General features: G+C 45.2%; 4 protein-coding genes and 1 non-coding gene across 5 annotated transcripts; 2 read left to right on the top strand and 3 right to left on the bottom strand.

Moving 5' to 3' along the window:
- Positions 1–20,230: 20,230 nt before the first annotated feature.
- Positions 20,231–39,033, bottom strand: SCCRO (defective in cullin neddylation 1 domain containing SCCRO). Its single transcript, XM_065438698.2, has 7 exons — positions 38,876–39,033; positions 38,561–38,774; positions 37,998–38,166; positions 37,776–37,906; positions 35,521–35,603; positions 30,701–30,797; positions 20,231–20,798 (listed from the first exon to the last, which is right to left on the bottom strand). Exons 1-7 carry the CDS (start codon positions 38,876–38,878, stop codon positions 20,707–20,709), a joined length of 789 nt encoding a protein of 262 aa, XP_065294770.1. The 5' UTR covers positions 38,879–39,033; the 3' UTR covers positions 20,231–20,706.
- A 109-nt stretch (positions 39,034–39,142) lies between these two features.
- On the top strand, positions 39,143–98,833 carry Mcm7 (minichromosome maintenance 7). Its single transcript, XM_065438696.1, has 15 exons — positions 39,143–39,309; positions 39,427–39,506; positions 39,591–39,755; positions 40,108–40,232; positions 40,836–41,016; positions 48,501–48,638; positions 51,672–51,854; positions 73,564–73,645; positions 78,598–78,729; positions 78,861–78,944; positions 79,810–80,021; positions 81,804–81,985; positions 86,797–87,052; positions 94,690–94,799; positions 98,122–98,833. The coding sequence occupies exons 1-15, from the start codon at positions 39,279–39,281 to the stop codon at positions 98,327–98,329; spliced, it is 2,169 nt and encodes a 722-aa protein (XP_065294768.1). The 5' UTR covers positions 39,143–39,278; the 3' UTR covers positions 98,330–98,833.
- Positions 98,834–98,926: 93 nt separating this feature from the next.
- LOC135907025 (replication factor C subunit 4) lies at positions 98,927–108,715 on the bottom strand. The gene is made up of 12 exons (XM_065438697.1): positions 108,585–108,715; positions 108,244–108,371; positions 108,075–108,153; positions 107,418–107,497; positions 107,102–107,218; positions 106,962–107,031; positions 105,680–105,753; positions 105,477–105,597; positions 104,763–104,888; positions 100,729–100,809; positions 99,287–99,403; positions 98,927–99,032 (listed from the first exon to the last, which is right to left on the bottom strand). The coding sequence occupies exons 2-12, from the start codon at positions 108,354–108,356 to the stop codon at positions 98,934–98,936; spliced, it is 1,077 nt and encodes a 358-aa protein (XP_065294769.1). The 5' UTR covers positions 108,357–108,371; positions 108,585–108,715; the 3' UTR covers positions 98,927–98,933.
- Positions 108,716–108,850: 135 nt separating this feature from the next.
- TfIIFbeta (transcription factor TFIIFbeta) lies at positions 108,851–138,750 on the top strand. Its single transcript, XM_065438699.2, has 8 exons — positions 108,851–109,065; positions 109,149–109,222; positions 114,028–114,182; positions 114,759–114,788; positions 128,821–128,902; positions 130,402–130,498; positions 132,730–132,873; positions 138,386–138,750. The coding sequence occupies exons 1-8, from the start codon at positions 109,003–109,005 to the stop codon at positions 138,503–138,505; spliced, it is 765 nt and encodes a 254-aa protein (XP_065294771.1). The 5' UTR covers positions 108,851–109,002; the 3' UTR covers positions 138,506–138,750.
- TRNAS-AGA (transfer RNA serine (anticodon AGA)) lies at positions 133,457–133,530 on the bottom strand. The gene has a single exon. It is a non-coding gene; the product is annotated as a tRNA-Ser (tRNA).
- Positions 138,751–139,888: the final 1,138 nt, after the last annotated feature.

Genomic DNA, 139,888 nt, shown 5'->3' with positions numbered 1-139,888 from the left:
CATTCTCTCTATAATCTTTTTCTCCCCACTCCCCTTACCCTGTGCAGTGCTGTTGAGGTGCCTGCCCTCCCTTGAGAGACAGTTACGGCACTGCACTTTTCTCTTCATTTCTTTTTCAAAATCACTACTACTAAGTGATAATTAACAAAGTAATAATTGATTAGTGATGGATTAGGAATTAAGGATAATTAAAATAGATTAAAGTTGATGGAGGTGGATTAGAGTGAAGGTGGATAAAGGTGCATTAGAGGATTACGGGGGATTCGAGTGAAGGATTAGGGTGGATAAATGAGGATTAGAGTGCATTAAGGATAATTATCGTGGATTAAGGTGAATGAAAGGATTAGGGTAGGTTAAGAAGGATTCAAGTACATTAAGGATTATGGTGCATTCAAGTCGGAGGTGCACTAAGGAGAATTGTGTATTACGGTGAATGCAGGAGGATTAAGCAGGATGAACGTCGATGATGTGGATTATGGTGAATTAGGGTAAGGTACATTGAGGAGAATTCATGCCCATTAAGGTGTATGACGGATTAGCTGGATTAAGGTTTATTACAGTAGGCTTTACAACCTTAACCCTCCATCACCGCCGTGGTTGCTCAGTGGCTATGGCGTTGGGCTGCTGAGCACGAGGTCGCGGGATCGAATCGCGACCACGGCGGGCGCATTCCGATATGGGGGCGAAATGCGAAAACACCCGTGTATTATATTTCATCATCATCAGCCTAGTTACGCCCACTGCAGGGCAAAGGCCTCTCCCATACTTCTCCAACTACCCCGGCCATGTGCTAATTGTGGCCATGTCCCTGCAAACTTCTTGATCTCATCCGCCCACCTAACTTTCTGCCGCCCTCTGTTACGCTTCCCTTCCCTTGATTTCAACTAAGATATTACCTCGCGTTTGTTCCCTCACCCAATTGGCTCTTTTCTTATCCCTTAACGTTACACCTATCATTCTTCTTTCCATAGCTCGTTGCGTCGTCCTCAATTTAAGTAGAACCCTTTTCGTAAGCCTCCAGGTTTCTGCCCCGTGCGTGAGTACTGGTAAGACACAGCTGTTATAAACTTTTCTCTTGAGGGATAATGGCAACCTGCTGTTCATGATCTGAAAATGCCTGCCAAACGCACCCCAGCCCATTTTATTCTGATTATTTCAGTCTCATGATCCGGATCCGTGGTCACTACCTGCCCTGAGTAGATGTATTCCCTTACCACTTCCCGTGTCTCACTACCTATCGTAAACTGCTGTTCTCTTCCGAGACTGTTAAACATTACTTTAGTTTTCTGCAGATTAATTTTCAGACCCACCTGTCTGCTTTGCCACTCCAGGTCAGTGAGCATGCATTGCAATTGGTCTCCTGAGTTGCTACGCAAGGCAATATCATCGGCGAATATCAAGTTGCTAAGGTATTCTCCATCAACTTTTATCCCCAATTCTTCCCACTCCAAGTCTCTGAATACCTCCTGTAAACACGCTTTGAATAGCATTGGAGAGATCGTATCTCCCTGTCTGACGCCTTTCTTTATTGGGATTTGGTTGCTTTCTTTATGGAGGACTACGGTGGCTGTGGAGCCGCTATCGATATATTTCAGTATTTTTACATAGGCTCGTCTACACCCCGATTCCGCAATGCCTCCATGACTGCCGAGGTTTCGACTGAATCAAATGCTTTCTCGTAATCAATGAAAGTTATATATAAAGGTTGGTTATATTCCGCACATTTTTCTATCACCTCATTGATAGTGTGAATATGGTCTATTGTTGAGTAGCCTTTACGGAATCCCGCCTGGTCCTTTGGTTGACGGAAGTCTAAGGTGTTCCTGATTCTATTAGCAATTACCTTAGTAAGTGCTTATTATATTTCGTATTATATTTAGGTGCACGTTAAAGAACCCTAGGTGGTCGAAATTTCCGGAGTCCTCCACTACGGCGTGCCTCATAAGAGTGGTTTTGGCACGTAAAACCACACAATTTTAAACCCTCCTTCATCAACCTTAATCGACCCTAATCCTTGTTCATGCACCTTAGTCGTCCTAAATGCACTCTAATCCACCCTAGTCGGCTTAATACTCCATCAAGCCTTATTCAACTTAATCCACCCTAATCCTTATTCATGCACCTTAATTCTGCTTAATTCACCTTAATAAATTTAGTCCACCTTCATCAACTCTAATCCACCTTAACCGTCTTAATGCTCTTTTATGAACCCTAGTTTACCTTAATCTACCCGAATCCTCCATAATCTTTGTTTGTGTACCGTAATAGGTCTTGATACTCCATCAACCCTAATTCACCATAATCATTATTCATGCACTTTAATCCTTCTTAATACATTCTAACCCACCGTAATTCAATCACTAATGAATCATTAGTTAATCTGGCTAATCATTCTCTTATACAGGAGAGGACATGCTTTGGGTCATCTCTGGCCTTCGTTGGGTCACGTGATATTTTCTGTTCACAACGCCACCTTGAAGCATAGAGATCTAAAGACTTTCGCCTTAAAGCTTAAAAAGAAAAACGCAATGTGGGCTAGCTAGCGCTCATCACCTGCAATACCACGGGTATACTTGCCACTAATTTTTTCAGGGCGTGCATTCATTGTATCTGACTGACGCACAGATCGACGTAAGCTAGAAATAATAGCTCCACTACAAGCCGTTATTTCAATTTTTAGTAAAACAGGCAGTTGATCCTAAGAATCGCGAACAGTGTGATCGAGAGGCTGTATCTTCGCACATATTTGTTCACAGCAGAAAGCAGAATCTATAGTGCTGCGTTTCCGACTGAGTAACAACAGTTGACGACGTGCGAGCTGATGGAGCCACCGCAGAATATTAAGCATACTGAGCACAACCGCATTTTTATGCAGCGTACAAATTGTCGCAACAAAAACGCTGGTGAGCAGGCCGGAAGCAGGCGCAAGGGGCGAGAAGGAGGTCGCGCGACGGCGGCAGAGTTCAAAGAGTGGCGGTATCTGGTTGGGCGTTAAGATGAAGATTAGCGGAAGTTTGTCACGTTTTGTTTTTTCACGGGCACACAATCACAGTTTTCTTAAGCGGACACTCAAAGTTATTATGAAGTCAAGTTAAAGTGATAAAGCAATGCTCTATAATGTCTAAGGCGTCAATAAAATCGCAAACAGAGCTTTAGTAACCGAGAAATTGAGGTAAATGCATGACACGATTTGAGACGCCCCAGCGACATTCCGGTACTAGCCCGATGACGAAGGCACTCCTCATCATAATTTATGTCACTAGTACTGAACTACTCGTATTAAAAAGATCATTTGATTAGGTTATAAGACGGAAGGAAATGCTACTTGTTTACTTCTGTTCAATTCTAAGAAAAAACATTTTGACGTTACCCTTCAGTAGTATGGGTGGTCGAAAGGTTTCGTTTTCGCTCGACTCCGCGCCGCGCGCGCTTTGCGGTTTCAGTTGTTTCGTTATCGCGTCGTGCTGCGCTGGTTCTGCGTGTGTGTAGTGATTTTTGAAGGAGAGGAAGGAGTGCAGTTCCGTAACTGTCTCTCACAGGAGGACACCTCAACAGCACTGCACAGGGAAAGGGGAGTGGGGAGAAAAAGATAAGGGACAGAAGGAAAGGAGGGCGGAAGAAAAATAACAAGAAGGTTGCATCGCGAAACTTGCATTTGGAACAAGCAGCGAGAATGCCACGTCCATGTGATGTCGTTGGATGCGCGAACGGTCCGCGGAACTTGGCCAAGGGCAGTTGCAGCGGCTAATCCATCGTTACTTATCGCTGTGTGCCAACGAGTGAACCTCTCCGTTCGAAGTGGTTAAGTGCCGTACCTTTGCCACACTGCAGCGCGTTAGCAAAGAGCCGAAAAATCGCATAGTGTGCTCGCTGCACTTTCGTCCAGAAGATTACGAGTTCAACGCCGACTTACTGATGTCGTGTGGAGTGCCTTTCAAAGTAATGCTTTCCTGCAGCGCTGTTCCGTAGGTCTTGCCTGCATTCTCCGAAGCGCAAGAACAACTGCAGGTCGAAGATGGTGCGGTGAGTGCGGCATTTGGTTTTCACGAAGGAAAAGCTACAAATGTGCGACAATGTACAGCCATGGCATCAGTTGCCGTCGTAGTAGTCCGCAACGACGCCGGCAGCGCGAGCCCTCAGCAGCAGGTCACGTTCATCAGTGCTTAAATCGCTGAAGTCGAGCCCAGCATCGCGAGCCAATGTGTCGTTGTCAGGGCCGTCCATGGACGACCGCACGCCAAGTTTCATACTAGACGCCAGCGCTCGTTTCTGCGCTGGCGGAACGATTTCATCTCCAACGGGTGTAGGTTTCAGCCGCCGCTTCCCTTCGGTCGCCCGCGTTCAGTTCCCGTTGCGCGCGAAACGTCTCTTGTTTTCGACGGCGCCTCTTCGGTTGACCGGAAATTATTATTGTGTTAACTGTCACGACAGCAATGCAAACACGAAAGGGTTGATGCCACCAGTGAAATTCTGCCGATTCACAAGAAATTGGAACGAAAAAAGCAGACGACAAACATGGATTACTGCGGTGCGCCGAGCGAAGTAAACAACTGGCAAACGAAGCGAGCTCGTTCATTGATTACTCCCGAGTGTATGACGGTTTTTATATGTAACCCACATGAATTTATTAATTACTCGGTACATAATCGTTTTATTCATATAAAAACTTTAAGTTGTTCGACGAACGCTTGTCCTGTTTTCTTTCTCGTGTTTCGTTTGTGTGTGCGTTGCCCAAGAATGGAAACCACTTCTGTTGTATGCGCTAGCAGTGGCCGAAGTTCACGCGTGCCGAGAAATTGAATATGTGCACGATGCATTGAACATGACCGGAGTTCATTCCCGCTTCACCCACTGCACCGATCGATCGAGTTACTAGACGATACACGCCCCCGTCTTGGTCGCGCCGGGATTGCTGAAGCAGGAATGATTACTAATACTTTCAACTTCCGTCTCTTGAGCACTGCTTAAAAATGGCCAAGCTGTCTACATTGCTGCCTCTATTCCATATTGTATGGGACGTACTAGTTGTGTGCGCATGTCGTACTTAATTGTGCTATGCAGCGATATATTTTGTTTATTCCCGCACAATGTCGACGGAAGTCCGTTGTCGCCATCAGAGACAACACGGATTTGTAGCAAACATACTGTGAGAAACTGCAAAAATGACTTTACCTCGTATGTACCGTATGTATGTGCCGCATCGTATGTGCTGACGATTTTTCCGGCGGCGCATACGATGTCGTTTCCAATTACCTGCTCAGCGTCACTTACATGGTTAAAGGGACCCTGAAACGATTTTGGCGATTTTCTACAAACGTACTGAGTCGTTAGAGTAGGTTCTTCTGATCATTAATTGATGCATCTAAGTGCTCTGCGTAAAGCGTGTAATTTATTATAAGGTTTTAAAAATACACATCGCTGCCGATCGCAGCGCACTGCTCGGCGGAATTTTAAGCCGCCCCTACCCATATGATGCAAACACGGAGGAAGGAAACTAAGGAGAGGCCCTACCCCCTCCGCGCGCTAGGAGAAAAGTGTGGCGGAAATGACGTACAGGTTCTCATTTTTTTTTTTGCTGCTTTTTGCTGCATGGTCATGCCTTTTGGGCCACAATGGCGGCGTTGTTCTGATTTTTTTGAGCGCTCACACGTGTTGCTCTGGTAGGTTTCGTGCCGTGGCAAAGGCGCTGTGTGGGCGGGTTGGCGTTAGTCACCGTGTCTTGTTGCGCTGTGTTACCTGCACCGTGCTCTGCCGGATGTTGCGCGAGCGCGCGCGCTCCGCGCGCGAAACCATGCGCAGCGCGGCGTGGTTTCGCGAAAGATGTAAACAAGAGAGGAGGGTGGCACAAAAGGCGGAGCATGGCCATGAGCAACGCCAACTTCCGGCTTCACTTTTGCTTCACAAAGAGTGACGTCAGGGCCTCTCCTTAGTTTCCTTCCTCCGTGGATGCAAATAACCCATATTACGTCACATGGGCGAGCTATCTGATTGGCTGACCAGGGCGCGTGGTCGATAATTTTTCCAACTTTATGGTGAACAAATGATGCTCGTAATAGTTGGAATGTTAGTTACTTTGTTTTTGTAAAAAGAAAATAACTTAAAGAGAATACACAAGAATAGTTTTTTAGTACACTTCAGCACTTCCGGCACACAGCAAGTGTCGTCTGCTTGTGTTACAACGTACTCCCTTTTGACGAGAGCTCCGCGGTCAGAGTCGGTCTCAGTCTTTTCGCGAGCACTATGATTCGACTTTGTTGCCTCGTGGACTGCGAACCTAGCGACCTGCAAACCGCGAGTCCAGTATTAGGGCAAACGCAAGCGCAAGGGGACAGGGTCTGGCCGCTTGACTGTGCCGGGATGAGCCACGAGATGAGCAGAAGGGCAAATGTGAACGGTCTGCACGGTGCAGCCACCTGGTGGCACAGAGCTCAACCATACGCAGTAGCAGCAACGAAGTGTATTCTTTGCTGCTGGTGTGTATTTTTCGCAGGAGTGTAATCATCAACACGTTGATTTATAAATGTTTAAAATGCTTTACACTTGGTTAGAGCAATATTAGCGCTTTGTTTGACTGGTTAAGTGCTGCGCCAGCAAGTGTCTGGACCGTGCAGACCGATCAGGCTGCTCACGTACGTCTACGCTAAAGTTCCTTCATCAGCTTGAGTTTATGCCTCCAGTCATTTGCCGAAATGACCAGCTTGCCTGTTTTTAGCGGAGTACCGGACACGTTCGGCGCTACGACAGAATGCTCGCAACGCACGCTGCTTCGATAGCTCTCGGTCGACGGCCAAGCGGCTAGCGGAGGTCTCGCGCGGGAGGGGGCGTGCTCCTAAACAACCGGAAGTGAGCGATGTGACGTCGCATCGTGACGCTGAACAAGTGAAGGCGGAGCTTAGCGCCGCTCGCTCGGCGAGCGAGTTGAGGAGGAAAAGCATAGCTAGGGAGGAGGGTAACTTCTAATCGCTTGCAGCTCCATTAATACGTAACGCATCACTTAAATTGTGGTGCGAATGTTCTACTTAAGCTGTACCCTACGCGCCTACAAAATTTGTCCGAACCGTTTCAGGGGCCCTTTAAGCAGACGCTGCCCTTTCGCCGCATTGCAGCCATAAAAAATTTGAGGACGCTTAAGCTTCGCCTTCAAGAGTGGAACGCGACAGTGTTCCCGTCGACCCGCCAAGGGGTATAAGACAATGCGCTACAGCGCAGCGATCACTTACGAGGCGCCCCGCATCGGACTTTGCACCCACCAATCACGCGGTGAGCGTCGAGGAACGCAGCGTTCGGCGCGGCAACGAAACGTGCGCCTGAGCAAGCGGAACGAACCATAGAGTTTCCTACAAAAAGAACGAACCAAAGAACTTGTCGGGGCAGCGCCGTACATTGCGAGGAGGGGCTCTTTTGTGTTTGCCGCAAGATGGCTCTGCGTGTGCGGAAAGCGTAGAAGAAATGTAGCGGAAACGTACTTCGCTACGCGTTTAACTTCAACTTCTGTAATTTACATGCTCATAATTACCGATATACACAGCAGTACAACTTTCTACGGCACGTTTATAAGTCAATACCGCATTCACTAGAGGCGTTTTTGTCCCACTTTGACCGATCGAACTCATGGCTGAGTGATAGCGTCTCCGCCTCACACTCCGGAGACTTTGGTCCGATTCCCACCCAGCCCATCTTGCAAGTTTTTATTTATGAACTGCCTTCCGGGATTTTTCGCTCACGGCCAACGCCGCCGACACTGGCTTTCCTGCGACCCGAGCTCCTTAACGCTGTCGCGTTAAAATGATCGTCAAGCGTACCGATCTTCTTAAAGGCAAATAGAAGTGTGTACAGTCTGTTTCGCACTTAGCGGAAAATTCAGAACGTTATGCACCGCGATGCGGCAAGCAATGTAGTCGTGCGGCGGCAGCAGATCGGCAGGCGCAGACGCTCGAGGGGCGGAGTCGTGATCTGCGTCGTCTGCTACGGCGGCGCGCTGGCCGCACTGTTGGGAAGCGTGCTACTGTCAGGGGCAGTGCACCGATTTCATTGGTACTGCGGGAACTGGGCTGATATTCTTTACTAAACGTTGTGCGTCGCCAAACTCTGAGCCTTCATTGGCGATAATGGAACTCCACAAACTTCTTTTGACAGCATGCTTCGTTTGTTCTTTCGAAAGGCCGGGGTACTGAGCGCTTGTACGTATATTTCTTCACTGTGTGTGCTACCGTAATAAGCAGCGACAAGAAGCACCAAGATGTGCGCGCAACGTGCTCAGTCTTTGTTTGACTCGAGCAGTGTGGATCGCCGACCTGTCGCGATAGAATATATGGTCGCCTTCCAGAAACTGGCCGTCAATAATGTATGGAAGCAGTACGTCGTCTATGACTGCCCTGCAGCGATGAACTTACCTTCGAGGCGTATCAGTAGGCGTCGCACAGCGCTTAGTAAAGAATACCGGCCCATTTCACGGAGTAACGATGAGATTGGCGCCCTGCAACTGACAGTAGAACGTTTCCCGACAATGCGACCAGCGCGCCCCGCCGAAGCAGACGACGCCGTTCAATATCCCGCCCCTCGAGCACCTGCGCGAGCTGCTGGCGCCTCATGACCCAAGCGCTCGCCGCATCGCGATGCGCTCCGAGTTTTCCCCTAAAACAGACTGTACATCGCCCCTCGAATGAAATGTCCACGCGCACACATGTAGGCACACACCGCGCGCGGCACGAAACGTGCCCAAACACGCGCAGTGCAGGTGGCAATCAAGGCGGTGCGAACGAGAGGTGGGAGAGGGGTACCAGTCAATAGAATTTTGCTTCGCATGCGACGCTCTCAACGCCTAAGGTCCCTCAATAAGCATTGAGGGATTTTATCAACGTCGGCGCAGCAGCGCCGCTCTCGGTGCCGTTCTTGTCCATTGCAACGAGCGTCAAAGTTGGCATTATAAAACGAAGAACCTCTCGCGCGCTTATCCTTCCGCTAGCCACCGTAGTTCAGCTTTCGCGTTGCTGTCGGCTCTGTTTCTGCCCGCGCGTTCGCGTTTTGCGCAGCAAAGCCGTAGCGCCGTCTGCGGGCGCCGTTTTACTCACCGACGGCGCAGCGCCACTATGAGACCATGACGTCCACACACCTCTATCGAAGGGCGGGCGATTTGAACTGCGCTAGAGGTACGCGGACGCTCCAGAACGCATTTTCTCTTAAAAGAAATCTATCCTTCGCATGAAACAAGCGTTTCGAGGTTTCTGGGAAGTTGACTCAATATTAAACTTTTTTTTTTTAATATTTGGGGTTTTACGTGCCAAAACCACTTTCTGATTATGAGGCACGCCGTAGTGGAGGACTCCGGAAATTTTGACCACCTGGGGTTCTTTAACGTGCACCTAAATCTAAGCACACGGGTGTTTTCGCATTTCGCCCCCATCGAAATGCGGCCGCCGTGGCCGGGATTCGATCCCGCGACCTCGTGCTCAGCAGCCCAACACCATAGCCACTGAGCAACCACGGCGGGTAATATTAAACTTTAGTGTCCCTTTAAGTGCTCTCAAATACGCAGTTCCATTACGCTATGGACGTAAATATTAGTGTAAGAGCAGGAACATTTGAGACTTGCGCAATATTCTCGTTTGCGCATATTTTAAGCCTTGAACTATAACAATGCATCAAATTTTTTAATTATAAGTTTATTTCTTTTTGTTATTCATGAATAAAGAGTACATATATACCAACGCAAAATATTTTTTTCTCACTTTACGGTCACCATAGGAAAATTATGGTAAATTTTTTTCGGTATAGGTGCCTCGGAATAATTGGAATCTGCAATGAAAAATAAATCGACCCTGGGCGTTCGCTTATGGCGAAATAAAATGGCTGTGGCTTAGCTAAGGTTAAGCCCAGAATGCGAAGCATACTAGCCTTTATTTATAGAGATTTAGAGTTCTATAGAGATTTATACAGTACCAGTGCCACCCACGACGATAATGGAAGGGAAAATAGTATAGAGGAATTCGAAGTCCCAAAGGTAACGCCGGAAGAAGTAAAGAAAGCCTTGGGAGATATGCAAAGGGGGAAGGCAGCTGGGGAGGATCAGGTAACAGCAGATTTGTTGAAGGTTGGTGGACAGATTGTTCTAGAGAAACTGGCCACCCTGTATACGCAATGCCTCATGACCTCGAGCGTACCGGAATCTTGGAAAAACGCTAACATAATCCTAATTCATAAGAAAGGAGACGCCAAAGACTTGAAAAATTATAGACCGATCAGCTTACTGTCCGTTGCCTACAAACTATTTACTAAGGTAATCGCAAATAGAATCAGGAACACCTTAGACTTCTGTCAAGCAAAGGACCAGGCAAGATTCCGTAAAGGCTACTCAACAATAGATCATATTCACACTATCAATCAGGTAATAGAGAAATGGGCGGAATATAACCAACCCTTACATATAGCTTTCATTGATTATGAGAAAGCGTTTGATTCTGTCGAAACCTCAGCAGTCATGGAGGCATTACGGAATCAGGGTGTAGACGAGCCGTATGTAAAAATACTGAAAGATATATATAGCGGCTTTACAGCCACCGTAGTTCTCCATAAAGAAAGCAACAAAATCCCAATAAAGAAAGGCGTCAGGCAGGGAGATACGATCTCTCCAATGCTATTCACAGCATGTTTACAGGAGGTATTCAGAGACCTGGATTGGGAAGAATTGGGGATAAAAGTTAATGGAGAGTACCTTAGTAACTTGCGATTCGCTGATGATATTGCCTTGCTTAGTAACTCAGGGGACCAATTGCAATGCATGCTCACTGACCTGGAGAGGCAAAGCAGAAGAGTGGGTCTAAAAATTAATCTGCAGAAAACTAAAGTAATGTTTAACAGTCTCGGAAGACAACAGCAATTTACAATAGGCAGCGAGGCACTGGAAGTCGTAAGGGAATACACCTATACTTGGGGCAGGTAGTTACGGCGGATCCCGATCATGAGACGGAAATAATTAGGAGAATAAGAATGGGCTGGGGTGCGTTTGGCAGGCATTCTCAGATCATGAACAGCAGATTGCCATTATCCCTCAAGAGAAAAGTATATAACAGCTGTGTCTTACCAGTACTCACCTACGGGGCAGAAACCTGGAGGCTTACGAAAAGAGTTCTACTGAAATTGAGGACGACGCAACGAGCTATGGAAAGAAGAATGATAGGTGTAACGTTAAGGGATAAGAAAAGAGCAGATTGGGTCAGAGAACAAACGCGAGTTAATGACATCTTAGTTGAAATCAAGAAAAAGAAATGGGCATGGGCAGGACATGTAATGAGGAGGGAAGATAACCGATGGTCATTAAGGGTTACGGACTGGATTCCAAGGGAAGGAAAGCGTAGCAGGGGGCGGCAGAGAGTTAGGTGGGCGGATGAGATTAAGAAGTTTGCAGGGACGGCGTGGCCACAATTAGTACATGACCGGGGTTGTTGGAGAAATATGGGAGAGGCCTTTACCCTGCAGTGGGCGTAACCAGGCTGATGATGATGATGATGAGCGCTGCTTTAGAAGTTGGCGCCGCGGCGCGATTGTATTTCTTCAGTAAATTTTATTTACTAGTTGTAACAACTTGTCATTATTTCGTATTATTGACGGCGCCTCCAGGGCACCAAAGCGGCAACGGGAACACCAAAGCTAAAACCAGGGCTGGATAGGGCTCGCCGAAGCCTGTGCATGATCGCGGACAGCCAATTTTGTATGCGAACACTCCCTGCGACGCCTGCATTAGTGTAATGTTACGTGCTCTTCAGAGGCCTCCGTTAGCCATTACATGTGCCCTCCTGGAGTAGTATTTCTAAAGAAAAAACAATATATCGTCACGATTACCAAAGCAGCCCGCAATGAAAAAAAGCGGCCCTGTTGCCAGGCATTCCGCACACAGCCGGAATCTCTCACGCGCCGACTGAACAAAAGTGTCCTGCAGGTACGTGAATGAACCTACGAAACCACGTACACATACTTTCATGCTGTCAACACCTGAAACTTTGGTAATTACGCGCGTGTTTGAGTGCACCGCGTGCTTGCGTCGTGTTTCAGCAACACGAACTCTCAACGTCGCGCGCTTTACGCCTTAAATACGCCTTGAATAATTGTCATTTTCTCTATTTCTTCCGCAATTCCAACACGAAATTCTAAAGGCCAGTTACCGACTGGCGAAGAAAGATCTCGATTGAAAAAACTGCTCCGCAGGACCACCACCGGCGGCGCCGGTTGTGGGCCTGCGGTTTCGCCACCCGCATAGGTGGCGAAACGTCTATGTTTTTGTTATTTTTCGTTAAGTAAAGCCAGTGAAAAACAACACTTTGAAGCACCGTCGAGGCCGCGCCGAGCGGAGGAGGAGGGAAGCGAATGGCGCTACTTTGGGAGATTGAGGGGCTTTAGAGCGTGGTTGTGCGGCTAGTATGCTTCGTATAAAATTCGGATGGCTTCGCGGCACCACCACGTACTTTATAGAGTCGGTGATAATATGGCCTCGAGCTCCACCACTGGAAAAGCTGGCGCCACCGGCGGCGTGACGTGCTAGGAGGGATCACGTGGACATAGTGGCCGCGTCGGCTGCTTCGGGCGCGCCGAAGCGAGCTGAAAACAAGTTTAAATTCCCTCGTACGCTGCGGTCCTCATTTAGTGGCGAAATTTTCCCGCTTCGAGTGTCTCCTTTACAACGCTTCAAAGCATTACAATAGGTAGTGGCTGCCTTTGAAGGTGCGCAACATGGTAGGCTACTGCTCGGTGCCGCAGGGCCGGACGCACGTAACGGAGGCCGGTGTCAGCCTTATTCACACGTAGCCGCAGGACAAGAAGCTGCGTGAAGCTTGGTATGGTATGGTATGAAAAACTTTATTTAGGTCCTGAGGGATCAGTCTGGGACTGATGCGGGCCACTCCCACGTCGGTACAGAGAGGCCGAGCCCCTCTGCTATCACACGGGCCCTCTGGACAGCCCTGAGCTGGTCCGCCAGCACTTCACTGTGCAGCATTCGCTGCCACCACTGTTCACCTCGAGAACCATCACCGGCCAACGCCAAGCAGCGCCACAGCATGTGTTGTAAATCGAGCAAACCCCCACACTTACTGCAATAGACTGAAACCCCGCAGTCCGGAATAATTTTATTCATGATGACAGGGTTAGGGTACGTCCGTGTCTGCAGAAGCCTTAATGTAACCGCCTGCGGCCTATTTAATTTAGGATGTGGCAACGGGAATGCCCTGCGCCCTAACTAATAGTGCTTGGTGATTTCGTTGTAGGTTAACAGTTGGTCCCTGTACTCAGGAGCGGGAGATCCAGCCCCTTCAGGGAGTACACGGCACACTAATCCTCGTGCCTCCCTGTGCGCCACCTCGTTGAGGTTACGCGGGGCTCCCTCCACTGTCCCCATGTGCGCCGGGAACCAAGTAACGGTATGCGAAGTGATATCCCTACCCTGCAGCAGTCTGTTAGCCGGTTCCGCAACAAGTCCTCTCGAGAAGGCTGTAATCGCAGATCGCGAGTCGCTAAACACCAAAACTCTTCTAGAATCAATTAGTGCTAGAGCAATAGCCACCTGTTCAGCAACCCCCGGATCTTTGGTATAAATTGAAGCAGCATTTCTAACGCTCCCTTTGCCATCTACTACCACCACCGAATAAGCATTTTTACCATTAATCCATGCGGCGTCAACAAACGCAGACTGCTCCTCCTGATCCTTTGCCTCTCGCAACAAAGCCCTAGCTCTCGCGACCCGCCTCCCTACATTGTGCACGGGGTGCACATTCCGCGGAAATGGACGAACCATGATATTTGCCCTAAGGTTCACGTTCAACTCGTGTAGGGGCGCCCTATCGTGCGACACAGCCACCGGTTCTTCAATTGACTCTAATATATACCTACCCGGTGGTGTACCTAGCAACCGCTCCCTCTGTGCGGAACGTTGAGCCTCAGCAATTTCATCTAAAGTATTATGCAAACCCAGTCGTAACAACATATCGTTTGACGTAGTCATAGGCAGACCAAGCGCAGCCTTGATGGCTTTTCTGATTAATGCATCCAATTTATTTTTCTCCCTTGGCTCGCGAAACAAAACCGGCAAACAGTCATCGGCTACAACTCGGGTATGCACCAATAACAGACGCGAGGAAGATTCTGCTACGGCGCCCGGTCTGCGATATTCTGAAAACGCGCACTGAGACGCTCGCCCGAGTCCGCTGCCCGACTAATGTCATGACGGTTTGGTCTATGAACTTGTCGATGCTATAGATACTGGCAAGTTCAGTGGAGTGGAAATGCAGCGGTAAGAAGCTCACTTAAAAAAAGCATGACATATGGTAACCTTTGTGTTATGAATTAATGCACTGGATTACAAAAAAAAAAGGAGCAGCGGGAAATTGCACGCTGAGAACACCGATAAACATACAGTGCGACGCAACTCGAGGAATAATATTGAAAGGTCAAAGAATTTAGAAAAAAAAAAAAGATTGAATCGTCGCGACGGCACATCACAGTCCCCGTAGGCGTCGAACTCTCTACAATGAAATTATTTTTGAGCAGCTCTGCTAGCGCCCACGCAACAATGGTTGCTTGTATACTGTCAAATGCTCATATTCTGCGGCCTAAAGCTCGTGGCATGGTGCGAAAACGCGCGCGCGGAGAAAACTAAACAGTGCGCGGACAAGCATGAAGACGCGCAGTCGGTCGCTGCGAATCTGCGCGATCGCTGCATTGAGGCTTCGTTCTATTACGCCCCATTTAGTTATACAAACACTATAAGAACATATTTCACATAGTTTGCTCTCAGCGTTTACCTACCTTTCACGCAAGAAGCCGGTTCGGGAGACCGGCTTCTTCGCGGCGACCGCGCGCAGTGGCGTTCACTGTACGTATTCGGTAAAGAGATAGCGTCTGTAAACGATTGTGTGCTTTCAGTATGCCCAAGATTATTATTTAGACAGTAAAAAACTTCTCTTGTTTCGAAAGTACTTACAGAAATGTCCGGGAGAGCTCGCGCGTGGTGTTTTCAGTGAGCGCTGACAGCAAAATCTATGAGGAGCGCGCCGCGTGATCCCTCATACTACGCCAGCGAGGCGCTTCCGATAGATGGCGACTCCGTAACTCCTCGCCGCCAATAAGAACGTCTGAAATTCCGGACGCAAGAACCCTTCGCCGTGCAATTTCCCGGACTTCTTGCCGTGACTGCAGGTCCGAAACGGCATTAATCAAAGCCACTACCGCCGCCACTTATCTCGCCGCCTCGTACCGACACGCACCAACGTTAGTAGACTAGGTTCAGTTTTCAACCTCCCGTAACTGCGTCGACCCGCCACCGATCCTCGCATCTCGTGGCGCTGCTATCGCATTGAGGGGCTTTAACTTTGCTCGGTCAGCACGGCGCGGACGGGGCGACGAAGCACTGTCCGTTTATCTGTTTTGGCGCGTCGTATGCATGCGTCTTTTGCTGCAGTCTCGGTGCATTTTTGCGACACTCTTGTGCGTCTTAAATGCGGGGTGCGTTTTGAAGAGTTTAAGGGTCGTATCATCCAATTTTATTTGGTGACGCGAATGCATACTTATGCTCCGTTCCTGCAGCGATAACCTACTTTGAATGTGCAAGTCTGCTCGCAAGGGAGCAAAGCTCACGTAGGTTTCAACATTGCACTTGTGAATGCGGTGCTCTGATGAAAGAAATAGTGCTAGCTACATTTTTTAAAGCCCGAAATGAGGTGCTGAAAGTGCGTATATACCGTGCGTCCCGCTCAGCTAACTTCAGCCAGAGTTTTAAAATATGAGAATGCCGCGTATCTGGTCACAAGCAAGGTAATGTTGCTTGCCGTTGCTTCGAGATATTCAAATTATTTAAATCCGCCTAGTTAGGTAATGCGTAGTTAATTCATCACACACACACACACACACATATATATGTATACATAATTTAATTGATTGTTAGTGAATTACTTGATTCGATCATTAATTAATTACGTAATTATTTCACCTAGTTAGGTAATTCATTGCCACCACCAATGGTCGTTGCTTCAACTCTCACCAACGACCGTGGGTTCGAGCGCCTTAACTCTATCTTACAAAGTGGGCCTTAACATCGCCCTAATTGACACCAACGGTCGCGGGTTCGAAAGGTTCCCCCAATGGTCGTGGGTTCGAGTGCCTTAACTCTATTTTAATTACCTGTGCCTTAATTAGAGAGTTTTAGTTTAGGGGACGCACGCGCTCGCAGCGCCATTGACGTCTGATCTGTGCTGCGTTATTCTTATTTAAAATATGAAATCAAGCATATGAAGTACATAACACTACTCTTATTAAAGCAGTTAATAGAGGTTTAGCGTGTCCGGTATTCGGGTAAACACAGGCGGACGCAGGTTGGAGCGTTGGGGTGGGGCCGTAAACGGGAGCGTTCTGCATGGTGCAGCCAACTGGTGGCAAAAGCTCAAACTGAAAAAAAGCAGCTAATGTTGCAGTAACCAAGGTTATTCTGCTTTGTTGCGGGAGTAAATTTTTTGGCAGCAACACGGTTACACCAGTGCCGAAGATTTACACCAGCAGCGAAGTAGAATAGACTTGGTTACAGCAACATAAGCTGTTTTTGTACGTTTGAGCCTTGTGCCACGAGGCGGATGCACCATGCAGGACGCTCCCGTTGTTAGATATGGAGCTGTTTCCTGCGCCTACTTCGAGTTCCCCCGGACCACATCGAATCGCAGCACAACTAATTGAGAAGCGCAGAAACGCGGAAAGCACATTCCAGAGGAGCGTCCGAGCAAACAAGTTGAAGGCCACAAGTTCACGTGCAAACAAGTTCGTACGCCGCCGGTAGCTATTCACTGCTTGACTCTTCCAGAAAGCGAGGGGATAGCCCGGCACTGTTGAAAGTGGGTCCACAACCAAGGCGGCGGTATTGTGCCGGGACGGCCTGACGGCGGTAATGCGCCGTGACAGCCGGACGGCTGTGATGTACCGGGAAGGCCCAAGCGTCCCCCTTCTTCGCCTTTGAAGGCATTTGCCACCACAGCGGGGCCGTACCACCGGGAGTAGGTGGGCCCTCGGACAATGGAGCCCAAGCGTCCCCCTTCTCCTCCTTTGAAGAACGCATTGCAAGTCAGCAAGACAAGACCGCAGAGAGCCGCCGTGTGTGACACCGCCGCGCGGGCGCCTACCATTGGCCGAAAATGGCGTCATCTGAGCGGACTCTCCCACTGGCCGAACATGACGCGACTTCCAGTCCTCGAAGGGTTTAAAAGAAGCATTCCAGAGACCAGAGCATTCCCTGATTGACATCTCTCGAACTTCTTGCCGCGTGCCGCAGCGTCCGAGTTGCTGCCGGCCCGTAATGAATGTACGACTGTTAAACTTGACTCTTACCTCTCTGTAGATAATGTAAAATAAATTCTCCCAAGTTTGTTTTCATCCCGAAGTCCGACCTTCAACCCCTACACCGTTTACTCCCCCGCCTGCGTTTACCCGAATACCGGACGCGCTAAACCTCTCTAATATATATAAAAACGACGTCTGTCGACACTTGGCGAAATATTTGTAAGATTATCTACACGCTAGCTACCCGTAAGTGACCCGCACGTGACCGTTTAGGGGCAGCGATGTTTTCGGCCGCCCCAACAACGCAAGTAGACGTAGCGGTCTGCGCATGCGCAGTACCGTCGCCTCTAGTTCTTGCGTACGCAAGCCGCTAGCGTCCCCTGAGCTAAAACTCGCTAAACTTCGCCTGATTCACGCTGCCGTAACTGGCGTCGTGAACTGCCTCGATTGGGCTCCGGCGACTTTTTTGGACCATCGTGTGGTCGAGCTAACATCGCCTCATGAGTCATACCATGCATTCGCATTAATAATCAATTGATTACAACTACGAATCAGCTACTTACAGTTACTTATCGGCAACAGCTGATTAATAGAGCGCAGTGGACGGCCGGCGCTGCTGCGGCCCTGGACTAAGGAATCCACAGCGTACTCTGGGGCAGCGCAGCAGCACTTTCACAGCTACGTAATTTTTTTTAATCAATCTCCTAAACGCGAGACTATACATACATTTAAAGACGCATCGGTGAAAACACTTACTGAGTACGTAAGTTGCGAAGTCGGAGGACCCGAGCCCCTTCGCAAACGCTGAGCTGCGCCCACGTAGAGCTTCCTGCGGTGCTCCCGCCCTTTGGCGGCAAACCAAGACACGGGGGCACTGGCGATGTACGGCTACGGTGGCTAACCACCATAGTACGGTGCCCACGGAGAGTTTGACAACTGAACCTAGTCTAGTAACGTTGACACGCACGGCAACGTTAGGCCTAGCAGCTTCGACGTTCGCTATTAAGCTTCTTGCTCTTCGGTGCTGTGTTTTTCATTAAATTCGCCACCGTCAGCAATGGCACCGACTCCGCCTTTATAATCCTCGCGATTGCCTTCAAAGCTCTGAAAGCACGGCGCGTTGTATAATGCCGTTTTCCGAAAGTCAACTTCGCCTCAATATAGAAATGTTACGCGGCGAAGCATACGCGAAGTATTTCGATGAAACATAAGCGTGTGAAGGAGCAATAGTCACAGGACACAGCATGTATTTCTTAATTATAGACGCATGCTTCCGCCATATCCTGTTATAGCACGAGCAACGATATGCCAAATAAGTGTACTGGCAGGCCTTCAGAGCTTTTTCGGATGTGCCTGTGGCGATTTGAGGCGGCAGTAAAAGACATGCATTCATTTTTCGAACTGCCCTATTTTACGGATGTTTTCGCGGCCCCTAGGAAGTCCGAAAAATCGTACGTTGACTGTACAAGTGATGAAGAGAATGCTTCAAGTGGTCCGTGGGGCGAACGCGCGGTGGAAGGAGGACGAGAACAGAAAGGACCTACGCATTGAGGAATGAACAGGAAAGAAAGCATGCCGCCACTTCTTTCAAGGAGCTTGAGCTCAAAAAACAGTGTTGGCTGACGCCCAAATGCAGGTGACTCTCATCGAAACCAAAATAAGCTCTTTAAAGCAGTGAAATGCAACACCGACGCGTTGTACGCGAGCTGAGAGTATGTCAGGGCAGTTGAAACCAAAATAAGCTCTTTAAAGCAGTGAAATGCAACACTGATATGTTGTACGCGAGCTGAGAGTATGTCAGGACAGTTGAGGTTGACTTTCCAGCTGCTGAGAGAGAATCTCACAGGTTATAAAGTTTGGACCTCATACCAATAAGCTTGCTATCAGTTCATAGAAATAGCTCATATTCGAAAATATTTGCTTTTGTATGCATATCTTTATTTGTATTTGATAATGTTCGACTCGACTTGCAATGGGCTTTACCATTTTATTCGAAGATATCTTATTCGTTGTGTATTTTACTAACCCATCCCTTCTGTTTTCTTTTTGAATAAACACTACTCCTTAGTATTCAGACTGGATTAAACCAGACCAGTGTTGCCCGGGGGCACAAAACCAATAGCTAGAAGGATCTATGGCGCGTGCCGTGGCTCTTCGGCGAAAAAGTACCTGGAAACATGGTACGTGTGCAGCGGTCGCACACTGGGCTTGGGCGTAAATAGAAGCACGCTTTCCCCGAACGGCGTGGAAACTTGAAATTAGCAGTGAAATTGGGAGGGGTATGCAGTTTACGGTATGCAGTTTTCTATTGCCGATTTAATGCAGAAGTTGATGTTTCTGATAATGTGGCTAATTGCTATAAGCAATTTGTCCTGATTCATGGAGAACACTGCTGCTAGTACTACATTTTAGTGCTACATTCCCAGTGGAAGTTTCTTTTGCTTTACCGAGAGCATGTACGATGCTTCACCACAGGAGCTGACATTTTTAGTCGTCGCTGATTTTCCAGCCCACAAAGCGCTCAATACGCATGCAGAAGTGGTAGTGGTGAGCATCATCTCCATACATATACTTTAATTAAGGACACTAAAAAGCATTAGGACACTAAACTGCATCAGTTCTTACAGGATTTGTCAGTTGGTGCACAATAGAGGTCATAAACCGAGACCATAGCCCGGTGGTGTCATAGTTACTATAATTGCCATTGCAGCACACTTGCGAGCAAGATTAGTGGTGGGCAAATGACCACTCACCTTCTCCATGATGCTGATATAACTCCTGCTCTGTAAGCACCACAAACCTAAGAAAGGAGCATGTTGTTTGCAAGCATTACCCCACCTCCCAATTATGCAGTAACTGCAGAAATTGTGGACATTCTCCTACAGCCGTAGTATTCAATTTCTGAAAAGCCAGACATCTCGCAGAATGTGCTTGAATGATTTATTTTCATTAAAATCATTTGTAAAATTGGAGTCCTAAGTAAAGAGGAAACAAAACTGCAACAACGCCTATCACTTTTGACTGGCAGACAGGAAAAAAAAAGTGTGTTGAAATGTTCACCACAACATTTGTTTCTGTGTATGTGTGTAAGACCACTTCGAACAAAACCTAGTTGCATTTCTTGTCAAGAGAAGATAGGCTGTTCCACCTGTGACGCCACAATGTGCAACCCCGCGCAGAGATGAAAGGGTGCGCGGAAGCAGGAGAAATTCAAATAGCGATCACCTAGGCAAGGACATCTCATACACACTCCATTAAATTAGTCTTTGTACAACCTGGAGTTATCGGAAGGGGTGCTGGCATTCTGTGCTGTGACGGCTGAGAATGCAGGCACCTGACAGATGTTCAATGGTCTATTTACAAGTGTGTACACGATTGAACGAAACAGGTGGAACACTTTCACTGGAGCAGCTTGTTGTTGTTGTTGTTTGAGCCTTGGACGATTGGCCTTGCCCACTCCACAAAGTCATCAATAAGCACTGGCCAGGCACCTGCATTTGAGAAACCAGCAGATGCCATAAGAACTGATGTTATCCTGAAAATTCATTCCAAGTCGTTGCGCCTTGCGAACTCACCGGCTACAATTTGTAAATTGTACTATGTGGCACGTGTGAGTAATTAAGAAGTTAATTAGTAACTTCCTTAATTAGTTGACTGTGTGTTTCACTTTTTCATTTAAATATTGTCTGCTTTGAATAATCCAGCTCAAGGACTACAATTATGTTACCTATCACAGGCGATTTTTAAAAATTCTGAACTTAAAGATGATCACACCATATAAAGGCTTTGCCTCTTCTTTGTGAAATATTGTTCGACTTACTCCCAGCACTTTGTGGTAGGTAGGCTCCCGTCTTGCCTCGTTTCAATAAAAAATGTGTTGCCGATGATGGGATAAAAATTCTGGCTTTCAGCACAGTAGCTAGATGCTCGAATTATTAGGCCATGATCGCACACATACTGCATTTGTTTGAACATAGGTCAACCTTTCTTTTTCATTTTTTTTTAAAGTGAGCTAAAACCCAGAAGGGGCTATCAAGCTATATTCTTGACTAAAGAATTTCTGCCTACATTCGTGAAAAAAATGAGCAAAAGTAATGAGCTAACGAGGTTCCTCCGTAGCGCCTGCTGGAAAGACAGTTGAGAGACTATTTAGACTGGCTCATCAGGTCTGGCCATTTTGAGCTGACAAGAGCAGAGCATATAATGTGCGATAATGATCGCGTCTGCAAAGTATTACATCGCCACGCACCGTGGAAAGATCTGAAATTTCAAACTGAACGCCATTTTCCCTCCTCGCGGCCGCTGTGCTCCAAGCCAGGAAATGATGTACATGTGTTCATGCTGTGATGTTGCTCGTGGTGAAGCGCAACTTTGAGAATTATTCAAGCCAACATCTGTTATTTGTATAATATGTTGCTAGAATAGACGAATTAAAGGTTAGAAAAATAAGAAAACACATAAACCGAATGTCTGCCTGTTCTTGTTTTACTTCGCACCACAGCAAGAGCGATGTACTTCCGTTTCGTCTGCTTGTTGCCACATAGTGCTATATGGTTTCGGTGCACGCAGACACCGAAACCATATAATTTTGCAACATTACCTTGAGTTGGGCGAGTTGGTTCATCTTGATGGTTTTCATAAAAAGTGCTAAAGCGTCTTCGTCCATAGCGTTTTTTATGAAAAAAAAAAAACCCCAGTATTTTCTATCGTGTTCCAGCGCAGGATCATGCTCTGTGATGTGCTTGTGTCTGCACAAGTATTCGTGTAGCACAGACTTATACCACTAGTCAGGTGTCCTTCCGCACAGAGTGCAAAATCGTGAGCTGGGCAAAACGAGACAATCGCAACAGCTTGCACGCAACACCATCAGTGGAAGTAGTCAAGAGCTCGACGAAAGTTCGTCTGGTCAGCTAACATGATGAAGAAGAAATTGCGGCCACTGACCAAGTCAAGGTGAAAAAACAACACACAGATCACAACACACACAAAACACACAGGGTGGGGAGGAGTCTGTGTGTTGTTTTTTCACCTTGACTTGGTCAGTGGCCGCAATTTCTTCATCAGTGGAAGTGCGCCACACCACAAAAAAGCGAGGAGAAAAAAAACTAAGGCGGGGCCTGCGACAAACGCATCACGTGGTCCTCGAGGTCCGGTATGGGTGAATGCAGGGAAGGAGTTTCACTTACAAAGGCTAGATGGGGCAAGTGGAGAGAGTGCCTATGCTTGCGGTGAAGCTCGCCTCTTGATATCATGGGTTTGCAACACTGAAATATTTTTGCGACAGAACGCACCCTAGAGGACACGTAACAACTTCCAGCGTATAACCAAAATTTGCTATGGGGCCTGGTGAGGGGGCTCTCTAAGAAACCCTGAGCATTCAACCTACTCAATAAAGAGAACATCACTGTTTGGGGTGCCAAGGATGCCTGCAGAGCAGCCAACAAGGATGACTTCCCTAGCAGTGCTAATGGGGATGCAGCTTGTGGCATCGACTAGTGAGATTTAGTAGCCAAGCTTACGGTAAATTAGGGTGCTTCCTGTTCAAAGTGTTTCATTTTTCTTAAAAAAAAAAGGGAGAAAGTTGGATGACCTATATTTGCATTTGACCTATTCAAGCAAATGTGGTACTTCTGTTGGGCCAAGGTCGACTAGCTCTTGGAGACTTTTGGCGTACGAGTCACATGCCAGCTTAGACTGTTCTTCCCTCGTAGCAGCTGTGTTAGAAACCTTCGGGATCGGCTCACATTTCCCAGTCCTTTCCCAGTAGCAGCTAACATTACATAGAAGCTGTGCGACATTGTACTTATTCATGATCGGCCCACATCCGAACAGGTTCTAACGTTTCTTCAATGAAGTAGAAGTTTTGTTTTCATTTTAATGTAGGCCGCTTTACATAGACATTGGGACACGATTGTATAACACTTAGTTGCAGATGACGTCACAATCTGTCACTCGCTTACAGGTGTGGGAATGCCCAGTCATTTTGTAGCAATATTTGCAGCAGATAAACTGAAACCAAGATTCTGCAAGTGAGTGATTTCACTTTTCTGCTCGCTAGAGGCACCTAGACATCTGAAGTTCTCATTGAAGGATTACCTGTAAGCCACCTGAATAAGGTAAAGGGAGAGACATTCCTCCTCTCCTTTTCAGAGTCCCCTCATCACTTGTGCTTTCCCTTGCCACACTCCATCTCAGTTCGCAATTTATAATGGCGGCAATTACCCTGCGCGGCAACGCGACCATGTGTGATATCAGGATTCGTGTTCACTGCGACTGCAGGGCTGCACACCACGATCAAGAGCAACTGTCAAGCAACCAGCGCAAGTGAAACCAGAAACCAAGATAACAAAAGGCGCTGCCATAAGCGTGCAGGTGCCTGTGCATGTTCCTGCGGAAGCGGCACCAGCACAACCATGTGACCTTGCTCTACCAATAGAGAGAGAGCACAGATATGCCCCAGATGTCCTCACCTCTTATCGCTCACAGCTCAGGTGGCAAGATAAAGAATGTTGCTACTTTTAGTTTTATTCAGGAGGCTTACTTGGGTGCGGCTGTTTGAAACCACTGGCAGCCAGAATACGAAAACTTTACAGGAGCTCCGAGAATAACGATATGACACCCTGCACTGCACCGGCAATCTTTCCCTTATGCCTTTCAAAACCAAATCTGCCAATCTGGTGCAGCGTGGCACACTGTCGATCATTTTTCCACTTTCGGAGCAATTTGGCGCAGCAATTCGCTTGGATATCATAATGGTGCAATTGCCACAGAATTCCCATCGCTGCACTTACAGGTGTCCAGTACGTTAGCTGAATACAGCAATTGGGATGTTATCAAATCACATCAAAAACGGCCGGAGTAGATATTATGCCATTATCATACAATCGTCACTGTTTTCAAATGCACAGTAGAAGATACTCAAAATGACGTGCAGCAAAGTGCCATCTGTCATCTTGTCTAGGGCATGGAAAAATGAAGCTGCTCACTCGACAGCATAGCTACACACATAGCTGCTGCTTCCACCAGTGTTCTATGCTGTCTTTCCACTGCTGTTCGCTGCTGCTCCACAACACCTAGTGCTACTTTCAGGGCATGGTGCACATATCCCATTACAACCTGATGTGCCACCAGCGCAGCCTCATCAGTGCATGATTCTAGAAGCCACTTGGCCACACAATGTGAAGCAATGCATTGTTGTTCAGATTTCGGTCAACCGAAGACATTGCAAATTTCGATCTCGCAGTGTGCCAAGCGTTGAAGCACTGTCTGCTGTTGGGCAATGTTCAAGACGTGCAAAAAACAATCAGTTCAGCAGTTGAGGCAGTGTCACCTGTTACTGTGCACGTCAACCACTTATTTTATTATTCCTTTCACACTGTCTAGGCAGCCAGCAATGTTATGCTTCTAGTGACTAATGCTGTTTTGCAAGTTTTGCAAATATGGTGATTTGAGCCAGCTATATTTTGGAGGTCTGTATTCTATGTTTGCGAATGACGTGCCCTGCTTTCTTTTGTTTACCTCAGGGCACTGAAAGTCTCTTCAGTGAATGATTCAAGTGTGATGATGCCTGACACTTTTTCAATGCAAAGCATCGTTTTCCACGTGCAGCTTCTGTTGTCGCAAATGGATGGGCAAGGTCTCCTGCCGTTTTAGTGGGTCGATCGCGGTGGTAGTGCAGCTTATTTTACCGTTTTCAGGGGCCAATATTTGTGATAACGCAGTCTAAAATTATGTGCCGCAGGTAGGGTTGCCAGCCGTCCCAAATTTAGCAGGACTGTTCCTACTTTTGAGTAAATGTCCCACGCCCAGACATGAATCAGGTGGGACAGCCGAGGTCCCAACCTTTGCTTCATTTTTCTACTGGACAACAACAAATAGGCTAGATTTCTTTTTACTGCGATGGAAATTATAGGGACACACCAAGCAAGCTTTTGCTGTCGTCATTGCCGAGAGGTTCTCTGTGTATTTAGGTATACGTATGCTGTATGCCGTGCTACATGACATGCGGTAATGTGGGTTATATTGCCACACCATTCTATTACTAAGGTTGTCGCACCAGACCTTACATTCTTGACAAAATTATTCCTCAGAATTTTGATAATGGCAGTCCCCAAATAAATGTCATGGAACAAAACAGCAATAGCGCACGCCTTCTATCTTAAATTTTCTCAGACTTAAATACTAAAAGAAGTTTAACCTGAAAATGCCGTTATTTTATTGGCGTGGCTCTGCACTACCTCCTGGATCGCCCCCGCAAAGAGGTTTGAAATGTACTCGATACGGAAAAGTGGCAGTAAAGTCGCTAGAGAACACATTGGGTTTAATTAACAAATATAAATGGAATTGTCCAATGGTAATATTCAAGAGGAGCCCTAGCACAACGGCTCGTTTGTACTGAGCTTACATTTACTTCAGTTCATACTACCACTACAGCCAAGAGTCTCACATTTTGTGTAATATTCTAACTTGTTGCTATCACATTGATTGCTTCACCCTAATGGTGAAACTATGATTTTTTCTATGATGCCCGACAGTTCATTTGCACATTACCCTTTCTTGTGTTCCGTTGTACTGTCATAAAGGTGGTTTCATTTTTGTCATGGTCGTAGTTTTGTTGTAGGCTTTATAACTTTTCACAGTCCTATCTGCACTGGCAGCCATGATAGTCAGGCAACTGTATTGCATTTTTCTTGCTGGAAACCGTGGCACGGTAGGACTAAAAAGCATTTATTTAACTTCGTTGCGCACACTGAAGGGTGGCTCCAGGCAACTGACATGGTCGGTTGTTTACAGCTGCCGCCCTGCCCCAACTTCGTCCACTCGAGAGTTGGCAAACTTAGGAACTGGCACGACTGGGCACATGCCCTTGGGACCACTTGGTATGTGCCACTTGGTTGTAGTTTGCGTTCAATCTTATAATTTGCCATTGTGCATTTACTACACAACAGTTGCAGCATCGATACAGCCATTCTCTACAAAGCATGAATGCTTTGCATTACATAGACATCAGCCACAGTTGAATCTGCGAAATGTTTTATTAGTTATTTTAGATGTAGAAAAAAAATCGCCATGTAATCAGGAAGAACTTGGGTAATGAAACTGTTTCAAGGACTTTGTGTTATGCTAAGCTTTTCAAGTTGCAGGCAATCAACTAGCTAGTGGGAAGGGAAGGCACATTTCTGTGAATGTTTTCAGCACAGATCTTCAAGTACAGTTTAGCCTGCCGTTGTTGCCGAGCTTATATGTGACATTTTTGCTGTCTTCGTCCGATTTTAATTCACAATGATGAATTTTTCTGCAGCAAGGTTTCCACAAATAGCGATGCCAGGTGCAGGAGGTGTAATATATCAGTTTTATATAAGCAGAAAATGTGTACTAACGTGTGGAAAAGCATATTATGATCGGTGATCAGAAATGGGAGGAATCTATTTTTATATAGTTGTCAACTAAGCAGTATATCCACGGCTAAGCACTGAATAACTCTTGACAGTATCAGCAGTGCAGCCTCCATAGAAGCCTGTGGGGTCTCATGTGGGATATCTCACACCGTACTCTTGGGACAAAGGAACGACAACACAGTAGTGCAAACAGTCACAAGGGCATTTATTGCACCTTTCATACATCAATGCCTGCTAGCCGAGTTGCTATCCACAAACATGCCGATGGGTGCGCGACAAATCTAGAAGTCCGACTTACCGCGACCGGAAGCGAGCGAATATGTTTGCCGCATGCTGGATCCCAACGCCTGGTCGTTCGCGTGTATAGTCACGCGAATCGTGGCGCGTTCGAGGGCGGCCACGCGAGGCGGTCTCGCAGAAGCCTAGGTCGCCGTGCGCTCGCGGGAGACGTCCCCGCGGCGCGCCGACCCGCCGGGAAAGAGGGTTGCTGCACGTGCAAGCACGTCTGTCCCGCTCGCTGTCTGGAACCCAAGAGAGCATGCCTTGTCTCTCCCGCCGAGGGTAACCCCGCAGCCGCGCAACACTAGCGCCATCTCTCGGACTGCGCCTGTACCACTCGGACCGCCGCGTGTGCGGCGAAGCCGCACTACAGGAGACGCGCTATGCGGGAAAAACATCAGGGGAGGCGCGAGGGTCGCGCATCCCCACATCCCCCCAACCTTAAATCACTTCTTATTCCGGCGAAACATGTGACACGGTCTAACATCAACGCGCGCTTCGTGACAAGGTAGTACATGTAACAGTGGCAGCGCCGAAGAAATGTCCACACGCTGTCCATAGCATGCGAGCCGACAATGTCCTTGGGTGCACCGCTGGCGTCCGCCGGTCACAGCAGCGGCTTTGCAGCCTCGACGGCACGATCCCAGGCCAGGACTCCGGAGACGACGACGCAGTAGTCGGTACGAGCAAGCGTCGCTCGCGCCGACGCGCCCTGCTGGGAAGAGCCGCCGTAGCTGTCGGTGACCGCCGGCTCTTTTGTCCGCCGACGAGGGTTGTGAGCTGGATACAGGAGGCCGCCGAAGTCGCTGCGCCGAACTGGCCACAGCATCACCATCGCCCGGGGTGGCTCGATCGTAGTCCGGGCAGCAGCGCAGACGATGTGCAGGTGACGGCAAACCAGGGGTGACTCCAATCACACTGCGTGAACTCAACACACTCGGCAAACACTACAGTAGTGCAAGGGAGAGGAATTCTGCATGCGCATCGCCCACGTGGTATGATGTTCAACTCGGCTAGCAAAAGATCAGGCAGCTACTCAGATGCTAAGTTCACGTGAACGAAGCTCGCTTTCTTGAGTCGAACGAGTAATTTCAATTCGTGCGAAGCTAAACAGAATGAGGGAAGCAACTTGCAACGCCTCAACGCCACGGTCCACCGGGTTGTGTCCCTCCACGTGCGACAGGCAGCTTCGTAAAGCCTTAGGCCTAAAGCGTCGCTACTCTGACAACAACCGGCATCCAACAAACAACACCCAAAATGGGCGCAAAACAGGCAGCCGCGAGGAGACGTCAGCTCTGTGAGGTGGTCCTACTCCGCTCGGTGCACACAGCATCCGAGTTGACGGCGCCCACCGTCCCAGACGGTGTCGGAGCGCCCGGTGCCAGGCCGCAATACCAGTCAGCCCGTAGTGGCACCCGTGGCCCGCGGCCACCCGGCTCCCAGAGCCGCGACTTCATCCGAGTCAAAGAGATAGAAGAAGCTATTTACATAAGAAATTCGGACCACCCACGAGGCTTCCGTACTCACTCGCTTCAGGCTTGCCACTGCTCCGCGGGCGCTCAGCCTCGCTCTCCCAGGATGCAGACCACGTGGCTCTCGTCCCAACGAATGCTATTAAAAAAAACACTTGCGAAAAGGCTTAGTATGTTGACATGTTCAAACACACTACAGCCACCGCCGCCTCGCTCAAGAAAGCACGCCGCTGACGCTAGCGATCAAAATCCACGCTAGGCCTACGCTTCGGTTCAAACAAAGGTCTCGAACGAAGCAACACTTAAAATTATCGTCCGATGCCCCAAGAGCCCCACGTTGGGCGCCAGATGTGGGGTCTCATGTGGGATATCTCACACCGTACTCTTGGGACAAAGGAACGACAACACAGTAGTGCAAACAGTCAGAAGGGCATTTATTGCACCTTTCATACATCAATGCCTGCTAGCCGAGTTGCTATCCACAAACATGCCGATGGGCGCGCGACAAATCTAGAAGTCCGACTTACCGCGACCGGAAGCGAGCGAATATGTTCGCCGCATGCTGGATCCCAACGCCTGGTCGTTCGCGTGTATAGTCACGCGAATCGTGGCGCGTTCGAGGGCGGCCACGCGAGGCGGTCTCGCAGAAGCCTAGGTCGCCGTGCGCTCGCGGGAGACGTCCCCGCGGCGCGCCGACCCGCCGGGAAAGAGGGTTGCTGCACGTGCAAGCACGTCTGTCCCGCTCGCTGTCTGGAACCCAAGAGAGCATGCCTTGTCTCTCCCGCCGAGGGTAACCCCGCAGCCGCGCAACACTAGCGCCATCTCTCGGACTGCGCCTGTACCACTCGGACCGCCGCGTGTGCGGCGAAGCCGCACTACAGGAGACGCGCTATGCGGGAAAAACATCAGGGGAGGCGCGAGGGTCGCGCATCCCCACAAGCCACGTATGATAACACGATAATTCACGGAATTGCACATACGTAACCATTTCTCAAAAATCTATAAATGAAAGGCAAACATGGGCTCATTATTTTTAATCCTTGTGAAAGCATAGCAACAGCACGAGTATTGTTTTTCTTTACTACGTACATCGTGCTGCGCAAGTCTGTTACTCCATGTCTGACTTTCAACTTGCCGAATCATGTTTGCCCTCTGTCTTCACAGGACATGCATGTGTGACCTGGCTCGCACAACTTCAGTTCACATGCTTGAGGAGAAACTTAAAATGGATTAATGACAGTGCTCATTAGTTGCCTGCATAAAGCTTTATCAGCTTTAATGAACAGCACTAGTACTGTTATAATAAATTTTTCCCACGAGACACCATTTTCTTGCGGACACAAAAAATTTGGGGGATTGCAATACAATGCAAGTTTGTTTTAGAGGCTTCAGTAGAAAATGAGAGTGTGGAAGCAATGGCGTAAAGTGCCTAGCACAGGTTTGAAGTGCACATTGCCATGAAAAGAGGTTCCGCGAAGGTTTCAGTTTCAAAGCAGTATGCATCTTAGATATGGCATTCAGACGGATATACAAAGGTGCAAAAACTTGTGCGTATGGTTTCGTTGATATGCAGGGGGCATCATGAAATGGGCTCTTCATTAATTACTGGATGATGAAGGCAACTGTTGCATTTTAGAGTTTTGAATAGGCATTGTGCCAATCTGCACAGTATACAGGTGCTTCGCAACTACACACAAAAGATGGCGGATGCGGCCAGTGTTGCCAGATCACTATGCATATTGAATATTGTTTATCGCTTGCCCTACGAAAACATATCAGTCCACCTGGCAACAATTTGCGCAACTCCGAATGTTGCTGGCTAGCCACCTAGGTACTTGCAAAACATTTCGCATAACATTCCCAAAGTGCATGGGATCTGCATTATTATTATTTTTTAATATGTACTACTCTTGTTTTTAGCCCTTCTAAGCAGTTTTGCAGAGTTTTTCTTCACAACAGTAGAACAAACACACATTCCAATGCTGCTGTACTTCCTGGAAATGTTCAACTCTCTTCATCCTCTATACACAAGAGTGGTCTGACCCAATGTGGCTCGGGACACTAAATTTTAACACTACCTAACAAGCATACTTCACCATATTCAAAGATACACTACGATGTGGTTTTGCTGCGTGACAAAATCATAATATATATAGCAGTGACCCAGCTGCACTATGTACTCAGAACAGGCAGCACAGAATGCACACTAACAGCCGTGCCACCCAGGACCCAATGCAAACTTGCCTTCCTCATCATAGTTGCTCATGTCATCAGCAATCATGCCACTGAAGTCCAACAGCAAATTCCATGTGTCCTTAGGTATTGACCTCTTGTGGTGTTCCTAAAAACAAATATGCAAAGACCCTCAGATATTTCACAAGCATAAACAGTACAGAGGTTACATAAGACTAGCTATCCTGGACCTAACTGCAAGTTCAGCCCTTGTCACTGAGATTAAAACGAATTTCAACATTCTGCTCTGTGTAATTTGTGATGCAAATATAGCATTTTACATGAGGAAAGAGGCCCGCAAGTGGGTTTTCTATCTACAGGCTACTGCATGTTAATGACGAAGCCAACTTAACTGAAACATAAGATGTTTTCCAGTAATGGGTAAAATCTACAAAACAATGCCTCAGATGTTTGTTGGAGTAAAAAGAAGCTTATGGTTATGAACACATATAATTTGCACTCTACGTTAAGGGGGGACAAAGGCTCTAGAATGGTAAAAAAATGTCAAAAAAATTGATTTTGAGAAAAACGCATTTTAGGAATGTTAGTGACTTTAAGCTTATTATTGCCGATTTCGATCAGCAAATAGGAAAAAATCGGCTTTCAAAACGCCATGGGAGCCACAAAATGCCCTGCGCTAGGCAAAATTTCTTCAAGCTTCTCATGCGCGCTGCAGCTGCAGCCAACTACTACAATCTTGGGCTTGTTTTGAAGCTGTTTTCTTGGCACATTTTACGCCAGCTCAATATAGTGCAGCTCAAACAAAACGACGGCTATCGCCGCTTTTCTGAAGAGTAATTTCTGGCCTCTGATTGGGCAGAGTGCACATGCGCAAGCCGAGCCCTCCGTCTTGTGCCTCCCACTGGCTGGCACGACCGAAGCGGACATTTTGTTATTTTACTTATTTTTTACATGTGCCACCAAGTTTGCCGTTGCTGCTGGTTCGCGTGGGTCGTCTGCTTTCGCTTGCTTTCACGCCGCTGATGCAGTCTTTTCGTTTTGTGGCGTGTCAGAAGACGCTCGTGTAAAGAAGACATGCCAAGCTTACGGGAGGGCAGGGGAGGTGGGGGAACGGACCCTGGAAGCATATATGGAATGAGAGGCTGAAGACCGTGGACAACGGAGCACTGCCCGAACAGCCAGCATAAACGGAAAGGCTGGGACCACCTGTTGCGTCGAAAGCGGCATTCTACCAACACCGTTGGATCTGCTGGGCCTAGTTGCAGGTTGATGTCATCGGATCGTCAGATGGCCAGTAGCATTCTAGACTGTATTGATATGGCATACTATTCAGTGGGCGAGTTGGCTGAGTGCGAGACAAGTGCAGCGATGGTGTTTGAAGGAGTGCCTGGCATGTCAGTGTGCAACGGGTGAAAATTCAAGCTGCTCGTCGCAAAAGCTTCAGAAGTCGCAAAGGGAGCATCTAGGCAGTAGTGCTACCAAAGCCAGACTTTCAAAACCGCACAAGCCAGCAGAGGGCCTTGCATAGAGCACTGGCATGCTGTAGAGAGAAGAGTTGTTGCATGACAATAATTAGTTTAGGCCCTTTAATAAATATTCCATGTGTGTTTTTGACTTTAACATTGTGTAAGTTTATGTGGCTATGGAAAGGCTACTTTATTATACAATTTTGTATTCATTACGCTTGCAAGCCAGTGGAACAGGCACATGAAGTGGTAAATGTAGTTTCTCATGCTTGTTTAGGCGCAGTACATGGCTTTATAACAAGGTTTTCCCCATTTTCTGGGAGGGTACAGTCATATCTTTAGTATGGCCATTCTTGTGAAGAATAGAGCTGCAAAATGATGTCATTAATATTGCTGTAGCTGCATTATAGCAAAAGTTAGAGCTGGGGCCGTATTTTGTAGTGGTTCGCTTTGGAACCGGCTTGGTCTGGCTGTTGCCATTGGTCGGCGCTTCGTTGTTGTCATCCCTGGTGGGCGGGACGACAAATTTTGTTGACCTCACACAGGTTGTCTATAATCTGGAAAGGAACCATTTCCCTGCTACAAGAGGAACCAAGGAGAAGTGGTTCGCTCGAGGGTCACGTGGGGTGGCGAGCATGATGTCGAGCCGGCACCTAGACGAGACGAGACAGAGACGGCAATGGCGGCTCCTTCAGTTGTGCTGCTGGCAAGCGCCAAAAGACAACAATGCGATGAGAGGCAACGACGCGACGCGTTCGGCATGGCCGAAGAAGAGTTTCGAAGGCATTTTAGGCTCTCCAAGGACAAAGTGCGACGTCTTTGCAATTAGCTGCAAGAACATCTCGGACCTCAAAGATTTCGTGGTGTCGACACGACACCAAAGACAAAGTGCGACGTCTTTGCAATGAGTTGGAAGAACATCTCGGCCCTCAAAGATTTCGTGGTGTCGACACTACGATGGAAGTGCTGTGTGTGCTGTGGTTTTTTGCCACCGGGAGCTTTCAACAGTGCGTTGGGAATGAAGAAGCGATTGCACTGTCACAGCCTTCGGTCGTCTTTACGATGAGCTGGAAGAACATCTCGGACCTCAAAGATTTCATGGTGCTGACACTAGGATGAAAGTGCTGTGCCCGTTGTGGTTTTTTGCCACCGGGAGCTTTCAACAGTGCGACGGGAATGAAGAAGCGATTGCACTGTCGCAGCCTTCGGTCAGCCGGATCATTACAGCCGTCGCCAAGGCCATTACGGTTGTAGGCAAAGAAAAAGGATGGGTTAGATTTTCATCCCAGCGCAACAGAAAGCCGCCGTGAGCTGCTGGCCCAACACACACGACGCCTTTGCTAGGTAGGAGTGCTCCTCGACAAATGAAATGAGTATGTCGTGCTGCCTCACTGAAACATGAGGACCCAGCCGCCTGTCCTTGTGCGACGACATCGTTTCGGTTTCGGCGCGTGAACAAGTCCAAAACGTAAACAAAGTGAGGCAAGTTGTTTTGCATAACGCATGGCAGACCACCTAGCGACTAAATAAGAAAACAACACAAATAAAATTACAACTCCCAGTAGCCGTCTGCACCGCAAGCTCACATTTATTACTGAAAATTGTATTTGCAAGTGTTCTATACAAACCAATGTTACCAATGTTTTTTTATCAAACCAGCAACATCCTTCAATTGCTATATCGTCCCCCAAGTACAAACAAAAATGATGACGTGATCTTCCGGCAGACGGCCGCTTGTTGATTGGTTCCCCTGACGCCGCCCCGTTCCTTTCTTTCTCCGAGCGACGTAATCCAGACAGAACAGCCAGACCGAACTGGTCCCAAAGCAAACCGCTACAGAATACGGCCCCTGTATAAACTTCAAATGCGTCTTTCTCAGTTAGATATTTTTACGTACCGCACTCAGTCTCACAGGGCATTTCTCAATGATGATGTTGACAATAATAAGTTTGGCATCAGTGTATTCATGTTGAAATTATCTCGGGGGTGATGCTATTTCTGTTGCACTAGCATCGTTTTGTAAATTACAATAAAAAATAATAATGAGTGAAAATAAGAAAAAAATATTTACAATAAATGTTAATCTGCTCTTTTACCTTTATGGCTCATTCACACCAGCGACTTGAGTAGGCCTCGCGACCATTTGCGACTCGGGACCAAAAAGCGAGCGAAGGCAACTGATGTTCACACCGGCAAGCCACTGACTGAGCGTGACCCGCAAGTCGCTGTCCCGGAGATTATCGTTCTCGGCGAGAACTCTCGGAATCTATGCGGAATTCGCCACGACGCGGGACCAGGCCGGATGTAAACACATGAAACATCACTTCCGGTGCGCCACTGATTGGTTTATCAGTTTTGCGACCACGGCTGCGCGACTGAAAAATCGAGCAGCGAGCGACTAGCCCAAAATGGTCGCTTTTCGAGAAAAGCGACCATTTGCGACTGGTCACTTTGTGATCGACTTGGTCGCTCGACCACTGTCAGTCACCGGTGTGAATTAAGACTTTAGGGTGCTTTCAAACAAATAAAAACAGCATCAACCCCTAGAGCAAGGCTTTGGCATTTGTGCCATGCAATGCACTTATTTTTTGTGTTTAGCAATGTGAAATTGCTATAAAGCCCCACAAGAGGTACCCACTAAGTTTATTTTCAGACTTTAATACTTTCTGAACAAGAGCAACTATAGAAAAACTAATTATTGGTTTGAACTCAGCATGAAAATCTGATTGAAACAGTGAAGTTTAGTTCAGATTGAGCCAAAAATAAAGAAACAAAATTTAGAACTCGTGTCCCCATTTAGGTAGAATGCAGTTGAGGACTAAGGTGCATACATTGCCAACCTCGCATGGCACACAAACGTTACAGTGTGTCCCAACAATCTTTCACCAAGATTTAAAGATATGCCAAGTGCCTCGTTGCTGGACAGAACCAAGGTAATGTTTACCGTCACTTGGAGATACTCAGACTACTTTTTTCATTCTGCCTAATTGCATAATTAGCCTTCGTGAATTAACTTCTCAAGATAACAAGTGTAAATGTGTGAAAATTGTAGAGCAACAAGAAAAACTCCTGATACAGCTTTCTGTAACTCAATAGGTGCTATATAAAAGTGCTTTTTGAGCATGAAAAAAGCCTGCCTCAAGCAACTATTCCTTGAGCATTACCATGACTCTGTCCAGCTACATGGAATTTGCATATTTTTCAATCTTCGTGCATGATAGTTGGGACACCCTGTATAATGACAATTATTAATTGCAGTGCGTTAACTTGTGCCATCTCCTGCGATTTTATGTGGCTATTAAATACATGGTTGACAACTAAAGGGGAAACAGGCTTATTTTCAGCAACAGGCAGCATGGTCCAATTATAACCGACTGAAATGTGTGAAAGAGAAATGACCCTCACTTGCAAGAACTGGCACCAAAGATTTAGAAACTTGAACCTCCCGGGAAACACGATGTTCCAGTAGGTTATTGCCATTTCCAGATCTGAAAAATCAGGAACATCCTTTCGTCACAACTTTGTTTGGTAGTGCTGTAACTAATGAGCATGACAAACACTCACAAGACTTCTGCAGTGGGTGAAGTTTTGTGTTGCTCAGTTTAGGTGGGAAAATGCTGACAGTATGCTGCTTTTAAGGAGTACTGATATTTTTTACTACTGTTTTTTTTTGTTCCTAAACTCTACGAAATATAGTGACAGTCTTCAGAACAACCGTAAATGCTTTAATACATTAGATTTTCTGCAGCCAGTTTCGTTTCGTTTCCCAGGAGGATACTGTGTTGAGACGTCACGACCCAGTATGCAGTCATGTGGGAGCAAGATGCTGCAACCTTTTGACAATCATTCCTGCTCCCTCAGTCAGCGCATATGCCGCTACTCATTCTGAGGGCCGATGTAGCAGCATGGCGGGGACCAAGCCCGTGTCAAAACCTCGCAATGTCTCGCTGCCACATGACCATATACTGTGTCTTGAAATCGCAACACTGTACAAACGAACCTGAAACTGGCTGTAGAAAAGTTTTTAAGTTATTTAGGGCATTGTAATGCTCAGCAGTATTTTTTCTGGGTTTGAGAGGTACTAGACCTCTATTTAAACAAAGAGAAAAAGAAAAGAAGACGAATATACAAAGTGCCAGGGCCACCTAAAAAGCTGGCCACATAGTGCAAGCCTATGTGTTGGTATGTTATTGATGTAAATCCTCGCTAGTAAAAAACAAAACAGCAAACTGCTGTTATGTAATCAAAAATATTTCAACATAGTAAGTTTTAAATTGTTCACATTATGATTGGGCTGCCACAATTGCCCTCAGTTATAACAAAACAGCCCTTCGTCTTCTGTCATTTTGTGCTTGTGCCCAAGTTGAGATGTGCAGGCTTCAGGAATAACCATTAGGGAGTTTTAGAATAGGGGCCCCAATATTTTGGGGCCCCAAAGAGCTTTGCGGGTGTTAGCGTTGGGGCACGCAGGAGTGAAGAGTTTTAGAATAGGGCTTTGCGTTTGCGGATAGCGTCTTGCGCTGACAGCGCCACTACGGCGTCTAAGAAAAACGATTAAAAATAATTTAATAAAACATTCCATTTTATGATATGAATAGTAATTTTGACTTGCGTGTATTCGCGTTTAATTACAATTTAGAGGTTATTCTTCAAGCAGCAAACAATTAGTTGTGCTTAGTTTTGAGCAACAAAACCAACTTTACGTGCCTTCACCAGCCAAGCTTAGCCGTGTTAGGCCTACGAGTCATAAAATCCACACTCGAATTCGGAATCAGCGGCGTCTAATGAATTAATCTTCATAACATACGCTAGTTGAGAGAAAGCGATAACTGCAGTCACTTCTCCTAGCTTACGAACTTCACGCGTTACCGCGAATCGAACCCAGTTTGGTGCTAGGTTAGAGCCGTCGCTTCGATGGGTGCCGCCATGTTTGTTGACGCAAAGCTTTAGGGAACGCTATTTGGGCTCCTGCTAAATCGGAGAAATAGCGTTCCCAACGCAAAACCCAAACGCAGTTTGCGTCTCGCGCATGCGCATTGGCTTCGACGCTATTTTTTTGGGGCCCCAAAACGTTTGGGGCCCCTATTCTAAAACTCTCTATTAAGACAGGCTTGCCTCTATGAAGACCAGGGTAGAATTTAACTGAAAATTTCAGATCAGTCCAACAATTCTAATTTCCAACTAGATGCACAGACATTGCCAAGAAAGATGAAAAAAAGTTCTCAGTCAACACAATATAACAAATACTTCTGGCAATTCTGAAATTCTCTCTACATGTAAGTACATGTAGAGAGAATCGGGTATCAATATCAAATACAGTTATATGCTTGCTTGCTGGTATGAATTGCTGCGAGCTTCTGTGTTTTCAGAAGTGAAAGCACAGAAGCAGTACCAAATTCATAATATACAACTGACTGCTAAATTTCAATACCAATTTTTTTTTATGTATTTACAGGATTCATAAAGGTAACACAGCAGTACAAGCAACACAATAACTATGAGAAAACATTAAATGAGTCTGGATGGTATCGATTCCGCATTCCTTGTCTTTTCAAGAGTTGTGGTCCAATGGCGAGAGTGTCTATAGCTCACCAAACAACTTTTAATACGGCACAACTTAGCTAAATGCGCTGACAATAGCACTATCAAGAGGTGCGTACCAAGGCCCTTTTGTCCTGGGTTTTTCGCATAATTGAAGGTGAAGTTGTAGAAGTCTTTGAACTTCAGTGGTTCCTTGAGCTCAGGCTCAAGGGTTGAAAGCTTTCCTTTTAACTTCTCGACGCTGTCACAGCTGTAAACGGGTTAGGAATACAAGTTAACTCCAGCAACGTCGAGCACTTCATAACAACTGTAAATGCAGAGAAAACGTAATTTGCTCTTACCCCAACTCTGACATGCCATTCATGAATTCGTCCCGTGTAAATTCGCACTGGGCGACGGCTTTGAACTTCCACGCGATTATGAGCACCAGTTTGCTCTCGGGACTCAAGCCGAGGTCGTCAAGGAACCGTACGATGCCATCAACCGTCATCTTGTCTGGCTCGTGAGGATCTGCGGACAACAGTGACACACAATATGATGTTGAGCACGTCTGGTTCGTTCAGAACTACATAGTTTGAAACTGCACTGAACTGCAGGCGCAGCGCACGAACAATATGAAACTGCGTTTTAGACTGCGTAGTACGTTGCGAAAGGCAGCGCCTACACGCTGAGTCAGTTTAACTAAAGCGGCAGGCTCAATCAAGTCAAACACAGCAGCGTGAACTTGAATGTAACATCCAAAGAAAACACGTTTTTTCCTTCTTAAATAGACATTTTTCCAGTGATACTTTGCGATTTCTAAGAGCAGAAACCGAAGCATTAAGCCTAACCGGCTGATTACTACTGAGGTTCGCCTACGAGCGATCGCCGTCAACTCGGCACACGTAAGGCCCATTGTCATTACCTTTATATTTGTTGAACAAGTGCTCCAATTTCTTCCTGTCGACTGATCCTTTGGGCTCCCTGTAGTACATGTCTGGGTTTTGAAAAAAATTGTCCGACGCCACATCGAGTTTCCAATCGTGCTGTGTGAGGCAGTAGATGGCCGTCTTCTCTCCGGTCTGTGTGAATGCGATGAACTGTTTAACTTTCTCCTTTTGTGATGATTTCAATTTATGCTGCAAAGAACAAAAGCATTGGATGTTAACGCGACATTATTAATGTTCTAGCTACTGCCAGTTAAACTCATGAAAAAAGAAAAAACTATTAGCTTTCCTACCATTTTCGGCCATTCAGACTCCGTCGCCTGCGGTGCGCATGCGTCGCGGAACTCTGGCCCAGCTGATGGCTTTCGGTTCAGTCCGATGACTGTAACGCAAAAAGTTACTGCTCAAGCACTGCCATCATAATTGATATGTTCCCTGAAAAAGAAATTCCGGCGCCTATGCCGCAGCTGTTGCCTTTCGCTGAGCGGTCGACAAGTTGCGTTTCTCTCCTTCTTCCGGAAGAGAGGAAGCGGCGTGAACGTCACATGGTACGACAAATCCGGAGATATCACGTGATCACACTTTCCCGCGTTTTCTCAACTCCGGCGGCCTTACTTTTCCGTGTTGTGTCGGTATCTTTTGTGGCTGTGGTAAAGCGGACTATTTCGCGGCCTCGAAAATTGCCCATTGAGGATCATGTCTGGAAAAGATTATGTCGCTGACAGAGGTAAGTTGAGTTTACAGTTGCCTGCCAGTTACCTTTTCTCTCTTTAAGGCTAATAAACGAGCTCGCGCTTGTGGCCAAGCCGCGAACTTTTAACAATGGTGTAACGGTCCTTTGCAGAGAAGATCAAGTCGTTTCTCACAGACTTCTACGCGACCGGTGACCGGGGAAAAAAGGAATTCGTTTATTCGAAGCAACTAGTAAGGCTATTACTTTTCATTTGGGTTCATGCTCGATCCGCCTGCCGATGTCTCGTGATTAGCAGCTCATGCTCGTGTTCACAGGTAAACTTGGCGCACCGGGAGCAGGTAGCGCTCACCATCGACATGGATGATGTCGAAGACTACGACAGCGGCCTGGCAGAAGCCATCATGCAGAACGCACGTCGGTACTGCAACCTGTTCGCTGATGTTGTGTATGAAATGCTGCCGGACTACAAGCAGAAAGAGGTGCGCAGAACTTGTTTTTTCCAACGTGTTCCGCCTCACGGGTGCGAAAACAAAGTGCATGTGACCTTTTTACTTTTCTGTACGCTAAAAAGTTGCTCTCTTCGCATCTGTATATAGTGCAGAATGGCCCCAGACCGTGATACTCGTGCATACATAAATTGTCTGCTCTTTCTGGCATGAGTCACAAGCATTGTGTTGTGATATAATGCAATGCAGAATACACCGCATACGATCCCAAAAAGTCAAGTATACATACATATATATATATATAATATTAGCTCGAATGCGGCGATGCTGTTTGGTATCAAAAAATCAATCAAGAGATGCTTTTTTCATTTATATTTTATGGCAGGTTGTGGCGAAGGACGCCTTGGATGTGTACATTGAGCACCGTATGCTCATGGAAAACAGAAATCGCCAGCCTGGGGATGCCCGAGATCCACGCAACAAGTACCCATCAGAGCTGATGAGGAGATAGTGAGTAAAAAGTCTTACAAAATTGCTGTGTCAGTTGCATGCATACATATTCAGATGCCCGACAAAAAACTACCTTTAGTGCATTTCAAGCAAACTGTAGAACTTTAAGCATGCCACAGTAGAAAGCACACCAGTCTGGACGACTATAAATATTCGAAGATTTTTCTCAATGAATCAAATGTACCATCATTGTAAGCAATCCTCCAGTCAGGTAGTTCGAAATGTCTGCAGACAAAGGCATGACTGAAAAGGAGATTTAATAACAGCGTTTACTTTCCTGCAATATAGTATTCTAGAGCAAGTATGAAACTAACCAATAACTTTGCATTGTACTTGAAAAAAAATGTTTGTTTTGGTGCCATCATTACACCCTTATTAAACTAAATCATATGCTCTCTGAAAAAACATGAAATTCTATGTTCAAATTGAAACTCAAGCGATTTGTTTCTTTATACAAGCCCTGTCTGCAGAATTTTCTTTCTTGAACTGGTGGTGTATATGCTTTAGAATGCCCTGCATATTTATATTTGTCACTGCTAAAATCTTATAGAAAACAATTTTCATGCATGGAACTTCTTCTGCCTCCTCTGTTCTGTGCTGCAGTGAGGTGTACTTCAAGATGCCATCAGCCACCAAGCCACTGTCTGTACGAGACGTGAAGGCAGGCTGCATTGGGAAACTCGTTACCGTGAAGGGCATTGTCACACGGTGTACTGAAGTGAAGCCTATTATGTGTGTTGCAACATACACTTGTGACCAGTGTGGTGCAGAAACATACCAACCTGTAAGTTACTTTTCAATTTCAAGCACAGTATCTAAAAGTCTACTTACACGAAAATTTTGTCTTGCTCTTTATTGTTTATTAGCTGTCTGCCGTCTAATCGCATTATAAAACCTAAATTGCTTGAGTGTGAAACAAATCGTTATAATACCGTGTGTACAAGGTATTCTACGATGCATTCAAACATCTTAGACATTAACATTTTCGTTCTGTCTAGGCACCTAACTTTTTCTTTACCAACCCCTCTGTTGACTATATGCCACACTTATTGCAGCATAGTAGCTTACAGTCAGACACAAGAGATGAAACCCTCTGCAGCTCTGGCTGCCTTACATGTTAACCACAGTGACTTGCAGATCTCCGCCTTCTTGGATGTTGTGAAATTCTTTGTTTTCAGGGTGAGGCAAGTGTTATCTGCCAATTATCATCCGTGATAAGGATAAACAAGCACTGCCAGTGGTCAGATGCCATTCAGGCAGTTGAGTTTTTCCAGCAGGTAGAGGCCTTCATAAGTGAGAACAACCCTGAAAAGTATTTTACGGCCATTGCAGAGCAGCTTCAAGTGCGATAGGATAGATAGGTGGGCTAGTGGGTATTGCATGGCAGTATCAAAACTTAGCCCAGAGCAAAAGACGAAGAAAGAGACACGCTACTTGAGGTGGCAGAGTCAACAGCTGGGCATTCTGTGCAGAATGTCATTAGCTGCCACTCCTAAGTAATTTAGTTGCTCATTCACACTGGGTATGCACAGTCTGAGAGTGGCCGGCTGTAAACTTTGTGGCCATGACACCTTCAATGTGGCAGGCATCTAGTTCCCAATACAGTAGACGTCCGTTAATTCGACCACGATAGGACTGACAAAATTGATAGAATTATCCGGTGGGTTTAATTAAAAGGGCACTAGAGGCAAATACTAAGTTGCTGGGGACTGTTTAAATACCATTACAGAAACCTTGCAACGCTTGTTCCAAGAAAAGACTTAGTTTAGGAGAAAATTGCATCTGAAGGGTCTGAATACCTTTATCGCATTTCAAATCTCTCGCCACCCTACCGGGGAGTGGTGACATTGCATATGCCATCAATCACCACCCTTTGCTGCCATAGGTTAGTAAAATGGCGCCCAGCAGATGGTGGTATAGTTTCTTGCACAAAACGCAAACAGGCGGCCATGCAGAAACTGAGCCATGGCAGAGGGGTGGATTCGCCACTGCAGCTGCTTTTGGTCCAGTGGTATGGACCACTTGGGCATCCTGTGACATTACAGTTTGTGAGAGTTTTGTGAGCCAGCAAAACCTGTGCAGCACTATATGATAACAAAACTACTGAAATGCGAAAGTGCAGATATTGCAGAGTTGAGCTAGAATTAAACCCTTCAACCACTTGTGTCGTCAAGGGTAATGTCAATGAGTTCTGTTTTGTTTTCTAAAAACGATATAAAACTGGACAAGTAGCATTTTCTTTCGTCTTATAGTGCAGCACGGTGATGTCTTTTATAACAAGTGGTTGAGTACTAGCGACGTAATTTAAATAAGAAGTGCCTTTGTCACCGGCTAAGTACTTGAATGTACTGAGGAGTCTATGTCCTGCAATTACTGAAATTGCTCCATTACTAAGGCTCTGTTTACGATAATATTGATGCCTTAGAGATTCCTGAGCACAGATTTATCACTTCAGCTTGACTAATATTTGCATTTAGTGTTCCTTTAACTAAGATGCAGACGCACCGCTGATTAATTTGGCTGTATTTGCCCAATTCTAACAAGCCCCCCGAATCGAATGCATGCCCGTATTCTATGCTCCCAAAGTAGAACACTAACGTAGAAATGACATTAAAGCTCTTAAACAAAGTAGGAATGTAATGTGCACCCAATTTTTCAACAAAAAAAATGGCCAAGGGTTTAATTTTAATATGCATTGCACAATGGCAGCCAGTTTCCTGAAGTCAGCTTTTTTGCATGGTATTTTTAGTCAGTTTGCCGAAATACATCCGTGTTGTGCGGTGAAGCAACGAATGCCGCAAAAAGAGGTTTTGGTTTCATATCGAATTGCACCTCACAGGCAATTTACGGAACAATCTTCTGGAAAAAATAGGAAAGGCCAGGGTGTCTGCCAACTGGGAATTATCAGGGATGTTGAGTAGTCAGGAAAAACTCGGGGAAACCTCAGTGAATTTGGGTCTCTATCAGGGAAAATTAGCTGTAATTTTATTGAAAGGGTCGAAAGCCGCGGTAATGCTGGCTCGAGTAACAAGACGGGAGTCGTAATGAATTATCTTTGACGCCCTATCTTCGGCTGGAGGAGTTGCCAGTGTACAGTCAACGACCGACTTTCCAGATGCCGCATAATTTGGACGGATTCGCGGCACCACCACATGAAAGGGTAGAAAAACATGCAGTATTTATTCACTTCGCGCGACAAAAATGTTAGTTTCGTTTGGTCCCGCGGCGGCCTAGCAGCGACGACAGCGGCCTCAAACTTACTGAAGCTGCGTGCCAGCTTTTCAGCCAGCCCCCTCTTCTCGGCAAACACTCGCATGGTAGATTCCTCATTGGCGTTGCATGTTCTCCATGCACGCGGGCGGTAGCGCTGCGGAAGTCGCGGGGTGCCTTTTTATTGCGGGGTGCTGTTGTCGTCGCGATGATTGCATTCATGAGGCTGACGTAACGCGCAGATTCTGGCACTGTCGGGCCTGAATTTCCTGTGCTGTCATTTTCCGTGTCCTCATCACTGTTGCCAGTGCACACTTCAACAACAACAAAGGCAACGATGGCAAAAAGTCGAATCTCGTAGCCATCTGTTGGCAATCGGTGCAGCGCTGCTGAGCAACTTCTTCGCATTCCAAACGCCACACACCGTAGTCAACAGCAGATCCCTGTCTAGCGCCAGCGCCGACTTCTTCGTGTCACGTTCGACAGCACAAACATTGTCTAATTTTTCTTCTATGCCGAGCACCCGGCACCTTTTTTATCCGAGCTTTGGCATGACGCGAGTCCTCGCTTGCACGACTCCACAACGCTCCATAGAATAAAGAACCAACTTGATGCTCTCTGGCACGGCGTCGAAATGATGTGGCTTCACGCACAAATGCACCGGGGGCTTGGAGGCCGTTGTTCTGATCTCTGAGGCTTGTTGTTCTGCAGGGCCGCCTGATGGAGACGACGCACCGCCGCGTTTGCGTGGCGAAAAATGGAAACACTACGTGTTTCCATTTTTAACTGACACGTACGCAATAAGCTGATTCGGTTTATGTGGATATAAAATACATGTTCAATGGCCGCTGAGTCGGGGATTTGACTTTACCACTTTTAAAACGAAATTACTGTGCGGATACAATTTAAAGAGGTTTTACTCTATCTCTCACCACTTCATACCTGTTGTAAGTCCACAGTGCCCTATTTTCCATCAGAACTACATTTCTGCTACTTTTAGTTAGATAATTTTCATGTTCCATCAGGTAATCAGCCCCATTGTTTATCCACACGCCAAGATATTTCATAGTTTAGCGCAACCTCCTGTATCCCATGCTCACCACCCTGATTATCATTAAGAGACTCACTGATGATTACGATACTCCCTAATGCGAAATTTGAGCGCAGCTGTGTACGTGTTTTCATTTCGCTGTAAATTGACGTATCGCACCCACCACACAGTTGCCGCTTCCCTGCAAAAGACTTTTAAAAAAATATATATGGGGTTTTACGTGCGAAAACCAGGATCTTATTATGAGGTACGCCATAGTGGGAGATTATGAAATAATTTCGACCACCTGGGGTTCTTTTAACGTGCATCTAAATCTAAGTACACTAAGTGCAATGTCTCGCATAATTATTTTTCTCGTGTTGTAAAGAAAATGCGAGAAATATGAAAATAGCCGCATGATTACGCAAGCGTCTGTGTATGCCAACACCAGCATTCTCGGGTATTATTAAGAAGTAACTCTGCTTAATGCCTGGCTCGGTGGACACGTGAAAGTGGCAAGGCATTGGTATCGGTGTTGGTCATCACGAACTACAAGCATTGACTTCGCATGAAGTGCGAAGCCAGTGCAGTGCACAGCGGCATTTCGGACGAAGACCAAGACATCGAGCAGAATTTATTTTTACGAGTAACCCTTGGAATCGCTGTTATGGAGTGCGGACGCGTAATCGTGCAGCTATTTTCATATTCCATGCGCTTTCTTTATAATGCGAAAAGAAACGTAGCACACTGAAAACAACCAAATTGGGTGTTTTAAAACACAGTCATTATTTTTCTATCAAATTTTTATTTGTTGTTCATATTGCAGCCCTATTGGGCCATTGTAGGAGTGCATGTGAAAAGCAGAACAATGATAAATAACGGGGCACTATAAACAATACAGACAAAATGAAAATAGTAACTACCTATTCAATAGGTGCAATAGTTTAAATGAAGAGAACGAGTAGGACCAAGCAAAAATTCTGATGTTGAATTGGACGGGGAAAGAAACTATTTAAAAGTGTGCCCGTATTGGCAAAATAAGGCGTGATGTTTAGCTGATGGTGACTTCTAATATTAGATGGCTTAGCAGGAGTTTGGTAATGATGAATTCCGGCAAGAGGAGTTAATAATGCAATGCAGAAGCTTTAGTGATTCTGTGCATCGGTGATCTGAGAGTGGCTGCAAGCCTAGAGACGGAAGCGCTGTAGAAGGTGAAAAATTCCTATCGAACTTGCGGCAAATGAAGCGAATCAATTTCTTTTGGATGGCTTTGATTTGGTTAATGTCGTATTGTTCGTGCAGATTCCAGACAGGAGAAGCATATTATAGTAAAGTCTGGATTAGAGGTGAATACATCAGTATTAAAGAAGTTTGTTGAGTACTTCAAAAAGTGTTACTTAATCTTATCTAATTATTGATAGTTCAATTATGGAAAAATAATCCTGCTGCAGTACGCAGGGTGTCTACCAACCAGGAAAACTGGGAATTCTCTGTGATATTGAATATAGTCTGGAAAAACTCAGGGAATTTGTGCTTCTATGAGGGAAAATTAGCTGTAATTTTATTAAAAGGGAAGGAAAGTCGCAGTAATGCCGTCTCGCGTAACAGAAAGGGATCGTAATGAATCATCTTTTGACGCTGTGTCATCGGCTGGAGGAGCTTACAATTAATGGCCGACTTTCCGGACACCTTACGGCTCCGCGGCGCTATCACGTACCCCATAGAATCAATGTCTAAGAATGTCTGAAGTTTTGGTCGTAAGAGCCCTTCATCGTCCGATTTTGCGGACTTTTTTGCCGTGGCCGCAGGTCCGAAACGGCGTTAATTAAGGCCATCACTGCCGCCGTTTTGATTACCTTGCCATCGTGATAAACGCTAGGCCTAGCTGCTTCAACATTCATTATAAAGCTTATTGCGTACAGCACCCTGTTTTTCATTGAAAGAATTCGCCACTGTAAGGAGTGGCACTGACTGTCTTTGTGGTCCTTGCGACTGGCTTCGGAGCTCAGAAAGTACGGCGCGTTGCATAATGGGGGGGGGTGGGGTCAGTTGCCAAAAGTCACCTTTGCCTCAATACAAAAATGTAACGTGGTAAAGCATAACAAGCGTGGGAAGGGGCAATTGTATTCCTTAATTATACACGTGTCCATCCACTATTTCCTGTCACAGTACGGGCACCAATTTGCCTACTAAGTGTGCTGGTAGACCTTTTCGGATGTGCTTGTGACGATTTGAGCCTTTAATAGCAGTAAAAGATATGCATTCATTTTTACGGACTGCCCGATTTTATGGACGTTTTCGCAGCCCTTAGTGAGTCTGAAAAATCGCACGTTGACTGTACAGCTGACGAAGAGAATGCTTCGAATTGTCTGTGGGGTGAACATGTGGTAGAGGGAGGACGAGAACAAAGGACCTACGCATTGAGGAATGAACAGAAAAGGAAGCCTGCCGCTGCTTTTTTGAAGGAGCTTGAGCACAAAAAACAAAGTGTTGGCTGATGCTGGAATGCAGGCGTTCCTCATTCAAACCGAAATAAACTCGCTAAAGCAGTGAAATGCAACACTGAGGTGTTGTGCGCGGGCTGAGAGTATGCCAGGAGAGTTGAGGTTGACACACCAGCTGTTGAGAATCTCATTTGTGACAAAGTTGGGGCCTCACACCAATGAGCTTGCTATAAATTGATAAAAGTAGCTCATATTGCCTTCAGTTATGGTGTGCACATTTGTAGACGCGACCTATTTTTGTCATTTATGTGCAACGGTAGCAAGGAATGGAGCATGAACATTAAGCTTAAGGCAGATTGAACGTTCTGTTAACCTAAATTACTTCCATTTTTCTTCCGAGTGATATGTATCGTTACAGAGTATTGCTTTGGTGAAGTCACTATCATGTTTCACGTGATGCTTGATGTGGGGCATGTCGATAGCAACCTTGAAATATGCATATTTTTTTCTTTCTTGAAATGCTTGAGGCTAATGAATAATTTGTGCATGTAATTCGAGTGGGGGATTTAATCCTTTTTTTGAAGCGTAGCATGACTGACTTTACAATATTCAAATATTTAGTTACTGTGTAAATATAATGACTCATCATAACATGCTCAATTCTATCACCTTGATTTGCTTTCAGTGGAGTCTCAAGCACCACCTATGTTTCACACATATGTATTAACAGTCGATCATAATTCGAGACTGAAGTGGATATTCGAAAACATTTGTTTATGTGTGCATCTCGTTTCTTATTTTTTATATTTGAGAATGTTCCACTCGATTTGCAATGAGTTTCACGATTTTATTCAAAGTTATTTTATTCGCTGTGCATTTTACTAATCCCTCCCTTCTGTTTTATTTTTGAATAAAATGAACACTGCCCCTTACTATTCAAACTGGATTAAGTTGTTTTTTTATTTTTTAACATGCTTACTGAGAGTGAGAGTATCAGGCGACATAGCGTGAAACAAAGTTTTGTGTCACTCGGGGAATTTGAAAATGTAAACTTGGTAGACACCCTGTGTACGTCACTACTGACAGAATACCATTGGTTGCATCATCATACATCCTATATTTTAGCTTTAAAAGCTTGGGCAACGTTAGCTGGGACACCCTGTATAGTACTAGGATTGTAGGTAAAGATTACTTGTACCCGCTGTGGTTGCTCAGTGGCTATGATGTTGGGCTGCTGAACACGAGGTTGCGGGATCCCGGCCCCGATGGCCGCATTTCGATGGGGGCGAAATGTAAAAACACCCATGTACTTAGATTTAGGTGCACATTAAAGAACCCCAGGTGATAAAAATTTCCAGAGCCCTCCACTACGGCATGCCTCATAATCAGAAAGTGGTTTTTGCACGTAAAACCCGATAATTTTTAAAGAATATTTGTGTTTCTTTTAGTTCTGTTCTTTGAAATGCACCTAATGACAAAAACCGTACTACTGCCTCTGCTTCATGTTGGTCGAGCTGAGTGGTTGTTTGGATGAAGATTCCTTGTGAGGAAGGCCCATTGTAACCATGTGTGTTCTACCTGTAGATCAACAGCCCCAGCTTCATGCCTCTCGTGACTTGCCCAAGTGATGACTGCCGTGTCAACCGATCAGGAGGTCGGCTCTACCTTCAGACTAGGGGTTCCAAGTTTGTCAAGTTCCAAGAGCTGAAGATACAAGAACACGTAAGAAAACAGGCTGCTGTGCATTTGATGCCATCACTTCCCTCTTGGTAGTGAATGCTGAACTTTGCTTCCTAATTGAATTTTAGTTCTCAGTGGATTCTACTTAAGTGTCATAGGTTTGATGGCATGCAGATAATTGCTGTTGAAAAACTGTGCGGTGCCAGAGCTGAACTTGACATGTGTGAAGCTTGGGAAGCACTTATAGAATACCTGAGTACTAATGTAGGTCTCCAAATACTGCCCTGGTGCCATGGTATCACAAACAGCTGAATTTGCTGATGTGTAGCAGTAAATGTAGGTGTGATGACATTGCGCATACAATAAAATAGACAAGAGTGTTGTACATGTGGGTGTGGTCACATGTGGCAGCCATGGCGAATGCAGGATCAGAGCAAGGCAATGTGTTGCGACTTCGTGACACATCTTGGGTACCAAAACTGCTTCATATGAACGGGTATTTCGGCTATTTTGATGCTTGCGATATTTTTATGGGATTTAGCTACCGTATTTACTCGCATAATAGGCGCACCCCCAGTTTGGTCACGGAAAATTTGATTTTTTTATTTTCGCGCATAATAGGCGCACCCCGAACTTGGCACTGTGATCAGTACCACATTTACACTATTTAAGCATTTACGCCCTCCTGCCCCTCCATCTCAGGTGAAAAAAAAAAAAAAAACGCAAGCACATTTCACAACCCAAGCTTATCAACGCATTTGCTGGACTACTAGTCTCATTAGTGTTGCTGCCGTCGCAGCTGCTGAGGGCCCACAGCACATAGAACATCGTGAAAACTAGCTCTTCCATTAACTACCGACACCCCCCTCCCCAAACCGCCGCGAAGCCAGCGAGCACGACGACCTAACGCGTCCGTAGAAACAAAAAAAAGAAAGAAAAACGCATGAACGAGCAAAAAATAATTCTTCCATCTACTATCGATAACACCCCCCTCCTCTCCAAACCGCCGCGCGGATATAAGCTTTTCGCTACCTTCGCTTAGGCAGCTCGGAAAGCTGGGCGACTCTCGGAGGCCGGGCGACTCGACACAAGCGACAGTGCCATCGCCATCAATGCTCTACACATGCTGACACAGGCAAAGAAAAGACAAATCGCCACCATCTCGCCATTTTGCAAACGGCGTGCAGTTCGTGGGGTTGTGTGTTCCGCAATTGGCAAGTACGGCAGCTACACGGCTGCATTCAAACTGAAAGCTGTGCAGTATGCACTCGAGCATGGGAACCATGCTGCAAGCAGGCATTTCAGTGTCGAAGAGACAAGCATTCGCTACTGGCGAGGTCAGCAAGAAAAACTTCAGGCAACAAAGAAGTCACGACGGGCCTTCCGCGGTGCAAAGTCGGGAAAGTATCCGCAAGTAGAAGATCAACTAGTTCAACACATACGGGGCCTTTGACCGGACGGTTGTGCAGTGTCTCTCGACATAGTGCAGACGGAGGCGCGCAGAATAGCCCGAGCGCAGGGCATCGAAGCGATAGACTTCAAAGCAAGCTCCGGATGGACAACGCGCTTCATGCGACGCCACGGACTTACCTGAGGAGGCGCACAACGTTGTGCCAGCGCTTGCCCTCAGCATACGAGGACAAGGTACTCGAGTTCCACCGTTTCGTCATACGGCTCCGGCAGCAGAAAAACTTCATTTTGTCACAAATAGGTAATGCAGATCAGACTCCTCTCTGTTTCGACATGCCGAGAAATACAACAGTAGAGGAAAAAGGTGCACGGAGTGTGCTTATTCGAACATCTGGCGCTGAAAAACAAAGGTGTACTGTCATGTTGGCAGTGACTGCGGATGGGCGCAAACTACCGCCTTATGTTATTTTTAAGAGAAAGACGCTCCCAAAGGGAAATTTCCCTCGAGACATACACGTGAGGGTCCAAGAGAAAGGTTGGATGTCCGCGGAATTGATGTTATACTGGGTCAAGACCGTCTGGGGCCGGGCGGCCTGTTGTATCCGGCCATGCTCGTTTTAGACAGCTTTCGCGGGCACCTCGTAGAACGTGTATGAGAGAAGTTGTCAGAGGTGCGTACGGATATTGCCGTGATTCTGGGAGGCCTCACTTCCGTGCTGCAACCTCTGGACGTTTCCCTAAATAAGCCTTCTAAGGACAACGTTCGAAGGCTTTACACCAATTGGATGGCTGGAGGACAGCGTCAACTAACCCCCGGTGGCAAAATTAAGAGGCCGCCTATGGAAATGCTGTGCGAATGGATCGTGGAAGCTTGGCGAGAGATCTCAGATGACGTCGTCAGGAAAAGCTTCAAGAATACTGGGATCTCCAATGCACTGGATGCAAGCGAAGACGACATGCTGTGGAGCTCAGACAAGGAAGACGAGTCTCCACCCGGCGGTGATGAGGATGTTCTCTCCGACTCGGACTCGGACTCTGAATAGTCTTAATAAATTTTACGTGTGTGTTCAGTCAACGTCTCTCGCCTGTTCATTAAAAGGTAAGTAGGTAGCTTTTATTTTCCCTTTTATGCTGGATTTATTGGTGAATTATGTGAGAGTAGCCATATTCCTGACATATGTTAAAATTTAAGGTGCGGGAATGCGAGTTGAAAAAATTTCGTAAATTTTACCCCGCGTAATAGGCGCACCCTGAACTTTGAGCCGGATTTTCTGAAGAAAAAAGTGCGCCTATTATGCGAGTAAATACGGTAGTCTGGACTTTCATTTAGTGCAAGTAAAGAAATCTCAAGTCCAAGATGTGTCATTACTCCTTCAGGTTATTTGCCTCATTTGTTGAGATCTTTAAAGAGAAAAAGAACCGCGACTTCAGGCAGGATCTAAGATGAAGGAGTGAAGAGGACCGCTCGTTCTGTCCACTCCTTCATCTTGCGTCCCATCTGAAATAGCAGTTATTTTCCTCTTTAAACATGTCGGACCAACTGGCCCAAAGTTCCCCCCTCTTGAGATCTTTAGTTGCTGACAAACTGCTTCCAACACTGAAAGCAGTTTACCTTGCCTCTCTAATGGCGATCTTCATTTTCTGTTCCCATCCCTTTTCTTCCAGAGTGACCAAGTGCCCGTGGGGAACATCCCACGAAGCATGACTGTATATGTGCGTGGAGAGCTGACTCGTACTGCATTGCCAGGTGACCACGTCTCCGTGACGGGCATTTTCCTGCCACTGCTGCGCACAGGGTTCCGTCAAATGCAAGGCGGCCTCCTCTCAGACACTTTCCTGGAGGCACACGTGAGTTGACCAACTGTGTCTACTTGGAACTCACTGCAGTGATTGAGTCGCTGTGACATCCTGCTGCTGAAAACAAGGTTGTGGATTGAATTTTGCATATTTTGTTTGAGCCGTAAGTCGATGACAATGTTGCCCCTCCCCTCTTTCTTTTAGATAGAAAATATTTGGTGCTTTATTCAATTAGAGTATTTCACTACCGTATTTACTTGCATAATGATTGCACCCCTGAATTTTGTCGTCAAACTTCGATTTTTTTTATTTCTCGTGTAATGATCGCACCCTGAACTTGCCGCAGCGATATGTCGTGTGCCAAGTCTAGCTAATAATGATCGCGCTTGCCATCTGTCGAATGCTACGCGAACGACTCGTCTGCACGCACTAAGCATGCTTAAGTAGATGCCTCATTTCATTACTTTCATCACTTTCCGCACAACCAAACTTGCCTTTATTACGGGTAGGCTTTATAATGGTTGTAGTCAACAAAAACAAAAAAGGCACCTTTCGATTCTTTTCATCTGCACTCGTGAGCACGCAACAAATCGCGCGCGGCAATGATAGTAGCCATGTTTACACTGATACATTAAAAGTGTACCCTGTTCATACGCCAACGCTTGTAACACAGCTAAGATAATCGCCCACCCTTAGCGGAAACGTGCCGTGTTAGGATAGTAGTGAAAACAGGTACTGTAGTTTTCGCAGCACACTGGCCATGGGTTTCTGTCACTGGCATAAGCGCGCCCATCTGTTTCTGTCCCCTCAAAGTGGACATGGCTGCGTTATTGCCCCAAACTTGCCGATATTAACGATATTATTCATCACTGACACAGAAGAAACTGTTTCAATGCACGTAATGTACTCACGAGAAGAAAAAAAAAAGATAGCGTTCGGTGCGTTCGGCTTGCTCCACCGGCCGCCATTTATGTTTTGGTGTCCCGCACCCGCATCCCGCAGCAAACGCGGGCCGAAAAAAAAATTGTCTTTTTCGTGGGAAATTTAACCCGCGTAATGATCGCACCCCTGAATTTGCGTCAATTTTTTCTGACAAAAAAGTGAGATCATTATGCGAGTAAATACGGTATTTGAATGCATATCACCTGTGCAAATTACTGTAGGAAACGTGCTACACAGTTCTTCCTGGGGTGGGTTTCTGTATGCTTTTTTGAAGCTTATTGAACTTTGAGATGTGTTGTGTATGGGTTCGCATGGTGATTGTCATATTGAAAGTACCTATGCAAAGCTATAGCTTTACTGCAGTGATTATCAAACTTAGAAAAACACTCTTTTCAATATTCAGGGTGTTTACCAACCAGGACAACTGGGAATTCTCAGGGATATTGAGTAGTCTGGAAAACTCAGGGATTTTGGCTTCCTTCAGGGAAAATTAGCGGTAAACTTATTGAAGGGGAACCCAAAGTCACGGTAATGCTGGCCCGAGTAACAGAGGAATCGTAACGAATTGTCTTTGACGCCGCGTCGTCTGCTGGAGGAGTTGCCAGAGTCAATGAGCGACTTTCCGAACGCCAGATAATTCGGACGGCTTCGCGGCACTAGTATGTACTCCATAGGGTCAATGTATAAGAATGTCGGAAATTTCGGACGACAGAGCCCTTTGCCGTCCGATTTTCCGGACTTTTTGCCATGACCGCAAGACCGAAATGGCATTAATAAAAGCCACAACTGCCACCATTTTGATAACCTCGCTGCGTCGAATCGGCACACTCGCACGCAGATCCGCTGGCAGCCGTAGTCACCACCGCGCCAATGCTGGGCCTAGCTTAAGGGGGGACGCGGGGATCAACTCTGGAAAAACGACCCAAAAATAACTTTTTAGAAAGTTGCAGATTTCGAATCTTTGACACCTTTTCTATAAGTTTTCCAAGTATTTCCGCTGAAAACGACTGCTAAGTACCATAAATAAATATATACATAAGGCAATACAGCGAAAATTTCGTGAAAATCGGTGGAAAAGTCACGGTTTTCGAGCGTTAGTTCCGGAACGGCACTATGTGGCGCGGCCATGCTGGTACCGTTGAAAAGCGCGCCTCTGTAAGCCGCTGCTTCATCACTTTATTCGGATTTGAGTTTTTTATTTGATTTTGTGGTTTCGAGCATGACTGGGCGGACGTGGACGACGAAATACGCGACCTAGCACCGCTTCGGCAGCCGCAAGTGCAAGCCGCCGAACATCCAAAGGATAAGTAGTCCTAGCAGAGATGCGTCCGTGCGTGAGCTTGCAAGAGAGACTGTCGACGCATTACCGGGCAGTTCGCAGGCTGTTGCAGCCTTGCATTCTAGTGGTAATGATACTGAACTAATAATGGCCCTTTTTGATGCTTCCGGGCCTGCAACGTCCTGTAAATTCTCTGCGACGTACCACGAAAGTGCGGTCCAAGCGCGTGCGTCTGCCGGCCATGAAGACCAACCATGCATCAGCAATGGTCACACCATACAGTCGCATCTTGAGTCACAATTCATCTTGTCAGAGGTGTTGAATATGACCGCCGCCACTGTCCGCGCGTCACTTGGTTCTGTGCGGGCAACCGAACGGAAGATAGGGTTTACAGGTGAAGGAGCATGCTCGGTGGCGACGGACTCAAGCGAATCGAGCGGCTGAGAAAGATGCCTTGCGCAAGAAGAGGGCACAAAAAGCACATGAAAGCAAGCATAAAAGATACAAGAAACCAAGAGATCAACCTGACCAAAAATAACGTACAGCGCAAAGGACAAGGACAGCGAAAGACGCATACATAGCGCTGACTTCCAACAAGATTTTATTGCGTCGCCACATTGTGTGTATATATACAAGAAGAGGCATGCGCAGAAAATGTACGACAGTCACAGGGGGTGTCCTAACAGCAAGTCATTGAACTAAAGACATGGTCACCAGAAAAAATAAAAATTAAGCATTACGATTACTATCTGTTTAGAAACGCGACTTCACCAGGGGTCAGCGCAATTGAGGGCGCACTAACGCACATACTGCCAAGTTTTCTGATGAAATCAGCTTCCACAATTTCCCTGGTGAGCTGTGAGCAGTGTCTCGCTAAAACTTGCGTATCTTCAAAGAATGGCAGGCAGCCTCAGTCCCGGCAATGAATGCCCAAGTGGCCTTGTACAGTGTTGCGGACGTTGTTACAATGCTCTCTTAGTCGATCGTTTAAGCACCTGCCCGTCTGTCCTACATATTTACTGCCGCAAGACAGGGGAATTTCGTAGACTACATTAGTTGTGCACGTCACAAACCGTTTTCTGTGCCCGACAGAACAACAACTCTGATGCGATTTAGGCGCGTTTACGCGCTTACAGAGCTTTGCCAATTTTTCCGGGGCTGAGAAAACGACTGTGATCCCTGCACGCTGCCCAATTTTCTTCAGCCTATGGGATACATCATGCACATATGGCAGCACTGCAAACCTGCGTCTTTCAGCCCGCTGGTTCCCTGATTGAGCGGGATCATCACGTTTTGTGCGCCTCAGAAGCTCTTCCGCTATGGCTGAAATTAAGGCCAATGGGTAACCAGCCCAAGAAAGACGATCAACCTGAGCAGCAAGACTATGTTGCATCTGGTGTGGACCCGATTTATTGAGGCTGTTAATGAGACATAACTTTATAATACCTCGTTTAACGAGTTTTGAGTGTGCGGAGTTAAAGGGCAAGAGTGGCTTCTTACTTCTCGGTTCGAAGCACCAGCACACATGTTTGTTAGCAAGGCTCAGCCTGAGATCTAGAAAGCGCAAGGTATCATCGATGGATACCTCATGCGTAAGTTCTAGAGGCTCCAGCGCTTTCTTAAAGATATCCAAGACTTCAGAAACAGCAGGCTCAAAAGCGGGATTAGTGCAATCAATAAATATCAGGTAGTCGTCCACAAACCTGCACACCTTGACAACAGAGGATGCGGCTAGGTGACCATGAATATTGCGATCATGATGAGCTAGGTAAATATTACTTAGTACGGGCGCAAGACATGATCCTATACAAACACCTTTCTTTTGTATGTAATTTTGTTCATTCCATGAGATGTAAGTTGATGTCAAGCAGAAGGTGAGCAATTCAAGAAAGCCGCTAACAGAAACACCTGCGGCATTCTGAAAGCCAACTGCTTCAAAGTCATCAATGCATTCTTCAACAACCAGAAGCAACTTGTCATGCGGAAGTGAATAGTAAAGATCTTTAACGTCGATCGAGAACATCTTGAGTCCCTTTTCATTCTCTTTTAAAAAACTAATAACTTCACCAGAATGTCTAATGAGAAAAGGATCGTCAATGGTTAGAAGGTTTAGTTTATCTTGCAAAAACAAGCCAACAGATTTCTGCCAAGTCGCTGCTTCAGTTACGATAACCCGCAGAGGGCAGTCATTCTTATGCATCTTAGCTGAGAAGAAAATGTCTAGGCTTAGCTTTTTAGTTTTTTCTATCACTTTTGCTAGCTTGTCAAGGCTAAGGGATTTGCATAGTTTTTTTGCTTTCAATTTCACGCTGGCAAGGGAAACACTGTCATCACGTTTAAAAACTGAATCAGTGGCAACGGTAGCCTTCGCATTGAAGTCACCCAACGGCAGGACAGCAAAACCACCTTCTTTGTCAGAGGGTAAAAGTGATAACGAGTTCGCTTTCAGAAGCGATGTAACATATCCGATCGGGAGAATCTTTGTGGAAGGATTGCAGCGCGTTAAAACATCAACACCTTCCGCTACACACCTTTCAGATTCGGTGTCTGGGGCACGTCCAGCAACTTGCCTAACAAGGGTGAGAAGTTCGTGTGGCGATTTTCGAGGTTCCACGGCAAACTTCGGCCCAAGGGCTAACACATGCTGCACCTTTTCTGGAAGCGTCACATCTCCAATACGGTGCACATTGTTCCTCGGCAGGGGTTTCTTCTTTGGAGTAATGGCACGTAGTTGTAGAAGCGCATGTTGCCAGAGATATTCAGCAGTTCTGTCGACGATAGCAGACAACTCAAGCCACTTTTTCTTTGCCGTAGACGGTCCGCTATTAGGGAGCCGTAGACTATCCCGCTCAATCAGGGAACCAGCGGGCTGAAAGACGCAGGTTTGCAGTGCTGCCATATGTGCATGATGTATCCCATAGGCTGAAGAAAATTGGGCAGCGTGCAGGGATCACAGTCGTTTTCTCAGCCCCGGAAAAATTGGCAAAGCTCTGTAAGCGCGTAAACGCGCCTAAATCGCATCAGAGTTGTTCTGTCGGGCACAGAAAACGGTTTGTGACGTGCACAACTAATGTAGTCTACAAAATTCCCCTGTCTTGCGGCAGTAAATATGTAGGACAGACGGGCAGGTGCTTAAACGATCGACTAAGAGAGCATTGTAACAACGTCCGCAACACTGTACAAGGCCACTTGGGCATTCATTGCCGGGACTGCGGCTGCCTGCCATTCTTTGAAGATACGCAAGTTTTAGCGAGACACTGCTCACAGCTCACCAGGGAAATTGTGGAAGCTGATTTCATCAGAAAACTTGGCAGTATGTGCGTTAGTGCGCCCTCAATTGCGCTGACCCCTGGTGAAGTCGCGTTTCTAAACAGATAGTGATCGTAATGCTTAATTTTTATTTTTTCTGGTGACCATGTTCTTAGTTCAATGACTTGCTGTTAGGACACCCCCTGTGACTGTCGTACATTTTCTGCGCATGCCTCTTCTTGTATATATACACACAATGTGGCGACGCAATAAAATCTTGTTGGAAGTCAGCGCTGTGTATGCGTCTTTCGCTGTCCTTGTCCTTTGCGCTGTACGTTATTTTTGATCATGAATTACCAACTAGCCCAAGCAACCACCCTAGATCAACCTGACACCTGCACCTACAAGGCTGGTGATTTCTCGTCGAATAAACATGGCCCAAAACTTCCAACACATTTTTCTCAATTTTTTTTTTCTACCACCAAGGTCAACATGCAAAGCCAATATCTCAGCCATCGTTATGAATATTTTCACACCGTTTTGTTACACTCGGTGTGTGCCACTGCACACAGCGACATGTTTGTTTTCAAAATCGTTGCTTCAATAATTTGTTGTCTTTTGTTTTCACAGTCAAGATTTTTATGCAACTGAAGTAGCTGCCAAAGAATGAAAATATAAAAAAAATTCTGTTAGGCTAAAGAAATTACAGGAATGTCACTGTGTGGAGGATTCATATAGGAGTGCTATCAATGTTTGCTTGAACTCCTAGCATCAATATACAGGTGTGCAGGCATTTTGCAAGAATGAAAGCAGAAAAATTTTGTAAACAAAAAAGTACTTCAGATATTGCAGCCATATTTTCACAGTTTTGTATATGTGATATTATTAACACCTGTGCAAAATTTCATCAACAACGGCTGGTAAATAAGAAAGTTAGCTTTGATCCTCATGTCCCCCCTTAAGCTTCTTGCCGTTCTGTGCCGTGTTTTTCATTGAAAGAATTCGCCGCTGCCAACAATGGCACCGCCACTGCCTTTGTGGTCATCACGATTGGCTTCAAAGTTTGGAAAGCACGGCGCGTTGCATAATGCTGGTTCCCGAAATTCAGCATCACCTCATTACAGCAATGTTACGCTGTGAAGCATAACAAGTGTGGGAAGGGGCAACTGTCACTGGACACAGTATTTATTCCTTAATTATTAGGGTGTCTACCAACCAGGAAAACTGGGAATTCTCAGGGATTTTGAGTGGTCTGAAAAAACTGGGAATTTGTGCATCTATCCGGGAAAATTAGCTGTAATTTTATTGAAAGGGTCGAAAGTCGAGGTAGTGCTGGCTCGAGTAACAGACAGGAGTAGTAATGAATCGTCTTTGACGCCTTGTCGTCCGCTGGAGGAGTTGTGAGTGTACAGTCAATGACTGACTTTCCGTATTCCCGGAAATTTGGGCGGCTTCGTGGCACCACCACGTACCCCATAGAGTCAGTGTATTTGGGATGCAAGAACTCTTCGCCTTCCGATTCTCCGAACGTGTTGCCGTCACCATAAGTCCGAAACGGCATTAATCAAAGCCACCACCACTGCCATTTTGGTGACCTTGCTGCCTCGAACGCAGATCTGCTGGCAGCCGTAGCCACCACTGTGGCAGCGCTAGGCCTAGCTGCTTGGACGTTTGCTGTGAAGCTTCTGGCCGTTGGGTGCCGTGTTTTTTATTGAAAGAATTCCGTACTCTAAGCAATGGCACGGACTCCCCCTTTGTGGTTAGTGCGATTGGCTTAGAAGCTTGGAAAGCACGGTGTGTTGCATAATGCGAGTTCCCGAAAGTCAGCTTCACTTCCATACAGAAATGTTCCTTGGTGAAGGATACGCAAAAGTATTGCAGTGAAGCATTACAAGCGTGGAAAGGGGGCTATTGCCATGGGACACCGTATGTATTCCTGAATTATACACGCGTGCACCCAGTATTTCCTGTCACAGTATGAGCACCAATATGCCTAATACGTGTACCGGCAGGCCTTCAGAGCTTTTTCGAATGTGCCTGTGGCGGTTTGAGCCCTTAAGGGCAGTAAATGATATGCATTAATCTTTTCCAACTGGCCGATTTTTTGGATGTTTTCGCGGCCCATAGGGAGTTATGAAAATCGGACTTGGACTGTGCAACTGACCAAGAAGATGCTTCAAATGGTCTGTGGGGCGAACTAGTGGCGGAAGGAGGACAGGATCAGAAAGGACCTACGCATTGAGGAATGAATGGGAAAGGAAGCGCGCTGCCGCCGTTTTGAAGGAGCTTGAGCTCAAAAAACAAAGTGTTGGCTGATGCCGAGATGCAGGTGTCCCTCATCCGAACCAAAATAAACTCTTCAAAGCAGTGAAACAACACTGAGGTGTTGTGCACGGGTTGAGAGTATGGCAGGACAGTTGAGGTTGACACACCAGCTGTTGAGAGAGAATCTCAATTGTGGCAGAGTTCGGGTCTCACACCACTGAGCTTGCTATCAGTTGAAATAAATAGCTCATATTCAAAAATATTTGCTTCTTTATGCATATCCTTTTTATTTGTATTTGAGAATGTCCGACTCGATTTGCAATTTTTTTCGAAGACATTTGCTGTGCATTTTACTAACCCCTCCCTTCTATGGTGAACTTTCACTTGAGTGAACTTCAAGGGACCACGGAGCAAGAAATATAGGAGTGGAAACTCCGCTGTTTGCGGCGACCAGAAAAGGTCACAAGCCCGCGGATATATTTTCATGCTGGCGGCACCTGGCGGCATGGGAAGAAATTACCGCTGTTTCGGTTGCCAGGGCAACCGGTCGAGTGTTGCTCCCGTTCGGCCGCGCGCGCCTGACTTCGAGCACAGTAAAAAATAAAACGCGTTTTCCATGACAGCTATAAGATGATACGTAGCTTCTGGTTGTAGCCAGGGCTATCTTGCTCCGTGGCGGGCGGTTTTCGGTTTTTTGCGCTTGCGAAACTGATGGCTATCTCGTTCCTAATCGCTCAAAGGGCGACTGCTTCTTTCTCGCTCTAGTGCTCACAGGGGTGCGCTTAGGAAGGATGCCGCCGTGCATGTGTTTCCGTTCCTTTTCTTTTTTATAAGACTCGCGAAAACTAGTTGCCCTAGCTGCTTGGCGATATGAGGAAGATTAGCGGAAGTTTGCCACACGTGTTGCTTTTTTTGATGGGCACACAACAAAACAGTTTTCTTGAGTGCGCGCACCTACGCAGTTAGGTTACGGCGTGCCCGCTGAAGCAAACACCCGTGTCGTCTGCTTGTCGTCTGCTTTGAGCGGGTGCCGCCGGAGTGAGCGCCGGGCGCTGCTTTTTTTTTTTTTCCGCTGCTGCTGCTACGACGCGCCGCATGGTGCCGCCACTGCATAGGGTAGCGTCGGCGCATGCAACAATTGTGACTTTATCTGGTCGCCCACGCTCGCTCGCGCTGACGGGAGTTTGACCTCCTATATGTCTTACTCCATGCAAGGGACTGAAGGAAATAGTTCACTTAACTGAAAGTTCAATAAACTGAATATTCACTACGCCAACATAAGACATTGCATACATTCATGGAGCAAAAGACATGGCATCCATAGTGTTAGAAATGTGTGAAATGGAATTTGCACATATCAATGAAAAACACCACGTGGGTCGTTTGTGTGCACATGCGGAACCGACGAGACTGGAATGAAAGAGACAACGACCATGCCAAGACTAGCCGATTGGGAAAAAACACACACCACGTGGTTTGTGGTGTGACAGATTGCCGCTTTGCTCTGGCGGCACTGTAAGCGCCAGCGATGTTACTTTGTTCATGGCCTCCGAGATTACATGCTTGCTCGTTTTGTGCAGGTGATCTCGGAGGCTATGCCTCGTTGTCGTTCGTTTTCCGTGCCGCTGCTTTGCCCCAAGGGTGCTGTAGCGCCAGCGACGTTACATTGCTGCTGGAGCGTCGGTTTGATGAGGGCGGGCATCGGTTGCGCCTGCAGTGCAGTGCAAGCCTTGGTCCTCTGAGCGAGTTCGTTCAACTGAAATATTCAGTGTTCCGAAATTTGTTTAAGTGAAACATTTTTGTATAGAATCTATAAGAAAACTGCCGGGGATTTTTAAAAAGTTCGTTATTATAAAATATTCGATAAACCGACGTTCGTACAACTGAGAGTTTACTGTATTCTCTTTTTGAATAACATAAACACTACTCCTTAGTACAGTGAAACCTCGTTAAACCGTAGTCGGCCGGAGCTCGGAAAAAGTACGTACTAAACGGTAGTACTGTTTAAGCGAAATAGCATGAGATCGCCCACTTACCTGTCGAAAACTGAACTCAGAGAGAGTACAATGAAAGGTGAAAAAACATGCAGTATTTATTCACTTCGCGGGACGTAAGTGTTATTTTCGTTTGATGTCGCGGCGGCCTAGCACGACGACAGCGGCCTCAAACTTACTGAAGCTCCGTGCCCGCTTCTCAGCCAGCCCCCCTCCTCTCGGCAAACACTCGCACGGCAAATTCCTCGTTGGCGTTACGTATTCTCCGTGCACGCGCGCAGTAGTGCTGCATAAGTCCCGGGGCGCGTTTTTCATTGCCGGGTGCCGGAGTTCGGAAAACTTTTCGTTTGGAATAGTTACGTTATCGCGCCCCTGTTCTCCTTGCGACGATCGCATTCACGAGGCTGACGTAACGCGCCGCTTCTGCCACTGTCGGGCCTGAATAGCCCATGCTGTCGCTTTCCGTGTCGTTCTCATCACTGTCGCTAGTTGACACTTCGGCAACAACAGCGGCAACGATGGTGAAAAGTCGAACCTCGTAACCGACATCTCTTCGCGGTCGCAGCAGCGCTGCCGAGCAACTTCGCATTCCAAATGCCACACACTAGTCAACAGCAGATCCACGTCGCGGGCCAGCGCCGACTTCATGTCACGTTCGGTAGCACGGACGATGTCTAATTTTTCTTCTATGCTGAGCATCCGGCGTCTTTTTTATCCTAGCTTTGGCATGACGCGAGTCCTCGCTTGCACAACGCCGCAACGCTCTCTGGCACGGCGTCCATGCGGCGTCTAAATGATGTTGATGTTGATGCGGCTTCACGTGCAAACGCACAGGGCGCTTGGAGGCCGTTGTACCGATCTCCGAGGCTTGTTGTTCTCCCGGGCCGCCCGATGGAGACGACGCACCGCCGTGTTTGCGCGACGAAAAGTGGAAACGCTACGTTTTAACCGATGCGTACGCAATAAGCTGGTACGGTTTATGCGGATACAAAATACATTATGTTCAATGGCCGCTGAGTCGGGGAATTGACTTTACTACTTTTAAAACGAAACTACTGTTTAAGCGGGTACGGTTTAACGAGGTTTTACTGTATTCCAATTAGATTAAGTGCTTTTTTTTTTTCATGTGCTTACTAGAGAGTGACAGCATCAGGCGATATGGTTTCAGCCGGTGTTGACATAAAACATAGTTCTGTGTCACTCAGGGAATTTCGCAATGGCACTCAGGGAAAGCCTGGAAAACTCAGGGAATTTGGAAATGTCAACTTGGTAGACATTCTGATTATACACGCGTGCACCCGCCATCTTCTGCCACAGTACGAGCACCGATATGCCGTATTTACATGATTGTAAGTCGACTCGAATGTAAGTCGACCCCCCCCCATATCGCTTGACCGAAAAAAAAAAAATAAGAGCATACCCGAGGGCGCATTCTATAACGAAAATTTATTAGTAGCTGACATGGTTACTGGACTACTCGTCTTTACTAGTGCTGCCATCGTCATCGTTGCTGCGGTCCCACAGCGCGTCGTGGTCCAGCGAAATTTCAAATTTGGCAAACGACCGCACCAGGACATCTTGCGGAACAGCAGCCCACACCAAATGCACCCAACCACACGCAGCCGTCAGGGAGGGTCTTTCGACAGGTCCGGTTGGCATAATTTCGCAGTCTTCTGCCGCCAGCCACTCGTACTCATGGCGGAGTAGAACCTTAAAAGTAAGGCGAAGGTCCGGGCTTGTTTCATGACCACGTCGCACTTCAATGGCAGGGACCGATCACGCATTTCAGCGACGTACGCTGCAAGCTTAGCCTACAGCTCCGGAAGGCGTCCAGACTTCGGCACGAGGGAAATTTCTCACTTGCCGTCACAGGGTGAAAATTTCGCTTCGCTGCAGTCGCCACTCTCGCACCACCCGTTTAGAAACATCGAAATTGCGGCCCGCTGCGCAGTGATTTGTTTCTTCGGCTTAAAGGATGGCAGCCCTCTTGAACGCTGCTGTGAACGAGTGCCGAACGATTAGTGGGCCTGGAGCACTCATGACGACTGGGGAAGCATAGAAGTAGCATGTAGCTGGCAGTCAAGTGGAACGCGTCAAAAAGTTGGTCAAACCAATACCAATGCCTTTAAAATAGAAACCCGCGAGCGGTGTCTGCTCTTCCATGAACTACCGATACTCCCCGCACGCGCCGCCGTTCTGAGGGTGCCGCCGCAAATAGGAACACCGGTGCTTCCATCAACTATAGACAACCCCCCTCATGAGTGTTGCATGCACTGTAAGACTCTCAAGAATGTTGAAAAACCCATACGAAAAGCGAACAAACACGCGGGATAGCGAAAAGATATGGGTAGGGCCATAGAGCAAACATAAAATTGTAACTATACGTTGTAGCTCCCGTTGGTATCGCTTTATTTTGGCGGGGCCATGTTTTGGTTTCGATTGTAAGTCGACCCCTCAACTTCAGACTTTCAAATTTTAAAAAAGGGGTCGACTTACAATCGTGTAAATACGGTGCCTAATAAGTGTACTGGCAGGCCTTCAGAACTTTTTCGGGCGTGCCTGTGGTGACTTGAGCCCTTAAGGGCTGTAGAAGACGCGTTAATCTTTTCAGAGGTTTTCGCGGCGCCTAGGGAGTCCGAAAAATCGGACGCTGACTGTACAAGTGTCAAAGAGGATGCTTCAAATAGTCCATGCGGAGAACGCGCAGCCGAAGGAGAAGAAGAAGACAAAGGACCTAGGCATTCAGAAAGGAACGGGAAAGGAAGCATACCGCTGCTTTTTTGGAGGAGCTTGCACTCTAAAAGCAAAGCATTGGCTAACATCGATATGCAGGTGTCTCTAATGCAAGCAATAAAAACTCTTTAAAACAGTGGAACGCAACACTGAGGCCGTGTGCGCAGGTTGAGAGTTTGTCAGGACAGTTGAGGTTGACTTACCAGCTGTTGTGAGAGAATCTCACTTGTGATAAAGTTCGAGCCTCGTACCAATTAGCTTGCTATCAGTTGATAGTAGTAGCTCATGTTTGAAAATATTCTTTATGCATCTCTTTATTCGTACTTGAGAATGTTCGACTCAATTTGCAATAGGTTTTACTATTTCTTTCGAAGAGATTTTATTCGCTGTGCATTTTACTAATCCCTCCCTTTTGTTTTCTTTTTGAATAAAATAGACACTGCCCCTTACCATTCAAACTGGATTAGGTTGTTTATTTTTTAACATGCTTACAGAGAGTGACACCATTGGGCGACATGATGTAGGGAGCCCACCTTGACATTAACAAAGTTCTGTGTCATTCAAGGAATATTTCAAGGGCACTCAGGGAAAACCTGGAAATTTGGAAATGTCAACTTGGTAGACACCCTGACTACAGAACTTTACGACAGATGGATTATCGTAAGGCCAATCTGTGCGAACAGGTGAAAGGACTGCACCATGTGACTTGATCATCGTTTCGTGTGTAGCCGGCACTGACGGTAAAACGCAGGCGCTTTCCACGCTGTTTCATTGTGAGGTTCGGCATTAGTTGCCGCTGGTGAAATTCTGAAATCTAAAGAGTCACAGGAAGCTCGCATGACCCCATACCTGCCCTCGTTCATCGGTTGTCCATGTAAATGCATGCAATCAGCCGTGATGCTTTCGTATCCGCCTTGTAAATGCAAGGAGTTGCTCGAAGTTACAAAAAGGTATTGATGTGCGAAAGTGAATGGCGTCTGTAAGGAGAGGGTGCCGTACACGTATAGTGCGTCTCAAAGGTGGCCGCTGGGAATAACTTTGTTGCTATCCCATGCATTTGCGAGGTGGTTTGGCGGCTTTCCGAGTGTCGCATGGCTGCTGTGAATAGATCTGTGCCGATTTGGCACCGAATCCTAACTCTAGTCAGTCACGCCCGATGAAGCAGTGCTGATTAAAGGGAAGCCGAAACGGTTTTCAATTTCCATGAATTGCTGGGATTGGGAAGAACAGACCTAATAATTTACGGTTCCGAAATTTTTTCTTCGTTCTGTTAATATAAGGGGCGGAAATCGCTTTCGCGGACACGCCCCCATCGCTTCCCGGAGTGCTGGGTAAGGTGGTTGCCAGAGGAGAGAACCGGCGAGAGTGACCTCACTGGCGGGGACCGAGCTGCCGGACCGGCGTGCTGGCATGCGCTGGCATGCCTCTTTTCGTTCTGCGCTTTACTGAACGACGCTACGAGAAATTTGCCGCTGCCGCCGCTCACGTTTGTTTTGCGATTTTCGTAAACTGTTCTTTCCTTCTGTGCTGCGTGAGTGCCTACAGCCAAGGGTGCCCAACATGCCTTCGTTCTGTGCAGCATTCGGCTGCTCGAACACACGCGGGCGAGACGATGTGTTTCACAGGTTCCCGAAGGACAAGAAGCTGTGCTCGGACCATTTCCGCGATAGCCGGATAGCCTTACGACAAATGTGGAAACGCGTTGTTCCAAGCGTTGCTATACTCCGTTTCATACATCAGGTGCAACGCTGTGGAGGCTTGAGATACTTCTTGCAGTGGCTGCGTTCGCACTTAGAAAAAGTTCGCTGTTTCTTGACCCGATTTTTGAGAAAACTTTTCATATATAAGCTCAGTTCTGAATGAAAAAAGAAAAAGAATTTACCCATAGAAACAATCCGTGTACTTATACAGCTGCTAACACGTTCTTTTAAATCAATTTTCTTTTCGGCATTCTTTAATTGCAGCCCGTCGCGGCAGCTTCACGTGCATGCTCGCGCGAGCAAACGCCGCTGGCACGCTGCGAACCATAGACGGAAACGCGCGCAGTAATAAATTTTGGTAACCGGACTTTGTGCATAGCTTCCACAGCGTTGCACCTGAGGTATGAAATGGAGTATAGGCTTGCCTAGTGACATTCGACGTACGGTTGCAGTTATCATGTTTACCTCACGGCGGTGCTAAAACTGCCTAATATCTTTATGACAACACTAGCATGGAGCGCGCATACCGATTCTTGATCGAGCCACAATCGCAAAGTCGTCGAACCATATTCTGAATATTGCACATATAATCCCTCTGGCCATCTCGATCTGGATGTGTATGATAAGCAACTTCCATGACTGTACCTCGCAGCACTGCATGTGCGCGCTTTGAAGCGCGGCACTTATGTTCGCGATCGTGTATCAACGCTAAGAAACCCACGGGACTTTAGACAAGCAGCGGCAAGGTGCTTGACATCGCGGAATTGTACCCGTGTTTACAATCTAATGAGAAGTTAGTGCTTCGGCATTTTTCCAGCAGCAAGTTCCCAGTGACACTATAGTGCATTTCTTCTCCCGTCATTGGAACGTGCAGCTACATAAAAAAAAAAAAGCGTACGTAACAGCTAAGATTTCCAAAGCGTGAGAAGGTGCACACATCGCTCTCGCTTTTGGCACACTCAACATCGTCGTTGCCGCCATCGTTTTCCGTATTGGCTGTCGGTTCGAACATGTACGGCGAAAATACAAGCTGTCCGAGACAGCGAGAATGTTCCATAATGGTTACAACTCAGCTATAAAGCCAGAACAGAACAGCGTGCTACGCTCTGAAACTGCAGCGCCGACCGGCGACTGCCGCCATTGACGCCACGGCGGCTCCGACCAATCACGGGCAACAGCGGCGTTCGTGCGATACCCTGAGGCGCTTGTGCGCGTTTTCATGAAAAAACAGCCGCTTGCGCTTGTTTCCGCCCTTTTTGAAAGTGATATTCGTGTTCAGGGGACTCAAAACTGTAGAATGCCGCAGAGAGCTCATTTTTTTTTCGAAAAGTGTTTCAGCTTCCCTTTAAGTCTGATGGCCTAGGCAGTGTGGCCGTTGTGATAATGAGCCGCAAGCTGCCATGAAATGTTTGCTGCTAATATGTCTGTACGGGTGGTTCATCAGTGATTGGTCCCAAGATCATGCGTGCGGGTTGGAGTGATGGCTGTTGAAGCATCCTGAAGTACGTTGCCACATATTCAACACGATCCGCGTGCTTATTGGTGGCTAATTGGGCCGATCTTTACGAATGCTTTCTTATTTAAAGGGGCCCTGAACCAATTTTTATTAGAAGTCGAGAAATGCATTTGAAGTTCAATTAGACTATTTCAGAAATACTTTGTTGCAAAAAGTTCTTCTATGCATTGAGCAGAAGTGGAGTTAGGGGCAATCAAACATAGTGTTCGGGGTGTTTCCGTTCCTTCTTCATTGAATTGCACTGCGAAGGCTACGGTGGAGCTGGGTGTGCCCACGACACTCTGCCTACTGAACATCGCTGTGGCGCGCAGTTCAAATTTGATTTTGAATGTTCACTTACACCGCACTGTTTCTGATATTGCGCCTCTGACGTCCCAATCGTGCCATACATAGCTGTCCTCAGCAAACTGTAGTGCTTTCAGCTGTTGGACTCATCGTGATGGTCGCGGTATCAACGCTATTGTCACATGTATTTCTTTATCTTCTTTGGGTGATGGCTGAAGCTCTTGTTTAACTGCTGTATTTACTCGCATAATGATCGCACTTTTTTGACGAAAATTGGCGCAAATTCAGGAGTGCGATCATTATGCAAATTAAATTGCCCGCAAAAAAAAAAATTTTTTTTTTTCATCGAGCACGCCGACAGAGAAATTAGAGTAGTCACATCTGACGGCACCATCATCCCGCATGTTCACAAAATTAGGGTACTGGGCTTGCACCTGTCGGCCAACGGCCACAACGGCGAAACCGTACGCAGACTAGAGCGCACGGTCAATGAAACGATCCGGTTACTGATACGCATCACGAACAGACATAGCGGAATGAAAGAAAGCAATACGATCCGCCTGGTACAAGCGTTCGTAACCAGTCACATAAAGTACGTCACCTCCTACCTCAAGTGGCAGGTGGCCGAACGAACTAAACTAGACCGCCTCATCCGCAAGGCGTACAAACGTGCCATAGGATTGCCGATCAATACCAGCACGGATAAATTTCTCGAACTGGGTTTACACAATACCCTAGATGAGATAATAGAAGCGCACAACATCGCGCAGTACGAGCGTTTGTCAAAAAGCAGAACCGGGCGACACATTCTCGAGACGCTGGGCATCAGCTACTACACACAGCAGGGCGAAAAGGTTGCGATACCCATACCGATTCGCGAGCGCATCGCCGTTTCGCCGTTGCCCAAGAACATGCACCCGACGCATCACGCTGGCCGGCGCAACAGGCGCGCGCGAGATTTACAAAAGAAATACGGCAGCAACAAAGAAACTGTCTACGTAGATGCGGCCTGTTACGAGCGGCAGCGTGGTTTCGCGGTTGCAGTCACGGACCGTAGCGGAACTTGCGTCGCCAGCGCGACGATACGCACGGAAGAGACGGAGGCGGCCGAGGAAGCAGCGATAGCCCTCGCGGTGGCCACCACGGATGCCGAGGTGATAATCAGCGACTCGCAGGCAGCGATACGCAACTATGCTAGCGGCCGGATCTCCCGGGAAGCGGCCCACATTCTCCAAATTCAACAGGGCAATATTTGCCGCAAAAACGACCGTTTCCTCGTATGGACCCCCGCCCACACGGACCCTCCGCTCTCGGGAAACGAGACGGCCCACGCCACGGCTCGAGGACTTACATGCCGAGCCGCGGCGCCTGCCGGCAATCCCGACGTCTCGCCCACCGCGAGAGCGATGCAGGAGTGGACGTGGGGGGATCGCATGACCACTTTCAGAGACATCACGCAACACTACAGATTGAACAGATGTAAATACCCACCACCGCACGCCAACCTAAACAAGAAACAGGCGGTTGCCTGGAGGCAATTGCAGACACACACATATCCTAACCCGGTGATCCTTCACCTCTGCTACCCCGACATATATCCGTCCGACGACTGTAAAGCGTGCGGAGCCAGAGCGACGCTGCAGCACATGCTGTGGGCATGCGCCGGTAGCCAGCAGCAGGAGTCTCCGACGAACGGGATAGAAATGGCAGTCTCGAACCGAGGGGCGCGTTGGGAGGCGGCCCTGCTCAGCCACGACCTCGCCGATCAACTGTGGGCCGTCCGGCACGCCGAGGAAGCCGCCCGGGTCCAAGGACTCGAGGCCGTCACCTAGGCTGGGGTGCTTATGGCCCCACCCCACCCAAATCGCCGGGCATTTTCAATAAAGTTTTCACCACCATCATCCCACGTTTGCTGTGGGATGACAACAGGTCAACAAATATGCGGCTGCCGCTGTATGTAGTGCGGGGCACCAAAACAAAAATGGCGGCCGGCAGAGCAACCTGAACGCGCCGAACACGATTTTTTTTTCGCCTTGTGTAAGTACAGTACGTGCATTGAAACAGTTTCTTCAGTATCAGTAATGAATAATATCGTTCAGCAAGTTTGCGGCAATAATGTAGCCATGTCCACTTTGAGGGGATAGAAACAGATGGGCATGCTTAGCTGCCAGTGACAGAAACACATGGCGGGCATGCTGTGGAAAGTGCGGCATTTGTCTTCACTACTGTCCTAATACGGCACGTTTCCGCTAAGGGTGGGCAAATATCTTAGCTGTGTTACGAGCGTCGGCGTGTGAATAGGGTACACTTTCAACATATCAGTGTAAACGTGGCTGCTGTCGTTGTCGCTCGCGGTTTGTTGCGTGCCCAAGAGAGCAGACGAGAATCGAAAGGCACCTTTTTTGTTGTTGACCACAACCATTATAGCCTACACATAATAAAGGCAAGTTTGGTTGCAGCTTTTTGTTTGTCATGGAAGTACGGAAAGTGATGAAAAGAGTGAAATGGTGCATCTGCTTAAGAATGTTTGGTGTGTGCAGACCGCTTGGTTTGTCTTGAGTCGTTCGCGTAGTATTCGACAGATGGTAAGTGCGATCATTATTAGCTAGACTTGGCACACGATATATCGCTGCGATAAGTTCGGAGTGCGATCATTACACAGGAAATAAAAAAATTTAATTTTGACGACAGAATTCATGGGTGCAATCATTACGCGAGTGCGATCATGATGTGAGTAATGAGTGATGTGATGTGAGTAGCAACCGAGGCCACCTGGGGCTGTGACCTTGGGTAGAACTTCTGTAGCTCTTTCCGTACGGCTGCTATTATCGTCTCGCGCACGTCACCGGGCTCAAGCGCTACAGGCCTCCCGGCCTGTAGCGCTTGAGCTTCGGCGGAGTTTGTTGTCAGTGGAGGGTGGTTATATTGCCTGGTGTGCATTTCAAACGTCTTCTCGATCGCTGTGGCCTTCGAAACAAAATCAGTGACAGTCTTGGGCAGGTTGTGTATTAATTCAGCAAAGAGTTGTTCTTCCACACCCCGCATCAAGAACCAAACTTCCTTTTCTTCAGGCATGTCGGGGTCGGCGTGGCAGAACAGGCGAGTCATTTCCTCAGCAAAGATGGTGATGTTCTCGTTTGGCAGCTGCATGTGGGTTTCTAGTAGAACTTAGGCTCACCCTTGTGCACGACACTCATAAAGGTCGGCAGGAAGCCACTACCGAACAGGTACCATGTTGTCAGGGTTGACTCCCGGTTCTCAGACCACATTCTGGTGGCAATCTTGTCATCGGAGTGCCAGTTGTTGAAACTCGCAGTTTGTTTGTAGATCTCCAGACAGGCTTCTGGGTCTTCAGCTGATGATCCACAGAATGTTGATGGCTCCCTGAGCCTTGGCAGCACGATGGGGGATGCTGGGGCTGCCGTCAGGGTTGTAGACTTGGCCACGATTTTCTTCGTTGTTCTGTGGGCAGGTGTTTTAGCCTGCTCAATGGTCCGGGACGATGGTTTGGGACTACAGCCGATCGAGCCTCCTTGCCGACCATTTCAGCAGATTGGGATGGATTTTTTGGGGCCCTTTCCGACGTCAACATCTGGAAATAAGTGTATCATCGTGGCGACGGACTACATCACCCACTTTGCTGAAACGAAAGGTCTGCCAAAAGGTAGCACAGCTGAAGTGGTGAAATCCTTCGTCAAGAACATCCTGCTGCAACATGGTGCCCCAGAAGTCCTCATCACCGACACAGGAACGGCATTTACAGCAGAGCTCACCCAATCCTTTTGGCAGTATAGTCAGACAAGCCAGAGGACGACAACTGCTTACCACCTACAGACGAATGGGCTTACGGGGAGCCCCTGAACAAAACCCTCGCCAACATGCTAGCAATGTACTACATTGATGTCGAGCACAAGATGTGGGATGCAGTCCTGCCATATGTAACCTTCGCTTATAACACGGCAGTGCAAGAAACAACTCAAATGACGCTAATTTACGGAAGGAACCCGACGACAACTCCCGGTGCCATGTTGCCGCACGTCACCGACAAAGAGAATCTCGACGTCGCCGCCTATCTCTGACACCCAGAAGAAGACACAGCTTGTCCGCCGGCATTACAGTATTCGACGATAATACGTGGAATACAAGCGTGGCGACCATGTTAGGCTCTGGACCCCGATACACCAACGAGGACTTAGTGAGGAGCTATCACGCCGCTAATTCGGCCTTTACAAGATCATCCAATGCATTGGCGCACTCGGCTATGAGGTCGTGCCAGACGGCATTTCGCTATCACTGTGGCGCCGTTCATGACCTGAAATAGTCCATGTTGTGACACTTGAAGGAGTACTGATACAAAATTTGTTAATAATACAAAATTGATAACTGATACAAAATTTGTTAATTTGTTAATAATGTAAGTTAATGTGTGATATCGATTTATGTGGGTACACACACATCGTCTGCCTAATGTAAACGGCGAATATAGCTTAAAATATATTTAAAATCAACTTCAAAGTATGTGTGCAGCCAACTGCAAAACAAAGCACCTCGGGACATCTACATCAAGGAAGGATTGTAAACAACCGAGAAAACGCTACGTCATGAGTTTGCACTGTCATCGGGGCGGGCCCGGCGAGCAAGTTTCTCGCTGCTTCGATTGTCCCGATCTCTATGGTCCCGGTGTTCTCCCTGGTTGTGACGCGTAACACTGACATCTTTCGCCGCTGACGTCGGCATAAAAATCAGCTAAAATTTGTTTCCGACACGAAATAACTCAGAGTAAGGTGACCTTGAAAGGGTGCATTTTATAAAATGTTGCGCGATATAGTAAATTGTTGGTGTGATTTTGACTCGCAAGCAGTAAGTACAGCCGCCGCAGCAATTGTCTCTGCAACGCGGCTCGCCTGGCTAACGTATTTTCTCATCGCTACCAGCGGCGTCGGGCAAACTAATCGTATTGTCACTTATGAGCGACATAAAGGCGCAGACGTTCATTGTGTTGACGAATATAAGTGCTTTATTACAAGCTGCAAACAAATCGCAAGGGCTATTGGCCTTGGATCAGACGGCCAGCGAGCTAGCCCTATACCATTTCCCAGCGATCGCCAGGTCGCCTAGCTTGATCACTCGCTATGGTTGGCATCGATAAGTGGCATAAGTGGTCAGAATTCATGAGCGCCACTGGACGCCTAGAATGGACCCTGTTAAAGAGCAGCCAGATTTGCTCTTAACAGGGTACGTAATTATTATAGAAATTCAAAAGCAGATTCTTGTTTCTTTCAGCCTGTTTATTAAACTGTGTCGGTAAATATATGCAGTTATAATAGGAAGAAGCACACTGATCCAAACACCCTTTTTGACTGATGTCAGCTACTGGCCAATAGCAGCCGCGTGTGGAAATTATATTACGAATAAAACTGTCCAGAAAAGAGTGAGGAGCAGGCTCTTGTTGAAAAGAGAGCATTTGAGAGCAAGGTAACCTTGTGCTCTGCTTGCGAGATTGGTGGCTGAAATGGTCACAGCACCGTATGCTATCCGCGTGCTGTGTTTTCCTGGGTCCCGAACCAACCCTCAGGCTTGGTGAAAAACACTGCAATTATAATTAGTTTTTTCAGTAGCTGTCGTTGCAAAATTTTGTTTGACATTTTCTCTTCATTGTCTTTTTGTTGTTTGTCTTTTTTGTTCATCATGCCGTTTATATATATATTAACTGCTAGAAGGAGAGTTACTTTGTATGGGCTGCATTCTTTTGGTGTTGCTTACTTGTTTTAATTCTTTTGTTTTCACAAAAATTCAGAGGATTGTCAAGATGAATAAGATGGAAGATGATGAACTGGACGACAGCATGATGATGCCTGAGGAGCTGGAGGCGCTCTCAGGTGTGAAATAATGCCTGCAAATTGTTGTTTAGTCAAGAGTTAACCACCAAGAAAATTTTCCAAGCCTTGCTGTTCTGCTTTATTAAATATGCATGGCATTAAGTTATGGGTTATTTTTTGTTGACTTCTGTTAAAGGCCAACTGCTGTGAAATTTCGCTTTGTGTAAAAAAAAAATTGTGCTGATAGCTACGGAGAAGGCTCAACACAAAACTGTTTGTAAAACGCAGATTGGTGCATCAGAAAGTCGGAAAAATCCGTGTGTTCTTTATTGAAACTAGAAAATGCACTGCCATTACAGTTCACCAAAAGTGACAAAAAACCAACTTGCTCAAACCGGTGTGTCTCTTTGCTGCTTAAAACTCATTGTATGCTTCTTGTAGATGCACTTGCAAGGCGTTGCCATGTGTCTTAAAGGCCAACTACAACGAAATTTTAAACTGCGTAAAAAGCCTAGTTTCTAGACATGCAGTAGCCTCTGTGCAAAATCGTACGCTTGAAATACAGGTCAGGGTGTCACAAAGAGCTAGCAAAAATCAATGTTTTTCATACCGAAACTGAAAAGAATGCCACCATTATTGCCCGGCGGAAGTAACGTACAGTGAAGAATGGAGAACCAGTGCTTGTGCTGTCTTGTGTCTGCCTTCCTTGCTTGTATTCCGTTCCATTGTGTCAGCGAACAGGTCCCACATGTCTGCCAGCCACAGAGTTCGTATACTTTGTTAGCTGCTTCGTGCGCTGTGACAACACTGTTGCTCACCCGCACTGTTCTTTTAATTTGAAGTATTCTGCGAGTCCAGCTGCTTTTCTTTATATGGTTGTCTACGTTCAACAGCCGGGCATTAATGTGTTCTGCCTCTGCTCGAAGAACAGCTCATTGGGATGGCTCAAATAAAGGTGCGATATAGTGTGGCAATATAGTCTGCACGCGATCCATGCATAGCGTCTCCGGCAGGATGTATCCGACTCACCAGCCACTGCTTGGCACGCTGGAAGTACCAGACTCGTCAACTGATCAGACTACTGCCGCCATTTGTAGTATAAAGGATAAGTAGCTGAGGCTTGGCATGGCTGGGCTAGAGGGTCTCTGTGCTAAGTGTGCGTGAACTCGCGACCAGACAGGCGGGACTGCAGCCGTCGTAAAACTTTGCCCATTTTGCTATGGCGGCGTTGCATTGCTGTATGGCTTGCCACCATATCTACACCATGGCCGCCACGTCGTGTTCTCCTTCGTGACAAATGCAGCGTGCAGTTGCTGCTCATTTTTGGCCCTGCGTCAGAAAGGATTTCGTTCGTCCACAGTGAAATCTTGTTGCTACGAACACCAGATTAACCAACTTTTCAGAAATCCCCAGCTGACTTCTTATGCCTTTAACATAAAAATATTTCAGTACCATGACCTACAGTGCCATGAGAATAATGATTGTTATTCACTCTTCATGTCATGTTAACAACGCCTCAGTACTACGAACTAATACTCCAAAATCTAGGGATTGTTAGATTTCCACGTATCATTCACGGCAACTGAAACAGTAGGCTAGAAGACGACAAGGCGCAGGAAGTGGATGCCGCGGTGCACGGGTTTAGGAAACCCGAGACAGTGCTCAATAAAAAAATGCGGGAGAGAATTTTTTTTTTCATCACTTCCAGAGGTGACAACGCATCAGGTTGTGCGAGTGCATGGGCTGCACAGGCAAGCATCGCCTAGCATCAGAGGTGCATCTCTTCCTTTTTTCGCCCTTCTTCCTGCGCACGCCTCTTTCTTTTGCGCTTCTTTCTGTGGCCACACTAGCTACGCGCAGGGAGAAATGTAACCTCCATACTTGCTGGGATGCCACACGGTCGCACTTTGCACTTTCCAGACGGTGTCGTTTATGCACGCTTGTGCTTTGGGATAGTAGAGGTGTCCGCCTTGAGTGAGACAGTTGCGGTGTCCACGGCAAGAAATGTGGAAACAAACAAGTAACATTGCGCTTTCGAAGCAGCATGGAGCTTCCTTTTTGTCAGCAGTTTCCTCAGCATCAGCATCTTCTTTGTGCCGCTTCACTCTTACTACAAGTTTCTTCAATGGTGCGTGGCGACAGAATCTATGGAAAACAGCAACAGCGAGGGCAAAGAGCCAACGGCAACGTTTTCATGGATAGCTCAAATGTTCAGGCCTTATGAACTGATGGGCGGAATGGTCAATTTTGGGGCCTTCACTCTAACGACCTTTAAGAATAACGAAAGATTTTTGATGGTTTCACGTGATTCGTTATATCAGGATTTGACTATACTTTGACGCATCTGATGTAGAGACACATGAAATATCTTGAAGCTGATGCACTACTGGAAGTGATAGCTCAATAATATCACCCCTGAACAGAACTTACCTTTGAATGCTACCTTTGGTTTTCGTGCGCGACATATAGTACTTATAGTCACCCTGAGAAAGCGTTTGCCAAGCAAATCTTGATGAGTAAGTGATTGTGCGGTTGAAATCTTGCTTGTGCAACTTCGTCAGCTGCAGTTTATATGCTTTGTGCTTGTTGGCTGGTCCACGTTGCACTTGTCTGCTGTGTCGCTGTGCATGCTTTCCCTCTGATAGCTTGAACAGGAAAGGTGTGTTCGGCTTACCTCTACTCAGTGTTGTGTACTGCACGGCCATTTCTCGTGCACTAGTACGTATTCGAGCAGCCGATGGCCACGCACACGTCGGCATTCTTGCAACAACTCAAATCACATCGCAACAGGGAGAACGCATGCCGAGAGAGACGCCCATCAACTCGTAAATGATGAGCAAGCAATGTGCCTGGCTCTCTTGGCACAAAATGGCACAACTGGGAGATCAACAGTTGCGTATGGTTCTTCAATATTTGCCATATCCGAACTGCAACCGCTTTGCTGCCTGCCAGATACATGCGTCGTCCGCATAGGCGCTATTTAATAGCTGATAATAACAAAATTAGGCAATTACCAGACCTGTGGCTTTGCCAAGATTACTTTGAGAGTATACGCTAGGCATGTATAGTCAATTTAGCCCAAGTGAAATTTTGTTGCAGTTGGCATTTAAAGACAAATACCATTGAGATAGCTTCCAATGTGCTGCATGCGAGTCTGAAATTGATGTCATATGCACCCTATTGGTAGCTGTGTGGCGACCCTTTATGTGCAGCTAAGTTAAATTTGTTCAATGGTTGCTAGACTTCTGGCTTTGCTGCAGTCACTTTGGTAATGTCTGCTATCCATTTAAAACAAATTGAACTCAAGTGAGATTTCGTTGCAGTTGGCTTTGAATACCCGTTTACTGATTGTAAAGTCAGTTCTTCCACAAGGCCAGAAGAGGCGGCCAAGCTAATGGCAGTGCAGTGTCTCACAGTCAGAATGTATGTGCACCGTCTCGGCACCTTGTTTACATAAGATGGAAAATGCAGACTGGCTCTCGTGATACAACTGTGTGGAAAATTTGGTTTGGTTTGGTGCTTATGAGTGTGGCTCAACCCGCTATGGGGGATCGGCCATGAATCGGGTGGCAGTAGGTCGGGTGGCACTCCGGTGGCTGCTGCTTGCGGCGTGGCTGTGCGGGCCCCATATCTTGAAAGCGATCTGCAATGTGGACAAAGTGTGCTGAGTGCCGCTAGCTTTGTATGCACTGTGCTTTCGACGTTCAGTTTGCATTGAAGTGAGAGACAGCACGAAGGTCGATGTGCTCGCTGCTGCTGCCACGCTTCTTCACTCCAACGGTTTGACAGCAACTTTCCGCGATCATCGAGCGAGACGTGTTCATGTTTACCTGTGCACGCATGACACCGTGCTTGTTAATTTAGTTAGTAAGCGAATGTTTACAAGTTTATATGGCTGATAAAACTACTATCCTTACTTAGCATAGCTGTCTACTAATTTGCTATTGCAATCGATGCTTTGCCTCTCAAGTAAAACTGCGACTTTTTTTTATTATTACTTTGGACTTTTGTCACTCACTCTTTGCAATAACATTGTTACACGTTGCGACCAATGTTTAGGAGTGGGGCGTTTCGGATAAAACGGACATATTTTGTCAGATTATTAGGGTCCGTTGTAACAAGTCTACTGTATATAATATTGGTTTCAATTTGAATTTCAGTATTCATAGTTTTGAAAGCATGTACAATCAACAGTTTCGGTGAGCAAGTCGCATTGCCATAGCATGGCTCATAGCCAAGACAAGCCAAAAACTACACATTTTTTAAACGGACTGTCTACTTAAGTATTTTGTAGCGCAATAGAAAGCCTACCATTTGAAGCGTTTAAATGTGCAGCGGTTTCTCTGGAAAGCAAATAGAAATACTATTTAGAAAAATTTTTCTATCTCTGTAGTCTCTTCTTAAAATTGTATGGGCACTGACGATAGTGATAAAACCTGATGTCTATGACGTGCTTCTGGCTCGCAAAATTGCTTCTGCTGTCATTTAGCCTACAAGAGCATAGCCTTTAAGGTCCACATTCAAAACGCAGAGGGCACCACCCTATAAAGTGTGGATTTGGACACCACCTATTACTGGACGCTATGGCAATCTTGGAGGCCATGCATCAATGCAGCACTTAATCAATGCACAGCTTGGCTATCAGGCGAAGGAGATATGCGAGACATACCATATAAGAAGGAAGGCACTTGATTGTGTCAGCGGTACCTCAGTTTAGCTGCGCAACAGTGAGATGAGGTTTATTGAAGAGCTTAATTAGGTTGCATGTTGCCTGAACAGAAAGTTATTTTTGGCCTTTTTGGTTTTGCCGCACATGTGCAATTGTGTATTTCTGGACTGTACTTACTTGTGGTCTTTGTGTAATAAAGGTTAGTTGCAAGTCTGTACCTGTCCTTGTGTCATGCTCTCTCTGGTTGTTGGTTCCTGCAGTTTAAATTTTTGCTAAATTGAAGAGTTTTTAAATTACGAGATTTGAAGGTTAGCTTTTTGCTGTTGTTTTTCAACTTGATCAGAGCCTGACTTCTATGCCAAGCTGGCTGGCAGCATAGCACCTGAAATATATGGACACGAAGATGTCAAAAAAGCACTGCTGCTTCTGCTTGTAGGAGGCATCGACCGCAACCCAAATGGCATGAAGATTAGAGGTGAGTTCAGTTTTTTCATTTGATACTTCAGATCTCTTGCTTGTGTACATGCTACTTGTGGTGAAATCAGCAAAGGGATATCGGTGCCGGTCTGGTTCGCAGAGTGTTTTTTCATTTCCCCTCTCTTCTAGGCAACATCAACATTTGTTTAATGGGCGACCCTGGCGTGGCGAAGTCACAGTTGCTGTCTTACATTGATCGGCTTGCGCCAAGAAGTAAGTTCAGGTCATGTTGATTACTTCTTAATAAGTGCCCTGCGTGCCACTGCATTCAGTGGCCATTAGGCCACATTTAGTTTATTATTGTGTCATTCCATGAGGATTTCAAAGCAATGCTGGGAAAAAACAAAACTTTAAATTCTTGGGAGTGCTAGTGCAAAGCTTCTGATGTCATAGGTGGAAACACACGATATAGCCAAGTGCTTTGTGATTTTTATAAGTGCTGGTTTCATGCCAGGTTAGAACCAAATGTGACTACTAGATACCTAACATTTTCAGCAGGTGCATTTTCTATAGGCTCCAAATGTGGCAGTTAAAATGTATAAATTTTTACTGAACCAGGGGCGCTATTCCATAAGAGCCCACCTAGTAGACATGTCCGTTTCATCTGCTTCTCAAGTGCCGATTGGCTAGGGTGGGCTGTGTGTTCACAGCAGCCAGGTGCCACAGCACTTCAGCAGCAGACGAAATGGACATGTCCACTAGGTGGACTCTTACATAATACGTCCCCTGGGTGTAGTTATTATGTAGCAGAACTATAAAAAAGGTTGGCTCTGTAAATTTATTGCACAATTAAATGCACCAAGAAGCAGCAGAATGTGTTAGACAAGTGTGCTGACACTTGCTTTCGGATCTGTTTGATTTGTGCAAGGGGTGTTGCAGTTTTCAACTAAATTGTATCATGGAGCGTGCCATTCAGGCAAACTACATGAAAGGCGTGCTTGAAAGTTGCCGTCTCCTTTCTCGTGATACTGGGAAAAGGTCATATGGTGCTTCTGCACCATGAATTTATTTATGATACTGTTCATTAATACAAATGCATCTGATGACAATTGCACACTTGACTATTTTTGTTTCGCAGGCCAGTATACAACAGGTCGTGGCTCATCTGGTGTTGGTCTGACTGCGTCCGTCATGAAGGACCCACTGACAGGTGAAATGACACTTGAAGGAGGTGCACTTGTGCTGGCCGACCGGGGCGTTTGTTGCATTGACGAGTTTGACAAAATGATGGACAGTGATCGTACTGCAATACATGAGGTCATGGAGCAGCAGACCATCTCTATTGCTAAGGTGCAGCCATCTACTTGTCACCTTTGAAGCTGTTCTGTTTCCTTTCTTTATTACTGCTATGCTACCTTTAAATCGTTCTCTCAGCACTATTAAAAGTTAAATTATGGGGTTATACATGCCAAAACCACTTTCTGATTATGAGGCACGCCGTAGTGGAGGACTCCGGAAATTTCGACCGCCTGGGGTTCTTTAACGTGCACCTAAATCTAAGTACACGGGTGTTTTCGCATTTTGCCCCCATCGAAATGCGGCCGCCGCAGACAGGATTCGATCCCGCGACATCGTGCTCAGCAGCCCAACACCATAGCCACTGAGCAACCATGGCGGGTCAGCACTATTACTTGTGACGCTGGGTGAAATGTTTAGTTCTCTGATGCTCTTGTGCATCTTGTAATAGCTTTAGCATGAATGAATGCTTAAATTTAGGTGCACATTAAAGAACCCCAGATTGCCAAAGTTATTCTAGACTCCTCTGCCACAACATGCCTCATAATCATATTGTGGTTCTGGCACATAAAACCCTAGAATTTAATTTAACTTTTAGCATGAAATAATTTTGTGTTCTGGCTAGAACTTTTTGTTTTCTGAGTACGCAAGTGTTCAGTAACCAAACAAGGCTCAACTTAGGCTGTCAACTTTCCTTGCATTAGGGCTGTTTACAGTCAAAACCTGCGATAACGATATGCTGTGACTACGAAATTGTTCCAACAACAAAATATTTTCGCATCCCCAGCAAATGCCCATAGGATTGAGAACAAGATGTCATTGTGCTACAATCCATCAGCAACAAAATTTGCCAGAACGTAACCCCGCATATTACCTTCTCGCGCAAGGCTAGTGGCTTCCAGAATGTGCTCAAATGCAATTGCGTAGCACTAAAAAATTGTGTAACCTACCACCTCATTGCGCGTGCGTGGGCAGCACCATTTTTGTTTACAAAAGCGACCAAGCGCCAGAAGCAATTGTGCCAAAACACGTCATGGCTGCTGTCTTCGTTTGTTGATCGCCCGTTTGAAGCGGCCCATGTATAGCTACCGCCATGTAACAATTGTTTTTGCACACCTAGTGCAGTGCATAATGTGCGCCTCGGCTAGAAAAATGCAGCAAAAACAAGGGAATTCATGTCCTACTTACATGGAATTGTTTATAGCGGTTGCAGCGTAAAGTGCCATACATTGGGCCGTGATTGAGCAGTCGCCCAGGAATATGCATTCCTTGCTTCAAGAACGCTAGTTTTGTTGCCACCCCATGAGGCATTGTGTGCGGATTCGGCGCCATATGTGAATTTGGGCGAAGGGCTGTAATCTCGATCGACTGCCTTCGGGTATACGAGATACGATCACTTTCACACTTGGCCCCGGTGCATCGGTGCCTATGGGCGACAGCATGCGCTGGAGAAATGCGGCTGCATGATTGGAGTGCTGTTGCTCTGCGACCGCGGTCAAGTTACACAAAATCTCTCAAAAGTGATCGTATTTCCGAAAGCAATTGACCAAGAATACTGCTCCACGGCAGTGCTGCCACTGCTGATCAGCGCATGCGGCTCTATATCCTCAAACAAGCTTGCCAAAGTAGGCTAACGGAATTTCGACTGTAATGTTTTGGTCTGCGATGCATTGCGTATCTGTGCTGTCTCATTTCGCAACAACGAAATTCTTGCAAAAGAGATTTTTTTTTCGTTCCCGCTGATTTCATTATTGTGAGGTTCAATTGTAGTATAAGGAAAGCTGTCGTTGCAGCAATAGTGTTCGATGCTTCGTACCTTTTTATTGCTTGCTGCAGGCTGGCATTATGACAACTCTGAATGCACGCACGTCCATTCTGGCTGCAGCCAATCCTGCATACGGTCGCTACAACCCAAAACGCACCATTGAGCAGAATGTTCAACTGCCAGCTGCGCTTCTGTCACGTTTTGACCTATTGTGGCTCATCCAGGACAAACCTGACCGAGAAAACGACCTCAGGTGTGTCTAGTTTGCCTATTGTGTGTAACAAATACCAGAGCAGTTTTCGTATACTACCGTGTTTACTCAAATCTAGGCCGGCCCCGATTCCAAGCCGACTTCCGAGTGCCCGAGGCCAGAAAAAAAATAAAAGGAACTTGCCTCGTATGTAGGCCGATAAAAAAAGTGAGGACAGTGTTCACAAAATGAAAACAGCTTTTCTTTAATAAGAACATGCTGAACTCACTCTACATCATCGCTGCTAGCCTCGTATGCTTGCATACGTGCGCGCCCACACATGTGCAGACAGTGCGCCACGGCTCGAATGCTTCGAAACGCAGCACGATCTTGGTGAACAGCTCCTCTCTGTTATCGTGCACTTATCTTCATTATCGCTGTCATCTCGTTGCGGCACATGCAAAAAGCGTCTCCCGTTGCCCCCTCCAACGACGGATGTTTTTTTCATCGATGCTGAAGGACCAGCCGTCTTGAATGTTTGACAATGCCTCTGCAGCTAGCACAACGTTTAGTTTGAAAGTCGCACTATAGTGGCATCGCCTGGTTTGTGCCATTACGGTAATGCCACGCCACACGCTGATATGACACAGGTCAAAATGGTGACATCGCTTGTGTGCTTCATTTGGCTTCTGGTGTGGCTAGTAGCAGCTGCGATACTGACTATTCTAGACGGCGCTAGCTATGTACCATATCAATCATTTTCGTTTACAAACTGCCGTGTTTTTTAAAATCCTCGAATCTAAGCCGACCCTAGAGTTTGCTATATGATTATTTGAAAAAAAAAAAAAACGGCCTAGATTCTAATAAATACGGTATATTTTTCTTGAATTGTGGCACACTATGCAGCAATGAATGGGGCTTTATTAAAGTTTTTACATAAAATAGACTTCCGTTTATTCAACTCCAGTTAAATTTTTTGCGCCTGACTCTATGGGGACCCAAATAGCGTACCCTTGGTGGCAGCGTGCGTCTCGGTGAAGCTTAGAGGACAGTGAATGCGTTGAACACAAGCCATTTCCTATTGAAAATGTCTATTTTTAGCCCGTCCTAAAAAGATTTTCAAACAATAACAGTAGTTCACAATGTCTGATTGTAGTACTTATCTGATTCTAACGCAGACTTATTTTTTGCCCCAAGAACATCGGGCCGAAACGAACAGTTGCAACGTTCGTATGCTTTGCCGCTCTCATTGGCCTCCTCTGTCTATGGCACACAGCAAGTCATAAAGAAGCAGTCCAGCGCCGATACTTTCCAGGGCACAAAATATCTGCCTTGCGGCAGCCTTTGTAGCGCACATTTTTTCTCTAGTGTGGTTGGGTTATATGGTTGTATTTCAGCGAAGCTGACTTTAGGAAACCAGCCGCCACTGCGCAACATGTTAGACTGTAGGCCCCCCCCCACCTTCTTTTTTTTTTGCTAAAAATAGGGTGCGATAGATTTCTACTGTGTTTAGGAGTTTCGATGTTATATCTGTGTCAGTTGTGTGCTTTGGATACATGGAAAGCAGGCACATCTTTGATTTGAGCAAGTATTGCCAAATGAGTCACCTCTGTGTTCTTATATTTTTTCTGGATTTTGCCTAATTCGACTTGCTGGATCATTGTGTCAGCTTCGCCAGTGCTGTCAGGGTCAAATTAACGGAAATCGTCTTTATTTTTGTGACATTTAGAGGCTTAAATGTTCTGTTTGTGCAGGTACTTGATACTAGAGAACCCAGGTAATTTTCTCAATTGTTGCATTTGTGCAGCCACAGCCTATATGCTCCCTTATGCTGCAAATCAACTTTTTGGGAATCCACAAGGTGGACTTTCATAAAGGTGAAGCACATTAAAGAACCCAGGTAGACAAAATTAACCAGAAGACCCCCACTGCAGCTTGCTTATAACCATATCTTTGTTTTAGCATGTAAAACCACATAATTTAATTTTTAATAAAAGTGAAAATTGCTATCCGCCTGACAGTAGCGTGAAGCTAAAAATAACACGTACTTTGGAGCTTCATGCTACTGTCAGGTGATAATAACATCCCCTTTCATGAAACTACCCACACCTTGTGAATTCCCACAGAACTGATTTGCCATATCTGGTGTCCCTGTGCTTCAAGTTGCTGATTAAGTTGGCCTCGCGCTACATCCTTCTAGCCTCCTGGTTAGGTCAGGTCGGGTGGGCTGCCTTGGAAAGGCATCACTTGGATCTTCACTTGGATCCTTGGACAAATTCGTCTTGCACTGCAAAGTTTTCTTTCTAAGAAACCATGGTGTTTTTCTTTTCTTTTGTAAATTGTGCCACTGCCAAGTGAATTACAATGTTCTCTTACATTGTCAATATTATATGGTAAAACCCTCATTATAACGAAGTTAAAGGGAGAGCTGTTATATCCATTATTGTGCTTTTCTTTAATATACAGAACTTTAGACACGCATAGAAGAAGGTGGCTTTGAAGCCCATGGAACCCTTGCATGGCCACTTGCCACTTGGCTCGTCCGTAGCGTTATGAAACTGGCGAAGCGGTCGAAGCAAATAGCTTGCACGTTGTGACGCGACCAAAGTCTGTCGTGTTCAAGCAGCACACGGCACACTGACAACACAGATAATCCAGACTGATCCACCGCTCACACGTGGCTCCGCTGTGTGACTGAGGAGGCTAACCAGCTTGGTTTGGCTTGGCTGACTCTGGCGTCCAAGATTGCATTGGTGCTGATGTGATCTTGGAGGTCATGCCTAGCTGCACCAGCCTGTGCGGTGTGCCACATTGAGAGAAGTGGATGCACTGGTTTTTTGCACCGCATTACACAAACAGTAGTTCACCATTGCCATTGTGCTTCTCTTTCTAATGTGCGTCGCATAGGCTAATGCAGGTTGGGAACAGCTAGGCTTGGCCTCCGAGATTTGCATTGGTGCAATCTCTGAGGCCATGCCTAGCTACACGAGCCTGTGCGGCACCACAATGAGAGACAGAAGTGGGATGGGAATAATGAGCAGCTGCTTACGTGTAGCTACGCAAACTGAAGTATGCATGTAAGTTTTGCCTAAAACATTGTACTGTGCAGCTCTTGTCATTAATTTCGCCATACCATCCTGCTTCCTTTTCACATCCTATCTGCATTGGTTCCCTCAAACCCTTTTCCCAGAGTGGAGTAGCAGGCTAGAAGCACTTCACTCAGGCTGACCTCTCGACATTTCTGCCATTAAGGAGCGCTCTCTCTCGGCAGTGAAAAACTCCATTGTTGTCAATGGGATTTTTTTACATCTGCTCTGAATGCGTTCTGACACCCGTGGCAAAAAATATATCTTGTGCAGAAGGGTCGGGTATTTTTATGCGAAGCATAATACTAGAGCTCAACCCAGCTCCTCAGGCGCGCCGGTGTCGCCTTCAATACCACGTGACACCGTGACGTCACGACAGAGGAGAAACGGTGCTCCAACTCGCGCCGTCGCTCGCGGCGTCGCCTTCAAGGCTGACCACGTGACACCTTGACGTCACGACAGAGGAGAAACGGGGCTCCAACTCGTGCCGTCGCTCGCGGCGTCGCGGCGGTATATAAGCAGCTGCGCTTGCCTCTGCTAGACACTCACGAGGTGAGATGCCTCCTGGAGACAGAGCTGCTCGTTGGAATGAGAAGTGAAGGTTGCAGCATGCTACAGAGACTGTTTCTAGGTGGCTTTGCTACGGCGCAGCGACTACGCGTCCCGCAACGGACGCGGTGAGCGTCGAGAAACGCAGCGTTCGGCGCGACAACGAAATGTGCGCCTGAGCAAGCGCCGCACGCCTGAGCCGACGCCGACGACACCGGCTTTTCTGTGTCACGAGCTCCTTAACGCTGTCGTGTTAAAATAAAGGCTAGTATGCTTCGCATCCTGTTTAGTTTTGGAGACAAATCTAGCTCGTTATATTCATAGGCAGGACTATTTTCCTTGGTTAAACTTTGTTATATTGTAACGTAGGTTGAAGGTGGAGGCTAGCAAAATAGACGCGGTGTCTATACTGGCGGACCAGAAGAGAATTTGCAGCTGACGCGCTTCGTCTTCATGGTGCCAGCCTTGCGCTTGCGTTCCTGCGGTGTAGAAAACCCTCATCCTTGTGTCAATATCCCATTTCATTATAACGAGGTCCAAATGTATTCCTGGCTCTTATAATTTCCTTGCTCTTTTTTATGTCCCATTAGAAATTTATCGTTGTGGTTCTATTGTATTTAACAGCATCACTTCAGGGCACCTTTAACAAACATAATTTTATTTGTGATGAACCCTTTCAAACCAGAATGGAAGCTCCACCATATGGTTTAACTTGCTGTTGACTGTTGAAAGCAATGAGCACTGAAGCAAACTTGTCTTGTGGTGTCTACATTGTCATTGAACATGTACTGATAGCAGCTTAAGACTCTTAAGTGCACCTGGCAGCAGCATAGTTGAGTCAAGCATTAGCAGTATTGAGCAGCTCTATGGTTGAAAATGGCCAAGTTGAGGCTTCAGCAGCAGCTGTTGGATCTCCTCGCCTTCCGAGATGCTTTCACTGACAAATGTTAAAGAGAAGCAATCAGTTTGAAGTGTGAGGCTCACAAGTTGTATAAGTGCTGTCTGTTTTCAAATTGCACCACAGTTATACAGCAGTGAAAATGACCATGTACTGGCACTGTTTCTGCGTTGACAGAATGAAGGTGGTGGTTTGATACGTCAAACTTCCATTGATAAAAAGTCGCATGGCCGTCCATTTTTCTCATTTCATTTGAGTACTGTGCCAGAGATATTGCTTATTATGCCTGAATCCTTAAATATGTTTCAATGCTATGCTCTTCTTTGCATCCCTCTTCTCAGATTGGCAAACCACATCACTTTTGTGCACAAGAACTGCTCAGAGCCACCACAGGGTACCCATAAACCACTGGACATGCGTCTCATGCGGCGTTACATTGCGCTGTGTAAAAGCAAGCAACCTGTGGTTCCTGAGGAACTGACAGACTACATTGTCAGTGCATATGTTGAGATGCGCAAGGAAGCACGTAACAGCAAAGATGCTACCTTCATGTCACCCAGAACATTGCTTGCCATTCTACGCCTTGCCACTGCTCTGGTATGCACTTTCTCATGGTTTCTTTTTTTTTAAATGTGTGTCTGTCATGTATGTTGGCTTCTGAATAATTACCTTGAGCATCCTATGACAAGTTTACTGTTATGTAATGAATGGTGTCTCCTGGCCAAAGTGATAATTTATTACACCTGCTTTCTCGGAGACAAGTGAGCTCCCCTCTCAGTAATTAGTGATGGATTGTGTGCAGCGGAATTTTCGGAATGGGGAAAACTTAGGGCAGACCTTGTTTTGTTGTCATCTGATAGTTGTGACTGTGATACACTTTGGTCTGCAGCCAAATATCGTGCTTTCTGTGCCAGTGATGGAGAACAGTGTTCAGGAAATTGGTGTTGTTCAGCACGTTTCATACAAATTAAAACTCCAGAAAAGGCCATTTTCACAAGTTGGTCTTTAGCTGTCTCAGTCAAGAGTGCTCCAAAATATTGGATGTAATAAATTACAACTTTGATTGAAGACATCGGTCACTTTGAAGTTAACGCAACCTGTTGCAGTGCTGTCGAAATTTTAGCTTTTAAGCCTGTACAAAATCTTTTAAAAATTTAATACAATGGTATGGAGGACATATTTTGCTTAAAAGTTGCATTCTAATTTGTTTAACAGGCCGGGTTTTTTTCGTAGTCTTTCAGTTTTCCTGGCTGTAGCCAGCCTTCTTTTAGAGTGAGAAGAGTGCTTGCCTGAATTCTTTTACATGCAGTGCATGTTTGTTGCTTTTGTAGAGACAGTCTGGCATAATATAACATATAAGTTCGAACTTTTGGAAAATGTGCATGTTTGAAGCGGCATGATACTTAGGTACTACATCCTGTTACTGTAGGTGTTTGCTTTTACCAGCTGTTACCTGCTGTAAGTTTTTGTACTCTGACCACAAAAGAAAGAAATCTGCTTACTTAAAAAGTCTCCGAGATTAGCCACTGCAAATTTCTATTAGTATAATTAAACCTCGATATAACAAACTTCAACATATCGAAATTCTCAATATAACGAAGTATGTAAGTTTTCATAACCTCTTGTTCATAGAAGACCATGTATTCAGAACCTCAGTATATAAAGTGTGTTTCTGCTATTTCAATATAACGAAATTTCACTTCCACAGCAAAGAAATGCCGAGACAATAAATGGAAACTTCCGCACAGATGGTCAAACGATTGAATTACAAGTGGCTGCTTGAAAATGCACCTCTCAAATCGCGTGACCCGACAAGAGCAACCGCCGAAGTAAAGCCGCATAATGTTTCGTATAAAGTTCAAGTGCAGTAAGATCATATTGTGCCCCACACACTTTGTGCTTTAGGTGCGATTGAAAGTCTGCGAAGGTGAGAAAGAAAGATGCTGGCTTCACACACGAGTGCCGCCACCCCAGAGAAAGAGAGGGAGGGGAGCAGGCTCGCGGTAATGCGATTTCTGGCGCATGTTTTGGCCGTGCCTGCACATGGCTGTAAGCATGGCTGAGTGCATACACAGCTGTGCACCCTGCTTTATAGGTAATCTGCCGCATGTGCAAAAAGTGGCCATGCCAAGACGGTGTAACACCATGTAAGCTATCTTTCCGCATGCTTAGTATTGAAGGTTGCATAAGTTGCTAGAGTTTCGGTGACCCGTTGAAGCGAGAGGCAGACGAAGCATACACTCCCGTCCTGCTGCTGGCGCTTTTCATGGTAGCGTCATCACAGTACGTGCGACGCTATCAGCCTTGGGGCCAAAGTGAATGCGAAAGCGTAGTTCGTACCGCCTATGTGAAGATATCGTCAGCGCAGCATGAAACTGTATCATTTGTCGCTGACTCTCATATTCACCAAAATTAATTATTTTCTCATTCAAATTTTATTTTTTGAATTGCCCGATAATTCAGAACATTCTGCAGCCCCTTTCTGTGCAAGAAAATTCAATTGGTGACTACTTACTTGCACAAGAGGTCAAATTTCAATACAATGAATTTCAACATAACGAAGTAAATTGCCGATTTTACCTTCTTCGTTATATTGAAGTTTAACTGTATTTGGATGGCTCTATAGGTGAATCTTGCAGAAATAAACTTGTGCAGGTACATAGACTGAAAATTTCGTTTGGCGCATTCACTGTACCCTATACTGCTATTGTTGGAGTTATCACTGGGGTCACCGTTAGGGTTAGGTGTGTACATGCTGATCAGCCAAGTTGGGATTATTTGGCGAATACCAATTTTAGGATCGAAATTTGGGCCCATGGAAATGTATCGGCGCCGGTCAGGACTTTCAGTTAAGATTGAATTGATCGAAGAATATACCTAGCATTCCAGCAACGTTGTCAATGTTGCTGGAACGCTAGTTACAGGAAGGCACTGCAAGGGCTGTCCGTAGCACGGGGCTCGCTCGCGATAACGGCTCGGTCCTTCGCCTTCCTCTTCAGTCGGCACATACACAGGGGCGTGTCTGCTTCATTACAATTGTTATAAGTGGGTTCCACTGTACTTAAAATTTTTCCTGCTGCCAGCGTATGCTTGACTCATTCCGTACCACGCCTATTGGGCATCGTTAGCCTGGTAACAATGATTTCAAATGCCGCTTTCGATGCCTTCTGCACTGGTCACGGACACATCGTGCTATTGGACATGAAAGAGAACTATATTTTTGTTTGCTAAGCAGTTCGCTTTTCCCCCCAGGCGGCAATTTTTGAACATGCCCGAAGTTTTTGCGATCGTCAAAGTAGAAAGCAAAAATGGCCACGTCCGGGAGTGTGCGCTCGCTTCAAGAGATTGCAGATCTCGCGGTTCCGCTGCATCTGCGGCTGATTTTATCGATGGATCGAGCAGCAGCGAGTCTGAGGATGCTGTCTTCGTCAGACTTTGACTCTGAGAGCGACGATGGCGCAAGCCAGCCCAGAACATTGGCGGCCGCAGCCTGGCACGCCAAACTGTAGTGCTTGGACTTAAATTTTTGTTTTTAAATTGTCTGTTCAGTGAAAATTTTTGATTTTTTTTGAGCTAGTGCTTATGAAACGGCAATACATTTTGTATACCTCACATATTTTTCTACATAGTTTTCTTAGTAGATACAAGCGTGTCTCTGCAAACTTCATTCAGTTTTATCTCACAATCTTTGGCAATTTATATCTTTTTTATGACATACATCTCGTTAATAAGACTTTTATGCGTAAAAAGTGCATTTATTGTTTTTTGTTTATGTATTCCATAAAATATTGAGTGCAGTAGTTCCTTTAGAAAAAGAAAAGTCTGGCGTAACCTACAAAAAACACCTATTTTCCCCCCATGGCAGGGAAAGAGTTAATATTTCCCCCAAGCTTTGCTTCTGCTGTATTGCCCAATGTTTTAGATGTTGCGAAAAAAAAAAGAAGGAAAAAATGGTTGCTGTCTTTCGACGTTTTATTTTTTAATTATTATTCATAGCATTTGTACTATGAAACCCACGAATAACCTAGAAAGTAGGGAAACTTGAAGAACGAATTTGCTAAACAACCTTAGTTTTAGTAATTCTAAGCCAACGACATCATTTAGCTGCATGCCTTCACTGTAGCATGACAACATATTTGCTCAGATACAAGGTATTGTGCATTTTGCAGTGTAATTGCTGAAGAAAGCCTGCACGCTCTCTAACAATCTCAAGAAATTTTGTGTTGTGTGTGCACACATTTAAAGGGCCCCTGAAACAGTTCGGACAAATTTTGTAGGCGCATAGGGTACAGCTTAAGTAGAACATTCGCACCACAATTTAAGTGAAGCGTTACGTATTAATGGAGTTACAAGCGATTAGAAGTTACCCTCCTCCCTAGGCATGCCTTTTTTCCTCAACTCGCTCGCCGAGCGAGCGGTGCTAAGCTCCGCCTTCACTGGTCCTGCGTCACGATGCGACGTCACATCGTCCACTTCCGGTTGTTGGAGCACGCCTCCTCCCCCGCGAGACCTCTCCGCTGGCCGCTTGGCCGTCGACCGAGAGCCATCGAAGCAGCGTGCGTTGCGAGCATTCTGTCGTAGCGCCGAAGGTGGCCGGTATTCCGGTAACCACAGGCAAGCTGGTCATTTCGGCAAATGACTGGAGGCATAAACTCAAGCTGATGAAGGAACTTCAGAGTAGACGTACGTGAGCAGCCTGATCGGTCTGCACTGTCCAGACACTTGTTGGCGCAGCGCTTAACCAGTCAAACGAAGCGCTAAGATTGCTCTAACCAAGTGTAAAACATTTTAAACATTTATAAGAACAACGTGTTGATGATTACACTCCTGCGAAAAATACACACCAGCAGCAAAGAAGAATGCACTTCGTTGCTGCTACTGTGTATGGTTGAGCTCTGTGCCACCAGGTGGCTGCACCCAACGTTACTAGACTAGCTTCAGTTGTAAAACTCTCCGCCCGCGCGCTTACAGCCGGTGTCGCCACTTCTGTGACAGCCGCCAGATGGCAGCGCCGTTCCATCGGGCTCCACTGCAGACGCCTCGCCGCAGCCTTCAGCCTGTGCGAACGGGCAGTTTGCGCGTGTTTCACGCTCGCTGGCGTTCTCCCTTGTTCGAATTAGTGATACCATGAGAAAGCGGTATCCACCTACAGCAATAAGATTTATCGGGCCAGTTGGTTCATACTGAAAGAAGGGTAAACTGCACGAAAGAAAGAAACGCATAGAGCGAAGCGCGGAAGCTGTGTTTTTTCCTGCCGTCTTAACGTTTCGCGCAGTTTAGGCTCAGAAGCCTGAACATTTGGCCAAAGTGTATGATTAGGATGATCTTCATCCCCACCGAGGCTTCTCGCCACGCCAAAGAAGCGCAACGAAAAGAAAGATGAGGTCAGTGTTTGAACACACAAGCCACACACACACACACAAAAATATCATCTGCTCTTCCACTCCGTGAAGATGGTTAACCAGCGAAGCTGAAACGTGCGGCCCGTGTTTATCACTGGGTTAATCTAGAGGATTCATTAAAGTATTTCTGAATTATGCGGTAACACACAGAATCGGCTGCGACTGAGAGAACGACGTCACTGACGATATGCCCGTAGTCCGCCGTTGTCGCTTGCGTTCGATGTCTCGAGTTTGCTCGGAGGCGTGATTAGCTGCTTTCGCCCGATTTGCGATTATTCAAAATTAAGTTTCTTCAGAAATTAAATCTATCCGTTACGTAAGACAATGAGTGGCTCATACTGCCTTAAGCAATGGCCCCTCCCACCGTAAACGCGGCCTCCCCATTACGATGACAGAAGTGAAATTCTACGCTGGAATGATGAACGGCAACGCAGCCAGCTGTGGAAGACGACGATGAACGTAGGAGCAGTGGCACGAGCGCGTGTGCCGGTCGGCACAAGGAATAGCCGAATTCATGGCCGTGGTGCTAGCATTACGCAAATTAGGACCATCAATTACGTCAGCCGTGATAGTTACTGATTCTTTATCATTGTGCTCATCCCTTACTGCTTCTAGTGATTCTCGCGTGATGAGGACATTTCAATCATTGGTACCTGGTTACTTGAGAAGCGTGCGTTTGATTTGGGTGCCCGGCCATAAAGGACTAATCATTAATGAAATTGCAGACTCTCTAGCCAAGGCATCGATAAGTGGCCCGATTCTTCCTTGCTGCCCTTTGACTACTTATGTAATTGCAGATAGATTTCGCAGGAGTATCATTATACAGTCAGTATCAGGCTCCGAAATTACTAACTCTGTGGAGTACGGACATCTCCTGCACCCTTGGAACAGAGATTTTTGCCGAACATGGAAAATTGAACTGTCCATCACGAAGCTGCGCTGCCGTATACCTGCATTGAACTTCTACCTCCACAGGTCTGGTCTGGTCCCCTCACAACTATGCTCATTCTGTGGCGAAGCGGAGACAATCGACCATTTCTTGTTGTCTTGCAGACGTTTTTCTATTATAAGAAAACGACTACTCGAAATCCCGCTTCGCTCTATTGGTCTGACTTTATCAGTGCCTGTGATCCTATCTTTTGGAGCCTCCATTGTTGGGTTCAGCAACAGAAATGTTTGCTTGGCGATCCAAAATTACCTCATTGAAACCAATCGATTTCCATGTTAGATTGATCGTTCTCCCTCCCAACCATAGCTTTCTTTTATTTCTTATCTTTTATTAATTATTATTATTATTATTATTATTATTATTATTATCTTGTACCCGGTTTTCATCTGATTATTTCTTTTTTTCTCCAAACACAAAACGTTTACTTTTAAACTCACACGCCCAAATTGTTAACTCCCTTGTTATCATTATTATTTTAGGCACCTAATTAAACCGCCCGATTCTTGGCCAATCCCCCACTGTGGGTATGTGCCACGGCCACTCAGGACAACAACAACAACAACAACAGAATCGCTCTGTTCCACGCCGAGCGAAGCGTCGCATTGCTGGCGGCACAGAAGAAGCAGCGCGCCAAACTGTCGACATCGTTCCGATAGCCGCCTATGCAGCCAGGTGCGCAGCACGTCGGCATCGTCTGCTTATATTCTCAACAAACTCGGCGAAAGCTGCAGTTTCGCGGATTACATGCTTGCTGAAATTCGCCTTCAACAACGAACCACACAATACGCTGCACCGCGCGCTTAGTCCGGCCCGCCCGCGTAGCCGGCTAGTGAAGTGAAGCCGGGCGCGACTGCAGCGCCACGAAGGCGCGGGCGGGTGGCGGTTCCGCGCAACGGCGCCGAGTTTTAAAACTGAAGCTAGTCTAGTAACGTTGGCTGCACCGTGCAGATCATTCACATTTACCTTTCTGCTCATCTCATGGCTCATCCCGGCGCAGTCAAGCGGCCAGACCCTGTCCCCTTGCGCTTGTGTTTGCCCTAATACCGGACTTGCGAAACGCTATTGCGTTAGTAATCTTCCGCTGTAAAGTGACGGCCACAAACGCGCAAATCCTGGCGCCTATCGGATAGCCGCAGTACGATGCGCAGCAGCCAGTTCGCTCGTATGCTGCCTTGCAGAGAGACACGATTTCGCAACTTCACATCTTTCCAGTCGCTACGTCTGCAGCCCACAACGCAACAAGGGTGATTCATCGTGCTCACGAAAAGACTGATCGACACTGACGGCGGAGCTCTCGTCAAAGACTGCGCATGTTGTAACACAAGCAGACGACACTTGCTGTGTGCCGGAAGTGCTCAAGTGTACTAAAAAACTATTCTTGTGTATTCTCTTTAAGTTATTTTCTTTTTACCAAAACAAAGTAACTAACATTCCAACTATTACGAGCATCATTTGTTCACCATAAAGTTGGAAAAATTATCGACCACGCGCCCTGGTCAGCCAATCAGATAGCTCGCCCATGTGACGTCATATGGGTTATTTGCATCATATGGGTAGGGGCGGCTTAAAATTCCGCCGAGCAGTGCGCTGCGATCGACAGCGATGTGCATTTTTAAAACCTCATAATAAATTACACGCTTTACGCAGAGCACTTAGATGTGTCTATTAATGATCAGAAGAACCTACTCTAACGACTCGGTACGTTTGTAGAAAATCGCCAAAATCGTTTCAGGGTCCCTTTAAAATCGTGCTTTTACCTGTGTTGTTACACCTTTGCAGCATACATTTTGAATGTGGAACAGTTAAATACCGTCATTTTACTTTTCTTAAGTGTACTGCTCTTGTTTCTAAACAGTCGTCGGTTCTATTTCCTTATGTTGCAGGCAAGGCTTCGACTGGTTGAGGTGGTTGAAAAAGATGATGTTAACGAAGCTATGCGTCTCATGGAAATGTCAAGAGACTCGCTCGTACAGCACACAGAGTCTGGTGGCAGGTAAGCATCGTCATTTTGTGATAACTGTGGCACACATTGAAAAGATGGTCCTTTGGTATCACTAGAAATGTGTCCATTTTCCTGTGCTTTAAGATTGAAACATTTTATTTAAAGACAATATTATCGCAACATATTATTCAAGTCACCTCACAGGCTCCAAGCATCGGAGCATTGTGTGAGGGGGGAGGATTACAAAGAAAGGGAAGTCAGGAGCATGAAGTAACATGATTATACAATGCTTATTGACTGTTAGTACCGATCACTAAAACGCAAGAACATCTTTATACAATAGTTAGTGACGCATTAGTAACTAGAAAATATGGCAGTTACTTCAGCCCTAAAGCGAGCAGAATCAAGAATGTTGATGATGTGTTTCGGAAGACCTTTTCAGTGGATGATAGCCTGCGCAAGGTGGATGAATTATATGCTACGGTTCTACCAGAAATGCGTTGGAAGCTTAAATGGTTGTTAAAGGGACTCTAAAGGCTAATACTAAGTCGACGTGGGCTGTTTAAATACCATTCCAGAAACCTCGCAACGCTTGTTTTGTGCCAAGAAAAAGACTTCGTTTACGAGAACATTGCATCTGAAGGGTCCGAATACCTTTCTCGAAATTCAGATCTCCCTCCACCCAACCAGGGGAGTGGTGACGTTGCATATGCCATCACTGCCCTTTGCTGCCATCAGTGAGCAAAACGGCGTCTGGCAGACGGCGGTAGCGAGCCAAAACAGATAAATTCAGAGCCGCGGATTCTCTGCTGCAGCTGCTTTTTTGCCAAGTGGTGTAGACCGTTCGGGCATCTCGTGACATCACATGGAAGTTGAATTCTCTGCTGCTGGCAGTTTGTGCGAGTTTTGCAAACCAGCGGAGCACTACAGGATAACTACTGAAACGCGAAAGTGTGGGCAGCGCGGAGTCGAGAGAAAACGAAAGCGTTTGACCACCCGCGTCGTTATCAAGGGGTAATTTCAATTAGTTCTTTTGTCTAAACATGAAATAGAACTGGACAAGTAACATTTTACTTCGTCGTATAATACAATACGAGGATGTTTTTTGCAACGAGCGGTTGAGTACTAGTGACAAAATATAACTGAGGAGTGCTTTCGTCGTTGGGCAAGTATTTGAATTTCCTGGGGGAGTCTCTAATCTTGTCGTGCATTCACCTCAATTTCTCGATTATTAAGGCTCTGTTTGCGATAATATTATTGCCTTATTGTCGAGCACTAATTTATCACTTTAGCTTGACTTAATATTTGCCTTTAGTGCCCCTTAAAAAGCTTCAATACTGTGATGCATAAAATTAAAGCCTAATCGCTGGTGTTTTGAATGATTGTACAGCAGTAATAAATATGTTGACAATTTTTGAGAATTCATATATGAAACTTTAAAAAAGCATCTCAAGGAATACAAATAAAAATAATAATTTGCTATTTTTAGTATAAGCACAGAGTGAAAAAAATCTGAAATATACAACACATGTGCCTGTTTCCTAGTTACCAACTTTTCTGTCAGATCACACAAAAATAATATGAAAATATATTCGCGTGAATGCTAGCCATAGTGATGCTTATGATATGCATGAAAGCAGTAGCTTCGCAAATGCATAAGTTCATATTGCACAAGAAGCACTTTGTACTCCATGCAGCAGGCACCTGGTTTGTTCGTTATTGTATTCTCTTGGGTTGCAAAGCAATAGTGGTCAGGTCAGGGAGTGTGCAGTAGCCTCATCACACTTGATTGTTTCGTTCCATCAGACTTTCTATGTAAGCAAGCTAGTCTAGTGTGCATTGAACTGGCACTGGAGCCTCTACGAGCCTTGTTCAGTTCCTGTACAGTGCCTTACAGTAATGTGGAGCGTTGCACAACATTCTACAGCAATGAATAAGGACAAATAAGTGCGTCTACAGAGGCAGTGTTCAAAATGTAGAGATTAGATAGGTAGCCAAGCTTCGATTGAAGGTTGGTCGGAAATTGACTGCATGCTCTTGTGTGAGTGAGAGGCCAACACAACAGGCAAGATTGCTCCTAATACTTTGTACATATGCTGTCGAAGTGCTGATGGATAAAACCAACCCTTGATGGGGAAAATAAAGTTGCACTTGATATTAATCTAATACTATTATCAAAATAACACACACTCATGAGCATCTACCGTTGTTTGATACATTAAAAACAGCCTATATGTCGGATTGAAAAACTCACAATTCGACTGAAGATTTTGTCTCCACTGCTGCTGTAAATTAAAATTACGTTGCCGAGTCAACCAAGGCGCAAATCTTGCTTCTTTTTATTGAAGTGCTACGAGCACTGGAGGCTAGTTTTGATGACATCTCCAGTTTAAGTTTCCTTTTAGAGCGCAGCTCTTACTTAGGTGCCTGTTTCTGGGTCGAAGATCTGCATTGGCTATAGCAGCGCTTGCCGCTACTTGCGCGTTCAGCGGCGTCTTCTACCATAGCTGGCTCCGATGCTGCTCATCGTGCCAGCGATTCCCACACTGTTCCTCCCACTGCCAGTCTGTGCGGTGGATTTCGGTCTCAAATTCTTTGGCTCAATATATTGCGAAATGAAAACACATATTAATTGAGCGGCACTCAAATTTCACATTAGGGAGTATCGTAATCATCTTGACCGTTTTTTTTTTTTGTCCCGACTCCCCAATCTGCCAAAAATTGTCATATCTGACAAATAAGCAAAGTTCAGTTATAATTTAAAATTATGGGGTTTTACGTGCCAAAACCACTTTCTGATTATGAGGCACGCCGTAGTGGAGGACTCCGGAAATTTCGACCACCTGGGGTTCTTTAATGTGCACCTAAATCTAAGTACACGGGCGTTTTTGCATTTCGCCCCCATCGAAATGCGGCCGCCGTAGCCGGGATTCGATCCCGCGACCTTGTGCTCAGCAGCCCAACACCATAGCCACTGAGCAACCACGGCGGGTTCAGTTATAATTTCAAATGGTGTATGGTGTTGATAGTAAAATTCCAATGGACATGTTTAAAAACACGTAGAAAAACTCTGCCTAATTCAATATGTACATGTGTTTTTTGTTTAGCCAAAAGTTCAACTTGCATCAACTCTACTAAACATGAAAGATCTTTAAAAAAAATGCTTATCTTGCTTTATCTTTGGCAAATGCCACAGCGTTGCAACAATTAAGGTGATTGCTTCAGTAAAGCAATCATTTTAATTGTAGGTTTTATGGTGAAGCATCACCTAATTAAGAAATATTTGGAATACCTTTCATTGTTATACCTAGGAAAACACACCTGTTCAGAACATTCAGTATTGTAATCGTACAAATGGCGTTCATGTTTTCAGAGTCCAGACAGTGACTGATAAGATCTTCGCACTCATCCGAGACATGGTCACAGAGTCTGGAGGCAAGACAGTGAAAATGGCTGATGCTGTTGAGCGTTGTACGTCACGTGGGTTCCGGCCAAACCAGATTGAGGAGGCCATTGAAGAATACGAGGAACTCAATGTCTGGCAGGTTAACCAGGCCAGAACAAAGATCACCTTTGTTTGATGCACAAGTTCTTCACTAGCAACAATCTTTGCACTGATTAAATTTTCTACCAAGGACTGTAAATATTGTACGAAGCTATTGCAGCATTTAATATAGTTAGTGCACTATGCAATGTGTAATCTATTTTGCACTAGTTTTGACCTGGTAAAATTTTCCCGATATTTTTTGCAATCTACATATTTTAGCCTGTTTACTATATGCCACATTGTGAATTGACTTGCTTACAAGACTGCTATGCAGCTAAGGCTATTGATTGTCTACGAATACCTTTTCTCCCACCCACTATTTTTTGGTTGTGTGCCCGATGTGGGCCAGCATCATATTGAGTCTTTATCTTATGCCTGTGGCAATGCACTGCATAGCCAGCACAAGCCAGCACACTTCACTGCCACATTCATATCGTACATAACTTTTTTACTATTTTTTTTCCTTTTTTTTGCTTCATACCTAGTTTGTGTCGTGTTATATGTACCTTCATACATGTAAATAAAGTTTGAACCTTGATATGTGTTGACTTCAAGATTCATACCGAAGTGTTGTTTAAAACAATTCAAACATTTTTTTAAAAAGGACTTTATTTTATGTGAAAACTACACATGAATAACTAATGCTGGACACTGCAAATTTGGTTCATGATTGTGACACACAGGTCCATTATTTGGAGGTACTCGTCAGCACCTTCAAGCAGTCTGTGGTCGCATATCTGTTCCAAAAGAATGGTGCATGTTTTACCACACCGTCAAATTCATAAGCAAAAACATGTACGCAGTCTTTATGAAGGCATGAAGCTTAAGCATATGCATTTTCTAACTGGACAACATGCAGGACATCTCAAAAATTAATACAGAGCTTGCTGCTGTTATTGTAATGCAGCCTCCCTCCCACCCCCCCCCCCCTCCAAAAAAAAAAAAACAAGGATAAACTGCATTTGCCAGAAATGAAGCGAAAGCTACTTACGGCAAGTTTCTCGGCCATTGCTGACTTTTGTTTGTCATTGTATTTGTTGTTCAACACAATAGCATCGTGCAGCTGGCTGAAAAGTTGCGACGCTGCAAAACCTTCAAGCACGAGGCCCTTCAAAAAAAGAAATTTTCAAATGAACAAGTGCACTTGCGCATTTCTGCGCTGCCTAGTTGAATAAACACAGCAAGGCCACCGCATATGTAAGCAATACTGCACAGGGCTGCTGATTACAACAGCAACAAATAATTAAAATAAATTCTAGGGGTCTTCCGTGCTGAAGCCACAATTTGTTTGTGAGGCATGCTGTAGCGAGGGGCTCTGAATTAATTTTGACTGCCTGGAGTTCTGGTACACAAGCGTTTTTGCATTTCACCTCCATTGAAATGCCCCTCGTGCTTGGCAGCACACGCCAGAGCTACTATAGACCATGGCAGGTCAACAAATCCTTGTGTTGAGAAAAAAATTGGCTTGATATGGCAGAAAATTAAACATCAGTTGCACTAAGGTCTAAATTCAAGCTGGCTGGTAACGCAACATCTTTGAAGGCAAGAGTGTAGAAGACTGCACAAGGCAATTGGCAGCATTCTCCATGTATTTGCCACTTGCTTGTCCACTGTTTTGTGCTATTCTCTTCAAAGATCAAGCAAGAAGTTCAGCTAAAGTGATATGGCAGAGCTCCAGAATGTTTGCCAAGCACAGAGCCTTTGGAAGTGGGAAGATAATGCAAATATTGGGCAGGATTGAAGCTGCTGTTGAGAAAGTAATGAACTAGCTCTTTCTGTTGTCTTCAGCTAACTTATGTTTTCAATGGTACAAATAACCTATCCTCGAAGTATAAGCTACTATTGCTTGAAGTCGTAGCACTGGAACAACCTATGAAATCAAAGGCGCCATGCAAAATTTTGTTGCACTTGGAAGCAAATAATTTGCTTTCTAGTGTAGCCACCAGTTAAATGGCTGCTTATATGGTGCTCGCAGCACTTTGAATAAATCTGTGTCAAAAGCTACAGAAATGAACAGCACCACCAGGTAATGTGTTTCAGTTGTACGGGGTCATTCACTCTACATCTGTTAACTTGAGCCATACAGCAGAATTGAGTTCATGCTTTTCGCTCCGAGTATTTAGTATGTTGAATGGTAGTTACTTTGATAGTTTCAGCGGAAGTAATGTCGATGTTTTTGCACATACCCAGGGAACTGTGCCATATTGCAAAGCAGGCACTGGTTTTAGTAAAGCAAGTTTGCATCAAATTTCAGATTGCCGCAAATTGCCACAGCCATTCCTTCAAGGCTATGGTAGGTTGCATTTTTATGAGTGACAGGAAAGTTTTCTGGCATGTGACCACACAATTTGCATTTTTCCTTTAGTGCCCTCTTATGTCATCAGTGCAAATACTTTTTTTTTCTCTACAAATGACCATTGCCCAGCTCCTTACCTCAACTGTTGTGCTGAGCTTCTCATATGAATTCGATGCACAACAGGTAAGCAGGCCATCGATGCACTGCTTTGGAATAATCTGGATGGAAACATCACACAAGTTTATTGTTGTGATAAACAATGCTTCAGGAGCACAATAAACCACTTGAGGTTTTTGCAATAGGCATTGGAAGCGAAAGGGCTCTATAAATTGGCTGAGAACAAGAACCTTGCATTCAGAGATCAACTTTTGAAATGTTGGCTTTTAATGACATTTTAATCCTTTAAAGGTCAACCGAAACAAAATTTAAATTCTAAATTTGTTATAAATGAGTAGTGCTATATACCACCAAACCAATCTTGACGAAGCCGCAAGGCTGGTAATCGTAGTTTACTTGTTTGGCAGCCTTTGAACAGCACCTAAGCAGACAGGTGCACCAGGCGGTTGTCACCAATAATAACGCGAGTCCCAGCATGCCACCTGTGAGATTTTTCAGTGTGTTGTGGGCAGCCACAAGCGCTGGGCGAGCTTGCATTGCCACGCCTGGAGAACCAGAGACCAATCGGAGCACGTGGTTGTCCAAGCGTCTTGACGGCGAGAGGGCTCGTTGCAGCGCCCCACCTCGGCCATGGTATCTATGACATCTGCAGCAGATGCAGCTACACACAACTGTGCACAACTGGGCTGGAGTAGGTACTCAGTCTGGCCATGCTGCGTGGTGCACAGACTGGCTTTGTCTTGCGCCAGTTTGACTGACGTATAGTAGCCAAATCCAAACTGCGCATTTTGAAGTGCTATCAATAGCAAGCATCATGCCAAGAAGCAATGTCAGGTCATACGTTGCTACCAGCGAGCAGTAATGGCACCTATTTCAGTTTCAGTATTAAAAACAGCTATTTTTGCAAGCTTTTTGCAACACTTCTGCTCGTATTTCAAACATCAAACTTTCCACCGAGGCTCCTTTATAGCCATACTATAAACCATACTACTGGGCTCCAAAATGTTGCAGTTGCCCTTCCAAGGGATCTTTTTAAATAATGATACTAAAATGGCTGATTATTTACATGACGTGCATTGCTTCAATAACATGTTTATAAAACGAAAAAATAACTCTAAGCGTTGTACGGCAACAAATTCACGGGACTTGGTGACCATCTCGTTCATACTTCATATTCAGAAACAATGTTGTCTACAGTGTCGTTACTGTATTCTTTGCTTGAAGACTGAAACATAAATCAACATTCTTGTCACTATTGCTATGGTCGTTTGACAGATAGCAATTTACCGCACTAAAAAGCTGCACAAATGATGGCATGTTTGCTTGAAAGCGAGGAGAAATCTCATGCAAACAAGGAAACGTCAGTACACAAGGAACACCTACTGCCATATAGTGTGTAAAATCCTATTCAATAACAATGTCGAAACCAAAATGGGTACTGTGATCTTTGTTGTGAATAGAAAAACAGCTTTTGATGACCTCTGTTCGTCAAAGGCAGTTCAGAAAGTGGCGAAATGCCCGATTGACGATTATGAAAATCACATCATTTATTAATGAACTGAAGTCATCAGGATCCCTTAAGGAGTTGGTAATGTCAAACTTTAATGGCTATTATGCATATCAGTCAGATCATTAACATTTCTGTCCCTAAGTTATGCTAGTGTTATGGTCACCATTGATGCCATTTCTGGCTCCACCACATTACTTTGGTTTGCACTGTAGCTTTCTCGTGATTGGTGATTGCATGTGGAGAAGCAGGATCAAGGGGTATTAGCTGTGGGGTTGGGACTAGTAATTGTGAAGTGACTAGTCCCCATCCGAGTTATTCCATGACACAAGAGCTGCCATCAGTATAAATTTCAAGTTAATGTCATTGAAGGAAAACTTGGTGCTGGTGTCGACAATCACTGCTGCTATGATGCACGGTACATGGATCTTGTGTCAAGCAATCTTCGGCACAAAGCACAACACTTAAAGCGGCTGGAGAAGACAGAATAACAGTCAATTTAATCAAAGATGGAGGAGATATTACCCTTGAAAAGCTTGCAGCATATTATATACAGTGCCTCATGACTTCTAATATACCAGAGAGCTGGAAAAATGCTAACAATATACTAATCCATAAGGGAGACGTTAAAGAATTGAATTATAGGCCCATTAGCTTGCTTTCAGTATTGTATAAAATATTCACGAAGATAATTTTTAATAAAATCAGGGTCACACTTTACTTCAATCAACCAGGAGAACAGGCCGACTTCAGGAAGGGATATTCTACAATGGATCATGTCCATGTCATCAACCAGGTAATCGAGAAATCTGCGCAGTACAATCAACCTCTATATGGCTTTTGGGGATTATGAATGGCATTTAGATACCAGCAGTCATGGAGGCATTGCATAATCAAGGAGTACAGGAGGCATATGTGAATATCTTGAGAAATACTATCTACAATGGTTCCACAGCTACCTTCATTCTCCACAAGAAAAGTAGAAGGTTACCTATCAAGAAAGGGTTAAGGCACGGAGACAATATCGCCAATGCTACTAACTGCATGCATAGAACCAAATCTATTATGCTGGGAAGGCTTAGGAGGGGTCAAAGCAATACTGAGGATGAATTGCAACAAGTGATGGAGGACCTTAATACAGAAAGTGCAAAAGTAGGCCTAAAGATTGATATGGAGAAGACAAATATAGCCTGTCAAGGTAAAAATTCAAGATCGCCAGTCAGCCTCTAGAGTCTGTGCAAGAGTATGTATATCTTGGTTACTCACAGGGGATCTTGATCATGAGAAGGAAATTTAGAGAAGAATAAAAATGGGCTGGAGTGCATACAGCGGGCATTGCCAAATCCTGACTGGGAGCTTACCATTGTCATTGAAAAGAAAAGCATACAATCATTGCATTCTACCAGTGCTAGCATATGGGGCAGAAACTTGGAGATTAACAATTAAACTTGAGAATAAGGACTGCTCAAACAACTGATTGAATGGAAAATGTTAGGCCCAATTTTAAGAAACAGGAAGAGAGCTGTGTAGATCAGAGAGCAAAGGGGGGTTGTGGTAGTTGAAATTAAGAGCAAAAATCGTAGCTGGGCAGGCCACGTAATTCGTAGGGCAGATAATCAGTGATCTGTTAGAAATACACCAGGGAAGGGAAGTGCAGTCAAGGATGGCAGGAAATTAGGCCAGGTGATGAAATTGAAAAATTTGCAGGCGAAAGTTGGAATCGGCTAGCACAAGGCAGGAGTAACTGGAGGTTGGTGGCGGAGGCCTTTGTCCTGCAGTGGACATTAAATAAGCTAATGATGACAAAAAGGCTTAGAAGATAAGTTATTTCCTTGGTTCAATGCCTTGAACATTTAAACACGAAGGGCGGTGGATAATTTAGAACTGCTACGAGAAGTATTGCACATCACCCCTAAAACTATCTTGATGAAGCACTGTGGGCACTTGGTAGTCTCCAATATTCTTATTGGCAGCCATTAAATAGCACCAAAGCAGATGACACCTGTGCCTGGTGGTTCGCGGACATTAGTCCCAGCTGGTTGGCTCCATGATATTTTAGCATACTGCCTCAACTCGTAGGTCATATATAAGAGTTGTGCTGGTTTGCAACAATCCGAGTCGTGGGTCACTTCTGGCAAGCTGCAGTAATTAATATTTTTTTTGCTTTTTTTTCTGTTTCAGTATCAAAAATGTCTTACTTCAGCGAAGTTTTCATGACGCATCCACTCATATTTCGAAGGTAAACATTTGCCTGCAGGTATCTCTATATTTACACTATCTGAAACAAGGCTCCTTACGCGGTTAAAAATCTCGTTGCAGTTGGCCTTTGATTTTAACAATCTGGAGTCCTTATTATGTAGAATTTTTGTTTTACACTCCTTTGTTATTGGCAACTACAAGCAGAAATCAGACCTGAAATGTGCTCAGCAGCAGAGCACCTTTTTCTCAAAGTGGCCAACCTTATTCATCATGTTTTACTGGCTACAGCTACCTCTGCTATATACAAGCAGCTTATTGTGAAGATGCAGCACACAAATGGTAACTCACCCCAGCAACTTCAGCCACATCATGGGACGTTACAGGCTCATCACATTTAAGCCGAGAAACACTTTGGAAAAGGGTGATTGCTCTTCGCATGTCTCCTTCACAAGCATCCATAAGAAAATCCAGTACCTAGACATTTGATACAGAAGTGTTTATGAATGTGAAAATTGATCTCATTGAATTTCTGCGACAGTGAAGATCAGTCAAGTACTACTTATGCCTCATGTTCAAGTGTGACATTTCAAGTGTGACACATATTGCATGCAGATTTTATAGAAATCTATGTAATAGGTGCAAAAAACACGACACACACAAGGCGCTTTTTGTGTCAGTCTATATGTGCTGCCATTTTCATACCTATTATGTACACAGATATGCCAAACCAACCTACCCAAATTTCCATCCCAATGATTTTATAGAAGCTTTGCTTTTAATTTAAATGTTACGCTATGGGAAAATAACAAAACTCAATTAGCTCACTTGTCTGCTCCAAACACACACTCTGCAAAAGCATATTATACACAGCCTTGAAACACACAATGTACTACAAAATTAGTTGCAATGATGAAAGGCCAAGTTTCGTCCTTACACGTAGATAACAGCTGTCACCACTAATGCAGAAATTTCACACAGCATTGCACTCGTATAGCACCAATGTGTCACCATTACTAAAATTCACATCTAATAAAACTGAAAAAGCAATCAAGGGTCTCAAACCTGATCATCGCATTGAACCCCTTCAGCTGTGCATATGCTGCGAAGGCGTTCTATTAGAACTTCCTTAGGCAAAGGCTTGAATCGAAACTTTGAGCAACGAGACGTCAGTGGATCTATGATTCTGAGAAAAGACAAAGGCAAGCAAGTACAGCTCTATAATAATAGTTACACTCAGCTAAATAAAATGGGCAAGGTGCATTTACCTGCTTATGTAGTTACAGATGAGGCAAAAACGAGTTGTCTTGGTTTCCTTTTCCATGGTACGACGCAAGGCTGCCTAATAATAAAATAAAATGCAACATGTTTTTATATACAAATTGAAGCCAACAGGAAGCATACTATTGGTGTACGGTACATTATAAAGCAGCATAACTTTTTTAAGAACCTTGAGAGCATAAATTGAAAATCCACTTTTAGTCACTTCAGACTGGGATACATAGCGCAAAAAATTACACAGGGACAACCAACACGCCCATCCCACCAACAAGCCCAAACTTCTTCCCTGCTTTAGTCACTTGATGTTAACTTTTACTTTTAGACACAACAAACCTAATCTAAATTGGTCTGCGCAGCTGTTGCGGAGAAAAATGATTTCTCCATTCTCTTTCAGCAAACTGTACCATTCATTTCTGAGCTTAATAGAAGCTATCAGTTCTTATGAAGGCTTTATGCTTGCATTAAAGGCCAACTGCAATGCACTTTCACTTTGATTAAATTAGTTACAAATTAGTAGTATATATCAGTGGAGCAATTTCGGCAGAGTCACAGGGCTGGTAATTGTATAGTTTTCCTGTTAGAAGCCTTTAAACAGCATCTAAGAAGATGAAATGTTCACCTGGTGGTTGTCGCTATGACGTAAATCCCAGCACACCGCCTCAGAGACGTTTTAGTGTGCCGCAGGTGCTGCTTTATCTTTGAGGTCATGCCGAGGAACCATGTATGCTAGGTCAGGCATCAGTTCTGACGTGAGGTAATGGTGGCATTCTTTTTTTTTTCAGTGATGGTACTGAAAACGGTTATGTTTGCAAGCTTTTTGTGACACTAATATTTCACGTGCATGCTTCATGTGCTGCTACAAATATAAAATTTTGCATAGAGGCTACCCTACATCTGTACTATACTAAACTAGGCTCTTCTTATGCAGTCAAAAATTTCATTACAGTGCGCCTATAATGTGAGTATAAAGTTTTCATAAAACTTCATAACTTCTATTAAGTTCAGAAATGATCAATACAGCTTGCTAAACATTTGCTCAGAATTGTCAATCTGCTAAGTGAACTAAGCAGAAGCCAGAAGGTAGTACAGTGAGGCTAATGTGGTCAACAAGTGGGAACTATCATTACTATAAATGTAGTTATTATGTGCCAGAGTAACCTTTAACACACATTTCTTTTTGCAGGAGAAAACGACACTTTTGCTTATGCACCAATGTGCTCAAATTTAACACATGCATTGAGAGTAAAAAAAGTTTTCTGGGCCAAGTACCTGAGCACTTGCTGTCATGGAATCTGCTTCATCTAGAATTATAATCTTGAATGGTGGACATGGTTTCCCACTGCAAGTGAAGCACATTGTAATCATATCAGATGGAAACACTGCAACATTCCTCAAAAATGCGCACATACTCGGGAGCTGTGGCACTTGCTGTAAGCTGTGAAAAGGTTTTGATTTTCTCACGGACAACCTGGATGCCACGTTCGTCAGAAGCATTTAGTTCCAAAATGCGGCTTTTGTACATGTCTCTGAAAAATAATGTTATTGCCAGTAATATGTACATCAATATGTACAGCACAAATCTGAAATGACATCACAATGAGCAGAATAGTCATTTGCATTCTTCAGATGTTTGGAAAATTTATTTGTTTCAACCTATACAAATTCACCAAACAGAGGAGTGTGCGGGAACTACAAGAAGTAAACCATACAGCTCGATTAGCATACCCAAAGAGTTCTCTGGCCAGGGCAAGTATAGTAGACGTCTTCCCTGTTCCTGGAGGCCCGTAGAACAGAAGATTTGGGAGCTGCAAGTATCAGACCCGCACAATCACATGAACATATGCTTTATGGCAGAACACTCATTTTTGTACAATTTGCAAAATGCATGCACTTCAATTTACAATTCTATCAAATTATTTATGAACACATCCAACCGTTTGCTCTACAGTGAAATAAGTGCACCAAAACTTTTGTTTCCCTACCCTTAATGAGGATTATAGTTTCTGTGGCTTATGTTCTTGCTATTGCTCATTTGGTTTCTTGCTTCCTTCTTTCTTACTTTTTATCTTCTCTGTACTGGAGTGTGGTGTTCTCTTATGTTTGTTACGTCTATTAGATATTCCTTTATTTTTTTCTGTTAATGGGCGAGCTGCTGTATATGTAATTAATCGAGCTGCAGTAGACTTCTACGTAACATATTACTGTTTTACAAGCCACTGTATAGGGTCAAGGGCTCTGTAAAGCTGCCTAGATCAGCTTTTATTCATGAAAGCCTTTCAATGCTTCTGCTGGAGAAATGAAGTTGACTTGACATAGACAACTGCGGTACAATATAGTAGAGCACAAGACACGAGGATGCACTGCTTGACTTTCTACACTTACATCGGCTCCTTGAAGTGACTTTTTTAGGACGGAGACCACTTCATCTTGGTGGGCAACATCGTCTACAGTTTTGGGCCGGCTGAATGAGGCGGAAAACGAAAGCAAGCATAAGTCGCATAATGTCATACACGATACTTGATGCTGGGCAATAAGCGCTGCAAAGGCTTACTATTTTTCCACCCATGGGATGTGCACTGGTTTCTTCGGTGCCGGTTTCGGCTCCTTAGTTTTCTCCTTGGGAAGGATTAAGTTTGGGTTGGCTGTTTTCAAAAAAGCGTGCATGTTTGGTTCCGATACCTGTGCAGAACAACGTGCAACACTTAATTAACGCCCGGCGTTACAAATGAACGACCTCCTCGCACACAGCCCTACAGCTGCGTCACGAGAGTTAATTCGGCACAGCATCGTCAGCCTTGTCTTAATCGCATATGTTTAGCGCGCAGTCACCCCTCATTGATAAAATTGTGGACAAAAGACAGCGCGAAGCGATTGCGCAATATGTCAACTCACCACGAGTAATGAGCCAAACCCCGCGCAATTTTTCGCGCGCACTGGCGGCGGGCGTGAGGTACAGGGAAACGAAACACCGCAGAGCGCGAACAAATACCATTTACCAGTACACTAACATTTATTAGTACAGATTTAGTGTGCAACTCAATAAAGTATTTATTAAGCTTTAGAAAAACGTTAATTGGTTCTGGTCTCTATCTTATGGTTTTGATGGTTCTGACTGTTTTTAGTTCTCAGCTGTAATTGTCAGGTGGCGCAGATTTCAAAGATGGATGCGCTCAAGCCGTGAAAACTCGCAGCGCAGAGACTACGCTCATGCTAGTTCCTTGTTAAACGGTTACGCTTGAGTGTTGATGTTGATCGATGATTGAAAGTATTTACACCATTCTGCAGAACACAAGTCGCTCACTCTTCTAATATGGGTGATCAAGAGAGAGACGTTGACTGTACCAACGCAGCCCGTGGCGTATGGCTCGTAAAGGTATGTTGGTTTACGCGTTCCTCACCAGATTAAAATTTGTCTGATTCTGTTTCTTATTTTCTATTCCTTCTCTTGTATGTTAGGTGCCGAAATACATCGCTTCTAGATGGAGCAAAGCGCCACCCATGTCGGAGGCTGGGCGACTGAGAATCGCGAAGTAAGTCAATGCGCGTGCGCCTAGTCAAGGGCTTTGCGAAAGTTCACTTGGTCAAAATTGCGCTGGTAAAGTAAAGCTATGCAAACATTCTCACCACAATCGCTGCGCGATATGTCTAGCATTTGAACTAACATTGTATTGCCGCGATTCCCTTCGAGACGTCATTGGTCACACCTTGTCGCATCTTTCCAAACAAGGTATCAACAGTGCTCGGGCGAAGGATGCTTAAGGCTGGATACATCCCTGACAAAGACTACATGTCGAAGCATTGACTCCAGTGACCTTGTTCGACCACACACATGTGCACACACATACGCATGTATTATTAGAATTGTTAACGTGTTTCATTGCTAATAGAATAACTGTGTGAAAAAAAACAGTATTATCATGTTCAGAAAGGATTCGCAAGGTTGTCCTCTATCACCGCTGTTGTTCATGCTTTATATGATAAGTATGGAAAGAAGGCTACAAGGACGGCCACGGCGGCCGCATTTCGATGGGGGCGAAATGCGAAAACACCCGTGTGCTTAGATTTAGGTGCACGTTAAAGAACCCCACATGGTCGAAATTTCCGGAGTCCTCCACTACGGCGTGCCTCCTAATCAGGAAGTTGTTTTGGCACGTGAAATCCCATAATTTAACTTTTTTAAGGCTACAAGGAAGCAATCTAGGGTATAATATGTCGTACAGATTAGGCGGAAAGGTTGTTGAGCAACGACTACGGGGTTTAATATATGCGGACGATATTGTACTGTTCGCAAATACCCAGGAAGATTTGCAAACTCTGGTTAATTACTATGGAGACGAAGGAGACAGTTTAGGTTACAGTTTTAGTGCAGCTAAGTCCGGTGGGATGTTTTTCAACGATACAACTAATCAGGAGCTTACAATACAAGGCCATGAAATAACCAGAGGGACCGAATACAAATATTTCGGGGTATGGATAAAAAGGGCAGATGTACACGGAAAAGCACGAACAGTCTTTCATAGCAAAAGGGCGAAGAGATGCTGGGATAATGAAACATAGGGCATTGTGGGGGTACAACAGGTATGAGGTACTGAGAGGTATTTGGAAGGGAGTAATAGTACCGGCGCTTACTTTCGGGAATACGGTCTTGTGCTTAAGGGCAGAAGTTCAGTCGAGACTAGAAGTCAGTGAGAGAGCTCTTGGAAGATTAGCACTAGGTGCCCACGGGAAAACCACAAACGAAGCAGTACATGGGGATATGGGCTGGGCATCGTTCGAAGCACGGGAAGCTCAGAGCAAAAATCCTATACGAAAAACGCCTGAGGAAATTGGATGATAACAGGTGGGCAGCTAAGGTATTTAAATACCTATACAGAAAGATTGTTGACTCACAATGGCGGAAAAGAACTAGGAAGCTAACCAGTAAGTATGCCAGACACGAGGACGGAGAAAAACAGAGCATTAAACGACAGGTTAAAGACACGGAAGGTAAAAATTGAATAAATTCAATGGAAAAGAAGCATAGTGTTGAACTGTATCGATACTGGAAACAGCAGATCAGGAAGGAAGCATTTTATGATAACTCAAGAGGCAGTGCCCTACTCTTTGAAGCTAGGTCAGGAAGTCTTAGAACGCGCAGCTATAAAAAGAAATTTAACAAAGAAGAAGACAGATGTACTGTGTGTCGTAAATCTGTAGGAACAATAGAACACCTCATACTAAAATGTGATGGTATCCATCCTAATGTCGATGCGGGCACAGTCACGCTTCCTGAAGCCCTAGGGTTCGGAGATAACAATAGTCATGTAAATAAATATGTGGCAGAAATTAGCAAAAGGCAATTGGAGGATTGGTGGCTCAAAAGCAGAGAGGTGACATAAGGTTAAAAGTGTAGGAAGACGTATATAAGGAAAATGGTGAATTTTAATAACTTACAACACAGTTAAACAAAAATAATAAGCTGAGCATGGTGGCAACTGCCATCACCCCGTTTCAAAGGGGATGCTCCTACCTTCCATCCATCCATCCATCAACAGAGCCCTCTATGCCACGCTCTCAGGTTTCGGGTAGCACAAAACACGATGCTCTGCTCGTGAAAGTGTGGCTCCACTGTATATATGCTCGTGTCAGCTGCGCCGCGGTGGGAATTTTGGAGAATTTTCTGCCCGGGAGGCTTTGTAGCATGTCCTCTGTCACCAAAGAAGCAAAGCACAGTACCAAATGCATGCACTGCGCGCGAGAAGTCGCAGACGCCATTTTGGTGCGCTGCCGTTATCATGCGTCTGCTGCTCAAGTCGTGCGATGCCAAGTTGCAGCGACAGACCGCTGCAGCATATGTCTATTCACTTAAGCACGAGCATCAACTCAGAACAATTGCCCAATAACAATGAATTAGTTAACTAATGAAACTAATAATCTGCTGGCATTAGCCCTGTAACTCAGGTTGAGTGGCTCTGGTATGTGTTGACGCTGAGACTGCCGGCCACATGCATGTTTATGCCGCAAATGCTGATTTCCAGACATGGCAATCAGTAAATACTAGAATTGAATGTCTAGCCTTACCGCTGACGTGCAGATACCTTTTTTTTTTTATGAACGATGATGCAGCAACAGTTTTGTTTCTTGTCATTCATTTCTTTACAGTAACATATAATGTAACTGTTTAAACACCACTTTTTATATATGGTTTCCTATCTTATTGCTACAACTGACTGCCACATCAGTCGATCAATTTTCTTTCGCTTGTTCTTTCAGCAGTGCGTTCTGAAACAGTTTCAACCACTCTATATGAACTTTGTAGGTGGGCCGCTTCACCATAAGAAATTGCTTTAGGTTCTGTAAATTCCTGTGCATGTCAGTTTTCTAATAAAAAGAAATCCGCATGCACCTTTAGAGACTACTGCATTTTTGATGATTAAGCTAAAATAGGGTGCACTCTCAAGATGATCCACAGTCTACTCAGTGAATGCAAGTGCCTTTTCCGATAGCTGAACACCAAAATAAAACAGGAAATAAACCCTGAACACACACGCGCACGCACACACAAACACACACACGCGTACACACACACACACACAGCAAGCGAGACCGGCTGTATACAGCCCAGTGACAGTGTTACTTAATGCCTGAAGCTGCGACTTGTATACTACCCAGTCAAGTTTGTCGCACTCCACCAAGTCGTCACACAGTATGTTGAAAATTCCAGCGTGTCAGGCCCATGACCCTCATGACAACTCGCCATGCATCAACAACAGGGGCGACAGTGCTTGGGGGCGGTGCGCTGCTCTGCATAGTCTGGTGTGTTATTCTAGAGTTTGCTACCAACTCATCAGGTCCGCCCGCCTTCAGCACCGTTTGTCGGACAAAAAGCGCCCGCACTCCATGACCTGTGCTGCATTTGGTAGCGCACAATGCCCTATGTACACGTTGAACACTTTTGCAGTGCGAGAACTATGCACAGAACTCAAAATAAAGCACAAAATGAGTGAGACCCGTGATACTCTATGGGACGACATATTTTTCATACTGCCTAGCCAACTTCGTTGACCGCTGCCAGGGTGCTATAACGTAAAACTATTCCAAACTTTTCTATTCCATTTCTGCAATCGGCCCTCTGCTATTGGTCAAGAACTCTTTTAGGCCACCCCCACTTCACTTGTCTGTCACTCGATGTCGCGAAAACCGCGATAGCTCCCCATCTCATATGATGTGTACACACTGATTATGCATGATTTGACCGAACAAAAGAAAAATAGTCATTTCTGATTTGGCGCCTTTTCGCCGTTAGCCCACTGCAATTAGTCAAAAGTTTTCGGGCTGCACCCACTTCACCTGCCCGTTGCGTGACATCAAAAAACCGCAATAACTCACCACGTCAAAGTGATGTGTACGCGTGAAAGATGCCTTAATATGCTGAACAAAACTGAATTTTCTTCTGAATAGCCGTGTCATTTCGTTGTGGTCATACAGTTGTCATTGTGCCACTTTGTTCATTCCATTACCACCATTAAATTTTTTTTTAGCATGTCTGGCGTTCTGGTAAACACAGGCAGACTGCGTTTTACCGTATGGGCAGGAGGTGCAAACGTCAAATGTAAAACGTCTACCCCACAAGGTGCTGTCACCTCGTAGGGCAGAGCTGAACCACACGAACACAGAGCTGACATTGCATCAACCAAGTATATTCTTTTTCGTTGCCGGACAAAATTTTTGGCAGAGGCAAATCGCGACACTATTACGGCTCTGCGAAAATTTAGTCCAGCAACAAAAAAAAATAAACTTGGCTACTGCAATATTAACTCTGTGTTTGTCTGGTTGAGCTCTGCGCCTCCAGGGTGGCTGCACTCCTACAGCCGCTCCCATTTGCGCCTACGCCCCTCCAGTGAAACACCCAGTCCGCCTGCGTTAACTGGAGTACTGAGCACTGGACAAGCTAAAACTTTATTATGTTGTTGTCAAGCTGTTGTTGTTCCATTGCTGTCATTGTGTTGTCATTCCAGTGTTGCTATGCCACCACTGTCCTTTCTTCGCCGTCATGCAATCATGATCATTTCTTGGTGGTTATTTGTGAGATCCACATGGTCATATGTCACAAGTTTATGTTGAGCAGGTCATTTTCTGGTGAAAATGTGTCCAGCTTGGTTGTGTGCTCTATACTTCCAGTAATTGGTCACTGAGCAAGAACAGCGTTCTTCACTAACACCAATGAAAGCTTTAACCAATTCCCAGAATGCGTGGTATCTACATATTTTTTTCACACTTTGATATGGGGATATGCTTTACTGATATGAAAATGTATGTGTATATATGAAAATTTTAAATTTGTTTTCGTTTTCAGGGGAGTGAATGGCAAATCCGATATACGGTTTACACTGAGTGATGAATGTGTCAACATGAAAGACCCAGCTGACAAGTCAGCCATACCAAAAGAACACCGTTTTGTCATCTCCAACATAGCCAACCAGAACTTGGCCGTTTTCTCACAGAACAAAGGTTTGTTTTAAGCATCGAAGTCTCTGTGAATAAGCAACAATTTTGATAAACACATGAGTTGTATTTCTATCAGTTGATGTTAAGCGACAAACGTAAACTTGAAGGGCAGCTGACAAGTTAACCATTCCAAAAACAAGGAAAATAAACAGTTTTGTCACCTTTGCTAAGCCCTCTATGACTTGGCTGTCCTTTCGGAAAGATGCTCATGTAAAAAGATGAATTTTCCATAACTAAACATATAAGGTACTTTATTCTATATAAGTCACTTTTGGGAGATCACTTATGGTCTGCATGGATTGATTTAGCCAGAGGGTTGAATGCGTATTGCCCATTTGAAGTGTTGCACCACATTTCACAAAAAAGAAGTACCTTTGAATTGGATCAAGAGACAATATAGCCCTTGATTTTGATAAGCACCTGTATTGTATTGATATCTAGTCATACACATTCATGGTATGTGCACTCCTTTCTCATCTTTTTTTCTGGTGGTCAGATCAAATGCTCACAATGTGTGTGTTACTCTATTGGCTGTCGAAAGACCACATAAAAAAGCGAAAATTTTACTTTTTGTTACAGTGGTAGAAGATGGTACAGAGCATTCCTCTCGTAAGTATCTACAATTCTAGCTGTTACAACCTCAGCTTTCGGTGCCAGATAACTTCTGTAGTTTACCTAAATGTTTTGTAGCTTTTTGTATATTTCAGTTTAGTAAGCATGGTTCTGTCTATTGCACATTTCATAAGTCAGCTGCATGTGCTTTGTAATAACTCTATTAACTTATATTGTTGTATAACAATATAAAAAATAATGTACAATGTATTATAATTTTTTTGTATGTCGTCAGACAGTGTAACCACTGAGCATGAATTGTTACAAGGTGCCACAGGAAGCAAACTTAAGTTTGACTAGTTAAGCTTTTATGTGCAGCGCCTTGAAACCGTAGTCGGAAAAGTTAATATAGACTCGCAACAGTTTTGTATTAATGTAACAATGCCCTCTTCCCCGTCTCTAACCATCCTACTCTAATAGGCGCTATAGGTACATAACCAATAAATGATATTAAGCACTTGCACATCAAGTTGGCATTGTGATGTCACTTCCGTGCAATGTGTGTCACATGATAAGTTCACTAGGGTTGAGGATGGGCGAGTTGGTATTGCGTTCTAAAACTGGTACAGAGCAACATAGAAAGGAAGAAACAAGCCGAGCTGGTCAGATGAAGGAACAGGGTGCTGACTTCTAACTGGTTTATTGGCAAGTTGCACGAAATATATCGCTACAAGAAAGCATCAGGACATGTCGTCACAACACTTCACAAAGCGTCACACCGATAGAAGGCTACACCATCATGAGTCACAGAACGCGTGATTCTGTCATGCATGGTTAAACTGATCAAGAAATCTTACTCCCTGTGAAAATAGGCACAACGATGGCATGCTGACAAATGTGCTGCCAGCCCTTGCTATGAGATCAGCTTCAGTAATCTTCCGCCTAAGTTGTGATCGGTGCTTTTTTAACAATTGACACCGATAAAAATTTAACTTACATCCACAGTCGCAACAGTGAATTCTCAGTGTCCCTGTATAGCTTGGCGCATACTGTAATCATGTTGTTTTAGCCTTTCATTAAGGCAGCAACCAGTTTGGCCTATATATCTCTTCCCACATGATAGTGGAATTGAATAAACAACCCTAACAATGCAAGACCGAAAACGCTTCTTATGCATGGTCGAACAGACAGTAGTGCGTGGATGGAGTGGATTCACGACCACACAGAGCCTGCGTAGCATATCAGGTGCGGAAAACACTACTTCCACGTTATCCTTGCAGCCAATCTTTTTTGATCTGTGAGAGACGTTATGAAAATGTGGTATGACTACTGGCCTCTTTCGTTCATTATTTCTTTTTTGGGCTTCCGTGTCACTGTTCTTCCTTAGCTGCTTTAATAGCTTTTCAGCTATGGCCAACAGTAGTGTGTGGCAGGTTACCCGGCAGTCAAAAGTCGATCAAGTTGACCTGCAAAACTGCGTTGCACGGCATGATGACAGGATTTCCTGAGGGCAATAGTAAGACAAAGATTAGTGATACTTCGCTAAACCAGTTTAGAATGGGCAGAGTCAATTCATAAAATAGGTTTCCCGCTTCTTGGTTCGTACATCCAGCATACATGTTCATGTGAAAGGAGTAAATTGAGGTCTAAAAATGGTAAGCTGTTGTCAGTAGGCATCTCATGAATGAACACAAGCGGATGAATGTTAAAGGTTCTCACGATTTCGTCTGATGTGAGCTGGAAAGCAGCGTTGTCGCAATCTACAAGGACCAAACAATCATCTACGAAATGGCATACTTTGACGACACTTCGTTTATTTAGCATGCTCAATAGCAGCTGGTCATCATGAGCAAGGTAGATGTTACTTAGCATCGGGGCCAGGCATGAGCCATTGCACACACCACTGTTTTGAATGTAGGTCCAGTTATTAAAAGATACAAAAGTCGACTTTAGGTAAAATGATAAAAGTTCAGTGAAGCGGCTGTTACGAACACCAGTGCGATTTTGGAAAGCTATCGCAGCGAAAGAATCGTTGGTGTCCTCAACACACTGCAACAACTTGTCGTGCGGTAAAGAATAATATAAATCTTTTACGTCTACTGAAAAAGCTTGTAAACCTAAGCTATACAGGGACACTTTAGAATTCACTCTCGCGACTGTGGATGTAAGCCAAATTTTTATCGGTGTAAGGTGCTAAAAAAGCACCGATCACGACTTACGCGGGAGATTATTGAAGCTGATCTCATAGCAAGGGCTGGCAGCACATGTGTTAGCATGCCATCTTTGTGCGTATCTTCAAGGGAAGTAAGATTTCTTGACCCGTTTAACCGTGCATGACAGAATTGCACGTTCTGTAACTCATGATGGTGTAGCCTTGTATCGGTATGACGTTTTGTGAAGTGTTGTGACGACATGTCCTGATGCTTTCTTGTAGCTATATATTTTGTGCAACTTGCCAATAAACCAGTTGGAAGTCAGCACTCTGTTCCTTCATCTGGCCGGCTCGGCTTGTTTCTTCCTTTCTATGTTGCGCTGTACCAGTTTTAGATCACATGATAAGCCCATCCACCATGGTGTTTCTGTGGCCGTGGTGCTGCGCTGCTAAGCACGAGATCATGGGTTTCATGTTTGGAATTGGCGGCCGTATTTCAATAGGGGCGAAATACAAGAACATTCCTATTCTGCGCTGCAGGTGGATGTCAAGAAACCTCAAGTGTTCAAAATAATGCATGGTTGGCCCGACAGTGCTAGTAAGGCTCTAACAGAAACAAGAGGAGAACTGAACTAGTGATGGCTTCAGAATATTGTTTATTCCAGAAAAAAAGCCACAATTTAACCACCATGAGAAAGCAAAGTATAGAACCAAAACAAGCCACAGCACATGTGCCTGCACCCTCTACCAGTTCTCCTCTCATCTCTATTTATGCCTCACTTGCACTGTTACTAGGGTTGCCACCTGGCCGGTCTTTTTACTTATTGTGCTGGCTGCCATTTCGACCCAATACCGGCACCCCAGTTGCTGGTTTTCCATTTCTCCAAAATCGCGCATGCGTGCATGCCTTTCAGCTGATGTCATCACAGCCAACATTACTATAACTAAGGTCACTTTGTAAACTCCTCTTTGGAATGCCGCTGAAATGTGGCTCCTTCCAATCACCTGCCATGCCATCGGCTCATGGATGGATGGTGGATGGATGTTACGAGCGTCCACATTGGAACGGGGCGGTGGGTTATGCCACCAAGTTCTTGCTATTATACTGCCTAATGTCCTACCTAGGTTAAACAATAAAAAAAGAAAAAAAAGAAACACTATGAACTACATCACCCAAATTTTCTGATCCCCTGTGTTGAACTGTGCGTTTGTATGTCTCCGTTTTTTGTCGTTCCCCTACTTTTCTTCCACCAATCCTCCAATTGCCTCTTACTAATGCCTATTGCGGACATGTTTACTTTTCCACTGCTCTTGCTGAACCCAAGTGCTTCAAGGAGGCCAGTGGCACCTAAATCGACCGCTGGGTAGACATCTTCACATTCCAATAAAACATGCTCCATAGTCTCCCTAGCTTTACCGCAGCAAGCACGTTTCTTCTTCCATCTTATATCTTGCTTTATAGGTGTGTGTTCGTGTTCTAAGGCATCCCGATCTCGCTTCGAAAAGTAATGAGCTTACCTTTGAGTTATCATAAATTGTTTCTTTCCTGAGTTCTTTTTTTTTCCTCTTAAGTAGTTACTCATGGCAGGTTTCTTTTCCATTGCCACCACCCATGAGATTATTTCGGCCTCTCTGACTTTCCGCTTGACGTTCCTTGTTGCTGTGTTGCCCACCCTGCAAGCCGCATACTTGCTAGTAAGCTTCCTAGTCCTTTTCCTCCACTGTGAATCAATGTTTTTCCTGTACAGATACCTAAGCACTCCCAGCCCATTTACTTTCTTCCATTTTCCTCAGCCGTTCTTCATACTCAATTTTACTGCAAGCTTCCCTCACTTCGAAACTAGTCCAGCCCATATCACCCTGCTCAACTTCATTTGTAGTCTTCCCGTGAGCGCCCAATACGAGGTGACCCACTGACCTTTGGTACCCATTGAGTCCTGATTGTACCCCTGATTTGCAAACGTTGCAGACGTTGCAAATCACTTTGCTTGTTAGCTCTCAACACAATGTCGTCCGCATAAAATAAACCTGGGAGGTGCTGCTCTATTACTGTACCTGCCTGTTTGTATGAGAGATTAAACCCGATATTACTTCCTTCTAGCGCCCTCTCCATCCTCACCATGTACATCATAAACAGCAGTGGGGATAAAGGGCACCCCTGCCTCAGTCCCTTGTTGATATGAACTTTCTCCGCGCTCCTCATCCCTTCCCATTCAACGCAAACAGTATTTTCTAGTTAAATCTCTCTTAAAAGCTGTAGGCGATCATCACCTAAGCCTTCCCCTTTCAGAATATCCCACAAAATGTTGCTGTCTACGTTGTCATAGGCTCCTGTATTGTCTAAAAAGGCCACATGTAACGGTCTGCTTTCTACTTTTGATATTTCAATACACTGAGTAAGAACAAATAAGTTATCATCTAAACGCCTAACTATTCTGAAGCCATACTGAAGTTCTCCCAAAATGCCATTATTCTCTGCCCATGCTTGAAGCTTTAATTTGATTGCCTGTGTTGCTACCCTGTACAGTGAAAGCTCGTTAATTCGAACTTCAATAATTCGAATTTATGGATAATTCGAACTGTACGATTTGGTCCGGCCAAGCTCCACAGAAGTCTATGTATAAAAAAGTCCGTTAATTCGAACGCGAGAAGGTTCCCTCACGGATAATTCGAACTACGCTCGCCTGGCACACGGCCAGAGAAACGCGCTTACTGCCTACACACAAGGCTGTATTGCCTCCGAAACGGAGAGAATGGCGAGAGAAGGCAAAATCGGAAAAAAATCTAACCGACGTGGGGTCCGCCAGAAAGCAGCGGCGGCTGCCGCCTCTCCGTTCTACGTAACCTCCGAGACTTGTTGCCCGTTGCGAATCTCGGAGGCTTTGCAAATCTTGTACAGCTGCTAATGTTGTGTGGAGATGGCACAGCAAGCGCCAAAACACAGCTAATCAAGTATGTCGCAGCTGCGCTTGCAATCAAGAACCAAAGAATCAGGGCCTTCGCCACCTTCACATGTTCAGCGTCTTTGTCTCGGCAGTCTTCATCAGTTGTGCACCTCCGTTTTCAGCTTAGGAGGTATAGGCCGTTGTGATTCATTGTGCTAACGTTCGTTTCGGAGGACATCGGTGGTGTGGCACAGTCGGAACCAGAGCTTTGACTTGAAGGTGGCGTGTGCCCGCGGCACACGCCATCACTTTTTGACACGCCAAATTTCTGACATGCCCTACTGCTTCCAAATCGCAGTGTACTGTTGCTCTCCTTCACTTTCGTTAGTTCGAACTTTCGTTAATTCGAACTGAAGCGGCTTCCCCTTGCGGTTCGAATTAACGAGCTTTTACTGTATATTACCGATGTAATGGTCAACGGTCTATACAAGTGAATTCTATCTTTCTCCCCCTTACCTTTATAAATTAAATTCATTTTACTTTGTCACCAACTGTCTGATATTCGTCTATCTTTTAAAGTTTTTTCCACTGCTTTCACCAGAGCTTCCTTACTTTTTGGTCCTAGTTCATTAATCAGCCTAACGCGAACCTCGTCTAGCCTGTGTGCTTAGGAATTTTCTCTTCCGCTTTCTTCCAGTTGAAATTTGTCAGCATCAGCTCCTTTTCCACTTGGGTCTCTTTCATGCTCTTTCTTTCTTCGAATACAACCTCATCATTGGCTTGGAAAGATTCGGCTGTTATTTTTCGTATGTAATTTATTGCCGCTTAACCTTCCAGTTTGTTCTCATCTTCATCCAGGATATGTTGTATTGTTGTTGACTTCCTGCCTAATAGTTTTATGTGATTCCAAAATATTCCAGGTGCGGCCTTCTTTTTCTCACGTATTTCTGACAACCAACGTTCACTTTCACCTTTTAATTTTGCTTGCACCAGTACTTGAACCATAGACTTTTTCTCCCGGTATATTTCTCATTTACTGGTTACTTCATCCTGCGGCGGCTGCACCTTCTTTCCCTGCCTGTGCTCTCGAGATGCTTTCTGTCATTCGCCGATCGCTTCTCATATCTCCCTGTTCCACTAGCTTTTCGGTTTCTTTCTTTTTTTCCAACGAACATGTTGTTTCTCTTTCCATATTTCTGTCATTATTACACTTAGAAGCTCACCCTATTTCCACTCTTGCCCATTTGCCAAGTTCTTCCTCTGCTCTAGTGACTATATTTGCCATTTGTTCAGCGTTCAAATTTGTACTGGCAATTTTGTGCTTGCTCTCTTTCCCAACTACATATCCCATTTTCAAAATGATGCATTTATGGTCACTCCCTATGCTGCAATGCCCTTCCTCATCAATTACCATTTCTTTCAACTTATCATGAATTCCTTCTGTCATCAGACAGTAATAAATGGTCGATTGCCGGTTTCCCACTTCCCACGTGATCTGCCCTTCACACTTATGCCCTGTGTTCACGATAACAAGGTAATGTTGCTCACAAAGGTGTAGCATTGACTTCCCGTTGTTGTCGGTATAGCCATCTAAATCCTGTATGTGGCCATTCATGTCACCTAATAGGACAATTTCAGCACCGTTCCCAAAACCCTTAATATCAGCGCTTATGCATTCCACTAACTCTTTATTCTTCTCAGTGAAACTATTTCCGGTCTACAAATACGTAACGCCCAGCCAAGTTTCTTTCCCACTCATTGTACCTGATGACCAAAGACGCTCTTGACATTTTGAATTTACTCTTTTCCATTTGGCTCCCTGATGGATGAGCATTCCGACTCCCCCTCCCTTTCTTTTCGACTTAGTTCTGTTGCACCCTTCTCAAACATAATTCTCAATAACTGGCGGCTCTTCTGAGTCTCTAAGGTGCGTTTCTGTAACCGCATACACCCCTATTTGTTCTCTATGTAACTGCTCCTCAATCTCTGCTTACTCTTCCTTTCTTTTGCTGCCCTGCATGTTTATGTAGCCTATTGCACGGCGAGCTCTCTTTCTTACTTTCCTCCTTTTTCTGTTATCGACGGCGATGCTCTTCTGAGGTTCCCCTAGGGGACCTTCTTCATTACTACCTACTCTGGCCTCCTGAGCGCCCGCGGGCCCCCTAAACAAGCAACAGTGCGACCACCAAGTCGCCAGCCCACTTCTCATGCCAGCCTGCAATTGAAGTGGATCCCGTCTCGTTTAAAACCACCACAACTTCTCACTTCCCTGTTTACTTCAACAACCTCGAAACCTTTCTCTCGGCTCATTTTCCATATTGCCTCATTAGCAGTCACTACAGCTCTTTGCACGTGACTGTCAAGTACAAGCACCTCCGGCACCACGCACACCACGATCTGCACCTGACGGGATAGCTCGCGCAAGTCGTTCACCCCCTTCGCCAAGCGCTGGGCTAGTCCAGTCCCTTTCCCGTTTAGGATGTCATTTAGCCCACTTGCGACTATAACAAGGTTGCGCACGTGGGCATTTTCTGCGAGCTTTTGTTTTTCTCGCTCCATGATACAACTCATTGTCCTCCCTGGAAATGTCCCTACTGCCACTCTTTTTTAGCCCTTCACCCTCTCCAGAATCCGCCTCTTTCACAGTGCGATGGCGCATGCGCCCTGCCCTAGCGGATTAGTCGCGAAACGTTTTGGAAGGGACGCGCGGCCAGATATTGGGGGAAAGTACCCCGAAAAAAAAAAAAAAAGCTCTTGGACGTGCGCTGTTGCAAACGCTCGTGCCATGTACCGCGTTGAAACCCTACTGGTAGCTCGACGTAGGTGTGGTGCTGAAAACGTGCGTAAGACTGCAACTGCACCGTGAACCTTCAAAAAACACGTTGACGCAGTCTTCTTGCAGCATCGGCCCACTGTTGCTGGTGGTGGCAGTACGTGCTTGACTTCATGTACTGTTTTTAGGCATGGTAACAATTGGTCTATACGAGACTGCCAAGATGCTGATGCCGACGATTGGCCGACTATTCAGCACTGTGTCATTGAGACCATTTGATAGTAATAGGCCGACAACGACGCAACCGACGGGTGCGAGTTGTCATATAGCGCGATGGGCTTTCCTGTCGACAGCACTGACAAAGTCAGCGTGACGCCCGTGATAGCTTGACCGAACTCTAAGTGATCAGCCGTTGAACCCACAATGCGATAGCTGCAGCTCATTCACTTGTAAATATAATTATTCGCGCTCAAAATGCGTCGACATGCCTTCAAAGTTGAAATGCACCAGCTTCAGTCCTCTCAAGCCGTGCACATGAAGTTTAGTTAATGTTGATCCTGTTTAGTGAAGTTTGGGTTAGGCCTGACCCCGTCAAGTTCATGCAGCCGCTACCGATGGAGCTGGACTTAAAAATTAAGCAGTCAGGACGACGGAAACTGCTCCTATAGTTAGGTTGCGGCCCTATGGGGAACCAGCGCTGGAGTTTTCACGACGCCTGCAGCGCTACCCTGGCGGTCCGAACGTGCACAATGCAGACGCTCCCGCGGACGAAAATTGCTGCTGGTAGCGGCGTTGCGTGTGCTGAAAGTCGAAGGAAAACAAAAGGACGCTGCGGTACTGTTGCGTATACAAGTGTCACAACTACGTCGGAATGAGGGAGGATGTATCCTTCTGCGTCTTTCAATCTAAACACTACGAACAAGAACGGAGGCGGCCTTAAGTTCCCGTCTTGTCGCCCTGTCAAACGGTGTCGGGCTGGTTTCTAAATCGAATTTCGCGTGTGTGCTTGGTTTATTCGATAGTGAAGGCGGTCAGCCGTGGCAGCCAGTACCAAACAGCAGAATCTGCAGTCGGCATTTCGTCGGAAACAAAATGAACAAAAATGTATTGCACCATCCGGCATGTGTACCAACCATTTTTCCTTCGCAATACCACCGCTAAGCTCCTTCCAATGCCACTACACCATGCGAACGATACGAAAGGTAAATAGTTTCCATTCATTGCCAAGAATTATGTGTCAGTGAAGCTGCCTTGTAATACGAGTTGTGTGCACATACTGCCGGCGCACGCGCGACTAAGCCGCCTATGTGTTTTTAAAAATGCGCATGCGGATGAGGACTCGGCACTGAGATGCATCCGGTAAATTTATGTAATAAGTGCTAAATGTAGCCAGGGTTGTTACGAATCAAGCAGCGGAGCACTCAAACCTTTGCTTGCCCGAGGCAGCTGATGCGATAAAGCTTTCTTCTCCATTGACTGCTGTGGCCAAGTAACGTCAGAATTTCTTATGTCTAGCCAGAGAAGTATGGAATGTCTTCAGGCCAGCTAATACTTCCGAAACCATGGGGCAACAAGACCGGCGCCGTAGCTACTAGATTTGCGAGGCAGGCTGCCACACAAGCATGGAAACGGCACATGGCGCAACCGTTAAATAAATGCATGTGCTCGCTGCGAAACACTGTGAAAGATACATAAAGCTTAAAAACCTTCTTTCGTCATTTCTTCACTTGATGGCGCTAGCTTCTTTACGAAAACTGTCCACTTGAAGCTGCGCGAAAACGGAAACATGCGAACCATATGTGCGAACTATGAAACGGCCGCAAGCGTGTAGTCTGGTCGAGCGGCTGGCATATGCCGCGTTTCGTCGCCAGGGCGGCGTGCAACGCACTCTTCTCGACACGTCGCCTATCCAGCACTGGTTCCCCATAGCGATTTGATAACTACTCTTCACTTCGCACGGCACGTACACAATAAGCGGAAAGCAGCAACACAGCGCTGTGCCAACATCTTGTACTTTGGTCACCTTACCTGAATGCTGCCAGTCGCATTCCCGTAGATGGTGGGTCTGTGTGTGTATGTGTTTTATGCTGACATTTCTTAAAGGGACCCTGAAACGCTTTTGAAGATTTTATACAAAAGTACTGAATCGTTCTGATCATTAATTGACACATCTAAGTGCCCCGCGTAAAGCGTGTAATTTCTCATAAGGCTTTAAAAATGCACATCGCTGCCGATCGCAGCCCACTGCTCGGCGGAATTTTAAGCCGCCCCTACCCATATGACTGAAATCACCCATACGATGTCAGTGGGGCGAGCTATCCAATTGGCTGACAAGGGCCCGTGATTGATAATTTTTCCAACTTTATGGTAAACAAATGATCTTCGTAATAGTTGGAATGTTAGTTAATTTGTTTTTATGAAAAGAAAGTAACATAAAGAGAATGCACAAGATTAATTTTTCAGTACACTTAAGCACTTCCGGCACACGGCAAGTGTCATCTGCTTGTGTTACAACGTACTCCATTTCGACGAGAGCTCTGCGGTCGGAGTCGGTCTCAGTCTTTTCGCGAGCACTGTGATTCGACTTTGTTGCCTTGTGGACTGCAAACGTAGCGACTGGCAATACGTCAAGCTGCGACATCGTGTCCCTCTGCAAGGCAGCGTACGAGCGAACTAGCTCTGCGCATCGGACTGCCGCTATCCGATTGGTGCCAGGATTTGCGCGTTTGTGGCCGTCACTTTACACGGGAAGATTACTAACGCAATAGCGTTTCGCAAGTCCGGTATTAGGGCAAACGCAAGCACAAGGGGACAGAGTCTGGCCGCTTAACTGTGCCATAACGGGATAAGCCATGAGATGAGCAGAAGGGCAAATGTGAATGGTCTGCACGGTGCAGCCACCTGGTGGCACAAAGCTCAACCATACACAGTAGCAGCAACGAAATGTATTCTTTGCTGCTGGTGTGTATTTCTCGCAGGAGTGTAATCATCAACATGTTGTTTTTTATAAATGTTTAAAATGCTTTACACTTGGTTAGAGCAATATTAGCACTTTGTTTGGCTGGTTAAGCGCTGCGCCAACAAGTGTATGGACCGTGCAGACTGATTAGGCCGCTCACGTACGTCTACGCTAAAGTTCCTTCATCAGCTTGAGTTTATGCCTCCAGTCATTTGCCGAAATGACCAGCTTGCCTGTGGTTACCGGAATACAAAACACGTTCGGCGCTATGACAGAATGCTCGTAGCGCACGCTGCTTCGATAGCTCTAGCTTGGGGTCGACGGCCAAGCGGCTAGCGGAGAGGTCTCGCGCTGGCAGGAACGGGCTCCAAAACAACCGGAAGTGGACGATGTGACGTCGCATCGTGACGCTGAACCAGTGAAGGCGGAGCTTAGCCCTGCTCGCTCGGCAAACGAGTTGAGGAGGAAAAGCATGGCTAGGGAGGAGGGTAACTTCTAATCGCTTGTAGCTCCATTAATACGTAACACTTCACTTAAATGGTGAGGCGAATGTTCTACTTAAGCTGTACCTGACGCATCTACAAAATTTGTCCGAACCGTTTCAGGGGCCCTTTAATTCCAAAGAAGCATTGTTTACCTCTGCGTCAATCGGGAAAGGAGAGACAGTGCATTCGATACAGCAGCATAAACTTGCTCAGTTGCCAACGGTGTCAGCGATGGCATCCGCCTTTTTGCGAGATAACTAGACGGCATATAAGTGGGGACTTATGCCGAGCACAGTTGTCTCTAATGATACTTTATACCATGCGCAAACTGTAAGTATAATGAAGTTAAACGAAAGCGAGAATCGGTAGTAACAACCCGTAATTATTATGGATCTGGATCAAAGTTGCAGTTGTTTAAGGGACTCGGCCGCTTATACAGACTCGATTGTATGTTTTGCTACGTTTTGAGATTATTTCACATCAGCGATGCGCCGTTTCTACAATAACTGAAGCTAACAGCGATCTGAAGCTGTAGAGGTAAACAAATGCACTGCTTTGGCAAATCCCACGTGGAAGGCTGCGATCGAAGGCTTCTTGAATATGCGAAATGTGTAGTGAATGTGTAAAAGGAATTGAAAAAGCGATGTGCAGTCACAGACATCAGCGACAACAAACTCGAGGCAGCCGCGTCGGCAGACGGAACTCGGCGTGCCTTTGTCGGCAGCGCTGTTACCACAACAACGCACTCGGGCCTGTTCACCCACTATACTCGATGGGTGAATGACATGCAGCCCCGGAAAAACCATTAATAATTGCAATCCACGAGCCCCACAACCGATGCACACTCAACAAGGGTCCAGGTACACAAATCAACCGGCGAAATCCCCGATACCCTTCCAAAACGTTTCCAGCGGCGTGCGTCAGAGGGCAGCACAGGAACATGAAAGAGGTGGATTGCTTTTGAGCACCGAGCCATGTTTGAGTCGCCGGCGATAATCACCCTTCCGCTCTCTCTTACCTCGCCCTGCTTCCCTTTGTCCTTTTCCCTGTGATTTGGACTCGACAAGGGGCATTGTCCCCTGGGCTCCTGCTTTTTCCGCGTGGCGGCCTCAAGGTAGGTGCCTCTTTTTCCAGCTAACCCTTCATCACGCTGCATGCATTGCACGTACTTCGCTGACACTCCCTCGCCTGTCGCATCGGGGGTCTGCGTTCCATTGTCACGCACATTCTCGTTCACAATGGCAGCCCTGTTCAGCATTTCCTCGGCTGCTTCAAGTCTCTTTTCAACTACCTTCCGTGCATCACGCTCCTTGTTTAGATCGTTTTTGAGCTCTTGCACCTGCTCGAGAAGCACTTCCTGGAAAGCCTCCATTTTCTGCAGCCTAGTATCGATATCACATTGTGTGCCGGTTGATTCAATGCTCTCTCCATTCTCATCCGTCTCCTCATCTGCCTTGAGGGACCCCCCGCGCACTGCTTGCTTTCCTGTCTTTCTCGACCTGTATTGCACGGCTTTTTGCAAACACTACAATACTATAATAATGCTACTACTGATGCAAATATTACAATACTGCAATACTATATCAATGCAGAGCGCGTGCCTTTTAACAAACACCGATACGCACAGGATCCAAATCCTTAAAATGTCGCAAAGCAGCTCCCACCACTGTTTCAAAAGCAATCAATGCCGTGGAGACCGAAGGTATGACACGCTCTCGCACGCGCTCAACCACGCAGCCACGCTGTCACTTTCCTACCAAAACACGCGCAGTAAAACCACTAATAGCTTGCCACTTCCAAGCTACCATTTAAAGACTGCAAGCACTCAACCTCCCACTCGGCTGCACGTGTTGGAGCACATGGCACGAATGGATGCTCTAACCATCCTGCAAAACCAAACGTGCACTAAGCACACCTGCGCACCCGTAATACGAGACAAAAAAAAAAAGGAAAGAAAAAGAAAACCACCCAATTACTATTTAGCAGCAAAAAATTGGCAAATAAAAATGGAGGCAAGCCCAAAGCATGCACAAAAACTTATGATTTCGTCGCCGCCACGGAGCCTCGAAAAGCACGTCCATTCACCACAATATCCAAAACAAGGTCTCGTGAAATCGTTGTGTGCACCGCCCCCATTGGGGGAGCAAGGGGCAACAGATGCCTTTTGTCTGTGCTGTGTGTCATGCCTTCACCCCTGTATTTTACAACAAGAAAAAAAGAAGGCAGCATAACACTGAAGAAACCTTAACAAGCATGGCACAGTCACAGAAGAATAGATGAATTACTCGGAAGTTTTTAAGGAAACAGATGGGCATATAATGCATGGTGGCGACAAAACCAAATAAACAAGAGGAAAGAGCTAAGCTACTGCAGCTGGTCCCCTTCCCCATCACTGTCTGCCGACCTACTAAATTCAGCTGTAGACACAAAAAAATTGCAAGATTTACAATGCTTCAGTGTGGGAACACTCACACAAGACACTTGCAGGGGTGGCCATTTTTGTTCTTAAACTCGCATATCTTCTGAGACCGTTTGAAACTGCCTTTCAACCCCCCTGCCGAATCGGTGCCATTTTTTTTTCCTCGAGAAAGGTCACAACCCTTGCTGTTAGGTTAACCATGCATTTGTACAAACGCGTGCAAATTTCTGTTCTTTTTGTCAAAATCTGGAGCCTCCCACAGTGGCATTTCTGATGATGCATGAGCTGCCTTGGAAAGTTAAACCTTATTATTTAAGTTATGTGATATGAACATACTGGGCTTTAAGCAGTACATTCCAGCTGTCAGTGCTTGCTGCCCTGTGACAGTGCTATGTGTATTCGTGCAAATGTTACAGGTAAGGTTTACCTGGAAGGCCATGTTGTGCAGAAAGGTGAATGCAGGCCCCTGGGAGATGACCGCTACATGCAACTGAAGAGGTGCATCTCACCCTGTTGTACATCAGTACAATTATGTCTCTCAATTACCTGACAACATATATTGCTGTTATTACTTCATTTAATGTCTCATGTGGTATTGTGATTGTGATCGCTGCATACATATTAAATTTGCTGTGCAGATCAGCCTGAAGGCTCTGCAGCCATAGCGTCACAAAGGCAACAATGGCTTGTTTGGTTAACGAATGTTCTAATGCTTCAAGTTGTAGATTAATTCACTTTTGCACTGTTGGAATAGCCGACAATGCTATGGTGTGACAACTATCATCACACGGAGACCCTTGAACATGGTCTGTATGAGTGTCCTTGATAGGGTACAGTTGATCGCTTGCACTGATTGCTGATCATTGGAAGAGCAAAACATTTTCTAATATCAATCTCATATGCCATCACAGCAGAGGGTGTCGAAGACACCGCTGCAACTGTTAAAGGGCCCCACACCAGGCCCCATAGTAAATTTTGCTTATACGCTGAAAGTTGTTACGTGTACTCTAGGTAGCGTTCTGCTGCCAAAAATTTTTTCAAATCGGCTCATTAATAGCCAAGATAAAAATTTTTCAGTGCCTAGAACCCATGATTTCAGGAGGCGAGCTCCACTGCATAGCGAGACACTCTCTCCACTTGCCCCGTCTAGCCTCCGCAAGCGAAATTCCTTCCCTGCGTTCTCTCATGCACACGATTTTGCGTGTTGTGTACAAGGACACATTACTGGCGGTATAATTCAGTGCTACACAAATACTGAGGCAGAACAAGCGATTGCAGAGCATGACCATGCGCTGGAACATGGTAGAAAATGGCATTGTTTCGGTACCTGCGCACGTGCTTGCACGACCGTGCGAACAAGCAGACGAAGCGGAAGTACATCTCTCTTGCTTCAGTGCAAAGTAAAATAAAAAACACGCAGACATTTTGTTTGTGTAATCTATCATTTCTCCAAACTTTCATTCATCAATTCAAGCAATAGATAGCGCAAATAACTGATGGTGCTTTCAATAATTCTTGAAGTCACGTCTCACCACGAGCGACATCACTCTGCAGACCCGAGTAGGTAGGTGTAGGCATATGAGTATGTCATCGTCCGGGTTGGAGCTCAGCGGCTGCGAGGAAAAGGGAAAACGGCGTTCAGATTGAAATTTCAGACCTTTCCGCGGCGTGTAGCGATGTAATTTGCAAACACGATCGTTGGTGCACATTGTATACTCTGTGCTTGTCAGCTCAAAATAACCAGACCTGGTGAGGGGCCCTTTAAGAACAAAGAAATCTGCACAAACTGATTTAAGCTTTATCCTTAATTGGTTTTCATTGCGCTGCACATTATCCCGTGCATGTACCTGTGTCCCTCTCTCCTTCTTTCTTTTTTCATCGCTCTTCTGTTCTGTTCTGGCTAGCTTCCTGCCTTTGTCTCTCTCTGTTTGCCCTGTGTGTTTCACATGCATACCATTATATACATAGTCTATAAGAGGTCTTTCACACATCCTCAGGCAAACTATCCTGAAGGCTAGCCAACCTGTGCGTCAAGTGAAGCAGCTAGATCGAATTGTGCAGAACTACAAGCCAGTGGCCGACCACAAGCACAATGTGAGTTTCATTTTACTAATGGTACTCTCTTGGCTAGCAAAACGTGTGTTGCCCAGCCAGTGCCCGCGTTCATGTAGAGATGACAGATGTACTGAGGCAGGCTCAGTTCTTGCAGAACAGTGAATTGTGAATTTGATAAATGCCTTTTCTTCCATTGATGAAATGACTCCTCACTGAGGAGTCATTGTTTTGCTACTTCTGCTGGCATAAACCGCCATCAGTTTCCATAAGTACTCAAGTTATGTTCAAGTTATTAATAGTACACAAAAATGCAAAAGAGAATACATGTTGGAACATCTTAATGAAATATTAGATACACCAATCTGTATTGATTTAGAAATATATTTCGACGTTGCCAGCAAATATGTTGCTCTATAGCAGGAGTTGCAACTTACTTGCTCACAAGTGTTTACTTAAGGTAAAGTAAAAAGAATAAATAATCAAAAACAGCACTTAAACTGGTCACTCTGAGTGGTGGAACATGGAAGACTGGTTCTTATAGCGCAACAGAATTTCTTATGTGACATTGTCACATGGTAGTGATTGTGACGAACACAGTAGCAAAACTGTAAATGGCAAAACTAAACCTTTATTGGGCGAACCTGTGCCCTCAAAAACAGGCTGCACTCAAAGAATGGCGACAGTGGCGAACACAGTGGATGATCGTCGAAAATCTGATCAGCGGGTTAAGAGCGTCGGCTTCTATTCATCAGTCATCGAAAGTTCCAGAGTAAGCGCTGGTGCCCGTGTGACTTCCAGAAAGTTCTACGCCATTCACGTCGTGCATACATGAAATCAGATTACACAAACGTTCGGTGACGACAGACAGCAGACAGAACCATTGATAACTTTCTAGAAACTTCCGATACATGCAGGCACGCTCTGCGCTGTGCGATAACATTTGTTAGGCGGTGAAACGTGGTCACCCAATAAAAATAAACAAGTACACATGTCAATATCACAAACTATGATTTGAAGCGATTGTTACCACAGCATTAAGGATCTGGTTAATCTGCCTAGGCAGTTGTGCAACAGTCTCGGAAGAAAATTAAAGCTAGGAAATCAATTTGTTCACAGTAGCACAGTACAGTTTACTTCATCTGCTGCATGAAGACGCTTTGGATAAAGATTACAAAAACAAGAAAAAGAGAACCTCCAATCGGGGCATTGTGCTGCATTGCCTTTAAGTAGGCCTTATGGTAGCCTCGTTTGCCATTGAAAGCAGTTGATTTCAGTGCAAGAAAGTTGACTATTTATGAATTTAGCCATTTAGGAGCGTACATTCTGTACATACTTGAACGGCATGTAAATCTGGTAGACTGCCACAAGAGTTTTTCAAATGCAATATAAGCTACAGTTCTTAACAGACTGAATGCCTAGAGATGCACTGTTGAGCTCCCATGTTTGAATAAGAAATCACGTTTCATAAAGGCAGCATGCTTGGGCCTTGAAGTAATCGAGTTCCTTCACAACATTTCAAAAATATTTGTAGGCAAGTGTACATTATCAGAGGTATAAAGTGGTCATTGCCCTACAATTTTCAAACAATAAAGAAGACTATTGTACCAGACAATATTGGCTGATGTTTTGTATAATATATGCTGATAAAGTAGTTGTTTGCATTTATTGAGAGAATGTGTTTAATAAAACAAAAAGGATGTGAAAGATCGAATGTGGCACTGCCTTCTTACTCTTGAGCCACTTTCCTGTGACATCACAAATTTTGGCAGTGACTTAAAGAAGCTACTTAACATTGACAACAGAAATGGTGAACTGCATCGTACCTGAGACACTGAACTTAGCAGTTTCTATCAGCATTTTTCTTTGAAGAAGATTGTCCATGAGTTTATTGAATGTGAAAAATGTTCCATGTCATAGGAGCAATGTCTTCACCGTCTCTGTTAGTGTGTAAGGGAAATCGATAAATGACAATTCAACCTTTAGCTTTAATTTTGTTTCTGCTTGTTAGTCAACTTATGCGCAAGTCAGAAAATAAAATGTGAGAGAATGCACCTATCTATCCATTCCATGCTTTGCCCTGATCTGTCTTATGGTTAACTTTTTTAAATCATACAACTTTTCACCTAATTTAGTGATTGCATTTAGCGCTTCTTCAAGAAAGCAGTTAAATTTTCTTCACTTGTCAGAGGACTACAAAGTTGGCAGGCGGTGTGCTGTGCCTTGGTGGTGATCTGGTGAAAAAAATCGCATGAATTACTTTCTCAATACAGCTGGAATTTGAACAGAAGAAGAAGGCAGAGGGAAAGAAGGCACGTGAGGACAAAGATAAAGTGCTGGACATGCTTTTCTCAGCCTTTGAGAAACACCAGTATTACAATATCAAGGACTTGGAGAAAATCACACGGCAGCCAGTGGTAAGGACAGTATCTCTAAAGCACTGTGTAGTGTCCACAAGAATGCTGACGCAAGTGTTCTGTAAACTGTAAAGGCATCAAAGGAGTACTGACACATGTTTATTAGAAAAACTGTAACACACGATTCTTGCGTATAAAAGAATAAAACTTTGAGAGAAACACTTATAGGATATTTAATTTGACAGTAAAAGTGCCTTGAAATTCTGGATCTGGCGTCATCAATGTTTTCATGACTTGGTTAAAATTTCATAACAGCCGTGACACAGAAGAATTTTGTCCTGCTGTGCAGCAATGAGGCTAAGTGTAAGGCTTTTGCTCATATAATAATAATAATAATAATAATAATAATAATAATAATAATAATAATAATAATAATAATAATAATTAATAGAACTAGAATGCTGTACATGTTTCTTGAATAGCAGTCAGTTGGCTATGACGTAGTAGTTCTGCGGAAATCCGCAAGGTGGAGAGAAGTAATGAATAAAGGGAAAATCAGACATCCACCCGTTCTTAGCAATTGCTACAAAGGAAACCCATACGGGTTCCTCGAAAGAAAAGCCTCATAGTTGAAGAAAAATTCATCCTGGTCCGGGACTCGAACCCAGGACCACTGCCTTTCTGGGGCAGCCGCTCTACCATCTGAGCTAACCAGGCAGCTAGCAGATGGCAGGGCGAAGTCGAATTTGTCGACAACACGAAGCAAAGGCAAGTGTATAATGTAGTAGCTCTGTGGGAATCCGCATGGCAAGTGTATGACATAGTAGTTCTGCGGAAATTGTTGTCGACAAATTCGACTTCTCCCTGCCATCTGCTAGCCGCCTGGTTAGCTCAGATGGTAGATCGGCTGCCCCGGAAAGGCGGTGGTCCCGGGTTCGAGTCCCAGACCAGGACAAATTTTTCTTCAACTATGAGGCTTTTCTTTAGAGGAACCCGTATGGGTTTCCTTTGTAGCAATTGCTACGAACGGGTGGATGTCTGATTTTCCCTTTAGTCAGTTGGGTGTGTTGGTAAACCCTCATGTTGGAAAAAGTGATACCAAAACGGATACTTAGCAAGAACGCAAGACAAAGCACTACTACCAGCTGAAAAAATTTTATTTAGAAAAAGTGTATTACTAGATAAAATTTTTCTAGTTGTTAGTAGCGCTTTTTCCAACATGTTTCTTCAGGCTGCGCATGGATGTAAGCAATTGTAAGTTATTTAGGATACTCTGGCAATGGCCACAATTATTTCTTCGGTTTAGGGGGCCTTCATGTGGTGCAAAATGAGAAAGTAAAATATCTGTGAAGAGAAAGAGGGAAGTAATGGTACATTGAGTTGACTGAGTGCCTATGGCAAAGATAGGAGCAGCCTTGAGTGGGCGAAAGCCTCTTAAAAGTTTTGACGTGTAATGGCCCGTTTCAAATACCTGGCCATGCAGACAGCATCACTGCAGTTTTCTAACTTGTTGCTGCACCTATTTCTGATTTTCTGTGTCATCAATGGCTTGAAAATCATGAATGAAGTAATAACTTTGAAAAACACGCACTTATCAGCACATTTTGCCAGTGGGGTAGAAACTTGGAAAAGATTGAAGTGCATGAAAGCAAGCTCATGATTGTACAGTGAACAATGTAATGGAAAACAACAGCCATAATTTCAGGTAACAGGAAAACTGTACTATGAATCGTAGAACAAATGCACGTAACTGACATTCTAGTTAAGATGAACCCCCTTACCGCACGGTGTATGATATGCATAGAACTTCTAGCATGATAGCAAAAAAAGAAAGAAAACTCTACATATTTACCCAGAATAAATGTCCTCTCTAGCATTGAAATGCTACTACATAGCAACTGTAGCGCTGAGAATATATTTTTGATTATTATTTTTATATTTTTATTATTATTATTAGGTACTCTTTGCACACAATGTGCAAAGAGTACCTAAATAAACAAGTTATTTACGCAGTTTCTACTCTCCATTTCAGTGCATGGGATTCCAGAGTGCCTGATAACTGTTAATTACCCTACCTACTATGATGTTTTCATCAAAAAATCTTCTGGTCATGCTATGAGGCAAGCATTCATGCTTGCCTTTATGATGCTTCGTGCAGTTTTGGGATGTGTTGTGAAGGGGAGCAGAGTTTTCTTGCCTTATAAAAGAATGAATTTAGTGGCAAAATATGATATTTCTACAGGCTATATGGCTGCTTAGCATTATCATTGGTGTTGAATACGCCAGGAAATAAAAATTTAAACAGTGTTTATGATAAAGATAGCATAAGGCCTACCTTTCTCCATGCTCTAACTCTCGAGGAAAAAAAAAAAACGGATTTGTTTTGGCTTGCATCAAGCCACTAAAGACTATGCAGAGCAAAAATTGACATAGAACCAAGTTTTATAAATGATCCAACCTAGATATTGAAGCTATCAATGAAGCTTCACATCCTCAAAATTAAAGAAACTTGTACTACCTGCAACTGAAAGAACCATACACTGTTTTTCAAGTTGTGTTTAACTTCTTTAAGTAGTTTATGTATATTTGGCAAGTCTTCTGCAATGAAATGTCTTTCTGAATGGTCATAAAATATGCTTGTGACTGCGTGGTGTACCATATATTATGTCCGACAACCTTGGCTCATAAAGTTGCAACCATACATTTCTTCGAAAAATTGAAGTTTGTTTAGGTTTATCTGGTCTAAACAAAGGCTCATCTAATTTTTTCACAATAAAAAATTTATTCTGTAAGGGGTTAAGAGGATGAGCACTTAATCATGGCTGTGCAGTTTAGGGCAGCAGAGTGTTTGCTCCAAACCAATTGCTGCATTTAATTTAAACTAATGGCTACAAACCAATCTATAGCAATAGTGACCCACAGCTGTATTGACCTTAATTTCCCCTCATCACATGCCATTTTCTCTGCCTGCACTGTTTATAGCCAGGCTGTCAAGTGGAAACTAGAATAGCAGCTTGGGCTTGTTGATTTTCTATCCTGGTGTTAACAGTGCAAAATGTAGATGGGACACGAGAAGACAACACCACAGTGCTTTTGGTGTCACCTTCTCGTCTCGTGTCCCTTCTACGTTTTGCGCTGTTAACACCAGGCAGGTGGAAACTGTTTTTATGCCAGTCCAGTGAAAACAGTCGATTTGGCTTAGTTCAGGAGTAAAAAGAATAATGGTTCACTATAGTAGAATTAATTCACTCCTGTGAGTTAAAATGGAAAGAAAATTATTAAAAGTGCACAAATCATCAAATTTCAAATCATCAAATATCAAATTTTTCCAACACGAATCCAACACGCATTGTAGCATCGAATAGGAATGTCTATTTTGGTATAATTGGGCACCACTCTTGTACAAACTAGTGAAAAAGAAACAGCCAACTACCAAACACAATTATAATCAGTTTTAACACGATAGCATTAAGTGTCCCGTGTTGCAGAAAATTCGGTGTTGGCATCTGGCGTCCAGCGTTGAACGTCGCTTCGGCAAAAAAAATTCCAAACTACGCATACCCAACCACGCAGGCCCTCTATGTGGTGCAAGGAAATTACTGAACTAATTGAATTTCTCAAGGTAAAATATGTAGAAAAATCGTAAAGTACAACTTACACACAAGCTAAAGACATGATAGTGTCGGAGTGTAGTGTGAATATATGAGAAAACATAATTCTGTTACACGAAAACTAAGAAAAAAAACGACAAAACCCTTTTCCAGCACTTCTACTATTCATAGAGCGGCCATGGCCTTCCAGGTTTGTGCGAGTAAATCTCAAAGGCCATAAAGCAGCGCGCCGGATTGCTTGCAACATCTCCAGGTGGCACTCACCTTTGCCGCATTGCATCCCATGCAAGAGACCGGGTTTCTACCAGAAAGCTCGCCTTCGTGCACAGATTGCGCCGCCAGCGTTTCCTGGTAAACATTACGGTTACATAGGCTGCAGTTGCTGGGAGGTGTAAGAAGCATTCAGAAAGCAAAAAACACTAAATTACAGAGTACAAGCAGTCATGTAGATTTCCCCTGCGAAACCACACACAAAGCTTGCATAAGCCATGTTGTTTGTGTGGTCCTCCGAAAACATATGTCATTGTTTCAATTTTGATATTTTTGATACTTTGCTTAACAGACAAAGCACAGTAACTCGAGTGTAACAGTCGGTTGTTGGGAAAGATTTGGTTAGTTTCAATATTCGAATATACCAAAATAGTTCATTTTCGAATATGAATAGTTGGTGTGTAACATTGGCTTTGTATTCGAATAGTCACTAACTCCTACAAATTATGAAAGCAAAATTATAAACAGTGAATCTCATTATAACAGTCATATCTGACATGAAAACACCTCTGTTATGTCCAATATTCATTAAAGCATATATCTTTACCTGGTGGTATCAATAAAAGGCATATTAGGTTATATCATTATACCCATTAAGTTGTTACAACCATGTTTGTTATATTGAGGTTTGATTGTACAGTCTTTTGATGAAGTGTTCAAAACAATGGGAATCATATAGACAGTTTTCTAGAAGTGCTACCTGAATAAAAGCTGTGAAAACAGTTGGATATGCTCACCCTAGTGTGTGTGGCATACACTTGTCTTAGCATGTCCAGAGAAAGTTACAAAGGATCCATTCAGTTCCAGAGAAATAAATTATTGCACGATGGCTCATTATAGCATGCACACAAGGGAACGTCTATGCTGACTTTTTTAAGGCGTACAAATATAAATATATATATATATTTGTACAAAAGTGTACACACACACACGCACACACACACACACACACACACACACACACACACACACACACACACACACACACACACACACACACACACACACACACACACGGAAAAACTTTTATGTAGCACGTACTGAGCAACAGAAAGCTGTATCGGGAGTTTTCATGTTCCTATACAATTTTCTCATTGACACCTTTAATCTAATTGTGTGTGTATATATATATATATATATATATATATATATATATATATATATATATATATATATATATATATATATATATATATATATATATATATATACACGCACATATATATGTGTGTGTGTGCGTGTGTGTGAATGTGAGAAGAAAGGAAGCCTAGTGGGCCGATCTTATTAGTCATAGCATAAGAAGTCAGCAACCAAGGACAGCATAGCGGAAATTATCTGCAGATTTTAATTGAATTAAAGAAATCATAACTAAATGGAAATGAAAGAGGATGAAAAAACAACTAGCCGCAGGTCAGATATGAACCCACATCTTCACATTATGTGTGTTATGCTCTTAGCAGTTGAGCTATCGCTGCGCCATATTTCCATCCAGTTTCTGGGGTATTTGTGTTTGTCTACTAGAATTAACCCTGGGAGTGTTAGCCAATGCCAACACTCACAGTATGTGCGTGTGTGCACATAATTTGTGAAATGCTCTTTAGAGTGATGATTTCAGCGAAATGCATTAGGCTTATGCATTACACTTTTTGTAGCATATGAGTCCCACTAAGGCCATGCAATCTCATTTCCAGCCCTACCTGAAGGAGATCCTGAAGGAAATCTGCAATTACAATGCCAAGAATCCTCACAAGAATATGTGGGAGCTGAAGCCAGAGTACCGTCATTACAAGGATCAGGAAGCCAAGCAGTGACTGCTTGTGAATTGCTTGTTGTGCGTTTCACCTTGAAGAGTTATGTGATCGAATACACAAAAATATGTGTACTGCCTACTTTGACATTGCGTTTTGATCTCACAGAATTTCTAAGACACAGCAAATTCTATCATGTGGTCTCCCCTTTCTACTCATGTTCAAGAAAGCACAGAAGCAAGAATTTGTGTTGACAAGCATATAAACAAAAATAAAGAACTGGTCCTTCCTCCACATTTATATTTGTACTACTGAAGTTGTCATTTAGTTTTTCCGTCGATTGTGATTGAGTGAATGAATACAGGAGGATGAGTTTTACTTAAGTTGATATTAAATTTGTACAAATACTTAATGTTAGTAAAATTTAAACAAAAATACTCAAATTATGATCTTGAACATCACAAAGCTACACAGAGGGCTATTAGCCCCGTGAACGAACTAGAGGGGTGCTGCTAGCGCCGCTTGCATGACGCCAGGGCACGGACTCGCGCCTGTCGTCTGCTGCAGTTCGGGCAGTGTCCGGGTGCCTTCTGCAGTGTTTTCGTTTGTTCGCCCTCGTTCTCTCTCTATGTATACTTATGGCGGTCATTTCAAGTATACCTTTACGACGTCTTCATCGCGAATATTTATTCAAAGAGCTTATTTCTTAGATGACAATAGAATCAAAGGCAACGCCGCAGTGCCAGACGAAGGAGCACAGGCTAGCCCATTGTGGTTTTTCATGTGTGGATCGACAACCGCAAAAACATAGCACATAAGCATCCAGTTACGATACCATACCTGCCGCAGTGCAACAGATATGTCACAAACGCTGGCTATATATGACTTCTACAACAGTTCATCATCATCATCAGCCTTGCTACACCCACTACAGGGCAAGGGCCTCTCCCATACTTCTCCAACTACCCCGGTCATGTGCTAATTGTGGCCATGTTGTCCCTGCAAACTTAATATCATCCGTCCACCTAACTTTCTGCCGCCCCCTGCTACACTTCCCTTCTCTTGGAATACAGTCTGTAACCCTTAATGACCATCAGTTATCTTCTCTCCTCATTACGTCCTGCCCATGCCCATTTCTTTTTCTTGATTTCAACTAAGATGTCATTAACTCACATTCGTTCCCTCACCCAATCTGCTCTCTTCTTATCCCTTAACGTCGCGCCCATAATTCTTCTTTCCATAGCTCGTTACGTAGTCCTCATTTTAAGTAGCCCCCTTTTCGTAAGCCTCCAGGTTTCTGCCCCATAGGCGAGTACTGGTAAGACAATGATGTTATACACTTTTCTCTTGAGGGATAATGGCAACCTGCTATTTATGATTTGAGAATGCCTGCCAAACGTACCCCAGCCCATTCTTATTCTTCTGATTATTTGAGTCTCATGATCC

The sequence above is a fragment of the Dermacentor albipictus genome, chromosome 1 (genome assembly GCF_038994185.2).
Source record: "Dermacentor albipictus isolate Rhodes 1998 colony chromosome 1, USDA_Dalb.pri_finalv2, whole genome shotgun sequence".
Lineage (NCBI taxonomy): Eukaryota > Metazoa > Arthropoda > Arachnida > Ixodida > Ixodidae > Dermacentor > Dermacentor albipictus.
The sequence above is the reverse complement of the archived record's forward strand: the minus strand, read 5'-3'. Positions and strand labels throughout refer to the sequence as shown.

What these genes read in the sequence shown, in the direction of transcription:
- SCCRO (XM_065438698.2), bottom strand. An exon ending in CCCAGGACAAAAGGGCCTTG is followed by an intron (nt 35,604 to 37,775) that starts GTACGCACCTCT and finishes CTGATTTTTCAG; the next exon opens with ATCTGGAAATGGCAATAACC. An exon ending in TTTGGTGCCAGTTCTTGCAA is followed by an intron (nt 30,798 to 35,520) that starts GTGAGGGTCATT and finishes ATTTGTTTTTAG; the next exon opens with GAACACCACAAGAGGTCAAT.
- Mcm7 (XM_065438696.1), top strand. Translation starts at nt 39,279, where the DNA reads ATGTCTGGAAAAGATTATGTCGCTGACAGAG. An exon ending in TGATCGGCTTGCGCCAAGAA is followed by an intron (nt 78,945 to 79,809) that starts GTAAGTTCAGGT and finishes TTTGTTTCGCAG; the next exon opens with GCCAGTATACAACAGGTCGT. An exon ending in AGACCATCTCTATTGCTAAG is followed by an intron (nt 80,022 to 81,803) that starts GTGCAGCCATCT and finishes TGCTTGCTGCAG; the next exon opens with GCTGGCATTATGACAACTCT.
- LOC135907025 (XM_065438697.1), bottom strand. Translation starts at nt 108,356, where the DNA reads ATGCACGCTTTTTTGAAAACAGCCAACCCAAACTTAATCCTTCCCAAG. An exon ending in GCAAGTGCCACAGCTCCCGA is followed by an intron (nt 107,032 to 107,101) that starts GTATGTGCGCAT and finishes CTTCACTTGCAG; the next exon opens with TGGGAAACCATGTCCACCAT. An exon ending in CAATGGCCGAGAAACTTGCC is followed by an intron (nt 99,033 to 99,286) that starts GTAAGTAGCTTT and finishes CTTTTGGAACAG; the next exon opens with ATATGCGACCACAGACTGCT.
- TfIIFbeta (XM_065438699.2), top strand. Translation starts at nt 109,003, where the DNA reads ATGGGTGATCAAGAGAGAGACGTTGACTGTACCAACGCAGCCCGTGGC. An exon ending in GGGCGACTGAGAATCGCGAA is followed by an intron (nt 109,223 to 114,027) that starts GTAAGTCAATGC and finishes TTTCGTTTTCAG; the next exon opens with GGGAGTGAATGGCAAATCCG. An exon ending in AAATCACACGGCAGCCAGTG is followed by an intron (nt 132,874 to 138,385) that starts GTAAGGACAGTA and finishes TCTCATTTCCAG; the next exon opens with CCCTACCTGAAGGAGATCCT.